The following is a 144179-nucleotide window of genomic DNA, read 5'->3' on the forward strand; positions in this document are numbered from 1 at the left end:
TGGAAGGTTGTTCAGCATACAACAAACTCTGGGTGGTACTATCTTGTTTCCCTCTCACCAGAAAACATGTTATTCTTAATCTGAGGGCTGTGATATCGTTATAATTCAATATTCTCTACTTCATGGCTTCTGCCTACTCATGCCTTCTACTGCTTCATGTCATCCATTCTCTCTGTCTTACCAGCTTCAGTCAAATTATTTCTTTCCATCTTGAGTTCAAGTCTCACTTAGAGAAGATCTGATCTGGTTCAGCCAGTCAGCATTCTTTTAGGTTACTGGTCATCCCTTTAGGTTTTGGTCTAATCATATTAACCGACTGAGCCACCCAGGCACCCCTACAAATAAGCATTTTAGATATGCACTTTGTGGCTGATTAAGCAGCATGATTAACTAAGGCTATTAGTTCCTGATGAAATTCATTCACCAATTCTACAAATGTTTATAAATACAGTCACTGGGGATATAAGATTAATGAGACAGAGTTTCTGCCTATAATCTACTTGGGGAGACAGGCATTTAAATAATAATAAATCAACTCAAAAGTGGCAGTACAGAAAAACAGAGTGTTCAACTTGCCCTAGACAGGAGCAGGAGCAAGTCAAAGGAGATTACATTTTGGAGGAGATACTTGACTGGCTCTTAAAAAAGAAAAGGGTGGGGTGCCTGGGTGGCTCAGTTGTTAAGCGTCTGCCTTCGGCTCAGGTCATGGTCCCAGGCTCCTGGGATTGAGCCCCGCATCGGGCTCCCTGCTCAGCAGGAAGCCTGCTTCTCCCTCTCCCACTCCCCCTGCTTGTGTTCCCTCTCTCGCTGTGTCTCTCTCTGCCAAATAAATAAATAAAATCTTAAAAAAAAAGAGAGAGAAGGGCATGGGAAAGCATGTCTGGCAGAGGTAACAGCAGAGATGAGAGATAATATGATACTTTCAAGGACCATGTAGGTTGTGCAATGGATCGTTAATCTTTTATCTTAAAGGCAATGGGGAGTCCTTGGAGGGTTTTATTTTGTTTTAAAATCTACCTTTATTGTTTTTCTTTTGATAAGTCATATGTGCACATTATGAAGAGCAATTGACACACCACAGAGATATATGCATGGAAACTGAAGATTTCCAGTAATTCCTTCCCTGTCTCCTGAAATGATTATTACTACAAAGAGTTTGGAGTATATTTCTCTATTTTTCTTTCTCTCTATGCACATAGTAACAAATAGATGGTGATTATTATTATAATAGGAGAGGAATCTCTTATGTGTGCTTTTTATATATCTTTTAATGATTTAGTACTGAAGTTTTGCAGCAGGATATTAAGTTTGGAGGGTAAACTGGAGGGGCCAAGGCTGAAGAAAAGGAGTCAATCTCTACCTCAATAGATAAAGTTGAGTTTCTGTACCTGTAAACACTCATCAAGGCCTGCTAAGTTCCATGCTCTCTATGAAGTTTTTTCTGATCATCTCAGCTCACAGTGTTAGTTCTCCCCTCCTAAAATTCATTTGCCTTCCCATCATATGTTGTGTATAACTTTATTATGGAGCTTAGCACATTCACATTGCATTGGAATCATCTATTTACTTTTGTCTTTTCCACTCAAACATGAAATTCGTAAGGACAATCTTCTATCTCTAGTTCCTAGCATACAGTAACACTCAATGTATGTTTGATGAAGGCAAATGACTTTGGTTTTATTCAGCTCAACTGACAGAAATGTATCCTTACTATGTATCAGGCATTTGGATAAAAAGATTAGAAACAGTTTCCTTATCTGTAAAATGTATATGTAGATGTGTATATATATATATATTAGTTCTCATTTTACAGATATAGCAGTCACTGGTTATTATCATGAAGATGAGCCACGTACAGGAATAGCCATAAAGCCAGGGGAAATTTCAGGTGCCACTGGGCACCTTCCGAGTTTGACAGAAAATGTTATAATGTATCTTGGGGATAATCCAGGAAAACCTTCAGGGACAAGGCCTCAGAAATCTCTTACAGCCTTAGAAATCAAGAAGTCCTAGCTAGGATCAAAAGCTCAAATAACAACAGTGGTCAGGCAGTTAGTGAATCAAAAGTTGGGAATGCTGGTTACACATTAGAATCACCTGGGAAACTTCAATGGCAACCCAATGGCCAGGTCCTACCCGTAAGTAATCAGAATTTCTAGGAGTATGTCCCCAGCCCTCGTATGTCTTTAAATCTCCTCAGATGAGTGTAACGTGAAGCCAGGGGTGAGAACTGCAATTCTAAAGCAATGAGGACAAATCGGCGAACAGGTGTGTCATTTCCCACTTACTCCTGTTGATTGTTGCAATGGGATCCACCAGCTTCTTTGTAAAAGTACAGATTTCGAAGTGTAATTTTCCAAACTTTAAAATGTTGGCAAGTAATTTATAATGTTAAAACAAAACAAATAAGAAAAACAACCGAACACCGCGGGAGTCAAAGAAAATGATAGGAGCCCTACTGGACACTAGTTCATAATCTCCCTTGTAGTTCAGCCTTCGCTTGAAGAAACCAACTGATACTGAGGGAGGTTAAGTAACTTGTCCAAGACTACAGAGCAAGTCAGTTTAAGAGTTAGGACTAGAAGACGGAATTTAATGTTCCTCCTGTGTCAGGCGAGGAACACTTGGAGGTGCACTTTAAAAAAACGGGTAAGACTGTGGGAGGAGAAAGGGCGTTTCAGGCTGAAGAAAGCTCAAGCGCACTGCCTTCAGTATCCCACAGTGATCAAAAACGGGATTCCTAAAACGAAAGGAAAGATGAGACTCTGAGCAGGGGGAGCCTGACACGCACGCGCCGTCCGCAGGTGGCGCCGTAGAGGGGAGAGGCAGGTCAGGACTGGCGGTGAATTACGACCTCTGCTGGCGACGCTCACGACTCCTGCCGTAAATGCCGTGTTCGGCGCGTGCGCATCTCCTTTCTTTTTCGGATTCCCTACGCTGCAGCTGGTATTGAGAGTCCTCGCTAAGCCGCCGGGGCCGTCGCCATGGTGAAGCTGAGCAAAGAGGCCAAGCAGAGGTTGCAGCAGCTTTTTAAGGGCGGCCAGTTTGCTATCCGCTGGGGCTTTATTCCACTCGTGATTTACCTGGGTCAGTAGGAGAAGAACCTGGGAGGAGCCGGGAGGGAAGGGTGTGCGGAGGCCTTGTCTCCATTTTTGGCTTTCTAGGCGGGAGAGCGAGACCCGACCACGCGGTGCACGTCCTTTCGTGTAGTCTAGTCAGTGGGGTCGGTCTAACCTGAGTTCGAGTTCTTGGTCTCTGCTGTTACTTGTGGTCTTTAACAAGTCACGTAATCCCTCCCATTCTGTTTTTCCATCTGTAAAATGGAGGTGACCTGCCTTTGAGAATTGTTGGGAGAGTTAGATGACCTGATGTATTTGAAAGCGACTCATTCACTCTGTCACTAGGTGGGTTTTCGGGGATATTTGTCCTCACCTCTTCAGGTGGTCCTAAGTGGAAAGAGGCCTGTAGGCCTCGTGAGTATGCCATTGCCTTGAAGTATGATTATGACATTAGTTGTTGGATTTCTCTGCTTCTCAACTGTACAATGAAGGGTTTGGATGATTTTTGTTATAGATCCCATTTTATAGGTGAGGACATCGAGTCACAGAGAAATTTCGTTCCTTGCTGAGGGCTACACAGCTGTTAAGTGGGGAGCTTTGAATTCAAGTAATGGGACATCAAGGCCCATACTCCGAAGCACTATGCCATGCCCTACCGCAAAGATTTTAAGTGCCCAGGCAAATATTTTCACGTAAGGCTGCACATTGGGACTTTATCCTCTTTCTTGCTTTGAGTAGTTTTTTTCTTTTAAATTTTTTTTTAAATTGAAGCATAGTTGACACACAATGTTAGTTTCAGGTGTACAGAGGAAAGGAAAAAGCCCCAGCTCTGTCAGTTGGGCATAAAGCTTGAAATTTTCTAAAACTCAATTTCACACTTTTAAAACCCTTTGGTTTTAACAAGGTGGTGCTTCCTATTTATTTTAGGTGTCATGCATCGTTCAAGATAAAGTACAGTCACTCTTAGTCTTGACAGAGCCTTTGATTTGGCTGGATGTTTTCCAGGTCGCTGTGGCTCCGATTTCCCCACGAAATGCAAGCCAGTTGGTAATCTGGGGTTACTTCAGTATAAGGGCTTAGAAAGATCTTTTTCCTATCTATGTCAAATGTTTTTTTTAAAAAAGCATTATTCTCCTAGATCTTAGCAACTTTGTGTAGGTGTCCAGGATTAGAACACGTAATTATGATAGCCTGCTCTTACAGGCTATGTTGCCCCTTCTGCCTCTCCCCTCCTCAAGCTTTCACATCATGGTAGAAGGGCCCAATTTAGCTAGTCAAACCCTAGATCTAGCTCTCTTTTTAGCCAAGAAAGATATGGGGACTTTGATCCTTCCCCTTCTTTATGCCTCCTTTTTCCGTTGTGTGTGGGGGAAGGGGGGAGGTCCTTTTTTTAACCTACTCTTGCCTTCTTGGTCCCTCTGGTTTTTTTGCTGCTCTATAATTCTTTACATCTACCTTTCCCTCCTTCTCCCTTTTTGTGATTCCTTTTCTACAGCCAGAAAGCAGAAAGGTGTAGCTGGTTGCTACATTCTGTGTATCAAGGGCTTTGGTTTGAAGAGAATGTTCCCCCCCCGCCCCTTAGAGTTTATTTTTCTTTTTGTGCACACCGCTGTATTCTCTTTCTTAGGAATACCATTATGGTGATTTTCCACCCTAGCTTCCAACTCGGGTTGAGAGTAATGTTAGAGCTAGCTTTTTAGTACTTCTTCCTTGTTAATAATTGTCTATTTCTTTTCACGTTCTAGAAATTTAATTTTGTGTCTAACCTACTTCCCAGGTAGTTTTTTTTTCTTCTCCACCTCAGCTCTCACAAAAACCTACAACCGGATTGAATTTCTTGTATAATTTAGGTTCATACATAATGTTTAGGGCTTCAGGGAGTATGTGGGAATATAGTGGTACAAAGTAGAACAGATGGTGACATGATAAAAAAATCTGTTTGGACATTGATTAACACAAGATTTTACTGAATCACCTCTTGGAAGACCATTCTCCATGGTGTCTTGAATTTCTGCGAATCTTGTGAGCAAAGATTCTGACCACCCTTTGTTCCATATTATCTTTTTAAGGATGTTTGTGGAGTGAACAGCTTTGGAAAATAGTATTTCCTTTTAGAGGAAAGGGGAGACTGCTCACTGCCCATTAAAAAAGACTGGTTCTCTAAACTCAGGGTTCATCTAAAAATGATGACATTCTGACTGTAGTTAACTGCTGGGAGTAATAAACTCTCCTTTGTTTCTGACTCAGGATCTTGTGTCTTCTACCAGCATCTGTGAAACTGGCAGCCTACTTTGTTGTCTTGAAAATGGAGTAAAATTTCCTACCCCCACAGTTCTTGATGCTAACTAATTTTAATCAATCAGCAAATTAGCATATATGTTATCCAGTTAGTTAATAAATATATTTTAAATGGTAAAAGGCTTATTTAATCATACTTGTAATAAAAGTGTTGACTTAATTAGGTTGTTAAACAATAACTTGTTTTTTTTCCACTCTTTTTTTCTTCCAATCTTTGATTGCTTTATACAAAGAGGTTTGTAGGGGATAAAATAAGATATCCTTAATTGTTTTTTAAAAATGTAGTTTTTAAAAAAATCTTTTTGCTCTTTGTAGTCTTTTATCCAGTATGATTTAGTAGTTGTGTCATCTTTTTTTCTGGGTAATAACTAAGAGTGAAAGTACATGCTAAGGGCTATAGTTCTAATTGTGTATATAATAAGGTTATTTGTCCTCCCTGCTGATGAATCCTGGATTCATACTAATCTCATACTCTGGTTAAAATTCAAGACTGATCTTAGCACACAGGTAAATTTAGATGGTGCTAGTAGATGATTTTAGCTACCCTAGGTTGATTTGAAAAGAAAAGAAAGTCTTGATAAATGTTTTGTCTGCTAGGGTTTTAATTACTGTTAATTCTCTTTCTCCTCCTTCCCCTTCTCCCCCAGGGTTCAAGAGGGGTGCAGATCCTGGAATGCCTGAACCAACTGTTTTGAGGTATTGCTCTTACAAATAAATATTTCAGGGCAAATGTTCATCTATTAGTGCTGAATCCCTGGGAAGCAGAAGAGTCCTAGTGGTAGGCATTGTAATGGAATTGTACTAGTCAGTATGGTTTTGGGCTGTTGGAAACTGCAGCAGTTTGCAGACCAGTCTAGCTTGTGTTATCAGGTAATTGCTTTCTCTCCCCTTCCTAATTTGCATTTACTGTACCGTGTTAATCATAATGAAACATATTTACAAGAAAAACAACAAATTTATCATCCTACCACTTTGAAAGGTGAGTGGACTCTTTTTAATTACCCATATTTGTTTTATCTTCATTCAGATAAATAGAGCCTTTTAGATCATTTTAACAAGAACATGTAGGATTTTGTTTTCTTCACTAAAATTACAGTTGATATCCCATATATTTTTAACTTGTTGATTACTTAGGTTTTTCAGTAGTTTACATAACAGTATAGTGAACATTTTTAGATGGATTTTGTAGGTTTTGATTTATTTCCTTACGATAAATTCTCATGGGAGTAATAAGTCAAAGTGTATGAACATTTATGACCCTGAAAGTGCATTGTCAAATTTCTTTCTCAGAAGCAGTCTTGCCAGTGTTAGATAAGTACTTCTGAAAACTTCACACACACACACACACACACACTCTCACACTCACACTCGTACACACTATACATATTCATATACTCGCAAGTGTACGTATATATGTATACTTGTGAAAGCTGTATGTGTACTTGTGTGCATATACATATATATAAAGGCTGAATCTGAACAGGTAAGTTTGCTCTTTAGGAAGTGCTGATACTTGTGGCATGATGATGACCAGGACTTGCACAGGTTCTATGTGATTTCATCTTGATCCTCTGTCTTACAGACCTTTCTTGTGGATTGCCCTAATAGACTTTGCACTGGCTATTCTAGGTTTTCTGTTTCTTCAAATCCTAACTCTGAGCCACTTTTTTCCTAGAATGGGCAGAAAGTAATAGTAGTATCTATAACAGTTACCTGCGATGGGTTAGCCACTGTTTTAGGTGCTTTATATACAGTATCTCTAATTGTTACTTCAGTACTTCCGAGCAGGTCACGAAGTCGGTAGAATGGTGGAATATATCTGTCTCCAAAGCCTACACTCTTTCCAGTGGTCATGTGGGCTCCCCCAGATAATCTTACCTCTTTTCTTAGCACAGTGCCATCTAATAGGAATTTCCTTCACCCCCTCTGCCTTACTGGCCTCTCCTTTCTGAGAGGAAGGGGTTTTTCTTCTCATAAGTTTCCACTGTATGTGCCCTCAATTTGTCTATTTTTAAGTAGTATCTACACCCAATCTGGGCTTGAGCTTACAACCCCAAGATCAAGAGTCGCACACTACTGACTGAGCCAGCCACGTTGTCCCCCAATTTGTCCATTTCTGAAGTTACTTTTTTTTCCCTGATCAAGTTCTTCAGTAAGTGGTCTTCACTCACTGCTTCTTTCTTTACTTTCCTCTCCCTTTAACCATTTATGATGCGGCTTCTTAAAACTGCTTTCAGAGATGTCTAGTAAGTTCCTTTTTTCTTAGCCTCTCCCTTTTGAATTGTAAAATGGGGACTTGAGGTAATGTATCTGCTATTTACTAGCTGATTGACCTCAGAGCAGTTATTTTCATAGGGAAATCTTTAGAAAACATCAGAGAAGGGACTACCTGGTCAAGCAATGTGAACATTTTCCAAGTACTGGAAATTATCATCAAATACCTTTTCCCAAAAGGCCATTAGCCTTTCTAGAGTGAAGTGTTTCTTTTATAAGTTGGGTATAATATCTACTTCATAAAGTTTTTATGAGGATTGGGTAAGAGTATCGTATATTAAGTATAATGAGTACTTGGCAAGTAATATGTGAGCAGTAAACTGTCAATAGTAATTTTTAATCTCTGTGTCATCTTCACCTCACTTTTTTTTTTTTTTTAAGATTTTATTTATTTATTTGACAGAGACACAGCGAGAGAGGGAACACAAGCAGGGGGAGTGGGAGAGGGAGAAGCAGGCTCTCCGTGGAGCAGGGAGCCCGATGTGGGGCTCGATCCCAGGACCCTGAGATCATGACCTGAGCCGAAGGCAGATGCTTAACGACTGAGCCACCCAGGTGTCCTTCACCTCACTTCTTTCTCCTGTGAGAACTTGCTCCAGCTACAAGCTACTGCATGCTAATCCCAGAACAAACTGTATATTTTCGTGTCTTTGTCCCAGTGCTCGTGCTCCCTTAGCCTGGAATGCTCTTTCCCTTGTTCCCACTTGATGAAAACCTATGTCTAGAAAAGCCCAATCTCAAATGTCATCCCTTCCTTAAATCTTTTCCCCCTTCTCCTAGCTGAAACCTCTCTAGTTTTTGTGTTCCCATAATACTCATTTGTGTGCATCATTCTCTGCCTTATATTGTGCTTGTTGCTTATTTACATTACGTTGTATCCTGTAAGCACCTAAAGTAGCTGCCAACAAGAGTTGAATTAATTAAATGACTCTCTGACTTTTTTGGACAGGAATTAATACAGCACTGCATCTTGTGGTAGGACTTTTAGACTGGATCTGCAAGGTGGGAAATAGCATTTTTTGTGCCCCAGGTGATCCAGGATCCAGAGGTGGGAATAGAATGTGCCCTTCTATTGTACTTCTTTTTGGCTTCAGTTATCCCAAGAGTTGACCCTTCAACTTTGCAGTCTGGATGGAGCAGCCACCCCCTGCTTTTTCATTTCTTCACAATATGTCTTCTTAGTGCTGCTCTCCTCTCTGGTGCTCGTTCATTCTTTTCTGTCATTAGGGGCATCTTCTGGTTTCCTTCCAGGGGTATTTGCAATTTAGGGAAGAATAATACTTATCTAAATATAGTTCATGATTTACTGGTCTGCTTCCCTTGCTAAGTTGTTGGGTTCCTGGGGATTAGGACCATATTGGTCTTAGTGTCCTCTTTCACCCAGATAGTGCATTATCCGTGGTCAGCAAATGTTGGTTGATATCAGTCCATATACAAAATGCAGTACTTGAATGAACATGGAGCAGTAATTAGTAAAACATTATTTAGGCAAAATACATGAACACTGATGGGGCGCATGGGTGGCTCAGTCGTTAAGTGTCTGCCTTTGGTTCAGGTCATGATTCCAGAGTCCTGGGATCGAGCCCCGCATCGGGCTCCCTGCTCCACGGGAAGCCTGCTTCTCCCTCTCCCACTCCCCCTGCTTGTGTTCCCTCTCTCGCTGTGTCTCTCTCAGTCAAATAAATAAAATCTTAAAAAAATATATATATATGAATACTGAGGTTAACTAAGAATACTTGTTCATATTGTCTGTGTAAAGCCAAGGAAGATCTTCTTTTCTCTTTATTTTGGATGCTCATTACCACTGAGGAGACCTTAATAGATGAGTAGTTCATTTTTATATCTTAACTCTATGCAAAAATACTTGGCATTTAATGGGAAATTTTAAAACACTTTTGAAAATTGGAAATGGATGCTGGGCTTTTTCCCAGGCAAAGACAAGTACTTTTAAAAAAAAAATTCAGAGAATGTTCAAGTTACCATTTGGTAATGCAGTTTTATTTTATGTGACATATTACTAGAAACCACATTTTTAATCAGCAAGACTTAGAAATAAAATACCTCTTGTCTTCCTCCAGAATCCTGTTGCTTAGTCAGGAAATGGTTTAGGAATTTGGGCTAGTTAGTGGCTGGGAATGTTTGAGGTAAGAGTTGAGGCTGAAATGAAGACTAATAATTGCTCCTGGGATGTGTGTGTTGTAATGGTTAAGAGCACCTGGGTCAGGGGCCGCCTGGGTGTCTCAGTCAGTTCAGCATCCGACTCCTGATCTCATCTCAGGGTCATGAGTTCAAGCCCCACACTGGGCTCCACACTGGGCGTGGACCCTACTTAAAAAAAAGAGGAGGGGCACCTGGGTCATATCACTCTGCCACTTAAGATGGGTAACCATCTCAAAGCCTTGGTTTCTTCCATGTATTTAAAATAAAAGTCATAATTGGGAGTTGGGAAGTTTCTACACGGTACTGACCCATAGAAAGCATTCAATAAACATTATTTTCAGCTTTACTATGTGGTATCTAATAATGATATGGTTTTATATTGTGGGTTCATCAGTCCTTCATGTTAATGAAAATCATTAATTTATCTTTTGACAGACCTCAACTTATATTTCCCTTTTTGTTTACAGTAGGGAAACACACTCAAAAGTAACAAACCTGTATTTCTTTAAATGTATATATCTTAAATTTTTTGCTCAATGAGATTGATCCTTGTCTTATAGTATCTCTGAATTTGATGAGTAAACACAAACGTAAATGTATAAAATCTTCCAGTTCTTAAACTATGTTTAAGTTTTTACTTTGGGGTTTAATTTATTTCTCCTCTTCACAAACATTTTAGCTTACTTTGGGGATAAAGGTCATCTGGATTTGGAAGCAATCAATGGACAGGAACAACATGGAAGGTGTGCGCTCTGGCTGGGATAAGAGATGGGACGTCGTTCAGACATTCACCAGTTGAATGGCACAGGGCTCTTCTCAGATGAATCTGTGGCAGAGTGGAACCTCTCCTGACTTATTTATCATAGACTGTACCAAAATAAATGTTTTTAACAGTGTTATGTCTTGAGTCCTTTTTGAATCAAACATAATGGGCTATTAGGTAAAAATTTAGCCTTTTGTACTTTTTCAAAGCAGTGAATCTATATATATGCCTAGATGCTACCTTAAAAAATAGAACTTTCAAGTTAATTCTTGGCCATTCACTTAACAAGTGGATTCCACTTCCTTTTGCATTGAATTAATAACTCCCTCTGGGATTTTCTAAGGTAGTAAAAGTAGAGAGTTCTCAGTTTGTGGTGAACTGGCCCTTTCTGCATATCATTGGAGTAAAGTTGTCACTGAAAGAAATGGGTTCTGTGGCTCTGTTGGTAGGGGATGGGGATGGCTTTGGGGAGTTGTGTGCCTGATTTGTCAGTTAAATTAGTCTAAGATTTCCCTTATTGGTGTTTGGAATTTAGAGCTGTCTGGGCAAGAGCCCATGGATAGTTACATAGAATAGTAGCACTTTCTACTAAAACAATTAATGGGAGTTAGTTTTCAGTATCAGATCCTGGTTTCCCGGGACCTCTGCATGTATTTGCGTGCTTCATGGACCAAGCCAGCCAGGTGCCCCTCTCTACCTGTATTTGAATCCTATTTTAACTTAGCTTTTTCTGTAACTAACAAAATAGCTCTATTTACTTAGAGAATTGTAATTAATGGAGGAAAGTTAAAGGAAGCCTGAAATAAGATATGATTTGGGAGGAGCCCATTGGCTTGAATGTTTTAAACATACAGTGTTTAAGTAGAGGATAATCATGAATGTAATCTCAGGTGACTAGAGCTGTCATTCCCAGAAAATTCTTCCTTATTTCTGATGTAAACCCTCTTAACTAAGCCTATTTCCTCAAGTTTTGTTAACTACCATGGAGACGTAGGAGACTATTATGGAGCCTTATTGCATAATGGGATTTTAAAGTGAAATTCCTGAGAGCTAACTGCAGGAAAGTCATTTTTGGCAAGCACTTAATGTAATTGCTTCAACATCTCTGTGAACCTAGGCACTTACTGATTTTGCTAAAAACTCTTAGCAATTTTTAAATCCTGTAGAATTGCTTAAGAATGTGCCCCACCTCCCAGTCCTGGTTAAATTTTAGTGTTTGTGAACTTCTGTTTAGTTAAAATTGTTGTGCACATTAACATCTCTTTCTTGCACAGGATTTTCAGAAATTGAGATTGAGAAAGTAAAACTATGTCAGGTGTCCATTTTGATAAAATACTAACATGGATAGCAAACTGGTTTTGTGTTCATTGAGGGTTAGCTTGTAGCTGTCTTTAAAAACCCAGTAGATTTAAATTTTTTTTTTTTTTAGATTTTATTTGAGAGAGAGAGACAGCACAAGTGGGGAGGAGAGGGAGAAGCAGGCTCCCCCCAGAGCAAGGAGCCCAATGCGGAACTCAATCCCAGGACCCTGGGATCATGACCCAAGCCGAAGGCAGATGCTTAACCGACTGAGCCACCCAGGTGCCCAAAACCCAGTAGATTTTAAAGTGAGAAATCCAGAGTTAAGTAGGAAAGGACTAGTTCTTTGATCTTCTATCTGGGGAAGCTAAGGAACAGAGTTGAAGCACTTGTTCAAAGCACAGGTAAGAGCTGAGACTAGTACACCCTTGAATGTGTGTGTATATCTTAAAGTGAGATCTTAAAAGTATGAGATGTTTACAACTAAGCTACATTTTATAGAATTTTTGTTTTTAGGGCAGTGCAATCCAACAAGCATTGGTCTCTTCTGTGCTAGACACTGCAGAGCCCATATAATTAAGATTATTTCTGACCTTGATTTGCTTAGGCAAAAACACTGAGCTGATAGGATCTGGTTTGAGTCCTGGTCCTGCCACTTGGTTCCTAGCCCTTGGTGAAGTCACTTACTCTTGAGGCTTTGGTTTCTTCCAAAAAATAGGAATAACAATACTTGCCCCGAGGTGTTATTTTCTAAATTGATGGTTCTCATAGCTGTTCCCAGACTGGCATCACGTAGAAACTTGTTATAAGTGTACATTTTCAGGTCTGGAAACAGCAATCTCTGTGATTTAAGTACTTCAGCCATTATTTTGAATTACTCACTTATTTCCAGATAGTCGTGAAGTTGCATGCAGTGTTAGAAATGTTACAGAAAGATCCCTGTATCCTTTACCTAGTTTCCCTCAATGGTGACATGTAAAACTACAGTGCAGTATCAGGGTATTGATTATTGGTGAGTCAATTTTTCTGTTACCCCAAAGATGCCTCATATTGCCCTTTTATAGCCACCCTCACCCACAACCCACCCCCATGCCTAGCCCCTGGCAACTAGTAATCTGTTGTCCGTATCTATAACTCATTTCAAGAAAGTTATATGAATGGAATTAATACAGTAAATAACCTTTTGGGATTGGCTTTTTTTCACTCAGCATATTTGTTGACTCATTTAGGTTGTGTGTATCAGATTATTCCTTTTTATTGCTCAGTAGTATTCCATGGTATGGATGTACATGGAGGACATCTGGGTTCTCAGTTTTTAGCTGTTAGGAGTAAAGTGGCTACAAACATTTGCGTACAGCTTTTTGTGTGATCCGTATGTGTTTTAGCAAGTCCTCCAGAAGACTGACACAACTCAGGTTTGAGAGCTGCTGCCTTAGACCTGCAGAAATCTTCCTCCTTCCCCTACATGTTCAAAGTCTGTTTTCTACTTCATATCCGGAGTGCCCTTTTATTTTTTTAATTTTTTACTTTATTTTATGTAGGCTCCATACCCAGCATGGAGCCCATCACAGGGCTTGAACTCACAACCCTGAGATCAAGACCCAAGCTGATACCAAGAGTTGGACGCTTAACCAACTGAAACCCCCCCAGGAGTGATCCTTTTAAGATTACATCACACCCTCAGAACTTTCCAGTGGCTTCCTATCACTGGGAATAAAATTCTGAATTTTTACTTCTCGTGACCTATGAGACTGTAATCTGGTCTTAAGCGCCCTTGATCTCTTCCTTGCCTAGGATTCTTCCCTCCATGTTCACTTGCACTCTTGCTGTTTTGATCTCTTGTTCCTCAGTAAGGCCAGACACGTACTTACCTTAGTGTCTGAGTTGCTCTTCTCTCTGCTGGAACTCTTCTCCCAGTCCACATGCTTGGCTTCCTCTCTTTAATCTCTGCTCAAATGTCACCTTGATGGAGAGGGCTTCTTTCACCCTTATGTAAAATAGCAAACTCTACACCTGTCTCGTTTCCCCATCATTTTCTTCCTTACCTTCATCTTATTTTTTCAGAGAATTTTCAACCCACCTGATTTTGTATGTATGTGCATGTAAATAATCTTGACTCCTAGAATGTAAACTTCATAAATGCAGGACTGCGTTTGTATCTTTAGAGGCTGGCACAGGTCTTAGTAATAGTAGATATTCAGTAAGAATGATGAATGAATTGTAGGATTGTATGTGTGAAATTTAAAATGCTTTGGGCACTGGACACTTGCATAACGTGGATCATTGTGAAGGAGCAGTATGTCTCTCTGTGTTAGCCATAGTTGGTAGTCCAATCCTGGCCAAGGACTTGACAACAAAAGATGTTGGGAGGAGGTAACTCGGGAAGGGGAATGTTTGCTATGCCTTGGCATTTACTCAGCTGCCACAACTGTCCTGTGAAGTAGGGCATTCTCTCCACTTCACAGATGAAACAAGCGTGCGTCGTTTCCCCTAAATCACAGAGAAAGCTTGGATTTGAACCCAGATTTGCTAACGAAAATCTTAAGTGATTTTAGTACTGCTACATGCCACATTTAAAAATAATTTTTGCAACTGATGAAATGATAAAATAGGCAATTACAACAACTATAAAATGTTAACATTTCAAGTTCTGTAGAGGGTCCATGTACTTGACCCAATATCTGGGGCCCTGTACATACAGCACATGGAGTAGTCATAGTCATATCCTAAATTTAACTTACTCGAAATTAGTATGGCAGCTACAACAAACCTGAAACATTTCCTTGTATTATCTTTCCTTGAACGGCCCCATTTCTATTGAGGTATATTTTACATATAATAAAATGAACAGATCTTAAATGCATATTTTGATAAGTGTTGTCAATTATATATACCCTGTAACTACCCCACCAAGATGGGGACCAGGATCTCCTTGAACCTGGGATCCTTAGTGTATCAACACGTGGTAGGTGCTCAACAAATGTTTTTGAATAAAATGTATAGAAGTTTTTTTGAGACTGACAGATGAATTATAATAGGAAAGTTTGAATTGATGTTCCCTTTCTTTCCTGTAAGAAGCAAAGATATTAAAAGGTAAATAATAGGGGCGCCTTGGTGGCTCAGTTGTTAAGCATCTGCCTTCGGCTCAGGTCGTGATCCCGGGGTCCTGGGATCGAGCCCCGCATCGGGCTCCCTGCTCTTCAGGAAGCCTGCTTCTCCCTCTCCCACTCCCCCTGCTTGTGTTCCCTCTCTCGCTGTGTCTCTCTCTGTCAAATAAATAAATAAAATCTTTAAAAAAAAAAAAGGTAAATAATAATCAGAGGTTTACTCAAAACTGAGATGATGGAAAAGAAAGGTATTGCAGCATTTTCTTTCCTGTTGTGTCAAGGACAGTCCAAAAGAAGAAGTAAGGAAGAGGGTATGGAAACAGGGAAAAAAGACCGTTTTTCCCTGAGGAAAACAGACTTGAACTGCTAACAGAAAATAAGCACTGAAATGTCAGCAGCTCCCTGGTGTTCCCTAGTGCATTTTGAAGGTGAGACCAGAGACTAGAAAGAAGCTCCCAGGGAGCAAAACTAGAGGCCCCAGAAGGAGTTTCCTAGAAAGCAGAACTGAAGGCCCCCAGAAACTGCCAGGAAGGGAAGTTTCTATTTCTGCCTCATGGAATTTCATATTGCTCCAGACTAGTAACCACAGCAGATTTTCCTTTCTCCCTTTTTCTGAATCACAATTTTAATGTGGCTATCTTGCTCCTATACCACCTTTTTGTATATTGGATAAGTTGAGGCAAGTTAACTTGTCTTTAAGTTCTTAGATTGCTGGACCATGGAGAGCCATCTGGAGCAGATGGGAGGTGCATATTTCCCACACTTTCTGAACTTTGACCTGGACACAACGTCTAGATGAGACTTGAGAGTTGGCTCCTTGGGAGAGGAATCACTGTGTTTTATGTATGAGAATTCGTATGTTTAAATATTTGGTCAGCAAAGAAATAGACATATCAGAGAATGTTAGTTGTCTATCAAAGATCCACTTTATGTTTCAAATTGTCACATGTAGCTGCTCATTGTAATCAAGCTCTAAGGGTCTCAGACTCCTTTGCAGTTAGTTGTGACTCCATAACTAATATTTGATCATTGAGATGTAAGCAGGAGTGTTGTGTGGTACTTCTGAGAAGTCTCCCATTAGGGAAGTATGTTTCTTGGAATGGATGTGAAATGATAGGCTTACAGCTACTCTGGGCCATGAAGATAAAGGCCAGGTCCTAGAAATGGCGGAGTGTGTGCTGTTAGGAGTCTAGGTCTCTGAAGACTTTAATGAGAAACCCCTGTTTTTTCAAACTTTCACTGACTCCTGTGTCATCAGATTTCCTGTCTTTCCAAACAAATGAAATACGGTGTTATGTAGTTTTAATTAACATTTTTCTTATGAGTGGGGTAGAACATATTTTCATATATTTAAGGACCATTTGCATTTCCTTTAGCCCATTTTCCTGTTGGGAGTATTGATCTTTTACATATTGATTTATAGGCATTTTATATTTTAGGGAATATATATCTGTGGTATGAGTTGTAGATATTTTCCCCAGTTTGTCATTTGAATCTGCTTATAACCATTCTCATCAAACATAGTTTTTGAATTTTGTTAATCAGATTATTGACTTTTTTAAATGCCTCAAGAATTTTATATCATACTTATAAAGTCTTTTTCTATCTTGAGGTTAGAAGAAGTATTTTCCCAAACTTTGTTATATTTTGGTTTACATTTCTATATTTCTTTTTGCATTTTTTAAAAAAGATTTTATTATTTATTTGTCAGAGAGAGAGCACAATCAGGGGGAGTGGCAGGCAGAGGGAGAAGCAGGATCCCCACTGAGTAAGGAGCCCGATGTGGGATCGTGACCTGAGCCGAAGGCAGATGCTTAACTGACTGAGCCACCCAGGCATCTCATTTTTTGCATTTTTAATTTATAACTAAGACAGTTTCTCTTTTTACTTCACTATAACTCCTCTTAATGATCTTTATCTACTACCTTGACTTCTGGTTCCAGGGAGGAGATAAGATCAAATAGATCATCTAGCAGAGATAGGATCAATTAGAGAAGGTGTGGGCACAGTGAAGTGAGAAGAGGTTTTAGTAATAAATTTCAAAAGAACCAGATTAGTTTCTTGTGGGCATCATACTGTCTCTTGCCTTTGGGCTTCAGCAAATGCCCCTTAATTCTTTCTCACTATTCTTTATCCCTCTCACAACCCTACCCATTTACTTAGATTTCTTACCATAAAGGCCAGGACCTAGTCAATTTATTTACTGCTATATCCCTAACACCTAAAATAGTGCATGGCACACAGTGGGGTCTTAATATTTGGTAGGCAAAGAAGTAGACGTGGCATGGAATATAGTTGCCTACTGAAAATCCATTTTTGTGTAGTCTCTGAAATCTTTGCTCAGCTCAGTTCTCTGGTGTCCCAGCAACTGTTCTGTGTTGGGCGTCTGGGAGTTTCACCCTGTGCTCATACAGCTCGAGACCAAGGATTGGAGAAGAGTCTCTATAAAGATTCATCATTGAATACATTTTTAAAATGAGTAATATATGCAAGAAACAGGTGCAGTGCTAATGTGAGGAGAACTGTATATGGGGGTCTGTAGTTAGAGACTCATGGGTGAATTAGATGGAAGTGGAAAATAGGGAATCTAGGATGGCAGAAGAGTCTGGATGGCTTCTGAAAGGCGATGGAGAGCTATTATCTGTTAAAAATCAAAAAAAGAGCTGCAAGTGTGTTTTGTTAGAACTAGAGTAAAACTGTCCATGAAATGCTTTGTTCAATAGATTAAAAGTACTTACTTTGTAGAACTCTCTACATTTTACTTTAAAGATTTTATTTATTTATTTGACAGAGAGAGAGACAACAAGAGAGGGAACACAAGCAGGGGGAGTGGGAGAGGGAGAAGCAGGCTCTCCGCCCATCAGGGAGCCCGATGCAGGGCTCGATCCCAGGACCCTGAGGTCATGACCTGAGCCGAAGGCAGACGCTTAACGACTGAGCTACCCAGGCACCCCAGAACTCTCTACATTTTAATATTATTTAAAATTAAGTTTCTGTATTAAAGTTTTGCCATCCTGGCATGTCTTAGAGTATCAAATTCCAACCTCAGTAATTTACTGATCTAGGTTATGTATTGTATTTCTAGGTTTGTCATGTTAAATGATAATCTATAGGGGCTAACAGGCTAATTGTGTTAGGTTAATTAGGAGAGCCATTTGCTAAATATCCAGAACTTGAGGGAATGTGACACTGGATGGGCACCTTTTAATGGAAGTGTCTGAGACCCAATTTTGGGAGAGCAGGCAGCCCAGTAGAGGATCTGAGCCTGTTGAAGAGGAGGGAATGGCTTGGCTTCTGGATGTGGAAAGGGTGGAAAGAGGGAGATTTGAATTGTCCAGACAGTCTTTCTGTTTAAATCTGTGCCCAAGGCTAATTCTTTTTTTTTTTTTTTTCCCATCATAATTAGTGTATTCTTTAATCCTCATTACCTTTTTCACCCATCCTCCCACCCACCTCTCCTCTGGTAACTACTGGTTTGTTCTCAACAGTTAAGAGTCTGTTTCTTGGTTTGTTTTGTTTCTTAAATTCCACATATGAGTGAGATCACATGGTATTTGTCTTTCTCTGATTGACTTATTTCGCTTAGCATAGTACTCTCCAGCTCTATCCATGTTGTTGCAAATGGCGAGATTTCATTCTTTTTTATGGCTGAATAATATTCCATTTATATATACCACGTCTTCTTTATCCATTCACCTATCCATGGGCACTTGTGCTGCTTCCATAGTTTGGCTATTGTAAATAATGCTGTAATAAACATAGGGGTGCAAATATCCCTTTGAATTAGTGTTTTGTATTTTTTGAATAAATACACAGTAGTGCAATTACTGGATTGTAGGGTAATTCTGTTTTTAACTTTTTAAGGAAACTCCATCCTGTTTTCCACAGTGGCTGCACCAGTTTGCATTCCCACCAACAGTGCAAGAGGGTTCCTTTGTCTCCACATCCTCACTAACGCTTGTTTTTTTGTATTTTTTATTTTAGCCATTCTGACTGGTGTGAGATGTTATCTCATTGTAGTTTTCATTCACATTTCCCTAATGATGGGTGATGGTGAGCATCTTTTCATGTGTCGATTTGCCCTGTATGTCTTCTTTGGAGAAATGTCTATTCATATCTTTGCCCATTTTTAATTGGATTATTTGTCTTTTGGGTGTTGAATTGTATCAGTTCTTTATATATTTTGGCTACTAACCCAGATATGTCATTTGCAAATGTCTTCTCCCATTCCGCAGGCTACCTTTTAGTTTTGTTGTTTCTTTCACTATGCAGAACTAAGGCTAATTCTTAATTATTATGTTAGGTATTTCTTACTAGGTAAGTATTTTAAATCCCACTCCTAACCCTACTTTTTCTTTTATTAGAAGAGTAGCTGGTTTGGGAGCAAGGATAAGAAAAAGAAAGGCGAATAAGAGAGTATTTCCCCAATAATGGATTTAAGATGACTTGTTTTTTTCTATTACCTTTTTTCTCTCTCTCCTTCAGTGTGGATATATTTTATTGCCTGTCGTCAAATCCGTTAGTTGTGTTTTCTGTTGTGCTGCTAACCCATCTGATTAATTCTTAACTTCTGATATTTTATTTTGCAATTCTTGGATGTCTACTTGGTTTCTTTAAAAAATATTCCAGGGATGCCTGGGTGGCTCAGTTGGTTCAGCGTGTGACTCTTGGTTTTGGCTCAGGTCATGATCTCAGGATTGTGAGACTGAACTCTGGGTCAGGCTCCATGCTGGCGTGGAGCCTGCTTAAGATTCTCTCTCTCTCCCTCTTTCTCTGTCCCTCATCCCCCTCCCCCCACTCATATGCACATGTGCTCTCTCTCTCAAAAGAAAATTCTAATTCTCTGTTGATGTACTCCACTTATCCTCATTGTCAATCTTTACTTCAATTTTCTTTAACATATTCATTATAGTTATTTTGAAATCTTTTTTGCTAACAACAATGTCTGGATCATCTCTGTACCTTTTTCTAGCTCTTGGCTATTAGTAACTTTACCCTGACAATTCTCACCTGGTAAATTTATATTTTATGGTAGATATTGTGGGTGATATTTTGTAGAAGTTCTGGTTTATGTTCTCTTCCTCTAAAAAGTGTTGAATTTTCTTCTAGTGGCCAGTTAAATTACTGGCAGTTCACTTAAATTCTGATGAAGATTGGATTTAGACTGTTATGGGGGGTTTATTTAAGTTTTGACCTATTCCTAGGTTATAGCCCTTCTTCCTGGAGCATGATCTATATTTCTGGGGCATGACATTTTTTGTGACTCATCTGAAAGGCTAGGAACCAATATCCCTCTGCTCTGACTGGATTTGATCTCCATCATCTTCCCAGCACTGTGCAGCCTCTGAACTTTCTGCTCAGCTCTCCAGGCTCTCAGCAGCTGTTCTCTGCTAGGCGTCTGGAGTCTCACCCTGTGGTCACACAGCTTGGAACCAAGGACATGAGATTTCTGTAAAATTTCAGGAGTTCCTCCTCTGAAGTTTTCTCCTGTGTACTTCAGTCTTCTCCATCACCTGACTCCAAATCCCAGTCACTGTGGCAATCTCAAACTCCAGTCTCTGTTTCCTCTGCCTGAGGAGGGTGTAACTTTATTCTTGGACTCCACTTCCAAAGCAGGGTGAATGTAAAGCTCACTTTGTTTCTTTCTTTCAAGTCTCATGGCTCTATTTTGGTTGCTGTCCAATCCTGAAGATAGTTATTATAATTATATATTTTATCTATTTTATGTCAGGAAGACTAAGTCTAATATCAGCCATTCTGTCATGGCTGGAACCAAAAGTCCAAGACAACTTAAATTTTCAGTTGATACAGTTGTCAATGAGAGGTGGAGTTGGTACATATGCTTGGCTTAATCTTATTTTTCTTTTCTTTTCTTTCTTTCTTTCTTTTTTTTTTGATTATACTTCCTTTCAAGTAAAAGGAGGCTCTAATTAACAGTGTTGATGTGGGTGGGTAGCTGAATTATTAGAATTTTCAAATGCTTTGAAGAGAACTCTCACAAGTTATTTTACATTGAAAAGGTTTCCACAGAATTGTTAATTTCTTTTTCTTACAGAGCAAGACTCCTCTCTGAAAGACTGTAGCTGTAGGAAATTCAGCATGTCAGCCCTTTTTAAAAAACTCAGCTGGAAGCAAGCTTATTACTGTAGTTTTGCTTTCTGATTATATCAGAGAATGCCTAGAGTATGCATATCTAAGAATGATGGCAAATGAAATAGGTCTAATCTCAAAACGACTTTTTGAAATATAACAAATCAGGACACATGGGGGTGAAGCTAAAAGTCTTTTTAATGTTCTGTTCTCTGAGACTGCTTAAGTTCTGAATGTTTAAGAATGTTAATTCTAGGGCGCCTGGGTAGCTCAGTCGGTTAAGCAGCTGCCTTCGGCTCAGGTCGTGATCCTGGAGTCCCAGGATCGAGTCCCGCATCGGGCTCCCTGCTCGGCAGGGAGTCTGCTTCTCCCTCTAACCCTCTCCCCTCTCATGTACTTTCTCTGTCTCTCATTCTAACTCTCTCAGATAAATAAATAAATCTTAAAAAACATGCAGCCAATAATACTGTATCCAGCTAGGCTGTCATTGAAAAAGAGACTTATGGGCGCCTGGGTGGCTCAGTCGGTTAAGCGACTGCCTTCGGCTCAGGTCGTGATCCTGGAGTCCCGGGATCGAGTCCCGCGTCCAGCTCCCTGCTCGGCAGGGAGTCTGCTTCTCCCTCTGACTCTCCTCCCTCTCATGCTCTCTGTCTCTCATTCTCTCTCTCGCAAATAAATAAAATCTAAAAAAAAAAAAAAAAAAAAAAGAATGTTAATTCTAGCAACTGACATCTCTGCAAATGACTCTACAAATCCCGGAGCTTGCAATTTCCTGAGTACAGGTTAGGATTGCTTTACTGGCTGTCAGGCTACTATTGCATATTGGAGAATGTCAAATGTGTCCTTTTCTGCAAAAGCAGAGGATCCTTCTAAAAGATTATTGCATAAAAGGGCCTTGACTATAAACTAGTTCAATATCCTCTGCAGCAGCTTCTGAAATGGCTTCCAGTGATCCGGGCCTCGTGGTATTCATGCCTATATCAGTTTGCTTAGGGCTGCCATAACAAAATACCACTGACTGGGTGACTTAAACACAAAAATGTATTTTCTCACAGTTCTGAAGGCTAGAAGTCCAAGATCAAGGTCTTGACAGGTTTTGTTTCTCCTATGGCCTTTCTCCTTGCCTTGTATGGCTGTCTTCTCAGTGTTTTCATAGGATCCGTCCTTGGCCCACTTGTCCTTGGTGTCTTTTCCTCTTTTTATGAGGATACCAGTCATATTGGATTAGGGCCCCACGCATAACACTTAACCTTATTACCTCTCTAAAGGCTCTATCTCCTAATACAGTCACATTCTTTTTTTTTAAGAATAACTAATCAACTAGTTACTAGGTATGCTACTATTTCTTTTTTCTTTTTTTTTTTTTTAAAGGTTTTATTTATTTATTTGACAGAGAGAGACACAGCCAGAGAGGGAACACAAGCAGGGGGAGTGGGAGAGGGAGAAGCAGGCTTCCTGAGGAGCAAGGAGCCCGATGCAGGGCTTGATCCCAGAGTCCTGGGATCATGACCTGAGTGGAAGGCAGACGCTCAACGACTGAGCCACCCAGGCGCCCCTAATACAGTCACATTCTAATGTGGATTAAGACCCAATTTGAGGCTAACTCAATTCAGTCCATAACAATGCCCTTGTATAATTCCTTCCCCTTGAGTGTTAGATAGACCTAGTGACTTGGTTCTAATAAATCAAATACGGCAAAAGTGATATGTCGTTTTTGCTATTAGGCTACAAAAGACTTTTGCTTATGTCTTGCTCAGTCTCTCTCTCCGGCTGTTTTCTTGCTTGTTCTGATAGAAGCAACCTGCCAAGTTGAGAGCTGCCCTGTGGAGAGGCCCACTTGGCAAGGAACAGAGGTATCTTATGGCTAGCAGCCAGCAAGGAATTGAGGCCCTCTGTCCAATAACTCCGTAGGAACTGTATCCTGCCAATAGCCACATGAGTGAGCTTGGAAAGAGATTCTTTCCCATTGAGCCTTGAGATGACTGTAGCCTCAGGTAACGCCTTGACTACAATTTGGTGAGAGAGTGAGCCAGAGGACCCAGCTAAACTGCACTGGATTTCTGACTCATAGAAACTGTGAGATGATAAATATTATTTTAAGCCACTGAGTTTTGTTATACTCATAATATAAAATTATATATATATAATTATACTCTATAAACTCTGTATAATGAGAGAAGCTAATACACTCTCATCGTTGAGAATAAATTACCACTTATAGACTAGCCATGTGTAGTATAATGCTGTTTCTTTCCATGTATTATCTTCTTTAATTCTCACAGTAACCTGTTTTTATCCTCAGTTTACAGAAAAGAAACAAGGTTTAAAATGGGATAGTTAAATGCCTTGGGTCACACTCCTAAAAGGTGATAAATGGGGATCTGAACCCATAGGCCCACTCCAGACCTGGTACCAACACAGGCTCCATAATTTGTGTGGCTCTGTGAAAAACAAAAGTGTGGGGTTCCTATTTAAAAATTGTTAGGAATTTTAAGATGGTAACTGCAGAGCATGAAACAAAGTTCGGGGCTTTTTTGAGTGTAGGGTTCTGTGTGACTACACAGGTTGCTTGCCCATTAAGCCTGCCCTGGCTCACACTCTTACCTAGTATGCAATATTGCTTTCTACCTCTAAGTAGGAAAATATTCTAGATAAGCACGCTGAAGCCAGTTAGACAAAATGACATAGAATCAGGAGTCCACATTCTGAGCCCACAGTTCCCTTCTCTATATCACATTGCCTTCCTAGGGCTGTAATCTCATGTTCTACCCAACACCTTACCTGGGCTTTGAAGCTTCTGTGAAGTTCTCTTCCCACCGATGGACTTTTCAGCAAGGATGATAGGAACACTGATGCTATTCCTGCTTGACTGGCCATATTCTAGTATATGTTCTACTGGGGGCATATTGCCTGAATGGGAAGGGGGCACACAGAACCAAGGAGTTCTGTGCCCAATTCCAGTAGTATCTGGTGAGCTTCTTCCTATCTAGGCAACTGTTTCCTTGATGGCTTCGTGTGTGGTAAAGTGTTAACTCATCAGGCCTGGGTTGTCCAAACCCCATATATGCCAAAGGTCTTTAGGACTGACCCTTGACTATCACCTGAGAGATAATCTCTAAGCCCTTGGAATATCCTACCTGATAAGAGTGTATTTGTATACTTGGGGTCTTGGGCCAGGCCAGATAATTTATACTAACAATGTGATTTAGTATCTGTTTTTTTTCACCTGGGACCCTGGGCCTCACTGTGTCAGCTTGACCTTGGGAGGGGACTAGAAACTGAGTAGCTAAGGTCAGTCATGTGGGTGCTCCATAAAAATTCTGGATATCAACCCTTGGGTAAGCTTCCTTGGTAGGCAATACTTCACACATGTCACGCATCATTTCTGAGAGAATCAAACAATGTCCCACTCCACTGGGAGAGAACATTTGGAAGTTTGTATTGGTTTCTCTGGGTTCTATGAGTCCTTCTGTTGAGTTTGGGGGTCCCCAACACTCCCCCATTATATTACTTGCTTGTGTGGTATTCTTTTCCTCTAACTTCTTTCAAGATTTTCTCTTTGTCTTTGATTTTCTGCAGTCTGAATATGATATGTCTACATGTAGGGTTTTTGTATTTACCCTGTGGTTCTCTGAGCTTCCTAGATCCTGGGGCTTGGTGTCTGTAATTCAGTTTGAAAAATATCTCAGCCATTATTAATTCAGATATTTCTTCCACACTCTTTCTTTTCCTGGTATTCTCATTACATGTATGTTACAACTTTTTTTATAGTCCCACAGTCCTTAGGTAATCTGTTCCCTTTGTTTCATTTCTTTTTTCTCATTGATTTTCAGTATGAGGGTTTCTATTGATACATCTTCAAGCTCAGTGATTCTTTCTTCATCCATGTCCAGTTCATTAATGAGCCCATCAAAGGCATTCTTCATTTCTGTTATAGTGTTTTTGATTTATAACTTCTGAACTAGAGTCTCCATCTCTCTGCTTACATTACCCATTTGTTCTTGCATGTTGTCTACTTTTTCCATTAGTGCCTTTAGCACATTAATCATAGTTATTTAAAATTTCCTATCTGATAATTCTAAAATTATCCATAGAATCTGTCATATCTGAGTTTGATCCTGATGTTTGCTTTGTCTCTTAACACTGTGTGTTTTGCCTTTTAGTATGTTTTATAATTAGTTGATAGTTGGACATGATATATCGGATAAAAGGAACTGAGGTTAATAGGATTTTAGTGTTAGGTTTGTTTATCTGGCTAGGAGTTAGGCTGTGTTTGTCTTTTTTTTTTTTTTTTTTTTTTTTTTGAGAGTGGGAGAGTGGGAGTGGAGGAGAGGCAGAGGGAGAAGGAGACAGAGAGAATCTTAAGCAGGTTCCAAGCCCAGTGGGGCTCCATCTCATGATCCTGAGATCATGACCTGAGCCAAAATCAAGTTGGACACTTAACCGCCTGAGCCGTGCAGGCGCCCCTGTGTTTACTATTTTTAACCTTAGCTTCTTATTGGGACACCTGGGTGGCTCAGTCAGTTAAGTGTCTGCCTTAGGCTCAGGACATGATCTCAGGGTCCTGGGATCCAGTCCTGCATCAGGGAGCCTGCTTTTCCTTCTGCCTGCTGCTCCCCGGCTTATGCTCTCTCTCTCCGTCTCTCTGACAAATAAATAAATAAAATCTTTAAAAACCCAAGAAAACCTTAGCTTCTTAGGTTATGTTCTTAAGCAATATGGATTCTGAGTGGACTCTTGCAGTTTTCAACAATGGGAAAATATTTGTTATAATGATAAGCAAAAAAAATAGCAGGATTATGTGTGTATATATATGTATATATATACACACATATACATTTATACATACATATATATAGACATGTGTATATATGTGTGTGTGTATATGTATAAAATATATATAAAATATACATATAAAATATATATGTATATGTGTATATATATGTATAAAATCTGATCTTAACATGCTGCTTTAAAAAGCACAGGAAAAAGACTAGAAGGAAGTATACCCAAATATTAATGATGAATCCATATTGGATGATGCTTGTTTTTTTCCCCTTATTTTCTACATTGAGCACATATGACTTTAAAGAAGAACTTGCAAAAAATTGAAGAGTATGATTTCCTGTGGAGTTGTTATGGAATAAGCAACCAGCCATCTTAATTTGAGGCATATGCTTAATGAGATGGCTTATTTTAATACCTGTTAATTATTGCTACCATATTAGATACTGTGCTGAAGAAGTAAGAGCCTCTTGCTGTTTTAAGTTGCTATTATAAGGTGGCCATTCCATATAGTGTTTGTCTTTGTTTTCTCAATTTAGTCAGTAGGGCGAAGAATAATACAGTGAGAAGGTTTGACTTGCGCTGGTTGGTTGTTTTCCAGGCTACTTGGAAAAAGCAAGGTAAACTCATTATGCAGGGTGATCGTGAGAGGTACAGGCAGATGTGCAGCTCCTCTCATGAAAAGCTGTTTTAAGAATACTATAATTTGTAAGACCCTATGGAAATTTTAGTCAAAAGCAGGTATCAAAGTCATACGTATTACTGAGATTTATTTGTGAAACTCACTTACACAGATGTTAAGTAATTCTACCACACTCCCTACTTGTGCCCTATTAATTCTAGAAATCTGTAGAGCAGCACTTTATAACTTTTATCTCACCCCTCTGTCTTTTGTAGATTATTCAAGAACAAGACCAATTTGAGCTCATGAGACCTTTCTGATTTTTTTCTTCAGTGTATGTAAAACAGTGATAATATGTGGCTCTCTGTCTTCGGTACTGTGATTGTTATGTCTTCCATTGATGTTTGTCCCTTCCTTTTAATGCCTTCTTCTCCCCTGCCCTTGATGAATTAGTTCAGGCCCTCATCTTTCTTTGTCCATCATGATTCTTGCCTCTCATTCTTCCCATCTCAGCCATCCTTCACATTGTCTTCAGTAAACTTCCTGAGACATGCTGCTCACAAACCCTAAATGGCTCATCATTGCCTGGCTACAAAGTTTAATGCAGCAGAACACTATATTGTTCTGACCTGTCTCTCTAACCTTGTTTTCCGCTGGGGCACCTCGTCCCATGCTGCAGCCAAATTCGAGTTCTTAGTATGCCTAGATTCTCCATTCCTCTGCACCTTTGCACTCACTCCATCCTGAGTCTGGGAGGCCCTCTCCTCATTTCTGCTGCCCCAAAACTTGTCTCTAGAACCTGGTCCAGTGTGAACACCCTCTCATGAAGCCATCTGTGATTCTTGTCTCACCCTCTACCTTAGACAAAAATCAATCCCTGCCCCCCTGCATCCTATTGTTCTTTTCCTGTGAAACTAATATGTCACTTAGTCTCTGCTTTGAAGCATAATTATCCTTGTGAAGGCTCCTTTCCATCCACAAATTTATAAAACTCCGCAAGATCGAAACTAGATCATCTCATCGCTTCAAAGTGCCAGCAGGTGTTGTCACTGATGAATTAATTAGCATAGCACCACATGGTTGACATACATCTGTTCTCTCATTTGGCCCAGCCAACCCTCATCAGTAGACTGAGCAAGTATTATCATCATTTCGTACTTAAAATCACTGGGGTGCCAAGAAGTTAGGTGCCATTCAAAGGTCATGGGAGAGAAAAACAACTGGATGCCTGCCATAGACCAGGGACTGTTGCAAGTACTATCTCATATAATCCTCACAGCAACCATATAGGGTGTATATTATCAGCCATATTTTAGAGATGAGTAAACTGAAGCCCAGGGAAACTCAGAATAACTTTCTTAGTATCAGATAAAACTAGAAAGTAACAGAATGGGCACTTAGTTTAAAAGGGGTTCGTGCCTTTTTCCACTGTGGGGCACTCCCTTTCTCTTATATGGCACTTATAAGTTAATGAAATGTGGTTAGCAAGTATGGCTTTAAAAAAAATTCTTTTACAATTCGAGGCATCAGTGGTGTCAGATTAGCCTGGGGCTGTGGACTTTGGATAAGTTGCAGCTGGACCTGGATGTCCAGCAGGGGGGGTGGGAGAGCAACATCTGCCTGCTAAAAAGGTCTGAGCTACAGACCTACAATCACACAGTGTTGTTGCCTTTCCTGTTTCAGTATTTTACTTGGCTGCTAGTGTGTAGTTCGAGATCAGTGCTTTGCCTTTTGGTGAGAGAATTGCCTCTGTCACTATTGTTGGCTTGTCTAAGAAGGGGGTGAGAATTGATACAGAGAACACAAAATGTCTTTGGACCCCATTATATGCTTCATGGGGCAGATAGAAGCCCAATGAAAAGCCACATGGGTTAAGAATCCATCTGACAAAACCTGGTAGGATCAGAGTATATGTTATCTTAAGTCATTTCTAGAACAAGACAAATCATTAACAAATAAAAACAGAAAATAGGAGATAGTTTAAAAGAGTCATTTCCTGGATTGTTATGTAGGGAAACTGGGCCCCTCTGAGGAGACTGTAGAAATCAGATGGTGGAAATAGGCCAGGGGAGCTGCACTGAAGGGTTAGGAGGCAGGCTGATGAAGCCAAGAGGGTCCAAGAGGGTAACAGTGGGCTGAATGACCAAGCAGTTGTACTGCCTGCCCTGGGAGCTGGTAGATCGGGTTTGGTCTACAGAGATGAGATTGGAACAGAGTTAGTAGGGATACGGTTGCAGTTGAAAGCTAGAGTAGCTGGGTAAGGATGCAGAGGTGAACCAAGCTCAGAACTGTGGTTACAGTTGGCTGTGAGGTAGGAAATGTGAAGTCTAAAGAGATGAACGGAGGTCTAGTCTTAAACTTGCCAGAGTAAGGATGGGGGAATATTTATGGAATGTATTTAGGGACTATTATGGGATATTTATGGAATGTCCAGTGTCTGGATGGAGGAAGTAGTCATATACATTATCTCACTAGGAGGTATTTAGGGATAGGGAGCCATTCTTTATACTCCCTCAACAGTGCACTGCTAAATATCTTGATTACTTAGAAGGTTGTCGCATGAAGCAGAGGAATCCCAGACATCTGGTGTCCTCCTTGAATTGTCTCCCAGCAAGGTCTGTTTTTTTTGTTTTTTCTCCAGTCTTTGGCACAAAGATATTCTTCTCTTGACTTGTGGCAGGTTGAAGAGAAATGATTAGGTTTCTGTTATATTCCTGATTAGGATTCAGGCACATACGTTAGAGCCTCTCTGATGACCTGGGGAATGGTTCCAGTTATTTAGTGGAAATGAAACAACTGTTTGAACTAATGAGTTCTACAGGATTTAAGGCAGGGCAGGGCCGGGGGTGGGGGCGGGGGAGTAGGGTTTGTGCATAGTGCCAAGAATTCATCTCCAAATTGCTAGTGAAACCATTAAGCCCTCTTGGCTACTGATGTTAAATTCAGAACTCACATAAGCCAAGATTCATCATTACTGGCTCATCAAAATCATAGTTTAAAAATTCAAAGTATTGAAAAAATTTTTTTATTAAAACAAAACTGAAGAAATATGTCTAAGTGAATTTTTGTGATACAAAATTCATGGTGTTTTTTTTTTTTTTTAAGATTTTATTTATTTGCGAGAGAGAGAATGAGAGACAGAGAGCATGAGAGGGAGGAGGGTCAGAGGGAGAAGCAGACTCCCTGCTGAGCAGGGAGCCCGATGTGGGACTCGATCCCGGGACTCCAGGATCATGACCTGAGCCGAAGGCAGTCGCTTAACCAACTGAGCCACCCAGGCGCCCCATGGTGTGTTTTTAAAAATAATGTTTTTTTCATTTTAAAAATGGTAGATGCTTGTTGAAGAAAAAAACTGGGGAACAGAAAAGTACAAAAAGAATAAAGAAAATATCACCTGTAATCCTCTACTTAGAGATGACCACTTTTTTAAATTAAGCAATTAACTAATTTTTTAAATTAACATATAATGTATTATTAGTTTCACAGGTAGAGGTCAGTGATTCATCAGTCTTATATAATACCCAGTGCTTATTACATCACATGCCCTCCTTAATGTCCATCACCCAGTTACCCCATTCCCCCACTCCCTCTCCTCCAGCAACCTTCAGTTTGTTTCCTGTGATTAAGAGTCTCATGGTTTGTCTCCCTCTTTGATTTCATCTTATTTTATTTTCCCCTCCCTTCCCTATGATCCTCTGTTTTGTTACTTAAATTCCACATATGAGTGAGATCATATGATAATTGTCTTTCTCTGATTGACTTATTTTGCTTAACATAGTATCCTCTAGTTCCATCCATGTCATTGCAAATGGCAAGATTTCATTTTTTGATGGCTGGGTAATATTCCATTGTGTGTGTGTGCATATATATATCACATCTTCTTTATCCATTCATCTGTCGATGGACATCTGGGCTCTTCCCATAGTTTGGCTATTGTGGACATTGCTGCTATAAACACTGGGGTGCAGGTGCCCCTTTCAGATCACCCCATTTGTATCTTTGGGGTAAATCCCTAGAAGTACAATTGCTGTGTCATAGGGTAGCTCTATTTTCAACCTTTTGAGGACCCTCCATACTGTTTTCCAGAGTGGCTGCACCAGCTTGCATTCCCACCAACAGTGTAGGAGGGTTCCCCTTTCTCCACATCCCCGCCAACATCTGTTGTTTCCTGACTTGTTCATTTTAGCCATTCTGACTGGTGTGAGGTGGTATCTCATTGAGGTTTTGATTTGTAATTCCCTGATGCCAAGGGATGTTGAACATTTTTTCATGTGTCTGTTGGCCATTTGGATGTCTTCTTTGGAAAAATGTCTGTTCATGTCTTCTGCCCATTTCTTGATTGGATTATTTGTTCTTTGGGTGTTGAGTTTGATAAGTTCTTTATAGATTTTAGATACTAGCCCTTTATCTGATCTGTCATTTGCAAATATCTTCTCCCATTCTGTCTGTTGTCTTTTGGTTTTGTCGACTGTTTCTTTTGCTGTGCAAAAGCTTTTTATCTTGATGAAGTCCCAATAGTTCATTTTTGCCTTTGTTCCCTTGCCTTTGGAGACGTGCCTAGCAAGAAATTGCTGTGGCCAAGGTCATAGAGGTTGCTGCCTGTGTTCTCCTCTAGGATTTTGATGGATTCCAGTGTCACATTTAGGTCTTTCATCCATTTTGAGTTTATTTTTGTGTGTGGTGTAAGGAAATGGTCCAGTTTCATTCTTTTGCATGTGGCTGTCCAATTTTCCAAGACCATTTGTTGAAGAGACTGTCTTTTTTCCATTGGATGTTCTTTCCTGCTTTGGCAAAGATTAGTTGACCATAGAGTTGAGGCTCCATTTCTGGGCTCTCTATTCTGTTCCATTGATCTATGTGTCTGTTTTTGTGCCAGTACCATACTGTCTTGATGATGACAGCTTTGTAATAGAGCTTGAAGTCTGGAATTGTGACGTCACCAGCTTTGGTTTTCTTCTTCAACATTCCTTTGGCTATTTGGGGTCTTTTCTGGTTCCATACAAATGGATTTTAGGATTATTTGTTCCAGCTCTGTGAAAAAAGTCGATGGCATTTTGATAGGGATTGCATTGAATGTGTAGATTGCTCTAGGTAGCATGACATTTTAATAATATTTGTTCTTCCAATCCATGCACATGAACATTTTTCAATTTCTTTGTGTCTTCCTCAATTTCTTGCATGAGTGTTCTATAGTTTTCTGAATACAGATCCTTTGCCGTTTTTTAGGTTTATTCCTAGGTATCTTACAGTTTTTGGTGCAATTGTAAATGGGATCAGCTACTTAATTTCTCTTTCTTCTGTCTCATTGTTAGTGTTTTCTGTGCAACTGATTTCTGTGCATTGATTTTATATCCTGCCACTTTGCTGAATTCCTTTATGAGTTCTAGCAATTTTGAGGTAGAGTCTTTTGGGTTTTCCACATAGAGTATCATGAGAGATGACCACTTTTAATATTTTAGTGGATTCTTTTTGGGCTTTAGTATAATGCATGTACTGTGTAGTTTATATAGCTGAATTTGTACTTAATAATCAAATTCACATTCTGGTCTTTTTGTTTTTTCCCCCACAATGCTATATGGTGAAGATTTTTTAATGTCATTAAGATTTATAAACATTTTAATGATTGCATAATCACTGTATGAATATACCATTATTTAATTTTTTATTTTAAAATTGTTCATCTTGTAATAACTTGTCTTACCAGAAGTTGCAAAAATTGTATGAAGGTTTTTATTATACTTTTCACCTGGGTTTTGCAAATGTTAACATCTTATGTAATCATATACAGTGGTCCAAATCAGAAAATTAACTGTGATACAATACTATTAACTGATCTCCAGACCTTTTCCAATTTCACCAAGTGTTCTGCTCATGTCTAGGATCATGCATTGCATTTAATTGTAGTGTCTGTCTCCTTTAATTGGAGCTAGTTCCTCTGTTTTTCTTTGCCTTTCATTACTTTTACTTATTTTGTAGAATGTCCTTCAATTTGGGTTTGTCTGAAATTTTGTCATGATTGGGCAAAAATACCGCAGAAATGATGTTGTGATCTTCCTACCGCATCATTTTGGAAAGGTGAGATACCATAATCTATGATGCTCTTCATCTATAGTTGAACACTGAGGTAGTTTCTGATTTCTAAATATAATTCTTCATCTCTGTATCTGATTATTTTGTAAGGAGCAATTCTTAAAAATGGGATGATGAGTCAAAAGGTATCAATTTTTTTTTTTTAAAGATTTTATTTATTTATTTGACAGAGAGATAGAACACAAGTAGGCAGAGTGGCAGGCAGAGAGAGAGGGAGAAGCAGGCTCCCTGCCGAGCAGGGAGCCCGATGTGGGGCTCGATCCCAGGACCCTGGGATCATGACCTGAGCCGAAGGCAGACACTTAACTGACTGAGCCACCCAGGCGCCCCAGGTATCAATATTTTTAAGACTTTTGACCCCATATTATGAAATTGTTTTCCAGAAAGTGTTTATCCATTTATTCTCATGTTAGTAATAATAGGATCCTTTCCTTTCTGTCCTTGCCATGACTGAATGCTATTAACTACAAAATGAAACAAAAAGCTTTGTTAATTTGATTACTATTGAGGTTGGTCAATTTTACATATATATCCTAACTCTTTTTCATTCTGATTTCATTACTTATCCATCTAATTGCTCTCAAGCCCTTTTACACAGTGCTAAGTACTTTACATATTTCATATTATCCTCTTAGCCACTCCCTTAGGATGATATTATTATTCATATTTTACATATTAGGAAACTGGGGCTCAGAATATTTAAAGAATATGTCAACGTTCTGGCAGCTATTAACTGGCTGAGACAGAATTAGAACTCCAACCCTGTAACTTAAAAGCAAATGCAGATAACTCTAATGCTACTCTTTTTCTGGGTTACAAAGTACTTTCATAAGTGATGACAGCTTTTATATTTAATACTTTGCACATCTTGCAAAATACTAACAGAAAAGTCTGTGGTGAGTGGTTTATTTCTTAAAATGTATAAAAAGTGGGGCGCCGGGGTGGCTCAGTCCTTAAGCATCTGCCTTCGGCTCAGGTCATGATCCCAGGCTCCTGGGATAGAGCCCCATATCGGGCACCCTGCTCAGGGGGAAGCCTGCTTCTCCCTCTCCCACTCCCCCTCTGTCAAATAAATAAATAAAATCTTTTTAAAAAAGTATAAAAAGCTTTAATAAAACAGACAACACAAGAGAGCTTATTCTTTTCATTTAAAATCTATGATTTGTTGGACTTCTAAAAATTGATAGAGTCCTTTTAAAATGATGCAGTAAAATGGTTCTTTTAAAACTTTGTTGCTTTTTAAAAAAATTCTTTTAAAAATGAAAAAAACTCTTCTTGCCTCCTTCAGTTTTAGGAATGATATTCTTATGGAAACAAATAAAATAAATGGCTTGTTTTTGTTATTCAAAAGCATAAGAAACAATAGAAACTCTAGACATTTGCCTCTTCCACTTTTTTAAAATACCCTTTGAATGAGGTTGGATTTCTATCTCCATGAGGAACTGGAAGCTGAGAAAGGTTGGGTGATATCTCCAGTTAAACAGCTAGTTTGCAACATATTTGGTGCTAAAATACAGGATAAGCAAATTCCAGCTTTTTCCACTAGATAAAACTTATTTATTTATTATTATTTTTAAAGATTTTATTTATTTATTATTTGACAGAGGGAGCAGGAGAGCAGCAGAGGGAGAGGGAGAAGCAGGCTCCCCGCTGATCAGGGAGCCCGATGTGGGACTCGATCCCAGGACTCTGGGATCATGACCCAAGTCACTTAACCAACTGAGCCACCCAGGCACCGCTAGATAAAAATAATTTAGAGGTGAGCTGTGAAATACTGGAATTCTGAACATTCTTCAAATTCCTATTTCTCTTTTGAGGAAAAAAATCATATCCATTTGAATATCTTTATTTTGGTATCCTACAAGTATGTCTTTAAAAGAACATGCCAAAAAATGAAACTTACTTTTCTTCCTAAACCCTATTTCTCTAAAATGTCCATAAATGTCTCTACCACCTTTCCATTTGTTTAAGCCAGAAACTTGGATCATTTTAGCCCTTTTCCTCTTTCACCCATTCCCCATACTCTGTGGTTTTACCTTCTAAGAACTCTCTAATCCATTACCTACCTTAGTTTAGACTAGTGTAGTGTAGTCTCTTTCCTGAATTTTATAAGTTATCCAGTGTGATCTCCCTCTCCAATCTTGTTTCCATTCTAGTCCCATTTTTCCTCATGCAGCATTCAGAACGACTTGGCTCTAGCCCAGTAGCATGTGCCCACTCAGTTGGGGTTTGGGTAGAGTAGATCTCAGTTGGCCACCCAAAGTGGCTGTTAATAAGGATGAGTATCAGGGGCATGGATGTGACTGTCCTCCTCTCACCATAAGATTCCTTTTTTCTTTCTTTCTTTCTTTCTTTCTTTCTTTCTTTCTTTCTTTCTTTCTTTCTTTCTTTCTTTCTTTCTTTCTTTCTTTCTTCTTTCTTTCTTTCTTTCTTTCTTTCTTTCTTTCTTTCTTTCTTTCTTTCTTTCTTTCTTTCTTTCTTTCTTTCGAGAGAGGGAGACAGAGCTAGTGGAAGATAGGGGATAGAATATTGAAGATTCCAGAAAAAAAGCAAGACTATCCAATTCAAATCTGTAAAATGTTGGAGCCAAATAAATTTTTTTTTTTTTATCTTGCAGGAACACTAAGAATTTGTTCATAGCTCAAACATTCTCCATGTTCCCCTCAGTAACTATTATACCTCTGCAGCAGTAATACTTCCTTATGATCAGCTTTCATATTGTCACATAATAAAGAGATTAATATTGAATTTAATGCATTAGACTTTAAATGATTTAAAACTTTCATTGGGTCGCTAAATATATTTAGTTCTGCTGACATTTTTTTCATAGAATTTTTTTGGTAAAGGAAGCTGCTCATTGACTTTTATGCAAGCTCTTTTGTCTGGGCTAATCCCTTAGATGCTTTCCTGTCATTGCAGCTGTGCCATCAGAATATACTTCTCCCGGAAATGTAAACTCCAAGGCACATTTGGGGACAGTGTAATTTTTCATAGTTTTATATAGTTCAGAGCTAGTTGTGTTTGTTGGCAATGAAGCTGAAAAGAATTCCTTTTTCCTATCACCACCATGTTCAGATTGCACTTGTATTAAAAGAGTTTTTGGGTGCCTGGGTGGGTCAGATGGTTAAGCGTCTGCCTTGGGCTCAGGTCATGATCCCAGGGTCCTGGGATCGAGTCCCGCATTGGGCTCCCGGCTCAGCGGGGAGCCTGCTTCTCCCTCTGACCCTCTCCCCTCTCATGCTGTTTCTCTCTCTCGCTCACTCTCTAAAAAATAAATAAAATCTTTAAAAAAGAAAAAAAAAGAGTTTTTAAGTGTTCTATCACAGAAGAATAAAGAAGATGAGAGGAAGCTTATAGAGGTGATGGATATATTTGTGGCATTAATTGTGGTGATGGTTTCATGGGTGTATACTTTTCTCCAAACTCATCAAGTCATATACATTAAATATAGCTTAAAAAAAGGGACTTTACGTGTTAGCTGCATTTGTACATTCATCAATTTGCAATGAAAAATACTTTGTTAGCTTTCTTTATTCATTAAGTTAGTCTTCCATATCATTAGCCAGTTTCTGAAAATATCGTTCTATGGTACCACTAGAAAAAGTGGTACCAGAAATGCATTTTTTGCTGTACATTTATCAAACAGTTTGAAGCAAATGTCTTTGATTCAGTCTTTCACTAATGTCCTTGGTTAATGTCGATTGTATGTAGTTTTTAGTTTTAGCGACCTGAAGTGCTGTTTTATAAGAAGCTGTCAAAGCACAAATGTTTGTGCATGAAATATTAATCATTTTTCTATGTCATCTTTTTAATCCAGTATTTTTTCCATAGATTATTTTTTTGGCTTTGAACTTATTTTTTTAATGCAAGTACCACTTAAGTTTAGGAGTATAGGTGGCTCTATTGCTTTATTAGCTATGTTTCTACAAATAACACACTGTGGTTTTAGTCCTTGACCATCATTTAAGGCTACAAACCCAGTATATGAGGGATCATATTCCAAATAAAATAGATACAAACTCTTAACCTTTCTCTTTTTGGAATCACTTCTGCAGTCATCATTTGGTTAATGACTATTGCCACATTCAGAAAAAGTATGTTATTTTGGGGGCAAAAATGTTCAGTGGAGCTTATTTAGCCATCAGATTTATAAAAAGGCTTGACTAACATTTAAATTAATTATAAAAATAAATTATTAATGATGCTTATATTTTTTAGGTTTTTATATACTTTGGAGTTTCAATTGACAAATTAACTTTAAAATAAATGGTCCTACATTTTTTGCTGTACATTCATCAAATAATTTGAATGATCTGTACGTAGCTCATGCCACATGCACCTCATCTCATGAATTCACTAACACTGACTGGCCTCTATCTTGCTCAGAGGAGGCATTGATCACATGCTTGGATGATGCAGCAATATCAAATTGCTGTTTCCAAAGGTTTACTCAACTAAGTTTGGTATTTTTCTTATTGCAGACCTGTAACAAAGAGTTCATGGGCCAGCATCAGTTCATAGACCACACTTTGAGTAGCATTGAGCTGATGGAAACTATAGACAGACAGAACACTATAGACCTGTCATAGCTCCCATTAGAATAGTACATTACAGCCTACAGAGATTGTCACATGCACTGTCTTCTCATTCAGATCTGCTGTCAAATCTCCCACACCTAGGAAGTGGCAGTAGGGACTTAAAACCCCCAGATATTCAGACCCCCGCCCAGTCCATGGTGCTCTCTCATCTACAATTCCTAAATATATAATACCTAAGTACCTAAATAATATGTCCCAGCTAGCTATTTGCTGTGACAACTTGGTCCTTGTTGGATGAATAGTCTCTTTGATGATTCATTTTCTAAATAGATTTGAGTTGATTTTATTTATGATCCTATAAAAAGTTCAAGAGTTAATTGTGTTCTCTAAATTTATTATTCTAAGATACAATTAGGAAAATAAATTCTGTGTCCCTTTTATAAAATGTCACTTTAGAGAAAATGAAATCCTTACTCATCTTTCTCAATGTATCTTAAATGTATTCCACCCCTATCATTTATTTGCATGAATGAAAAACGGGAAGTTAAAAACAGGTATCCTAGCATTATTACATTTCTAGCAGCTTTATAGATTTACTTTGTCATTTCTGTTTTTTGACAACCTCTTATAAAAGAGATTGAAACTAAAATGCCCACAGGGCCAGGCAGGTAATGTGAGGAGGGAAGTAGGTTGGGTAGAACTATGGTGAATTGCCTAGGGCGCTGTATTTAAATAGGGTAGCTGCTAGCTCACCTTCAGCTCCCAAGACCAGGTGTGACTATTAGCCCAGGGCCACATGGGACAGGTTTCTGTTTCTTTTTTTTTTTTTTTAAGAGTTTATTTATTTATTTGAGAGAGAGAATGAGATATATAGAGAGAGAGCATGAGAGGGGGTAGGGTCAGAGGGAGAAGCAGACTCCCCACTGAGCAGGGAGCCCAATGCGGGACTTGATCCTGGGACTCCAGGATCATGACCTGAGCCGAAGGCAGTTGCCCAACAAACTGAGCCACCCAGGTGCCCCCTTGATCTGATTTTTAAGGGAAGTTGGAGATCTAGATTTTTATTGGATTTTTTTTTTTTTTTTTTTACTTTCAAAAGTTGGCAGCAAATTAAAATATGTCACAGCACTGTGCAGTCCAGTGAAACCCAGCTGCAGGCAGACTGAGCTACCAGCTAATCATTTACTGCTGGCTTGTGCAGATCATTGTTCTTCAGCTGAAGGTTCTCAGCCACTTAGGATCATTAGGAGGAAAGTGAGATCATAAGTTTAAAAAGGATTTTCAACAAAGGTGAAATAAAGTTTTCTGCTCAACTTTAACTTTGCCAGAAAATTTAGTTAACAGTGTACCCTTGTGGTGATCACCTCTGGTGTTTGGAGTGTGTATAATCCTATTGAAAAAAAATTGCTTTCTTTTTCTTTTCTGTGGTCAGATATACATAATATAAAATTTACCACTTTGATCACTTTTAAGTGTACAATTCAGTGGCATTAAGTATATTCAAAATGTGCAGTCAGTCCTTTATCTTATTTTTTTTAAAGCGTTTTATTTATTTATTTGACAGAGAGAGAGACACGGCGAGAGCAGGAACACAAGCAGGGGGAGTGGGAGAGGGAGAAGCAGGCTTCTCGCCAAGCAGGGAGCCTGATGCGGGGCCCGATCCCAGGACCCTGGGATCATGACCTGAGCCGAAGGCAGATGCTTAACGACTGAGTCATCCAGGCGCCCCCAAGTCCTTTATTTTTCAAGAACTTTTTCCTGATCACTAATAGAAACTCTGTGCCCATTAAACACTAACTCTCCATTCTCTTACCCCAGCCCCTGGCAACCACCATTCTACTTGCTGTAGATTTGCCTATTCTAGGTACCTGACTGATATAAGTGGAATCACACATGGAGGAATTTGTCCTTCATGTCTTCATGTCATATTATTTACTTAGCATATTTTCAAGGTTCATCCATGTCGAAACATGTATTAGAACTTCATTGCTTGTTAAAGCTGCATAATCTTTCATTGTGTATCTCTTTTGTTTATCCATTCATCTTCTGACAGACACTTGGGTTGTTTCTACCTTTTGGCTATTGTGAATAATGCTGCATTGAACATCAGTGTACAAGTATCTCATCGAAGCCCTGCCTTCGGTTCTTTTGAATATGTACCTAGGAGTGGAATTGCTGGATCATATAGCAATTCTATGTTTATCTTTTGAGGAGCTGCCAAAGGGTTGTTTACAATGGCTACACCATTTTACATTTCTACCAGCAATGCACAAGGGTTTCAATCTCTCCACATCCTCACCAACACTTGTTTTTCTGTTTCTTGATAATAGCCCTCTTAATAAGTGTGAAGTGCTATCCCATTGTGGTTTCCATTTGTACTTTTCTAATGGTAATGATGTTGAATATATTTTCATGTGCTTATTGGTCATTCATATATCTTTGGAGAAATATCTATTCCAGTTCTTTGCCCATCTTTTTTAAAACATCCTGGCAGAGTTTTATTTTTGTTTTTTATTTAAACTAGGCTCCATGCCCAGCATGGAGCCCAGCATGGGGCTTGAACTCACGACCCTAAGATTAAGACCTGAGCAGACATCAAGAGTCAGATGCTAAACTGACTGAGCCACTCAGGTGCCCCTCTTTTGCCCATTTTTTTTTTAAGATTTTATATATTTATTTGAGAGAGAGCATGAGCAGGGGGTGAGGGGCAGAGGAAGAGAAGCAGCCTCCCTGCTGAGCCAGGAGCCTGACATGGGGCTCGATCCCAGGACTTTGGGATCATGACCTGAGCCAAAGGCAGATGCTTAACTGACTGAGCCACCCTGGTGCCCTCCTTTGCCCATTTTTGAATTGGATTACTTGTTTTTTTGTTGTCATCAAGTTGTAGGAATTCTTTATATGTATCCTATTTTAAAATAACTTTATTTCATGTAAAAAAGAAAGGAATGAGAATTTCAGTGTTATGATAGCAGCTTTAATACATCTATTACATCTGTTTAATTTTTCTCCCTCCTAAAGCCTCACCAGACCTAACATAAAGGTATTTAAAAATAATCATAGACCCACAAGAGCAGGAAGAACAGGGAGAGAGAAAACAAAAATCGTATTTTAGAAGCTGGAAAGCAGGTAGATGAATGAGTAATTGAAAGAGTAACTCATGACAGTGGAAATGAATTTAGCAGATTATTAAATGTAGTAATTATATACTAGTTTTCTCTGCAGTATCACCGCACGGGTATCTAATGAGCATCTCAAATTTATCATGTTCAACACTGGACTCCTGATCTTTCCCTGAAAATTGTTTCTTCTGTAGGTTTCCCATCTCATTCAGTGGCAACCTCATCCTTCCAATTGCACATGTATACTTCATTTCTGTGTTTGCAAGTTTCTGAGCCAGTTGTAACATAGATTTGGAGCATGAATGGTACTAGGAATATAGGTCGTTCCAGTACTGCCTATGCTCCACTTCCTAGCAGGGCAGCAGGAATGAACCAAGGCTCCCAGACCTCAGGTGACATTGAACATCATGTTCCAAGTGCTCTTGCCGAGTTAGTTTCAGTTTAGGAGACCACACTTAATAAGTCTCTCTCTCTCTCTCTGTATATCTAAAATGTAACATTTTATTTCTGTAAAATAACATGAAAACTGTAGGAAATTGTATTTTTGAGATGGATCTGTGAAGTGAAATCTGTGTCTCTACCTGAAACAAATACTATGTTAGGTCTTCACACCTGGCCAGTTCACTGGATCTCTGGATGTGCTGGCTGACAGAGCCATCAACGTGCTCCCAGAGGGTAGGTCTGAGTGTGCCATTTCTGCTTCACTGGCCACACAGGCCATGGGGAGTTGGAAAAGTTGGCAGAAGCCTCCATGGGTGTACATTTTTGTATCTTTTATAACAATGTAGGCTTTGCTAATGTTTTTTGAATAACATTATTATAATTTTCTAATATCAAGAATGAAGATTTTTAACTTAAAAGACAAGAAAAGGCTTTAGATGGGGTTTTCAGGTGATAGGGTGGCATTTTCTCTGAAGGAACTATAACTCTCAGTCATCCTGGGAGTAGTTAGTCCTATGGCAGGAAAAGAGGTGACCTTGGAACTAGGACAAAGTCAGACAGAATTCTAGCACCTAGACTTACTAGCTGTGGGGCCTAAGCCTGAGGTCCAGCTTCACCACTGACAAGCTGTGTGGCCTTGGGCAAGTTACTGACCTTTAAGTTTCAGTTTGTCATACAAGTGGTAATATTTACCTCAGAATATTGGAAAAGACTAAAGTAAGCATGAGAAATGCTTAGCATGGTGCTGGACTTTAGAATGAGCACTCAGGAAGCATGTCTGTTATCATTAATGAAGTGTATATTGTATTCAGTTTCCCTTACGGGTGCCCGTTTTGAGAGCTGTAACACTTAGAAGAGTGAGCTGCAACAGTGGTTTATGTGTGTGAAATATTTTTTTTCTAGTATGTTTGATCTGTAACTCGATACACATTTGAAGTGCCCTCAAATTCTAGTAGGGAAAAAGGTATTTGTGTGCGTGGGGGGTATGGAATGTGTGTGTGTGTGTGTGTGTGTGTGTTGCAGGGGTGATGGGTGATGGGGTGGGGTTTAATGTACACTAATCCCTGAATCCCTGGTCAGTGTAGACTGGGGACTGTTCAGGGTTTGGAGAGAGTGATTCTTAGGTTAAGACATCCAAACTGCTCAAATGCTGAATTACGAAGGACTGCTCTATCAACTGCTCTATCAATTGCTGCTTCTTTTTTTTTTTTTTTAAAGATTTTATTTATTTATTTGAGAGAGAGAGAATGAGAGAGAGCACATGAGAGCGGGGAGGGTCAGAGGGAGAAGCAGACTCCCTGCCGAGCAGGGAGCCCGATGCAGGACTCGATCCCGGGACTCCAGGACCATGACCTGAGCCGAAGGCAGTCGCTTAAACAACTGAGCCACCCAGGCGCCCGAATTTGCTGCTTCTTATTTAGACAAGGTTCATTTGTGAGTTACGTGGATATATCAATAGACTATAACATCTGAAAACAGATTATTCAACCAGCTGATTGTGAACACAACTGTATCTTACTTAATCCATTCCACTCATATAATAAAAAGAAAATATTAATAGTGAAGATAAAATTGATAAAAACAAGCAAGTTGGATTGAGTGGTTTACTGAGTTTCGGGGAATATTTTCATGGTATAAATAATGATACTTGTTTGCTGCCATTTCCAGTGTGCCTCTGAGTGATTCAGGTGGTCAGACTCTAGTGAGGTTGTCCAAGCTGAGTTATCATGTTACCCAGGAGGCCGGCTGTGCAGGCTGACTTGCTTTCTCTTTAGGGGAAAATGAGTTCATTACAAAGAGAAAAGTATGTGTCATACAGTTTCCAGGAATCTCAAGTGTTTGGCTTACAATTTTTTTTTAATAAATTAATTCAAGTATTCTGGGAGGCTTCTCCTGAAAATAGTTACAAGGCTACATGAATTAAGATTATTTGGGTCATAAGAAACAGAAAATAGACTCTGGCTAGCTTAAGCAAAAAAGAAATGCATTGGATAGAAACAGAATTCTCTCACTCATCTAAGAAGTCACTGACCAGGCAAACCTTGGGGAGAACAGGGACTGAGGGTTCAGTAGCAGGAGTCGGTGGAACTTTGCTATCAACGTGCTCTGCTTCAGCAAACCACGGTCTCAGTTCATTTCTGGAGAATTGCATAGACCTGGCTTGAGCCATTGTTTGAGTTTATCCTTGGACCAGTCAACTATGGCCAGGGGCGGCATCTTTGAGTCCAGACAGTGCAGCTGAGCACTCAACCCATACCACCCTGGCAGCCCCTGGAGAAGCGAGGCAGGCAGCTCCCCCAGGGTACCTACCACAGGGTATTTCAGCTTTGAGCTACTTTCTTTTTCCTCCTTCCTTTAAAGACACTGGTGAATTTTTGTTCCACTCTTTGCTTGGGGAAGTTAAATAGGTCCCTGCCCCTATTCCTGGACTCTTGGTCAATGATTTTCAAGAAGTTCTGTCAGCATCAGTCAGCAATTCTACTTAGTCAATCGAGTAATAGCAGTCTTTGGGTAGTTCCCTTTGTGACATGTGCTCTTCATCAATTCTTTGCTTACATTTCTTTTTTCCTATATTGATGTTTTTGCAGTTTTTAATGTATATAGTTCTATGTTGATTGATATCTGATTATTATGCATCTTTGAATGGGTTGGCCACCAGATGAAGAGAGTGGGTAGAGTAGTGAACTGTGGTAGTCTGTACCCCAACTTGGGTTTATTGTCTCAAACATCCTCTCGTCAAATTGGTTACTGTCTTCATCTTAGAGGAACATTTTCCCTCAGTTATCTTCTCTCCCCCCAACCTTTTTATTGAGAGACTGTTCAATAGGAAGGTGTTATTTCTTCTTTTTAAAAAATTATGGACTGTATAATTCATATAGAAGAATAAATAAGATAGATATATGATTATTAGTCTCTAAAGGCTAATAATAAAAGGAACATTCACATATAAATAGAAGATTTCAGTGTCTTAGAAATCTTCTGTGTGCCCTGCCCTGATCACACCGTTCTTCCCCTGGCAGTAACCGTTTGCTGATTTTTGTGTTCATTATTTCCTCACTTGAAAACAATTTTTAAAATCACCTATGTATGTATGTATGCCTAAGCATACATAAAAACACGATTAGTCAGTACAAACCTAGCTGAATAGGGAAAGAGCTCTATTGCTATTGTTAGAAAAAATCTCCTGGGAGAAAATAGGCTGAACAGAGTTTCCTGGATGTGGTTTACGAGAGACCCTTCTGGAGAAGTCTTTGGGCAAAGGCTCGAAGGAGTCCTGGAAAGTCAAAACATCTTGCTGGCCAGGAGTGTGGGCCAGGGGTTTCCAGAGGAAAAATGGGTAGAGAGAGTGGGATTCTTGTGTTTGTTGCTTCCCAGTTCACTATGATCAACCCCAGCACTCAAGGGTAGATGAAAAGCAGTGGTTATCAAAGTATGGTTCCTTGGCCAGCGGCATCAGTATCGTCTGAGAACTTATTAGAAATTCCTAGGTCCGGGGTGCCTGGGTGGCTCAGTCGTTAGGTGTCTGCCGATCCGCCTTTGGCTCAGGTCACAATCCCAGGGTCGTGGGATCGAGCCCCGCATCGGGCTCCCTGCTCAGCGGGAAGCCTGCTTCTCCCTCTCACACTTCCCTGCTTGTGTTCCCTCTCTCACTGTCTCTCTCTGTGTCAAATAAATAAATAAAAATCTTTAAAAAAAAAAAAAAAAAAGAAAGAAATTCCTAGATCCCAGTGCAGACCTATGGAATAGACATCTCTGGGGGTGGAGCCCCACAATCTGTGTTCCATCAGTGATTCGGTACATGCTAAAGACTGAGATGCATTGAATAGAAGTATATACTCTGCATATATCCTCAGTTGATCCAGGTTGTAGGGCATGGAAAGGAAAGAAGGAACTCAGTTAATTAGCATGCAGTCAAGAAAGGCTAAGTATAGATAATAATATGAGCCAGGTTCACTAGGTATTCTATCATGGATCAAAAAGGTAATACAAGGCAGCTGGTATTTGTGGGATGACAGCTCTCAACTTGGCTTCTTTTGGTGACACTGCTTCAATCCAGACTGCTATCTTCAAAACCTGGTCCACATTTATTAACCCAGGATCTTCCTTCCTTGAGATTACCTTCAATTCTGTCCTCTTTTTTCTATTCCACATCTTCCTTTTTCTTGGTTTACTCTCTTGCTTTGGTGAAGCTCAACATGCAGTAGTTTCTTCCAAAAGAGTGCATGAGGTATAAATTTTTGGAGTCCTGGAGTATCTAAAAATGCCTTCATTCTTTTTTCATACTTGATTATTTGGCTGAATTTAGAGGAATGCTGAAGACATTGCTCCATTGCTTCTTATTCTTCAGTCTTCTTGCTTCTAGTGTTGCTGTTGAGAAGTCTAAAGTAGTCTGATACCTGTTGTTTTTTTTTTTTTAAAGATTTTATTTATTTGAGAGACAGAGGGCATGAGCCAGGGGAGGGGCAGAGAAGCAGACTCCCCGCTGAGCAGGAAGCCCAATGTGGGACTCGATCCTAGGACTCTGGGATCATGACCTGAGCCAAAGGCAGACACTTAACTGACTGAGCCACCCAGGTGCCCAAACAATTATTATTATTATTTTTTTAAGATTTAATTAATTAATTAATTTATTTATTTATTTATTTGAGAGAGAAAGAGCTGAGTGCAGAGCCCTGCCGCAGATCCCAAAACCCTGAGATCATGACCTGAGCTGAAATCAAGAGTCAGATGCTTAACAGACTGAGCCACCCTTGCGTCCCGATACCTGTTTTTTTTTTTTTTTAAGATTTTATTTATTTATTTGAGAGAGAGAGAGAATGAGAGACAGAGAGCATGAGAGGGAGGAGGGTCAGAGGGAGAAGCAGACTCCCTGCCAAGCAGGTAGCCCGATGTGGGACTTGATCCCGGGACTCCAGGATCATGACCTGAGCCGAAGGCAGTCGCTTAACCAACTGAGCCACCCAGGCGCCCGACCTGTTTGGTTTTTTTTTTAATGTGACCTGTTTTTTCCCCCTCTGAAGCATGCAGAATCTTCTCTTTGTCCCCACAGTTCTGAAATTTCACAAGAATATGCCTTGATATCATTTGTTTTATTTTTTTAATGTAGGGTATTTTTAAAATTGTGTTGTGACCCTTCCAATTTGGACTTGTATCTTTTCATTCTGAAAAATTACCTTGAATTATTTTTGTTGATTCCCTTCTTTCCATTTTCTCTGTCCTCTCTATAATTTCTGTTTATTTTTTTGTTTTAGAAGTTGTAGCTCCTAGGCTGGTTGCCTTTTAAATTTTTTTGTGTTTTAGCTCTTTTTTGTTCTTGGAATGTTTCTTTTTTTATAGTCTCCAGTTCTTTTTTTTTTTTTTTTAAGATTTATTTATTTATTTGTGTGGGAGAAAGAGAGCACAAGCAGGGGGAGTGGCAGGTAGAGAGAGAAGCAGGCTCCCCAGTGAGCAAGGAGCCCAATAAGGACTCCATGCCAGGACCCTGGGATCATGACGTCAGCCGAAGGCAGACACTTAACCGACCTAGCCACCCAGGTGCCCCTGATTTTTTTTTTTTTTTTTAACACAGGGTAAATGCTTTTGCAGTTTTGACATCTGCACTCTCAATTCCCTTAAAAACTTAATGGAGTAGAAAATGTAGAGGTTTTTGAAGTCCCTATACCAGTCACTAAACTTGTAAAGGATTTGGGCCCCCCCTTTTATATTTTATATAAAATTTTAGGATTTTATATACTGTTTAGCATTTTATATGCTGTTAAGGCTTTCTCTTTAATTGTGAGAAATCCTGCTCCTGTTAGCTTCAAAACAACCGGGAAAAGTCATAGAGAACCCATACAATTTCTGCATTACATTGTATCACCTCCCTAATTACCAGTTGTGTTTGAATTCGTTCTCAAGAAAGAAACACATATTATATCTGAATAGACTGTATACCTCACTTCTGTGCGCCATGTCTACCCCCAGGACTTGCTCTGACCTAGAGATCCTTGGATAGGCCCTTCAGAATGCTGGCAATTCCTTTAGGAGAATATGTACTGTGCAGAAGATCATTCCTCCCACATCTCCATCCAAACTCCACAGATTTGGGGCAATGTACTTGTAGCCTCGGTCTGTGTTTGTTTCTCTGCTTCACTGACAACATTGGTTTTTTTTCCCCATCATTTTTTCATTTTTGTTGTTTTCAAGAACATTTGAGAAAGGGCAGTGGAATAGAATATATTACTCCACCTTCTTTACCCAGAAGTTCCAGAGGAACGGTAGTTTTCAGTGAAGGTGAAGTCAACATTGGCTGGAATGTTACAGGTTGAGAAGTTTGCTTTGGCCCCAGAGACTTGTGAGGAAAGAGAAGCTATTAGGACAGGGTGAGTTCGAGGGGAAGAAGGGAAGGAAGCATTCCCAGAAACAGCAGGGACTGTGGCTCTTGATCTAGTTTAATTGAGCCTGATTTAGGGTCTGTTTAGAGCACTGTCTTGTCTTCTATCTTTTGAATCATCAGAATCCCCTAGGAACTTGTGAAAAAGCAGATTCCTGGGCATTATTCATGAGAACCCATTCATGAGGAAATGCTGGCTGGGAAAAGAAGGGGAAAGCAAGCTAGTGCATGATTGTAATGTGGCATTTCACATATAAAGGTGTATATACAGGTACACCTCAGAGATCCTGCAGGTTTGGTTCTAGACTGCTGCAACAAAGTGAGAATGTCAATAAAGCAAGTTAAATGAATTTTTTGGCTTCCCAGTATACAAAACAATGTGCGTACCTCAATTAAAAAAATACTTATTGCTAAAAAATGCTAACAATCATCTGAGCTTTCAGTGATTTTTTTGTAATCTTTTTGCTGGTGGAGGGTCCTGCCTGGATGTTGGTGGCTACTGACTGGTCGGGTGGTGGTTGCTGAAGGTTGGGGTGGCTGGGGCAATTTCTTAAAACAAGACAAAAATGAGGTTTGCTTCATCAATGGACTCTTCCTTTCATGAACCATTTCTCTGTGGCATGCAGTGTTCTTTGAGAGCATTTTACCCACAGTAGAACTTCTTTCAAAATTAGAGTCAGTCCTCGCAAACCCTGCTGCTGCTTTATCAACTAAGTTTATGGAATATTCTAAATCCTTTGTTGTCCTTTCAACAGTCTTCACAGCATCTCCACTAGGAGTAGATTCCATGTCAAGAAGCCACACTTTCTTTGTGCATCCATAAGAAGCAACTCCACATACATTTAAGTTTGATCATGAGGTTGCAGCAATTCAGTCCCATCTTCAGACTCCACATCCTTCTAGTTCTTTTGCTATTTCTATCACATCTGCAGTTACTTCCTCCACTGAAGTCTTGAACCCCTCATAGTCTTCCATGAGGGCTGGAATCAGCTTCTTCCAAACTCCTATGAATGGTGATATTTTGACCTTTCCCGTGAATCACAATGTTCTCAATGGCATCTAGAGTGGCCAACCTTTCCAGAAGGTTTTCAATTTACATTGCCCAGATCCATCAGAGAAATCACTATCTATGGTAGCCACAGCCTTATAAAATTTATTTCTTTAGTAATAAGACTTGAAAATGAAAAATATTTTTTGATCCACGGGCTGCAGAATGAATCTGTTAGCAGTCATGAAAACAGTTCATCTCATTGTCCATCTCCATCAGAGCTCTTGGGTGACCAGGTGCATTGTCAATGAGTGGTCATATTTTTTAAAAAGATTTATTTATTTATTTTAGAGACAAGAGAGAGCATGGGGTCGAGTAGAGGGAGAGAGAGAATCTCAGGCAGACACTTGCTGAGCACAGAGCCTGACTTGGGCCAGATCTCATGACGCTGATCATGACCTGAGCCCAAATCAAGAGTTGGTTGCTCAACCGACTGACCTAGCCGGGAGCCCCATGAGCAGTCATATTTTGAAAGGAATGTGTTTTCTTGAGCAGTAGGTCTCAACAGTGGCTTAAAATATTCAGTAAGCTATGTTATAGACAGATGTGCTGTCCGTCAGGGTTTGTTATACCATTTTTAGAACTCAGGCAGAGTATTTAGCATAATTCTTAATGGCTCTAGGATTTTTGGAATGAGCATTGGCTTCAGCTTAAAGTCACCAGGTGCATTGGCCCCTAACACAAGGGTCAGCCTGTCCTTTGAAGCTTTGAGACCAGGCATTGATTTCTCCTCTCCAGCTGTGAAAGTCCTAAAAGGCATCTTCTCCCAATATAAGGCTGTTTCATCTGTGTTGAAAATCTGTTGGGGCACCTGGGTGGCTCAGTCAGTTAAGCGTCTGTCTTCGGCTCAGGTCATGATCTCAGGGTCCTGGGATCAAGCCCCATATCAGGCTCCCTGCTCAGTGGGGAGCCTACTTCTCCCTCTCCCTCTGCCTCTCCCCCTGTTTGTGTGCTTTTTCTCTCTCTGCCGAATAAATAAATAAAATCTTAAAAAAATAAAAAAGAAAGAAAGAAAATTTGTTGTTTAGGGTAGCCACCTTCACTGATGAACTTAGGCAGATCTTCTAGATAACTTGCTGCAACTTCCACATCAGCACTTGCTGCTTCACCTTGCACTTTTATGTTATGGAGATGGCCTCTCTCCTTAAACCTCATGAACCAACCTCTGCTAGCTTCACACTTACCTTCTGCAGCATACACACCTCTCTCACCCTTCATAGAATTGAAGAGAGTTAGAACCTTGCTCTTGATTAGGCTTTGGTTTGAGGGAATGTTGTAGCTTCCATCTAGACCATTAAAAACTTTCTCCATACTGGCAACAAGGCTGTTTTACTTTCTTATCACTTGTGTGTTCACTGTAGTAGCACTTTTAATTTCCTTCAAGAACTTTTCCTTTGTATTCACAACTTGGCTACCAGTTTGACACAAGAGTCTTAGATTTAGCTTATCTTGGCTTTCGACATGCCTTCCTCACTAAGCATAATCATTTCTAGCTTTGATGTAACATGAGAGACATGCAACATTTCCTTTCACTTGAACACTTAAGAGACCATTATAGGGTTATTAATTGTCCTAATTTCAATATTGTTGTATCTCAGGGAATAGGGAGGCTTGAGGAGAGGGGGAGAGATGGGGAACCGCTCATCAGTGGAGCAGTCAGGACACACAACATTGGTCGCTAGGACACAGAGACACGAAGTGAGCAAATGCTGTTAGAAAAATAGTGCCAATAGATCTGCTCAGTGCAGGGTTGCCACGAATCTTCAATTTGTAAAAAATGCAATGTCTGTGAAGTGCAATAAAACAAGGTATGTCTGTAGTTCCTTTTTTTTGGTCTGTAGCATTTCACAGAGAAATGTAAAATTCCTGTAACCTCTTTATCTGCAGTGGTTCAACTACTACCTAATTAAATTTAATCAATGCCTTTAAGCATAAAGCAAATCATGTGTTGGGCCCTTGACAGTTATTACTGCTTTTTTTCTAAACATAGTGTTTGACTCTTCCTACAAAATTCTTTTTTTTTTTTTTTTTAAGATTTTATTTATTTATTTGAGACAGAGAGAATGAGAGAGAGAGAGCGCATGAGAGGGGGGACGGTCAGAGGGAGAAGCAGACTCCCCGCCGAGCAGGGAGCCCGATGCGGGACTCGATCCCGGGACTCCAGGATCATGACCTGAGCCGAAGGCAGTCGTTTAACCAACTGAGCCACCCAGGCGCCCCCCTACAAAACTCTTAATTTTCATTTTTCTTTGGGGTTCTTTTTCAAAGGATGGAGATTTCTAAAACCTGACTTGTCATGATGTCAGAACTACCTCTTAGTCTTTATGGCATTTTGTAGTTAATTATTATTACACTGGGATAGAGCTTCATTAACAATTGAAACATTTGTGAATATACTAAACAAAATTTTCATTAATTTATTTATTAAAATGTACTTCATCTACCAACTCTACTAGAAAACCAAACTCTCTTGCTTGAATATTTCTGGTAATCTGCCAACATTTCTTTATTATTTCATTATTCTGTAGTGGGCATGAATCTTAGGCTCTTAACACAGGTATGTAAGCCCTGTCTTTTTATTTTTTTTTTTTAGCTGAACATAAGTTCTATGTTAAGCCCTCATTTTATAGAAGTTTACTAAGGTCAAATCAAGGTTTCTTCAGTCAGTTCAGGCCCTTGCTTCCCCTACTGCCTGTATACCTTAAGGATTGAAAGTCAGTCCCAGGAGTGCTAAGACTTCCTACTGGGTAAGATGGGGGTGGGGACAAGCCATCTGCCCTCAGGTGGTTGTCCTCTGTTCCCAATGTATTGAATATAAATTGGGTCTTCATTCATCAGACACTATATTATCCTTATCTCTGCTCTGTCCTGTCCCAAGGCCTCTCCAGGCTATTCTTATTTGTGACCTTCAGATACACATACAATATTTGGATGCCCGTCTCAGAGATATTTATTAACAAGTAACTCTCTTATTTCTCCCATCTTATGACTCCCTATCTTCCACAGCTAAGGGAGTCTGTTTCTCCTCTAGGTAGGAAAAACTGGATTTTATATAATCATGCATTTTCTCCATTCCATTTGGTAATGCATCCTTGTTTGCCATATCCTCAAAATATCAGGCTATTACAACTGAAAAAAAATTGATCTGCTTTTCTACACATCTCTTCTCTTTGGAAGCAGTAGATGCCTTAATCTTCAGTTTGAGTTGGGGAAAGGTCATGGGACAAAAAGGAATTACTATAAATGAAAAGAACACCAGCTTAATATATGAAATATTATCCACAATAATTATATTGGAACTTGTAATATATGATTAATACCTATTGTGCATTATAGATTTTTAATTTTAGTTTGGTATTTTTTTTTCTTTATTAATATTATTTCTGTGTGTCCCTGTGTAGAAATAGAAGGCTTTCTTCATCAGTGACAGATGGCTCACTAGCATGGACTCTGCATGATGAAAACATGGTCTTGGAAATTTGTTTTTGAGTTAAGAACTGGGAGTACCTGATATTACTACACCTATTCTGCCTCCAGGAAGATGGAATAGACATACTGTCCCCTGTTCCTCCCACTAGGTATAACTAAAACCCTGGATATTATGTATAAAACAAATATAAGAAGACTCTGTAGAGAGAAGAGGCAGATCGCCTAGGGACCTTAGGACCTGAGGAATGACAAATGATGGTGAGTTCCTTGGGTTTTCTTTCTGCCTCATATATTTCAGACTCAATACTGAAGAAAACAGCAACTCAGAAAATGCCAGTGGGTGCAGATTTAAAAAAAAAAACAAACTTTTTTTTTTTTTTTAAAGATTTTATGTATTTATTTATTTGACAGAGAGAGATACAGCAGAGAGGGAACACAAGCAGGGGGAGCGGGAGAGGGAGAAGCAGGCTTCCTGCAGAGCAAGGAGGCTGATGCGGGGCTCAATCCCAGGATCCTGGGATCATGACCTGAGCTGAAGGCAGATGCTTAACGACTGGGCCACCCAGTCGCCCCCCCCAAAAAAATGTCTTGAGAAAGGTTTGATCTTTCTAGCCAAAGGACTAGGGAAGGGACAGTCTCATAAGGCAGAAAACTTTCAGATAATGGCCACTAGACTCCAGTCAAATTCCACAGAAATACCTATGGTCCCACTACACCTTCTCTAGCTGAGAGCAAGTGAGGAGCCTAGGCTTCCACCCTCATGAGACTGTAATGAGGCACCCCAGCACCCCCACAGGGAAGGTGTCAGAGAAGGCTAAGTAGGGATCTGGGACCTCCATCCCTGCTAGGCAGTAATGAACACGCCACCCCACTCATGCCCCCCCAGCCCTTGCCGTGTCAGTGGGTCACATGCAGAGCCTGGACTTCTTCTCCCACCGATGATTAGGAGCTGGCCCTTCTCTGCCCCGTTAGCATGATGTAAGAGGGGCTTAATGGAGAGTCAGAACGTTTCCCAACCCTCAGTGGTAATGAGGCCACCTCCTCCCCTCACCATGTTGGTGGTATCAAAATGGGCAGTAGTAGTGAGGTACCCCTCTTCAGCCACTGTGGCATCAGTGAAGGCCTAGTGGGAAGGCTGAACTCCCATCCCTGCCTAGTAGTAACAAAGGGCACCTCCAGAGGGAGAAGTAAGATGGCGGAGGAGTAGGAGAACTAAATTTTGTCTGGTCCCAGGAATTCAGTTAGGGATCAAACCATTCTGAACACCTACGAACTCAACAGGAGATTGAAGAATAGAATAGCAGCAACTCTCTGAACAGAAAAGCAACCACTTTCTGGAAGGTCTCTTCTGATTTGTTTAGTGTATATTTTTCTGGGGTTGTTGTTACCCTGTTAGCATTTTGTTCTCTCATTCATCTATTCTCCTCTGGACAAAACGACAAGATGGAAAAAATCACCTCAAAAAAAAGAACAAGAGGCAGTACCGACTGCCAGGGACCTAATCAATACGGACATTAGTAAGATGTCGGAACTAGAGTTCAGAATGACGATTTTAAAGATACTAGCTGGACTTGAAAAAACCACGGAAGATATTAGGGAAACCCTTTCTGGAGAAATGAAAGAACTAAAATCTAACCAAGTCAAAATCAAAAAGGCTATTAATGAGGTGCAATCCAAAATGGAGGCTCTAACTGCTAGGATAAATGAGGCAGAAGAGAGAATTAGTGATATAGAAGACCAAATGATGGAAAATAAAGAAGCTGAGGAAAAGAGATAAACATCCTACTGGATCACGAGGGCAGAATTTGAGAGATAAGCGATACCATAAGACGAAACAATATTAGAATAATTGGGATCCCAGAAGAAGAAGAAAGAGAGAGAGGGGCAGAAGGCATATTGGAGCAAATTATAGCAAAGAACTTCCCTAGTTTGGGGAAGGAAACAGGCATCAAAATCCAGGAAGCACAGAGAACCCCTCTCAAAATCAATAAAAACAGCTCAACACCCCGACATCTAATAGTAAAACTTACGAGTCTCAGAGACAAAGAGAAAATCCTGAAAGCAGCTCGGGAGAAGAGATGTGTAACCTACAATGGTAGAAACATTAGATTGGCAACAGACCTATCCACAGAGACCCGGCAGGCCAGAAAGGACTGGCATGATATATTCAGAGCACTAAATGAGAAAAATATGCAGCCAAGAATACTATATCCAGCTAGGCTGTCATTGAAAATAGAAGGAGAGATTAAAAAGCTTCCAGGACAAACAAAAACTAAAGGAATTTGCAAACATGAAACCAGCCCTACAAAAAATATTGAAAGGGGTCCTCAGAGCAAAGAGAGAGCCTAGAAGTGACATAGACCAGAAAGGAACACAGACAATATACAGTAACAGTCACCTTACAGGCAATACAATGGCACTAAATTCCTATCTTTCAATAGTTACCCTGAATGTAGATGGGCTAAATGCCCCAATCAAAAGACGCAGACTATCAGATTGGATAAAAAAACAAGACCCATTGATATGCTGTCTGCAAGAGACTCATTTTAGACCCAAAGACACCCCCAGATTGAAAGTGAGGGCATGGAAAATGATTTACCACTGCTAATGGACACCAAAAGAAAGCCAGGGTGGCAATCCTTATACCAGACAAATTTGATTTTAAACCAGACTATAATAAGAGATGAGGAAGGACACTATATCCTACTTAAAGGGTCTATCCAACAGGAAGATCTAACAATTGTAAATATCTATGCCCCTAACATGGGAGCAGCCAATTATAAAAGGCAATTAATAACAAAAGCAAAGAAACACATCGACAACAATACAATAATAGTGGGGGACTTTAACACCCCCCTCACTGAAATGGACAGATCATCTAAGCAAAAGATCAACAAAGAAATAAAGACTTTAAATGACACACTGGACCAAATGGACTTCACAGATATATTCAGAACATTCCATCCCAAAGCAACAGAATACACATTCTTCTCTAGTGCACATGGAACATTCTCCAGAATAGATCACATCCTTGGCCACAAATCAGGTCTCAACCAGTACCAAAAGATTGGGATCATTCCCTGCATATTTTCAGACTACAGTGCTTTGAAACTAGAACTCAATCACAAGAGGAAAGTCGGAAAGAACTCAAGTACATGGAGGCTAAAGAGCATCCTACTAAAGAATGAATGGGTCAACCAGAAAATTAAAGAAGAATTTAAAAAATTCATGGAAACCAATGAAAATGAAAACACAACTGTTCAAAATCTTTGGATGCAGCAAAGGCAGTCCTAAGAGGAAAGTACATAGCAATACAAGCCTTTCTCAAGAAACAAGAAAGGTCTCAAGTACACAACCTAATGCTACACCTAAAGCAGCTGGAGAAAGAACAGCAAATAAAGCCTAAACCCAGCAGGAGAAGAGAAATAAAAAAGATCAGAGCAGAAATCAATGAAATAGAAACTAAAAGAACAGTAGGACAGATCAACGAAACTAGGAGCTGGTTCTTTGAAAGAATTAACAAGATTGATAAACCCCTGGCCAGACTTATCAAAAAGAAAAGAGAAATGACACACATAAATAAAATCATGAATGAAAGAGGAGAGATCACAACCAACACCAAAGAAATACAAACAATTATAAGAACATATTATGAGCAACTCTATGCCAGCAAATTAGATAACCTGGAAGAAATGGAGGCATTCCTAGAGATGTATCAACTACCAAAACTGAACCAGGAAGAAATAGAAAACCTGAACAGACCTATAACCACTAAGGAAATTGAAGCAGTCATCAAAAATCTCCCAACAAACAAAAGCCCAGGGCCAGATGGCTTCCCAGGGGAATTCTACCAAACATGTAAAGAAGAATTAATACCCATCCTTCTGAAACTGTTCCAAAAAATAGAAATGGAAGGAAAACTTCCAAACTCATTTTATGAGGCCAGCATTACCTTGATCCCCAAACCAGACAAAGACCCCATCAAAAAGGAGAATTACAGACCAATATCCTTGATGAACATGGATGCAAAAATTCTCACCAAAACACTAGCCCAAAGGATCCAACAGTACATTAAAAGGATTATTCACCACGACCAAGTGGGCTTTATCCCTGGGCTGCAAGGTTGGTTCAACATCCACAAATCAATCAATGTGATACATTAATCAAAGAAAGAACAAGAACCATATGATGCTCCCAATAGATGCAGAAAAAGCATTTGACAAAGTACAGCATCCTTTCTTGATCAAAACTCTTCAGAGTATAGGGATAGAGGGTACATACCTCAATATTATAAAAGCCATCTGTGAAAAACCCACAGCAAATATCATTCTCAATGGGGAAAAACTGAGAGCTTTCCCCCTAAGGTCAGGAACATGGCAGGGATGTCCACTATCACCACTTCTATTCAACATAGTATTAGAAGTCCTAGCCACAACAATCAGACAACGTACAGAAATCAAAGGCATCCAAATCGGCAAAGAAGAAGTCCAACTCTCACTCTTTGCAGATGATATGATACTTTATGTGGAAAACCCAAAAGGCTGCCCCCAAAACTGCTAGAACTCATACAGGAATTCAGTAAAATGGCAGGATATAAAATCAATGCACAGAAATCAGTGGCATTCCTATACACCAACAACAAGACAGAAGAAAGAGAAATTAAGGCGTCGATCCCATTTACAATTGCACCCAAAACCATAAGATACCTAGGAATAAATCTAAGCAAAGAGGCACAGAATCTGTACTCAGAAAACTATAAAATACTCATGAAAGAAATTGAGGAAGACACAAAGAAATGGAAAAACGTTCCATGCTCATGGATTGGAAGAACAAATATTGTGAAGATGTCAATGCTACCTAGAGCAATCTACACATTCAATGCAATCCCCTCAAAATACCATCCACTTTTTTCAAAGAAATGGAACAAATAATCCTAAAATTTGTATGGCACCAGAAAAGACCCTGAATAGCCAGAGGAATGTTGAAAAAGAAAAGCAAAGCTGGCGGCATCACAATTCCAGACTTCCAGCTCTATTACAAAGCTGTCATCATCAAGACAGTATGGTACTGGCACAAAAACAGGCACATAGATCAATGGAACAGAATAGAGAGCCCAGAAATGGACCCTCAACTCTATGGTCAACTAATCTTTGACAAAGCAGGAAAGAATGTCCAATGGAAAAAAGACACTCTCTTCAACAAATGGTGTTGGGAAAATTGGATAGCCACATGCAGAAGAATGAAACTGGACCATTTCCTTACACCACACACAAAAATAGACTCCAAATGGTTGAAAGACCTCAGTGTTAGACAGGAGTCCATCAAAATCCTAAAGGAGAACACAGGCAGTAACCTCTTTGACCTCAGCCGCAGCAACTTCTTCCTAGAAACATTGCCAAAGGCAAGGGAAGCAAGAGCAAAAATTAACTATTGGGACTTCATCAAGATAAAAAGCTTTTGCACAGCAAAAGAAACAGTCAACAAAACCAAAAGACAACTGTCAGAATGGGAGAAGATATTTGCAAATGACAGATCAGATAAAGGACTAGTATCCAAAATCTATAAAGAACTTCTTAAACTGAACACCCAAAGAACAAATAATCCAATCAAGAAATGGGCAGAAGACATGAACAGACATTTTTCCAAAGAAGACATCCAAAGGCCAACAGACACATGAATAAGTGCTTAACATTGCTTGGCATGAGAGAAATCCAAATCAAAACCTCAGTGAGATACTACCTCACACTAGTCAGAATGGCTAAATTTAACAAGTCAGGAAACGACAGATGTTGGCAGGGATGCAGAGAAAGGGGAACCCTCCTACCCTGTTGGTGGGAATGCAAGCTGGTGCAGCCACTCTGGAAAACAGTGTGGAGGTTCCTCAAAAAGTTGAAAATAGAGCTACAGTACGACCCAGCAATTGTACTACTGGGTATTTACCCCAAAGATACAAATGTAGGGATCCGAAGGGGTATGTGCACCCCGATGTTTATAGCAGCAATGTCCACAATAGCCAAACTGTGGAAAGAGCCCAGATGTCCATCGACAGATGAATGGATAAAGAAGAAGTGGTATATATATACAATGGAATATTATGCAGGCATCGAAAGGAATGAAATCTTGCCATTTGCAACAACATGGATGGAACTGGAGGGTATTATGCTGAGCGAAATAAGTCAATCAGAGAAAGACAAGTATCATATGATCTCACTGATATGTGGAATTTGAGAAACAAGGCAGAGGATCATAGGGGAAGAGAGGAAAAAATGAAACAAGACGAAACCAGAGGAGACAAACCGTAAGAGACTCTTAATCTCAGGAAACAAACTGAGGGTTGCTGGAGTGGTGGGGGGTGGGAGGGATGGGGTGGCTGGGTGATAAACATTGGGGAGGGTATGTGCTATGGTGAGCGCTGTGAATTGTGTAAGACCGTTGAATCACAAACCTGTACCTCTGAAACAAATAATACATTATATGTTAAAAAAAAAAAAAAGATAGCAGGAAGGGAAAAATGAAGGGGGGTGGAAATCTGAGGGGGAGATGAACCATGAGAGACTATGGACTCTGAGAAACAAACTGAGGGTTCTAGAGGGGGTGGGGTGGGGGGATGGGTTAGCCTGGTGATGGGTATTAAAGAGAGCACGTACTGCATGGAGCACTGGGTGTTATACACAATGAATCATGGAACACTGCATCAAAAACTAATGATGTAATGTATGGTGATTAACATAATATAATAATAATAATAAAAAAAGGGCACCTCCACCCTTGGTGTCAATCAAGGACAAATGAAGGACTTAGACTTCTTTTCCCACCTGAAAATTAAAGACAAAGAAACATTCTTGAAGCAACCAGAAAGAAATGACACATTACCATTGCCTACAGAAAAAAAACAAACAACAATTTAAATGACAAGCAGATTTTTCATCAGAAACCATAAAACACTGGAAGGGAGTGACAGACATTTTTCAGGTGCTGAAAGAAAAAAACTGTTATATGCAGTGAAAATATCCTTTAGGAATGAAGGGGAAATGAAGACATTCTCAGATGATGAAAAGCTAAGAAAAGTTGTTGCCAATATATGTACCCTAAAGGAATGGCTGAACAAAAAACAAAACAGAAATGGTAAAAGAAGGAATCTTAGAACATCAAAAAGGAAGAAAGAATGTGGGAAAAGCAAAAGAAAAAAAAAGAAATGATTAAATACAATAGATTTTCCTTCTAGAGTTTTTTTTTTTTTAAGACTTTATACCTCTATAGAGTTTTTTGTTTTCTTTTTTTAAAGATTTATTTATTTATTTATTTGAGAGAGTGAGAATGAGAGAGAGTACATGAGAGGGGGGAGGGTCAGAGGGAGAAGCAGGCTCCTCGCTGAGCAGGGAGCCCGATGTGGGACTCGATCCCGGGACTCCAGGATCATGACCTGAGCCGAAGGCAGTTGCTTAACCAACTGAGCCACCCAGGCGCCCCCTCTATAGAGTTTTTTAAATTACATTGAATTACTGAAGCAAAAATGTTAACTGTCTAATGTGGTTCTCAATATATGGAGAGGAAATAATTAAGGCAATTATAAATTAGGATTAGTAAAGGGGTATAAAGAGAAATAAAGTTTCTATGTTTCACTCAAACTGGTAAAATGTTGACACCAGTGACTCTGATCAATTACATATAAATAATGTAATGAATGCCTAGAAGAAACACTAGAAGAGCTCTACAAAGAGATACACTCAAAACACTACAGGTAAATAAAAATGGAATTCTAAAAATGTGAAGTAACCTACTGGAAGGCAGGAAAAAGAAAATAGAGATCAAAGACAAAGAAAAAAAAATGGCAGATTTGAGGCTTAACATATCAACAATTGCATTCAATATAAACGATTTAAACATACCAATTAAAGACAGAGATTCATACTGTATATTTAAAAATGTGACCCAACTATGTGTTGTACAAGAAACTCACTTCAAATAGTTCAAATGATATATGTGAGTTAAAAGTAAAAGGTGGAAAAATACATACCATGCAGATCTTAAGCAAAAGAGAGCAGAAGTAGGTATATTAATATCAGATAAAGTAGACTTAGAACAAAGAAAATTACCAAAGACAGAGAGAGTTATTACATAATGATAAAAGGGTCAAGCTACCAGGAAAACCTAGTAATCCCAACTGTGTGTTCGCTGTATCACAGAACTGTGAAATATATGAAGCAAAAACTAAGAGAACTAAAAGGAAAAATAGACAAATTCACAATTCTAGTTGGCAACATCAATACTCCTTTCAACAGTCAATAGAACAACTAGAAAGAAAAATCATCAAAGATATAGAAGATCTCAACTGATGGGTGCTAATTGACATATAAAACACTGCACCTAACAGCAACAGAATATGTATTCCTTTCAAGAACCCATGGAACATATGCCAAGATAGACCATATCCTGGGCCATAAAACAAACCTCAACAAATTTCAAAGAATTGAAATCATATAAAGTATGTTCTCTGACCACAGTGTAACCAAATTAGAAATGGGTATCACAAAGATGATTTAAAAATCTCCAAACACTGGGAAACTAAACAACACACTTTTGAATAATCCATGGGTCTGAGAAGTCTCGAGAGAAAAAAAAAAATACACTGAACTGAATGAAAATGGAAATACAGCATATGAAACGTTGTGGGACAAAGTTAAAGCAGTAGTGACAGGGAAATTTATAGCACTAAATGCTTACATTAGAAGGAAATACATAGATTGTCTAAGTTCTTCCTGAATGATAATACAAAAGGGCAATGATAGAGCAAGAATTGAGTTTTTGGGATTCAGACTCTATCCCATATGGACAATGTTACCAACTGGACCTGGGTACCATGCTACTTAGATATTCTGAATCTGCTCCTGTCCTGCACAGTTACTTTGCTTCGTGCATGTTTTTCATCCTTGGTTAAAAATAAATCAGGAGCTATGTTAGAGTCTAGGGTAAGCTGCTGTAACAGGATATCCTAAAATATAGTTGCTTAAAATAGATGTATGTTTCCTTATCATCTAAAAGTCCAGTAATTGTTGGTTGGTCCAGGTAGGTGAGTCTATTCAGCTCCATGAGGTCATTTAGTGACCAAGGTTCCATTCATCTCTTTGCTGCACTAACCCTCTAAGGCAGGACTGTCCAGTAGAAATGTCTGTAGTGATGGAAATTTATTTGCACTGTCCAATATCATAGCCATTAGCACGTGTGAAGTTGGAGGCCTTAATTTTTAATTTTATATAATTTTAGTGAATTTAAAATTAAATGCACACTGGTGGTTACTGTTTACCACATTGGACATTACAGCTATGGATATTACTCTGTTCAGCAATACTGAAGCTGATTCACTACAACATTTGTTTCTAATCCACAGAAAGGTGAAACACTAGAAATGGAGGGCAAATAATATCTTTTTTGGCAAGTGAAAGTAAAATTACAACATCAATTCTACTCACGTTTCTTTGATGAAAACTTAGCCACTCTGTCGGGGTTTCCCAGTACCACCCTCGGGTTCAGTGATTTACTAGGGAGGGCTCACAGGACTCAGTGTGAATGAGTCACAGGACTCAGACTCATGGCTGTGATTTATTACAGCAAAAGGATGCAATGCAAACTCAGCAAAGGGAGGAGACACATGGGGTGAATTTTGGAGGAAATCAGGCACAAACTTCCAAGAGTCACTCCAGGGGAGTCACTCAGGATGTGCTTAATTCCTCCAGCAATGAGTTGTGACAACACATGTCTACCAGGGAAACTCATTAACAACTCAGTGCCAATAGTTTTTATTGGGATATCCTCTGCTTTGCACATATTAAAATTTCATATTCTCAGAAGGAAAGCAGGTGGTTAGTATAAGCCATATGGTTTGTATAGTTTAGGCACTCTTACCATTAGGGAAAGTTTTAGATTGATGTAGAAAAGCGTTTACCAGTCAAGTTTCCAGATGCCAGCCAAAGGCCAAGCTTACAAGCAGGCTTTTCTAATGAGCCATGTGCTTTCCCAGCGTAGTCACACCTACCTGCAAAGGGGAATAGAACTGTAGCCTCTCGACGGGGAGCCACAGGTCCAATTCAAACTCTATTACTCTAAAGAAGTGGAGAGTAGATTGGAAAATAGATTTGAAAGGATAACGGAAAGTCTGGAATTTACACACTTTGTGACTTTACTCAAGTTTCTTAGACTCCGTGCTCCTTTGGTTAATACGCATGTCTCTGAAGTAATACATCCGTTGAACCATGTGTGGCACATGGTAAATGCTCAATGACACTTCTATTATCATTATTAATATTAGTCTATTCTTAGGCATGAGGCTTGGTTGTGGAAGTGATGACTTCCTTTCCATTCTTAACCCACCAGAAACTTGGAAGCTTTATTAGAAGTGGAATCTGGACCACTGCCTTCCTATTGGCTCTCTCTCTCACGGATTGTTGCCTATCACTTCTTGCTTTGAACTCTTACCCTGGGTTTCTCCTTCATCACTTCTCTGAATCTTCTTGTATTTTCAACCTCGCATTGTCCATTTTCCCCCAACAGTGAACATGAACCTCCCTGCATTCTTCAGAGCGGGGCTGGCCCAAGGCTGCCATATATTTGCTTTACGTTGGTGAATAAAGCTTCTTCTGGGAAGCCTTTCCTGAACCCTCTGCTTTCAGCTCTCCTATTGGCCGTGTGCTGCCCTGGTAGCTGTGTTAGTTTCCTAGGGCTTTTATAACAAAGTATCACAAACTGGACGGCTTGAAACAACAGGAATTTATTCTTTCACCGTTCTGGAGGCCAGATGTCTAAAATCCAGGTCTAAGCAGGGCCATGCTCTTTCTGAAGGCTTTAGGAGAGATCCTTGTCTTTTCGGCAATCCTCGGTTTACAGATTCATCTCTCCAATATATGCTTCCGTTATGCATGGACTTCTCCCCTGTGTGTCTCTTCTCTTCTTATAAGGCCCACCCTAATGACCTCATCTTATCTTGATTACATCTGCAAAGATCTTATTTCCAAGTAAGCTCACATTTGCAGGTACTGGGGGTTAAGACCTCAATAAATCTTTTTAGGGGACACAATTCATCTCATAACAATAGCACACACACTTAGCATACAGCAGTTATTTCTTTGAATTGTTTTCTCTAGACTGTAAGCTCCTCGAGAACAGAGACCTACTCTGTTTTATTCATCATTATATCCCCAGGGCCCAGCAGAGAATTTGGCACATCACAGATACTTAGAGAACATTTGAATAAATGAATAAATGAAAACTCTGAAATACAAAATTCTTTGTGTTTTACTCCTCCATCTAATCCCTACTTCTTTCCTCTCTCAAAGGCTTGGTGGCCTCTGATTCCTGAATCTTGGTCAGCAATCACCAAATCCTACTGAACTAGCTCCTAGCTATCTTTTGCAGATGGCTGTCATCACCTTCTCTTTTCTATCCATTACCACCAGCCTAATTCAGGATATTGTCATCTCTCCCCTGGACTAATGATGTTCCTCCAACATCCTCTTTCAGACCCTTTCCTATCCATTCTCCATACTGCAACTTGAGTGATCATATTAAAATGTAAATCTCATATGTCCTTCTACTACTTAAAATCTGTCAATACCTTCTTCTCTCATATGGCTTCTGATGCTGTCCATGATCTGGCCCCAGCCTCCCTCCCCAGTCTCTCAACTACCCTCCTTCTTGTTCTTTAAGCACTGGACATAATGTAATTCTCATCGTCTTAACTAGTTCTTTGTTGATTCAGGCTTTGGCACATGCTGTTCCCTTTGTCAGGAGTGCTCTTCCCATCCATCTTAGCCTAACTCCTACGTATCTTTTACATCTCATTCCAAACCTCTCCATCAGTTAAGACTCCATGAGTGGCTTCCCCAGGCTTAGGTTTCCCTGCTGTTGGTGCCTCCTGAATAGGTTCTCAGCAGACTTCACATTTCTCTTTTGCAAACCTCCTCATACTTTACATTCTTTGTTCATTGTCTGTCTTCCATACTACATGAGGGCTGGGGCTGTGTCTAGCTTGTTCATCTCTGCATCCCCAACATTGCCTGACTTATATATGGGCTTAACACATTTTTGTTTGAGGAATGGATGCATTGGTGAACTGTTATGTTTCTTTTGGCTGCCACTTTGTTAAACCTGCTTGTGATGCATGGTTGCTAGAAATTAGAATATGTGGCTCTTTTCTTGCTTGCCTCCTCTCAGTTCTTGCTTCTGTGGACCTTCCCTTGCTCAGCAGATTTCCTCCCCTGGAGGAAGAAGTCTATGGTGGCCAGAGTGAGGAAAGCTTTATTAGAAGACAGAACTTTCATATTGCTGGGCTGAAAGGGGGAAATCTTTACCAAATTTCCAGCACGGTGTTGAGGTGGGATAGAGGGGCTGTGTGTGGTTACTCAGATTGCCTCTCTTACCACAAAGAATATTGCTGGTGGGAAAGGAAATGGATGTATGTATATATATATATATGTATACTGATTATTCATTGCCTCCTCTAGTTCTTAGAATGTTTCTTCTTAACTCTTGCTATTTTTCTTGAAGATGAAGATGCATATAGACACAGTATTTGTAATATCTCCACTCATTGACCAACAGTATATGTCCCCCCAAATTGAAGTGTCTTATGTTTGGTCATCTATGTATATGGTTTCTTCATTTAACAAATGTTTACTGGGCCATGGGCTCAGGATGCAAAGATGAATATAATAGAGTCTGCCTTCTGGAAGAAAGAAGGCTGGCTGGAAAGAAATGCCATGTGGTGCAATGTGGTAGGTGCTATGATAGACAGGTATGTGTAATGTTGAAGGGACCCGGGGGGGGGGGGGAGGCAGAACTTCTAGATATTGTTTGGAAGTGCACATTACTAGGTCTTATACAAACAGTTATGTTATTTCAAAGGCTTTTGATCACATCTAAATGTATTCCCTGTATTAACATGTTGGGATTTTCTACATCTTTGAAAAGGTTTCCTGGGAAGCAGTGGGACCTAAAGGTTAAGAGTAGGGGGCCTGGAGGCAATTAGACCTGGATTTAAAATCTGGGCCTGTGCCTGACCTTCCAGCTTGGTGACTTGGGGAAATCCCTTACTCTCCCACCTCCATAAAAGAGTGTACAAGGGCAGGGATTAAATATCATAGATACAACACGTACAGCACATGCCTGCCATGCAGTAGGTGTTCCATTCTATCTTTCCCCGGGTGACTGCAGCTCTTTTTGGCTCGTAGTAGTGCTGGTGACAGAAGCTTGTTTATGTTAAAAATTTCACGGGACACACAGAGGCTTATTTGGCTGATTTTTTTTTTTTTTTTTTTTAGAAAGGTGTTTATTGGTATAAAAACAATTTAAACATTATATAAATACAATATAAATATTTCTTTTAAAAATCTGCATAAGTTAGCCATGTATTTGAGGTAAACCTACACATTCCAAGAAATGACCCGGCTCTGAAACATCAAGGATATTCAAGCCGCATAGCATTTTATGTTAACTTTTTCAAGATGAATACATAAAATATTTCAAGTGGCACTTCATAAAAAATATAAATATCTATTACTTATATAAATTAACTCAACATCATATATTTAAATATCAATAAATTAAGAATAATTAAAATAGTGTCCTAACGCTCATACTTTTAGTTCTTCACAGAGAACAACATAAGTTATGTGCCCGATGGACAGGTTTCCGCCCAGAGAAAGGAATGCCCACGAACTACAGCAATCTTAGATGCCCAGGCTACATGATCCGAACAGCCCTCAGGCTGAACTGCAGGAAATCCTCAAGGCTCCGCAGGATGAGGTGAATTGTTGTATGCTTCAGCCACTTGTCCTGCGCCTTCAGGACGGCCTGCAGGCTGGTGTCTGTGGTGGGGTCCGGGGTGGTCACTTCATCCTGACTCTTTACCTGAGGGGAGAAAAAAGCAGAAAGAACTATTTAAATATCGAACAAATCGGGCGCCTGGGTGGCTCAGATGGTTAAGCGTCTGCCTTCGGCTCAGGTCATGATCCCGGGGTCCTGGGATCGAGTCCCACATCGGGCTCCCTGCTCGGCGGGGAGCCTGCTTCTCCCTCTGACCCTCCTCCCTCTCATGCTCTCTGTCTCTCACTCTCTCTCTCAAATAAATAAATAAAATCTTAAAAAAAAAATAGGGGCGCCTGGGTGGCTCAGTCGTTAAGCGTCTGCCTTCAGCTCAGGTCATGATCCCAGGGTCCCGGGATCGAGTCCTGCATCGGGCTCCCTGCTCAGCGGGGAGCCCGCTTCTCCCTCTGACCCTCCTCCCTCTCATGCTCTCTGTCTCTCATTCTCTCTCTCTCAAATAAATAAATAAAATCTTAAAAAAAAAAAAAAGACTAAATCAGGGCGCCTGGGTGGCTCACTTGGTTGAGCGACTGCCTTCGGCTCAGGTCATGATCCCGGGGTCCTGGGATCGAGTCCCACATCGGGCTCCCTGCTCGGCGGGGAGCCTGCTTCTCCCTCTGACCCTCCTCCCTCTCATGCTCTCTGTCTCTCACTCTCTCTCTCAAATAAATAAATAAAATCTTAAAAAAAAAATAGGGGCGCCTGGGTGGCTCAGTCGTTAAGCGTCTGCCTTCAGCTCAGGTCATGATCCCAGGGTCCCGGGATCGAGTCCTGCATCGGGCTCCCTGCTCAGCGGGGAGCCCGCTTCTCCCTCTGACCCTCCTCCCTCTCATGCTCTCTGTCTCTCATTCTCTCTCTCTCAAATAAATAAATAAAATCTTAAAAAAAAAAAAAAAAGACTAAATCAGGGCGCCTGGGTGGCTCACTTGGTTGAGCGACTGCCTTCGGCTCAGGTCATGATCCCAGGGTCCTGGGATCGAGTCCCGCATCGGGTTCCCTGCTCGGCGGGGAGCCTGCTTCTCCCTCTGCCTCTCTCTCTCTCTCTCTGTGTCTCTTATGAATAAATAAATAAAATCTTTAAAAAAAAATGCTGAACAAATCCTTTGCAGTGGAGGGATGCTCTGGGCTGTGGGAGACATTCAAATTCGGGGTGAAGGGGACTACTTGGAGCTGCCTGCCCTGACTCACCCAGGTAGGGTGAGGCGCCTCTCCTCCGAGCCCACCCGAGCCCACCCTGTGTGCAGGCCTTTCACGGCAACTGACTTCTGATCACCTTTTTGCTGCTCTATCTCTTTTAGACCACGAGCATGGCGAGGGCAGCCGTGGTATCTTGTCTTCCCTTATGCTAGTCTTCCCTTATGCTAACCAGTGCCTGGCACATAGCCCCATCCAGCCGGCGTCTGCTGAGGGCCCACTGATCTGATGGGGCGTAAGGAGGACCCGGAAACACCTTTCCACAGACCCACTGACATGAGTCTAGGTAATTGTGGGAGGCCTTGCACCTCCAAAGTGTGCTTCAGGAGCACTGCAGCATCGGCATCACTGGGAGCTTATCAGGGGTGTGACTCTCAGGTCTTACCCCAGACCTGCTGGATCAGACTCTGCACTGTGACGAGATCCCCGGAGGTTTGGTGTGATTTTAAAGTGGGAAAAGCCCTGGCCTAAGGCAGACGGCCAAGAGACGTAGCGACAGTATCAACACCAATGTGCCTGCTTCTCTGTCTAGGGACCTTCTCATCGGGCTCTGTTCAGCTCACCCACACACTGTGCCTTCAAGCCTCCATTCTGGGGCATTTGAATGGCTAGCTGGTAGTGACCAACGCCTTCGGTACCTGCTCTTCCAGCCTTTTACCATTTCTCAGCATTAGCTCTTCTGTCAAAAAGTAGGGGGAAAGAGTTGAAAATACCACAATGGCAAGAATATCATTTGGCAGTAACTAAAATACTAAAATAATTTTTGTGCTCTGTGTTCTTTTTTACTATGGATCACTGAGCAGGATTGGATGTGCTTCCTTCTGCCTCTGCAGATTTTTTTTCCTATTTCTTAAGCTATTCTAGAAGATGATGTTAAAATCCACCTCATTTAATATAGTTTTAAATACAGTTAATGATGTCTTTTGCAGAAGAGAGCCAAAAGAAAAAAAAAAAAGGTTTCAACTAATGGGAACTATTTGTTAGATCCTCTCCTTTTCATGTGGCTAGTCTCTTTTGAATGGGCTCTGCACTCCCAAGTTGTCTAGGTTCCTTTCGTTGAGCTTGTCTTCCTCGCACCAAGGGAGGGGATGAGGAAACGCTCACCTTTCTCATCAGCATCTGGAGCAGGAGTTTGGTACTGATGTACACAGAGTTGGCATTTTCCTTATTACCCTCATAGTTGGCCTGGATGTATTTCAGGTGTATCTGGAACTCCAGAAGACCAGTAGTGATTCTTGTCAGGCAGGTCTCCTAAGAGGAAAGATGGGGAAATTGGTTATTTCTAGAAAGATATAATCAATTTTAAAAGCTAAAATTGCTAGAAGTCAGCACCTTCTCCCTCTGCCCTTCCAGGGAACTTAAAATATTTCTGAGCATTATATTTTGAGACATCAGACAGCCTCAGATGGCCCCTTTTTAAATTATCCGGACAGAGACATCAGTTAATCAGTTTTACCCAAAGCCTGAATGTGGCAAGGGGGTCCTTCTCTGATTCTCCCCTTAATATTCTCCCTTCTGGCTGTACTCCTGCCCTTGTCGATACTGGACTGAAACCTCTTTTTATGGACTGTTCTGAAGTCAGTTCAGCATATCCCATGGTCTGGAAGGAGAAGGGTGTAGAGAATGACCTCTACAGGAAGGGCAGACCTGGATCCTGCTAAGGGCAGCCAAGGAGAAGGACCACCTTATCCAGGATGAATGAGCTAAACCTGATGGGGTTTCTAACATTTGACAGTTGTGAAAATCCCAACACAGAAGGGCTACCTCTAATCACGCCATTCAAAAATAAGTTGCCTTAGAAAGATTTAAGTTGGCCTCCTCATGAAATTTACATGATGTTCTTTACATTGATCCCCTTCTTTGTTTTCTGTCTGGTCTGTATGTATACAGACACTGCATATAAGAGGGAGAACTTTTGACTAAGGAGTAGCTAAAAGTAAATGTGATGTGTTCGTACCTGGTTGAACCCAGATTGGAAGCATCCGTCCTTTTCTGCCAGTTTTGGAAGATGTAGGTTGTTTTCTGCCAGTGCCTCCTTGCTGTCTTCGCACTTGTTATACTTGTCACACATCTGGGAAGGAATACCAGAACTGTTATCATATAAGTGCCCCTTAAAACAAACACCACTAGAGGGCCGATTCATGTTTTACCATGGCAGGAAGTTCTCTAAGAAAATGAAGTCACACCGCATTAGCATCCAAGCAAGCAAGGTCTAGTGAAGATGGGCACACTTGGGTTCGATGCTGGGCTTACCTATGACTTCACATCTGTTACCTATCCTGAGTCTCTGTGTCCCTATCTCTTCAAATTGGGGATAATGAAACTCCTCCCTTCTAAGTTTTTATTTGTGAAGATGAGACATAATATTTATGTAAAGTGTGTGGCACATAGTAGGTACTTGATAAGTGACAGTAATTTTGATGATAATTGGGTGAATATAATTTGAGCTATATAATGTTCCAGCTAGAAGGACCTATGAGGATCTAGTCCAATTCCATAATTTTAGAGAGGGGGCCCAGAGATGGTAGGGAATTTGCCAAAGATCACAAAGCTGGTTCAGCAGAACCAGAACTAGATTTGGTTCGGGCTCCCAATACTCTCTCCTGTGTTCTTTCCTTTCAGCTGAACAGCCAAATTACCTTACGTTTAAAGCTTTGGAGCTGCATTAACCTATCTATGATTTTGCCACTTGGGTGGGCTACCACATATGCATCTTATATGCTGGCATGACTCTAGGGAGTCCCTAACCACTGAACTTCCAAAACCTAAAAGTTCTGCGATTGTCCTGAGAAGCTCAACATTTATTTCAGGTGGCACTTTGCTTATCCTTCCAAAGTCCAAGAGACACAAAGAAGATTGATAGACCTTATTTTTTTGGTTAGAGATAAGGAAGTCCTGAGAGTCAGTGACACCCAGTTCCTGCCAAGTCTGGAGCTGGGAATGGGCCAGGGGGCATGGATTTCAGCCCCATTGTATATTTTCCAGGAGGGAAAGGAGAGACCAGCAGCAGAAGAGAAGTACAGTAGACAGTCTGCCCCTTTGGCCTGAAGTCTGTACTGCCCCGGAACCCAGCAAAGACCTCCCAGTGCAGGAGCCCTTGTCCACATCCAGGAGCCAGGAGATGAATGCCCACACAGGCCCTTTATCACCCTCAGTTGAGCCTACCCACCTCCTTTCTCAGTGCAGAGATTTTGCCGAGGATGTACTTAATGAATTCTTCCATTTTGTCTGGAGAGGTGAGTGGTAGTCTATTTGAGGTGGCATCAGCTTGGGACTCTCCTCCCATAGGTCCCGGGGTAGGGAAAGCAGTAGCCATCACCAGGAGCAGCCCCAGGGAGAAGGCGACTGGACTGAAAGCGCCTGTGCGGGAGGCAAGGGAGAGCAGCCAGTGAGCAGACTGCACAGCTGGGGGAGCTGTGCTTCTGGCTGCTGGCTGCCGGCCAGCCCTCCCAGCGGACACACACCCCTCCCTCAGCCAGGCCCGGCTGCCAGGCGGTTCCAGGGCTAGGGATTTCCTTCACTTACTTGCGGAGAGGGAGTTCATAGCTGGGGTCCTGGAGGGCAGATGGAGCTCTCTTGCGTTCCTGGTGGGCTCGAGGGCAGAATGAGCCTCAGACATCCCCAGTCTCATATTTATTGGGGGTTGAGACTCTAATATTGAGACTCATGGGAAAATCCCACATTTGATAAATCTTTGTTGGAGGGTGGGGGTGGGGCCAGAGCGGGTGGGGCTGATTGGAAACCTTATTAAGATTGTGCAATGTGACGTCCTTTAGCATCACAGGAATCACAACCAGGGGAAAAAGTGCCGCTTAGGTCATTACAAAGGCTAGCGCTACGAAGCAGGCTCACTCTTCCTTTACTTTCTTTTCTGCTTTTACATTTTTAAAAATTTATTTATTTATTTAATTTTTTTTTTTTTTTTTAGTGACTCAGCATTTTGGCATGTCTTAAGAGGGAAAGTAAAGCTGAAGTCATGCATGAAGTTTTGGGGGGGGAGGGCGGGCAGGGCGAGAAGCTAAGGCTGACTATGATTAAAAAAATACTTTAATTACCAGATTAACAGGCTAGGATTTAGTATTCCAGTTAATTCATATTTGTAAAAAAACCGAAGATGTTTTGACTGAGCGTCCTCAGACCACAACACAGCCCACTAGCCTGGGGTTACAAGTAAGATGCCACTAAGAACCATCTGCAGGACTTCCCTTTCCTGGCTGTCTCCGCAACGAGCTGTTGCAGAACTGCCCGACTGCCCCCAGATCTTGCACAGTTGTCTCGAGGAGTCTCCAGGCACAGCGTGCGGTGCTCACGTACGTGACTACTTTGTGCCACCGTGTGGTATCTGCCAGTCTCTTTCTCACCTCTACTAGCCCAATTCTGCCAGGTCAGCCTCAGCCCTCCTCTCTCCCTGGGGCCCCCAGTTAAGGCTTGGATCTCTGTGCCAAGGGGTTTACCTTGTGTGCCTGGCGCTGTCCCCACCACTGGCAACAGGGTGATCCTGCTCCTGAGGGGAGCCCTGAGGGGCCCAGGCGGGTACTGTCTCTGCTGGAGCCCTCAAGTTAGTGACATCCGCTTGGTTCAGGGCAGAAGTGGAGAGAATACCACTTACCTCTTTGATGGGATGTCAAAGAACCTTGTGACATTTTCTAGAGCTTGTGTTCATAGCTCCCTTCTGCTGTATGACTTGTCTTGAGTTCAGAGGCAGCGGGGAAGAAATTTCCTAACACTGACAAGGCTCTAAGGTTCTGAATCACACCTGCCCAAGGTTTTCTTATTGGGTTGAGCCTGCGCAGCTTGTACAGGTTCCCTCTGCCTTTTAATGACGTCTCTTGCAGGAGGGTCCTTGGTCTCATGCAAATGGGCTCTAGCCCAAGCTTCCCTACCGGTCTCCCAGACACCCAGGCAGCTCACAAGATTGGCTCCAGTCTGAAACCAGGACCTTGTACAGCATCAAAAAGAAAAAAGAAAAAGAAAGGAAGGAAGAGAGGAAGGAAGGAAGGAAGGAAGGAAGGAAGGAAGGGAGGGAGGGAGGGAGGGAGGGAGGGAGGGAGGGAGGGAGGGAGGGAGGGAGGGAGGGAGGGAGGAAGAAAAAGAAAGAAAGAAAGAAAAAAAAAGAAAGAAAAAGATTTACAAAACACTGTGTTATCACGATCAGCTTCTTTGGTTTGCAAAGATCTCATCAGGATTGCGAAAACAAGAACCTTTGCTAGGGTATTTAAAATATGAACCGATTTACTCAAGTTTTGTTTTGTGAATAACACTTTAGGACTCGCCTGTTGGGGAAAGTGAGGTCATCCATTCTTTCACTGACTTTCTAAAGAGAGGCAGATCCTATAGCAGTAGTGGGGTTTTTTCTTTGAAAATGAAAATGGGAGAGGATCGTTGAATGTTTTCGCTTTTACTGTTCTTGGGTCTTGAGCAGCTCAGACACCCCCAGCCGAGTCCTCTCTCCTGCACTGAATGAAGCCACCTCTCCTGGCCCCTGTGTGATACATGCAATAGGCCTCTGTCATGTGGGATTGCTTTTTCTCATATATCTATGTTTTTGAAAATATGACTCAGTAAATTTCAAATACTTAGTGACTCAACAACTTACAGACTTTTCTTTTCAGTTGAAGTTTTTAAAGGGGCATCTGGGTGGCTCAGTTGGTTAAGCGTCTGCCTTCAGCTCAGGTCATGATCCCAGGGTCCTGGGATTGAGCCCCGCATTGGGCTCCCTGCTCAGCGGGGACTCTGCCTCTCCTTCTCCCACTCCCCACTGCTTGTGTTTTCTCTCTCTCTGTCCAATAAATAAAATCTTAAAAAAAAAAAAAAGTTTTAAAGTAGGAAGTACACGTATCATGATAAAATGTTCGAACAGGGCATCCAGACATACAGGGAAAAGTAAATCTCCTTCCTTTCCAGCTCCTCTCCTTAGAGGTAGCCCCTGACCCATAGTATTTTCTTTTCTTTCTTTCTTTCTTTTTTTTTTTTTTTTTAAGATTTTACTTATGTATTTGAGAGAGAGAGCACGAGAGCACGTGTGCGCGCTTGCGTGAGTGAGAGCAGGGGGTGGGGCAGAGGGAGAGGGAGAGAGAGAATCTCAAGCAAACTCCACTGAGTGGGGAGCCCCACATGAAGCTTGATCTCAGGACCCTGAGATCATGACCTGAGCCAAAGTCAAGAGTCAGACGCTTAGGGCGCCTGGGTGGCTCAGTTGGTTAAGCGACTGTCTTCGGCTCAGGTCATGATCCTGGAGTCCCAGGATCGAGTCCCGCATCGGGCTCCCTGCTCGGCGGGGAGTCTGCTTCTCCTTGTGACCTTCCCCCCTCTCATGTGCTCTCTCTCTCACTCTCTCAAATAAATGAATAAATAAAATCTTTAAAAAAAAAAAAAAAGAGTCAGACGCTTAACCAACTGTGCCACCCAAGCATCCCTGACCCATAGTATTTTGACTAAATCCTTTGTTACCCTAATCTGGGTGAGGTTTTCTTGGCTACCCAGGTACACACCTCTGGATTTACATCATTGGTTTATATATTGTACACACTTGCATACACATTTGTACATAAATATACACACACTATAAGTTCCCATTGTGTGGATGCCACTTAGGCAGTTCTCTGCATCGTGGAGCACAGGCTTTTGAGTTGTACAGCATGGGTTTAAAGCCCAGCTCTGACACTTGCTGTATGACCTTGGCTAAGTTCCCCCAAGGATCTGTGCCCTTGTTTGCTCATCTCATAAAACTGGGATAATAGCAGTTCTTCCCATATTGCTGTTGTGAAGACTGAAAGATGAAGTATTGTTACAGGATTTTCTCCTTCGGTGCCCACCGTTCTTGGTCACGCCGCTTCAGAGAGTGAAGAGGTAGACCGGGCAGAGTTGTGGGCAGCAAAGCAAGGTTTACTGAATGATAGCAAAGTGATAGTACAAAGCTCCCAAAGAGGGAGGGGACCCGAGAGGCTTGCCCTGGGAGTTTCTAAGTCTAGGGGTTTTTATGGGCTTGTTAGCAGGGCTGTTTTAATCTGATGAACCCTCCCTGTGCCTGTCATCCAATCAGGTTTTTGTCATCTACCTATCACATGGGAAAGGGTGGAGGGCTCCTTCCAGGGTGGTGTAAGATCCTTTCGAGGGTGGTTTCCTCTTAGGGCGGGGGGAGAGGGGGGCCCTTGTCCCTGCCTGCCTGCCTTCCAACTATCCTTCATCAGTAATGCCGCAGGAAACACTTGATCTTTGTAACATCTGCACTTAGGGTCTCTGCCATGGAGAGCTCCTTCAGCTCAGCTCTGTCATCCCATGTGTGGTCCTGCCTGCTGTGAATGAGCCAGGCCGCTATGCCAGTGATCAGCTTGTCTCCCAGTTATTTTTCCTCTGAAGAAATGAGATTCTGTGTTTTGTTGAAAATGCCTTTTGGCAAAAGTGGAAAATGAAGAAAAAAAGTGGTTTCTCCTCTTCTTTGAGAACATTAAGATCCCCAAGCCTGGTCTCTCAATTTGGATATTGAGCCCAGCTTGTGTTTTTCTCCTACACTATTTCTAAGGCTTTCTGCCAAGTGTTTTTTATGACAGAAGCCCCTGGCCTTCCCTGTCCTTGGCCATCGTCATTGTTCAAAGTCTTGAAAGTGACACTTTAGGGTGAGGGGGTCTGATTTCATCAGACCTTGTGCTTCTGGCAGCCAGGAAAGAGCAAGTGGTGTGGGGATGGGAATGCACATGTATGGGGAGGTTGAAGGATACTGCCTGCCACCTTGCACATTGCAAGCCTCTAAGATCTATATTAGTATCAATGTCTTGGGCTGGCATTTGCTTGTGGGAGAAATGGGCTCTTTTTTGCTCCAAAGCACTAACGCAAAATCTGTAATTCCACCATGATAGCTTCCTTTCTTTGGATCTCAACACATCTTCCACTTGGAGAACTCATGCATCATATTTTAATATATACAAATGACCAGGAAAGGCCATGCTGTCAGCATTTATTAATTAATAACCTCAATTGCTGGATTGCACCATAGCTGATTTGAAGTGACTGGCAGCTGAGACCAAGAGAGGCAGGACAAATGGGAACCTATGGGCAGGAAGAAGAGAAACCAAGTAGCTTTGCATCCTTTACCACCTTATCTAGGCTGGCTGGTCCTGTTTGTGCCCCTCAGAATTCTGCCCATGACTGCTTTCCTACATGTTGGTGGGGTCCAATTCAGAGAGTTCATCAATGCATTCATTGTGTGAAGGAGAAAAAATAACTTCCATTTGGCCTGATGCTCTCAGGAGAAGAGGTGTTCTCCACATCTCACAGGTTAAAATGTGGTGGTGTGCTCTTTTTTTTTTTTAAGATTTTTAAAAAATTTATTAGAGAGAGCGCACAAGCAGGGGGAGTGGCAGAAGGAGGGAGAGGGAAAACCAGGTGCCCTGTTGAGCAGGGAGCCCGACATGGGGCTCAATCCCAGGACCTTGAGCCAAAGGCAGACGCTCAACCGACTGAGCCACCCAGGTATCCCTGTGCTCTCTGCCTTTATTCCAGGGACTGGGGATGGGTGGGTCTGTGATCTAGTGAGAGGGAGTATCCCAAGAACAAAAGAGAAGTCACTGGGTACTAGGGAATTTGCAGTTGCTGTCAGAATGTAGTTTCACGGGCGCCTGGGTGGCTCAGTCGTTAAGCGTCTGCCTTCGGCTTGGGTCATGATCCCAGGGTCCTGGGATCGAGTCCCACATCGGGCTCCCTGCTCTGCGGGAAGCCTGCTTCTCCCTCTCCCACTCCCCCTGCTTGTGTTCCTGCTCTCGCTATGTCTCTGTCAAAAAAATAAATAAAATCTTTAAAAAAAAAAAAAAAAGAATGTAGTTTCACTTGTCACTAAGTCATAAGAAGTTTACAGACTGAGACAGTCTCCCACCAAGCAGACACCAGGCCCGTAGGGCTCTGGGAAATTCTGTTTTGGGAAAAGCGGTGGTATCACTCAGAGAGAGAATATGAGGGACATTTGGTATGTCTACTTGGAAAGGACTGGCTGATCTTGGAGGATAGCCCCACCTAGAGACCAGAGCTCTGGACAGTTCCCAGCCTGGCCCAATCCCAGTCCTGGCCATCAGTTTCAACTCTGATGCCCGACTGTTGCTCCTGGTGACTTCTTGGTTTGGCCTCAGCTTTTCTGAGGGCAAAGGTGTGCTGGGGTTATGCCTAGCTCTCCCTAACCCAGGAAAGAGGCACGCTGGCCTGCTGGGTGCCTGATCCCTAACTGCACGTGGAGGTCAATGAGGAGGCCCTCATTGTTTTGCTATCAGTGTTTTGCCTTGATACCTTCCCCTACTGAAGTGGAAAATCCCAGGCATTTTAGGAGGGAAGTGGCCTCTCTTGGGGCCACAATGTAGACTCCCCTTGCCTTGGGGACCGCCCCCCTCCTCACGTCCCCTTTCCTCTGGTCTCCAAGCCTGGAAGAGGGTGCTTGGATTTCCCGATGTTAATAAGCCAGCTGCTTTGAAGCTGGTTTGGTAATGAGAACTTGCTTTGCTGATTTGGAAGGAGCCCCACTGGCCCTGTGCCCTGGGGCTGGGGAGGTCACTCAGGCTCAGTTTCAGTGCTTCATCTCTTCTCCATCTGTGGGGTAGGCCTTCTATGTTGGTGGCTGCTGGTTCTGCTTTACAATTAGGAAACGTCAACTTGTCAGCAAGGAGCACTGAGTTAATTTATTCTCACAAGTCATTTGAACCATCTTTGGTTTCTCCAGAGGTCTCAGTTCTCTTGAGTTCAGTGTCATAGGCAGAAACTAAGCATGCAAAAGCATTGGCTGGTTCCTTCCACTCTTTCCCTCAAAATTAAGGTACTAAGAACCCATTTGAAATCATCACATGTAATGGTAAGACCAGGGGATTCTGCTGGGCTGGCTGTGACGTTTTTCACCCCCTTTTCCTGCCCTTTTGGCTACTTACTTGCTGAAAAGAGAGTGTCTTTGTCTTTCTGAACTAAGCCTCATGTATGTTCTACTTAGCAAGCTGAATCTATGAAGGTAGGGAAGGTCTCTCTAGTCCTTATGGTGGAATAATTTCCATGATACACCTTGGATGTGTTGAACACTCAGTAATTCTGAGACATTGGGGCTTATTATTCCTGAAGAAGGGTCCACCTGGATTAATTAAAAAATATTACAGAAGAATTCAGATCCAGGTAAGCCGGTCAAAGAATCATAAGTAATTTCTATTGAGCTATTGAGTTCTACATAACTATGTACAGGTGTGGTTATATGCAGGGCAGAGCAGAATCCTTGACCTGAAGACCATAGCCATGGCTCCAGGGGGTGTTGCCCTCACTGTGTAGGGGTGGCCTTAGAGGCCTGGCTTCCCAGGAAGCTGGGCTGGTGGTCTGCTCTCACTTTGGTCTGCTGGACCTGTAGCTCCTCCTGTGTTGTGGGGTCTCCACAGTGGTCTGGGTCTGAGCAGCAGGATTGTGTCCTCCAAGGGCTCTGTGGGATTATGGCCCCTTGTCTGCCATCTTGGAAGACATGTTTTTGTGCTACTTTGCTGTAGGTGAAAGGTAGTGGCAGGAGGGAAGGCACGGCCTGCTGCACTAGTGAGCTTGGCAAGTGAACAGGATGCACAAAATGGTTTCCTCCACTCTGGCATTTGAAATTGTCTTCTGGTCACACTTTTCTGGGGAGCTGATGAGCTTTTGAAAGGAGAGACTGCATTCCCATAGGTTTGTTTGGGGCCTTGGTACCTAAGCAATTGCTGCTAACTGCTTCAGATTCTCTTGTCCTTTAGGACAAGCAGCAAAGAGGCTGTAATATATACTCCTTTCTCTGTGGTAAGCTTGTTGACTGAGGCCCCAGTAAAGCTATTGAAGACATTAGGTATATAATATAGTCTGGGGCAGGTCAGGTGTGAGAAGAAATTTGGGTTCTGGGCTTTTTCCATCTGATATCATGTGGCCACTCTGTTGGCTAGGTTTGCGAAGACCCCTTTGGCCTTCCTGACTTGCCTTAGATTGCAGGATTCAGAAAGAGGTTGGGGCTTTTTGCTATCAGCAAAAACTTTTGGCTGAATGTAAGATTTCCATGAATTAGGCTTGTCTTTTCATTGCATTGCTGAATCTTTGATTTCTTGTGTTTCTTCAGTGTTGCTACTGGCAAATATGAGCATTAGGATGATGAATAATGGGAAGATTTGGAGCGAAGTGCTCTCTGATCTCAGGGATCCATTAGAGAGATACTCTTTAAATTTCCTCCTAGCTCTAGTATTCAGTGATTCTGTGGATCTTCACTAACCATGCCTAATAATTCAGAGCCTACTCTTCATGGACTCTACATTGGGAAACAGTTCTTGGAAATGCAAAAGTCTAATGCTGTCTTCCAGTTCACACCCAAGTGTGGCTGCTTGGGGAGCCTCCCATTTTGACATGCCTGGGATCATGGTGGCCACAGGCAGAATAAACTGATGTAGAAGATGTTGAAGCCCAGACATTTTAATGCAAGGAAGTAGCAGATTTATTAGTTATCATATAAGCAGAAACAGATCAATATTCAAAATTTTAATTATTTTTAACTTCAAAAAGAATTACACAAGTAATATATATTCTATGTAGAAAATTGAGAAAATAAAGAAAGGCAAAAAGGAAAAAAATTGCAAAACAGTCTTATCACTGAGTGATAATCATTGTTATCATGAGGTTGTAATCATCCTTGTTATCTTCGGTGTAGCTACACATGTATAAAAGTACAGGAAATAGAAAAATATCACACATAGCATGTTTTCTGCTTTTCCTTTCAATACTAATTTCTACGTGTAAACATGCTACGTGTAAACATGCTACGTATATGTCTACATATAAACAAACTTTCTATGTATAAACATAATTCTCTGAGTAAATGTTATGTAAATAATGACTGCTGAGCAACCATCTCAGCATAAGACCAGGATGGAGCCCAGGCAGAGGTGTGATGGGGCTGGCTGGTTCAGCTCAAGAGAGCCGACTGTACTCGTTTCTTCCCAACTCTGCATTTAGTAATTCCCATTGGTAGCTTCATATTAGACAAGGTAGGAGTGTTTACACTATGGAAATTGGCAAATGTACAAACCAACTTCCCTACAAAGGGGAAGGGATACCAGCGGGCTCAAAGGAAAAAAGGGATATTTTGGAGGCAAAAATCAATACAAGCAGAGATTGGTGGTCAAATGGTACTATTTAGGGAATGTAGGAAAAGCATGTATCAAAGGCATTATTTTCTCTTACACTTCAAAGGCAGTTGGCCATAAAAGCTTTTAAAGGAAAGAAATTGTTCTGGTCAAAGCATGCAGCTGCTGTGTCCCAGAATGAAGGCTGTAATTTGTATAAACAGGTAGGCACAGGCTACCAGCTGAGTTTGGGGGAATCAAGATGTGCACAGGGCAGAATTTCTGTTCTACAGAATTAGATGTCCTTCAGTTTCCCCAGATACCGGCTCATGCCATAGTAGATCAGGGCAGAGGCTAGGCCCAGCTCTTGAGCCATGGCCAAGTTAGGGAAAGGAGACTTGTCTCTGTGAGAGAATTAGACACAGCAAGTGGCTGCCCACAGGCTTGACTTCTGCTTTGTCACTGTGCCATTCCAACCAGACTGATGAATCAGGAGTCCGACTTTGGGGTCCTTCGTGGACAGGATGAGAAGAGCCCTGAAGCATTCCTAGGGTCCCCAAAGGATTGCGTCTTGGATCATAAGTTTAGCTCTTAACTATACCCAAATCACAATGACTTATCCTGCTGTTATTCTTGGCATTGTGTCTTAGTGTACTACGTCCTCCTTTTGATTCATCTCCGTTACAGTTCTGTTGCATATTTCTAGGACATTGCACTAGGAAAACAAACAGTGCCATTAAATCCAACCCCTGCCTCCTTCCGAGGGCACCCGCAGATGACAGAAACCTGGTTGATACTTGACTGCGTCATAGCCAAACTTCAGAATATTGAGTAAAATGTAAAACTCCCTGTTAGAAACTTGGTTCCATTTACATGGCACAGCTCCCAGGCAGACCACATGAGGCTCCATGCCTTTATTTTCTTTTCCCCCTCTCCAAAGGATGTGAATTTTCTCCTAACAGTTTCATCACAGGATAGGATGACATCTTGCGGATGCCATGACATCTCTTGGTCTGAACTTCCATCAAGACTCAGACTGTGCCTTGATCCTCCTGGGAGCCTTCGCTGACCCGTTTCCAGGAACAGTGAGGGTTCCCCTCCGGGCTGTCCAGTAGCGTCATGTGCTGTACTAATCAGTTTCCAGGCAGTGTTGTGGTGGCACAGGAGCTCGAGCCGGACTGCCTGGTCCAAATCCCTCTTCTGTCATTTCAAGCTGTAATCAGCTGTGAGGTTACTGAACATCCCAGCTTCATTCTTCTCCTTCATAAAACGAGGGGTAGAATTATACCTCACATCATGCAGTTGTCAAAACCTATGTAAGACGCTTAGCTCCCCGCCTGGCACATAGGAGAAGCCCAATAATCATTCATATTGCTCTCTCTGCAATTGACTGAAAGCTTCTTGAGGGCTTCGTCTTCTAATGTCACTGAGTCGCAGACACAGTTTTGAACCGTTACTAGATGCTTGGGGCTGATGAATGAAGGGGAGGTGGGGTATCCTTTCAATTGACCTGTCGCAAATAATCATCAAGAGTTTAGAAATAGAAAATAGTTTAATACAAAAAAATTTTCTTTGTGTGCATGCTTTTTTTTATAGGTCATATAAAATACTAAGCTCTCTTGATTTTTCAAATTTCGAAGACTGTAATGCTTTATTTCATAAATTTAAAAATATGCATGTATGTGTATTTATTCCCTACTGCAGGCAGTACATTTTACTAAAAGAAGCATGGATTTCAGAGACAGACTTGGTTTAAATGCCAGCCGCATCATTTACTGCTCATATGGCTTTGGGCAAGGCTTCAATCCCCTGTGCCTGAGTTTGCTCATTTGCAAACTGTGGCAAAGAAAACTTTCCTTCTGGGGTGGTTGTGAAAATTGGATGAAATCACACCCATAAAGCACAGTTATTGGTATAGACAAAATTGGCAGCAGATGCTAATTTTTTTAAAGTTGTTTTATTACAGGTGGGGCAAGGGACACAGGGGAACAAGAAGAGAAATAGAAGAGGATCAAGATAGACAAAGCATGACAGAGAAAGACAGCTAAAAAAGATAGAGACAACCACCAAAAAATAAAGACAAATAAAATGGCCTATAGATTCATTTTGTTTAAAATACTGTATTTTGGGCGCCTGGGTGGCTCAGTTAGTTAAGCGACTGCCTTCGGCTCAGGTCATGATCCTGGAGTCATGGGATCGAGTCCCGCATCGGGCTCCCTGCTCGGCAGGGGGTCTGCTTCGTCCTCTGACCCTATCCCCTTTCATGTGTTCTCTCTCTCTCATTCTCTCTCTCAAATAAATAAATAAAATCTTTAAAAAAAAAAAAATACTGTATTTTTACTTTTTGCTTTTTGCATAGGGAACACGTACCCACGGCACAAAATTCACAAGGTACCAAAGGGTACTCAGTGAAAAATTAATTACTTCCACCCTGCCTGAGCCAACCAGTTGATCTCTTTTTTTTTTTAAAGATTTTATTTATTTATTTGAGAGAGAGAATGAGAGAGAGAGAGCATGAGAGGGGGGAGGGTCAGAGGGAGAAGCAGACTCCCCGCTGAGCAGGGAGCCGGATGCGGGACTCCATCCCAGGACTCCAGGATCATGACCCGAGCCGAAGGCAGTCGCTTAACCGACTGAGCCACCCAGGCGCCCCACCAGTTGATCTCTTTAGGGGCAAGTACTTCTACGGGTTTCTTCCTTGTAATTCCTTCCAGAAATACTCTATACATTGATAAGCAAAATATTCCTACTTCCCATGGTTTAGTTTTACTCTTCTACATAAGTGGAGGTGCACTAACAACACTTCTGCAGCTTTTGCTTCCTCTGTTGAGTGTGTTTTAGTGACCATGTCTTTTCGGGAGATACAACGCTGCCTCCTTCCTTTCAGCCCTTGTATTCCATTTATTAACCCATCCCCCGCTGATGGAATTTTAGGTTGTTTCCAATCTTTTGTTATTACAGATAAAACTACAATGAATAATTTCATCTGTGATTTCACACACGTGAGTGTATCAGTGGGATGGTTTCCTAGAAATGGAGTTGCTTACTCAAAGGATACCGGCAATTTTGATAGACAGATCGAGGTTGTACCAAGTTAACACTCCTGGCCAGAAGCGAGAACTCTTGTTCCTCATACTCTTGTCAACACATAATAATATCAGTTTTGATCTTTGCCAGACTGGTGAGGGAAAAATATATCTCTGTGTCATTTTAATTTGCATCTCTCTTATTACAAGTAAGACGGCGTAGCCCATCAGATATTTGAGAATTTTTATTTCACTTTCCATGAACATAATGTCATATTGTTTGTCTGAGTTTTTGTTGGTTATTTATCCTTTTTTTTTAAGATTTTATTTATTTATTTATTTGAGAGAGAGTACGAGCGGGCTGGGGAGGAGCAGAAGGAGAGGGAGAAGCAGGTTCCCTGCTGAGCAGGGAGCCCGATGTGGGGCACGATCCCAGGACCCTGAGATCGTGACCTGAGCCAAAGGCAGATGCTTAACCGACTGAGCCACCCAGGCACCCCGTATTGATCCTTTTCATATTGACTTGAAGGAGCTCTTGATATACTCCAAAGTATAAACTTCTGTTTTTCATGTTTATTTTTGGTTTATCATTCATGTTTCTATTAGTTTATAGTGGCTTTTTTTTTTTTTCCATGCAGAAAGTTTAGATTTCAATGAAGTAGACTTTATATCCTTTCTTTTATGGCTTCTGGATTTTGTGACACACGTGAAAAGTCTTAGTCTACTCTGAAATCAGGAAAATATTCTTCTAAGTTTTCCTTGAGTATTCTTAAGTGAAGTTTTTCAAAGTATTGAGCAAATACAAACTATGCTTGTCACATGACAAGATGAACTAGTCTTGTCCATCATCCTGATATAAATGCGCACACACAGGAAAAAATGCAGGTTTTGCTGGAAGGTGGAATAAAGAGTACTTTCCCCTCTCTTTGTAATTTTCTTTGTTTTGCCAGTTTTCTTCGTTGATCATGTATTACTTTGATCCTCAGAAAGACATTAATTAAATAAAAATGTACTTCTACCTCCTTTAAACTTTTTTAAAGCTATCCCTTGGTTCCTGGATCTTTTGGAATGCTAGTAATGCTGCCTATTTTGCTTTGGAAACAGTCTGTCTGGCTTCCAGCCTGAACAGCTTTGGCCCGGTCCTAGTGACTTTGTTGTTAAATCCATAGGGAGCATTTTAGTGCTCATCTTACTTTCCACTGTCAGATCTGAAGCTTCTGACCATGCCTTTCTGCTTGGCCTCCCTGCTGGTCCTCACTCCTTTTTGTGGCTGCTTCTCAGTCTGCTGTCCTAGCTGACCCCTCAGCTTGGTAACATTTGGGAGGGCTCCCTGTGCACCAGGTGCTCTAAATACTTTTCATGGATTATCTCATTTAGTCCTCACCACAGTTTTCTAAGGGAGCTATGATTATCAACTGTATTTTTCAGATGAGAAAATGGAGAATTAGAAAAGTTGAGTAACAAGTCCAAGAGTGCCCAGCTAGGGTAGAGCCATGATTAGAACCCAGGGATTCTGTGCTCTTAACCACCCCTCTAAACTGCTTAACTTAGGAGCATGCTAAACCATCCCAGGCACTTCTGTGCTTTCCATGGGCCGGCTCATCCCTGGGTGGTTTACTTACCCTTTCTCTTCTACACATATGACTCCCAAGTGTATATCTGTGGCTCAGATCTCTCTTGCATTCTAGACTGACAGTCTAGATATTTTCAGTTTTTGGTGGACATTTCCACTTGGAACTCCCACAGACACCTTAGATTCAGCATGCCAGTATCTCCTAAGATGGTGTGTCTGGAAAAATGGGAGATATTATTTTCATAGTGCCCAGTGGAAAAGACTGGCAAATTAGAACCTGGGAGACTTGAACTTAATTATTCTATATCTGAGGTTAGCGTGTTGTATTAGGTTTGAATCAATTCATCAGCACCTGCTAGGACTGTGGCCCTAGCCCTCAAAGAATTTTCAATGATTTAGCTTGATTTGCATGTCCTTGGTCTTTTAATGCCAATAAATCCATTTGGAAGATTGGTTGCTTTTTCCCCACAGCCCAAAGTAATTTGCTTATCCTGATGGGAAGTCTCATTCATTTCCTAAAAATGAACAGAGCTTCCTCTCATGGAATAATTAGCACTGAAGGCCTGGACCCGTTCAAATCCTCTGAGAGTCTAGGTCCAATCCATTGGAATTAGTAATCACAGTGAACTTGGAGGTAGGGCATTTGATTTAAAAACATTCCAGTGGGAGGAGGAAACTTCAACCAGAAAAGGGATCTTCTGGCTGAAAGCTTGGTTTTTATGCTTTTGCAATTGATGATAATCACCATAGGAAGGGCATTACTAATTCCAGTTCTCCAGGATGTTTTCTTTTCATTTCTCTATTAATTTAAAAAAATTATAAAAATAACACATACTAATTGTAACTGGGCCAAGACTGCCAGCCCCTTGAGATGACCACTGTTAGAGTTGTATCACCTCACAGGCTCACATGGATGGATACAAACAGGCACCATAATTACACCTACAGGGTTGGGTTATTACTTATTTTTCAAGTCATGAAATCATATAATGTATATTACTCTGCAACTTGTTTGTCTCACTTAAGTGTATATCATGAATACCCATCCAGGTCAGCTAACATGGCTTTTACTATTTTTAATAATATGTAATATAGCATGTTCCATGATTTATTTGGCCATTTTCCTTTTGATGAACACCCAGGTTGTTTTCAGTTTTCCATCTCTACAGGCAAGGCTACAGGAGACATCCTTGTGTATAAATTCTTACATAATGAAGCATTTATTACTAAAGAGCTCTCAAAGTAAGATTGCCAAACTACAGAGTTGGCTGGTTTCTAGAACAGCATTAATACATGAGCAGGGGAAGGAAAAAGGGAAGTGATGTACTTCTGTCTGTCAGGTAGTACAGTAGGTACTTTCCATAAGTTGTTTAATTTCATCTTGGTCTCCTGCCTTTGGTTGCACCCCAGCCCCTCCTCTACATAACCCAGATGAGCATGTCACCCCTGTGCTTGGAAGCACTGTGTGGCTCCCACCTCCTCCAGGTAAAGGCCAAGTTACTAAGACGGCCGTCAAGGCTCTCCACAGTTTGATTTCATCTGCCCCCTCAGTCTCTCTCATGCCCCTCTCCCACTCACTTCACATTCCAGCACACCTCAACTATTTGCTGTTACCCACCTTACCAGGTTGCTGCACCCCTCTCTGCCTTTGTTCTGCCTTCCTCTCTGTTCTGATGGTCCTTCCTCACCTCATCCCCTGGCTCTTCTCTCACTCAACAACTAGCACTCAGTCTCTGGCTCCTTCACAATGGCTTTTGCAGGCTGGTTTATGAATTAGGAAGGCTGGATCATGCTGTAGTGACTTTAACCCACAGATCTCAGTGGCTTCACACACGTTTACTGTTTGGTCAATCAAAGTCTGCTTCAGGTGTGGGTCATCATTCTCTCTGGCAGCACCCCTCAGTGACCTTCATGGAGGGGCTGATGGAAGCTTCGCCATTCTGTAGTTGTATCATCCAGAACACTTGGCTCGCCTGGTCCACGTGGCAGGTGAAGACAATACTGAGAGTGTCATGCTGGCAGTTAAATGTATTATTACCCCCATTCTCAGCCCACTGGCCAGCCCTATTACACTGCCCTGCTTAACTCCAAGGGGGCAGAAATATAGTCCTCTCATGAGGCTGGAAGGAAAGCAGAATTGGACATGGATCAACACTAGAAGCTTCTACTACAGGTGAGATGTCGTCACTCTCTCTATGTCTATTGAAATTATCGTGTGGCATTAGAATGATAATTTATGTCTTCTCTACTAGAGTGGGCACTTTTGGAGAGTAGAGGACTCTACCTTGTTCATTTTCATATCTTTGGCATCTGGCACTTGTCTGGCACATAGGAAATGGCTGAGAAAATTGTGTTGACCAAATCCATTCATACACATCAACAATCTACATATTATAGATGAGACACTAAAGTTCAGAGAGATCAGTTAATTCCCCTGTGATCACACAGCTGGGAGCTAGCAAAGCTGAACTCAAACCCAAATCTGTCAGATTCCAAAACTCATGCTTTTAGGAAAGGTTCTAGAAGTTAAGATTCCCAGGTCTGATTTGGGACAAGGAGCAGTTCACTCACTGGGGATGAAATCAGTTTTAGAGACCCAAGAACCCTAACGGTCTCTTTAGTGAACCAAGTCTGCGATGCATCTAACCAAGGGACTTCCTCTTTGTGTTCTGGGAGCTGGTGTTGAAAAATTAAGCAGCTCTTTATAACCCCAGATCTCCCAGGTATGTACTTAAGGCAAGAAAAACAAACTGAAGGACATTTATGTCACTATCAGCTCTGATATTCCTCTGTCCTCACTTAATATATTTGAATTTTTTTTTTTTAGATTTTATTTATTTATTTGACAGAGACACAGCGAGAGAGAGAACACAAGCAGGGGGAGTGGGAGTGGGAGAGGGAGAAGCAGGCTTCCCGCGGAGCAGGGAGCCCAATGCGGGGCTCCATCCCAGGACCACGGGATCATGACCCAAGCCAAAGGCAGACGCTTAACGACTGAGCCACCCAGGTGCCCCAATATATTTGAATTTAAATAAACCCCCCACTTTCACATAATGTGTGTGGCTACAGAGTGCTGTAAAATTGGGGTTTGAAATTGAGTTTGAACTCCCACTCTGCCACATCCTCACCCCATGCTGGACTTCTGAGCCTCCCTTTCCTTATTTTACAAAGTAACACTATAAGAATTCTCACCTCAGGGGCACGTGGGTGGCTCAGCATCTGCCTTCAGCTCAGGTCATGATCCTGGGGTCCTGGGATAGAGCCCCATGGAGGACTGCCTGCTCAGTGGGGTGTCTGCTTCTTCCTCTCCTTCTGCCCCCCACCCTCTTGTGCTCGCTCTCTCATGCACGATATCTCTCTCAAAGTCTTAAAAAGAAAAAAAAGACTACTCACCTCACTTTGTGCTCCATTGACTCAAATTTCCAATAGAACCTCAGGTAAGCATCCTACTATACCACAGTTCTCTGGAGAAACAGAACCAACAGGAGGTTATATATATATATGGAATTGGCTAACATGACTAGGGAGGCTGAGAAATCCCAAGATCTGCAGTTGGCAAGCTAGAGACCCAGGAGAGCCAGTGATACAGTCCAGAATCTGAAGGCCTGTGAACCAGGTTGACGTAAGTCTCCATCTGATAGTAGGAGAAGACCAGTGTTCCAGCTCAAGCATTCAGGCAGAGAGAGGGTGAATCCTTACTCAGCCTTTTTGTTGTATTCAGGCCCTCAGTGGATTGGATGAGGCTTACCTACACTGGAGAGGACAATCTGCTTTATTCAGTCTACCTACTCAACCATTAATTTAGTCCAAGACACCCTCACAGACACACTCACAATAACATTTAACCAAATACCTGGGCGTCCATGGCCCATGCAAGTTGACACAAAATTAACTATCACACCTAACCTTCCTTATGTCCCATAATTTGCACTATTTGTTAATCTAAGGACTCATGCTTGCATTCTTCCTATGTTGCTATTTTGTGTTTAAAAAACATTGAAAGACAAAGTACTGGAAGTAGAGTAATTTTACCTTCTAAAAATATATATATTTTTAAAGATTCTGTTTATTTATTTGAGAGAGAGAGACTGAGAGAGAGAGCACATGAGAGGGGGGAGGGTCGGGAGGGTCAAGGGAGAAGCAGACTCCCTGCCGAGTAGGGAGCCCGATGCGGGACTCGATCCAGGGACTCCAGGATCATGACCTGAGCCGAAGGCAGTGGCTTAACCAACTGAGCCACCCAGGCGCTCTCTAAAAACATTTTTAAGTGAAAATTATTTACTAAGGATCCAGTGAGAATTCAGTTCAAAATAATCCCCACAAATTTTCACTGTTTTCCCTTACCTTGATTAAATTACTTTTTTTTAACTTAAAAAAAAGGTAGACTTCCATGTTTAGAGCAGTTTTTGGTTCACAGTAAAATTGAGTGGAAGGTACAAAGATTTCCCATAGAGCCCCTACCTTCACACATGCACAACCTCCACTCTTAGCAATATCCCACCAGAGTGGTACATTTGTTACAACCAGTGAACCCACACTGATACATTATATCCAAAATCATTAGTTTACATTAGGGTTCACTCTTGTACATTCTGTGGTTTTTAACAAACGTATAATGACATGTACCCACCATTAGAATATACAGAGAAGTTTCACTGTCCCCCAAATCCTTTGTGCTCCGCCCTAGTCATCCCTTCCTTCCCCCATACCCTGGCAACCACTGATCCTTTTACTGTTTCTACAGTTTTGTCTTTTCCAGACTGTCATTATTATTGGAATCAGATAGGCTTTTCAGATTGGCTTCTTTCATAGTAATATGCTATTACGTTTCCTCTATGTCTTTTCATGATAGCTCAGCCCTGGTTTATTTTTATCCTAGCATACAACACTAGTTGAGATATATTACTTATCTATTGGCATGCATGTTCATTGTTCATCTCTCCCACCAGAATGGAAGCTTCTGGAAGGCAGGGGCTTTGTTTTTTCACGGTATCCCAGTCCCTATGAAAGTATTCAGTACATAATAAGCTCTCAAAAAAATTTATTGAATAAATGAATGAACACATGAATCTTTTATAACTATAAGCCTCTCATTTGGGGAATTATTTCTGATATAGAAGAGTTATTCTGATACTGCTATTTCAATGGGATTTTTTAAAAGATTTTTATATATTTAGTTGAGAGGGAGAGAGAGTGAGCAGGAGCTGAAGGAGGGGCAGAGGGAGAAGCAGGCTCCCCACTGAACAGGGAGTCACATGCGGGGCTCAATGTGGGGCTCGATAAGGGACTCCATGTGGGGCTCGATCCCAGGACCCTGGGATCATGACCTGAGCCCAAGGCAGACGCTTAACCGACTGAGCCACCCAGGTGCCCCTTCAATGGGATTTAAATGTGATATAATCTTACAGTCCCTTTTGGTTTGGATATAGGACTGGAGAGCTCATCAGTGACCAATGAAATAGAAGAAATCATTGGTTTCCAGCAAAGCACTATTTTAATTTTTTTAATGCAGAAATAGAGTATAAATGGAAGTGGACTATTTAATTTTCTATCACCAGAAGTGCATCTGGTGATAACTATCTAAAAAGTTTCAAAATTTTCTATTATAAAAGCAATAAAGTTTCCCTCCCTGCATACCCATTGACCCCTATCCCATTCCCTAGAGGTAACTTCTCTCAAGAGTTCTGGAAGTTTTGTGTAATATATAAAATTTTTGTGTAGTTGGTCACAGATTAACTTCGTCCCTACACTTGGATTTACAAAAGGCAGCACCTCTGTGTTGCTCTGATAGGTTGTCTTTTTTCCCCTCATAAGTCCTTCCCCATTGGGCAGAACAGAAGCCTAATTCTGTCAAGTAATAGGAGCTCAGTCTCTTCTGCTTTAAATAGTCTCCTGTTGCTTTGATATGGCTCCTTTCAAAGAAACGTTTGGTCTTGTGGCACTCTATTCCCTTGCCTTCTCCTGTCCAAGATGACACCTTGGGGAATTTATCTGGAAACTCACTGGTCCTGTGGTGGGAGTGTAGGTCACACCTTGTCTGCATGGTCAGGCTGCTAGTATCTTCTCCTGAAGCCTGCAGCTAGCAGCTGTGAGGCCTGTGCTCCCTCAGGTTGGTCCACCTGCTGACTTAGCCCACCTAGGATTCCATTGGCTTGGGGGCTCTTAGCATGGCAGCCCCTCACTGTCACCCTCCCCAACTTACCACTTCTCTGGAGACCTCCTTTTTTTTTTTTAAAGATTTTATTTTTATTTATTTGAGAGAGAGAGAATGAGAGAGAGAGAACACCTGAGAGGGGATAGGGTCAGAGGACGAAGCAGACTCCCTGCCGAGCAGGAAGCCCGATGCGGGACTCGATCCAGGGACTCCAGGATCATGACCTGAGCTGAAGGCAGTCGCTTAACCAACTGAGCCACCCAGGTGCCCATGGAGACCTCCTTTTTAAGCTGGCCAGCCAGCACTACCAGGTACCTTCTGTGCCCCTTTCCAGGGTACTCTCACTACGCATGGAGCCAGGAGAGTCCTGGGCCGCTAGATCCAGGCCCTTTTTCTGCCTTATCACATCTCCTGAAGGCTTTTTCTCTCTGACGGAATGCATGGAAAACTGTATGAGGCAGTATCTTCCCGGCCTGTCAAGTGGAAAAGCAACAAGAGGCCCTCTGCTTTTGACTTTCCCTTTAACCTAACACTTACCGTCTGGGATTTTGGCTTGGGAGGCAGGATTTCCATAACACACATGTCTGACCCTCTGCCTCTCCTCTCTCTCTCTCCTTCCCATAGCCCACCGAGCCTGAAGGTTGGGCTTTTATTTTATCTCCTTCCAGTCTGCTAGGGACCTCTCCTATGGCATATTCTTCTGCATGCCACCTCTAGTGCTATGTCTTAGACCAAACACTAAGTGAGAATTCAGGGAGAGAAATAAGCTTGCTGATAAGGGAACATACATGTGTTCAGAAATTCTTAAAAAAGGGTACCTGTGCATACCTTAGTTTAACTAGTCAAAGGCGAGCTCATACTACTTATAATGCTGTTTCTTCTTTTTCAATTTCATATTTCTTGAAGATCTTTCCATATTCACACACAAACACCTATCTACCTTATTCTTTTTAAAGAGCTACATAACAGGCCATAAAAACGAACATAGTTTATTTAGCCAGTCTCCTCTTGAAGGATGGTTAGGTCATTTCCAGTCATTTTCAATACAAATATTGCTGTAGTGATCATTACTATACATAGTTTTGGTTTTCTTGCATATTTGTGTGAGTATATCTTTTGGTTCTATCTCTAGCAATGGAATTACAGAACCAACTGGTCTGTGATTTTAAGATTATCTAAGAAAGTTCTAGCACTCCTCAGTCTCATCTACCGATAAGGAAGTCATAGTTTTTCCTTGAGATAATGGCTTTTATAACTATGTTAGTGATTAAGAGAGCATAAGGATACATTTGGAAGAAAGAGAGGAAGAAACAGGAAAGAAAGAGATGAGTCATTTGGCAAGTGCCAGTATAATGTGGAACCGAGTGTAAGGTTCATGGATGGAATCAAAGAGACTTGGATGAGAATTCCAGCTCTGCCATTGATTAACTCTGTTGACCTTAGTTTCCCCATTTATATGGGTTGTTGTGAAAATCAAGTCAGATTATACATGTGCAGTGTTTAGTATTTGATAAATGCTTATTCTCAGAACTATTATGTGCCTGGTACTATGTTAGATGTTTAACATGTACCAGACAATTAAGGGAATGCAAAAGGAAGCACTAGACTTTATTTCAGATTAATTGGAAAAACCAAGTCTGTCAAAAACCATTAGGAAACAATGAACACCTTCAAAAGCTCTAAGTGCCCTAAAATTCAGATCTACTTTGGAGATTATTTATGTGGATAATTAAAAAAAAAAAAATCCATTCCAGTGAAATAATTTCTTTTTGGGAGTTTGATGCTTTTAAAGAGCCCACTTTAATTTCACATGACTTTCTTTTTTTTTTTTTTAAAGATTTTATTTATTTACTTATTTGAGAGCGAGAGAGAGAGAAATAGCATGAGAGGGGAAGGGTCAGAGGGAGAAGCAGGCTCCCCGCTGAGCCGGGAGCCCGATGTGAGACTCGATCCCAGGACTCCGGGATCATGACCAGAGCCGAAGGCAGTCACTTAACCAACTGAGCCACCCAGGCGTCCTCACATGACTTTCTTGAAGGCATCTCATAAACCATATGACAGGCTGATATGTCAACCTCATTTTTCAAAAGTTCAATTACATGTTTATCATGGTTTCTATAGAGTCAACATCCTGAAATTCTTTAAAAAATGTTATTGGTATCTGGGTTGAAAAGTAGCTTTGGAGTAGAGTTGAGGTAGATTTGGTTCTTCCAGTTGGTTTCAAAGGGAAATTTTCGGCTTCTTTTTAGTATTGTTTTGTGAAATGTCAGAGTCTTGTGTGTGTCTCTGGTTAAGGGTGCGGTGGTGCCTGCCCAGGGTCAATAGAGGAAATGATGAAATAATGAAACTTAACTGTGGCTCTGCTCAACTAGGGGCTGGAAGGGCAGCTACAGCCCCAAATCTGACCATATTACATCATGACATTCACTGGTGATGCTGCAGATAACGTTGTTTGGGACCTTCTTCATTCTCTCCTCTATTACTCATCTCTTAGAGTTTTAGGGTGAGTCAGACCTGGAGTCAGGAGCCCTTATTCTGGCTCTTACTCCCTGTATGACCTAAGGAAACTCTTTTCAGTTTATGCTTTCTCATAGTCCAGTGGAGACAAATATCCATAAATGTGCATTTTAATAAGCGCTTCAGGAGATTCTGATATGGGAGGAAGCAGTGAAGACCTTTCAGGGAACTAAAATCTGGAGACGTGGGGTGACTTGCCTAGGACCATGCAACTCATCAGTGGCAAAGTCCAAAATTGATCCAGAGTTTCCTGCTTCTGGGTTCAAGCATTTTGCCTATAAAAGCAGTGGCCTACGGGGTTTGAGGCAGTAGGAGAAGAATCCTCTAGCGTGATCTCCAAACATAAAGCAGCTCAAGACAGAAAGACAGACCCTAGATAGAGCCACCCATTCAGTTCCAAGGTGTACCACCTTACTTGCCTTTCCTTCCTCCCAGTTTTCCCAGTGCTACCCCCTTTTCTTCAAGCTCCAGGGAAAAACCTAGGAGTCATTGAAGTTACCTTCCACTCCCTCGTCCCATATGTAATCTTCTGGAAGGCCTATCAATTTTCCCTTATAAGTTACGTTCACATTTATCTACTTCTGTCTTCACGGCTACCACCCTAGTCCAATTTTCCAACATCTCTCACCTGGACTTAACTTTCTGTCTGGTCTCAGACTGAACTTTTCACAATGTGATTCTGCTTCTCTCTCTCCCATCTGGTTTAAAAACCTTTAATGACACCCTAAGGCTATTAGGTCGGAGACACAATGTGATGTGACCTCCAGTGCCCTTCAAGGTCTGGCTCTTTAGTCTTATCTTGTGGCATTCTTCTCCTCTTTGTACTCCTTCTTCCAGTTCCCTGGACCTATCAGCTCCTCTTTGCCATAGGGCCTTTGTACATGTTGCTCTTAGGCCTGGAACACTCTTTTTCTCCCTTCTTCCTTTGCCCAGTCAGCTCCTACTCATCCTTCAGATCTTAGCTCAAGGCTTCACTTTCCTACAAAAACCTTTCCTAACTGCTTCCAGTTTGCCAAGTTCCTGTTACAGACACCCCCTAGAACCATTTCCCCCTGTATGTATGTTTATCACAGTCTATAATTCAAACACTCATTTGTGTAAATACTTGGTTAATTTCTGTCTTTCCCACCCTGTCCTACGTTCCATGAGAATAGATAAAATGATTTTGCTCACTGTTCCCCTAGTGTCTAGCACAGTGCCTGGCACATAGTCCTTAGTAAATATCTGTTTAATGAATGAATGAAACTTATGTTCAATTCTTTCTTAAATCTCCCCTTGATCTACCTCATCTAGCTCCAATCACCCAAGGCCTATCTTTCATATATTTACATTTAGCTGGGCACGTGTATATATGTGTTTGTCTTTTATATTCTCTTTATCATAAGGTAACTTCTACATTCCATCTCAGCCATCTTCCTCAATACTTTCTAAGCTGAGTGTCTCAGATAGGAAATGGCATGGGCCTCGTGACTGTAGGGAAGGGAAGTACTTAGTAAATTACCCTTCCTCTCTCTTTTTTACTGAACTGCTGGGGAAATCCCTTTGACCATGAAAGCAAGAGACAAGAGTTAGGCTGGAGGCCACAGACTATCATGGTTTGCATCAAGGCCTGAACACTAGATAACTCAGGAAAAGAAGATGGAAACCTATAGCTATTCCTAGTCCACTGAATTCCTTTACCTGTGGGAATAATAATATTAGGCTGCTCTCTGTGACTTTTTGGTTGATCGTGTCAGGGATTTCATACTATTATAAATCATTATTGCTAGTTGTTTTCAACTATAACTTACATCTAGACAGGATGTAAGATTGGTAGATGGTGGGGTTCCATGGTGTAGGGCACTTCACCAAGTATGTGTTCAACAGGCCAAACAAACTACTGGCCTGAGGCAGAGATGCAGTGGGGAGGCTCTGAGATCTTCCCTGGGGCATCTGGGAGTGTCCCCAGGAACCAGAAAGTTGGCATTGTAAAACTAGGGACTATCCAAGACCAGGCATACAGTGCCTTTATACTTAGTGCTTAGTTAATGCCAGCAATTCTATTATTGAAGAGAACAAATAGGCACGTTTTTGCTTTAGTGGAGGGAGAAAATAAAATGCACAACTCTCCTTTTCTCCAAGGCATACATACATTGGAATCTGTCTACTTGTTTATTGAAACACTCCAATGTTTAAAAAATAGGACCTTTCTTTTAAAAGGTAATCCTAAGTAGAGGAAACTATAACATGCCTCAAGTGTTGGCTAAGAGGAAGCTTTTTCTGAGTATCTTTTGTTGTGTAACCACTGAATTCCTGCCTTAACTATGAGAATTAATTGAGAAACTGGTCCCTGTTGTAACTTTTACCACATTTTTACTCTTCCTTTATAAATTTTAGCACCATGTGTTATTATTGGTTGTGTCTTTTTCCTTTTTTTAACCGAATTGTGCTGTTCTTACTAGAACTTAAGCTCCCCGGGAGCAGGAATCTCTATTTTGATGACTTCTGTGTATATCCATCTCAGGTACAGGATGGGGCTCAATAACCATTTACAAGTATCAATTCACTTAGTCCCCACAGGAGCCTCAAAGGCAGCTATTTATCATCTTCATTTTGTCAGTGAGGAAACCGTGGCACAGAGAGGTTAAGTAATTTGCTCGTTGACAGTGGAAACTGTAGTAGAACTAAATCAGTCTGGATGAGTTAATCATTATGATCCACCGCCACAGATAAATGTTTTGTTTTTTGTTTTTTGTTTTTTAAATATTTATTTATTTGACACAGAGAGAGCACAAGCAGGGGGAGTGGCAGGCAGAGGGAGAAGCAGACTCCCCGCGGAGCAGGGAGCCCGATGTGGGACTCAATCCCAGGACTCTGGGATCATGACCTGAGCTGAAGGCAGACGCTTAACCGACTGAGCCACCCAGGCACCCGATAAATGTTTTGTCTTGTTTTTAAAGAATGAAAGCTCCATGGGAATAGACTTAGAGCAGCTTTGCATATGTGATATATGAATCACTCAGACAGACATGTTAAGGATGCAGATAGCTGGGAACTATACTATGTGCCCAAGCTGGGGGAAAGGAGTGGGGGGAGGGGTACAGATGAGGATGTGGTAGGTGGGGCAGGCAAGTCTGGCAGAAGTACTCCAGGACCTAAGGTGGTCTGATCTGATCTGTTTCATAACACTCCTCTTTTTCTGGATTGGAAGTCAAGATCTGGGTTGTTTCTATTCGTGGAAGCAGAATGGCGTAAGTGGGGGATGTATTTTCTTTTTCTTTTTTTTCCTTTGTTATGTTCAGTTGCCACTGTATAGTACATCATTAGTTTTTGATGTAGTTTTCAGTGATTCATTAGTGCCTTCTTAGCACAGTAGGGGGATGTATTTTCTAAGATTCCTGAGGCCAAACATAGAGCTTGTGTGCTTTCTAGCTACATGACTTGTTCTAACCCTCTCTGATACCATTGACAAGCTGGAGCAGGTAATGGGTTCAAGGAGGTTCATGCTGGCCTATGACATGCTCTCTTTGGTTAAGATAATTTATTTCATAGAGCTAGGTCTTTAAAATGTAATTTTAAATAAGTTCTTTACAAATTATACTCATGGTTTTAAAAAAGGAAACCAGCCAGTCTAGAAGGGCACAAAGTGAAAAGTGAGAGTACCCTTATCCAGAAGTCTTTTATGCATCTACCAGCCTACATATAGTCTCAGCTTTTTTATCTCTCTCGTATAAACAGGAATATGTATTATGTGTTCCAAATTTTTTTCTTTTTGAAAAAAGATTTATTTTGGCAACTTCTGGGTTAATATGGCAGATTTAACACATATTTTCTCTGCTTTCCAAAACCATTACAACTATAGAAAGGGATTTTCTTTTAAGATGAAAACTTATAAAGATGGGACAAATAAAAGAGGAGTCAGAAGTTGTTAACATTTTGGAAGCAGAAAGGCAGGTGGAAGAGTAGCAACTGATTTAGACTCAGGAAAGCTGAACCCTAAACTGGCCATAGAGAAAGCTGAGAGCCATCTGCTCTAACTCAGCAGCTGACAGCTGGAATAAGAGTATTAGGTTGGTGAGAAAGAGGGAGTTAGGGATGTGGGGATCAGGCTTGGAATGCAAGGCACAGGTGAAGGCATGGACTCTATACTGAAAAGATGAGTCCGTGGAGGGATTGTGTACATAATAATGCACATACTGAAGATTTTTTCCCATTTGGATCCCTGAGCTCAGCAGTCAAGCTTCCATCCTCCAGGTAGGGACCGGAAGAGTATACCATAAGGAATTTGACCTGTGCAAACAGAAAGACATAAATATATGTATACCATATCAGCTAGATCACTCTACAGTGAAGCTCAAAGTCAATAAGCCCCATCCTCAAGCTTATAGCTTCCAATCAGCCCTTTCTTCACCTTCTTTTGAACATGAGTAGACAACCAGCTGTGTGAGGACAGAACCAAACTGAGAAAGTCCAAAATAAACGGAAAAGCAACAGAAGAAACAGTTAGAAGAAAACCTGACATTAATATCCTCAGGGAAAATATTTCTTCCATGAAAGAAGAATGAGGTGCTATAATAGGTAATGTTTGGAAACAGAAATAATCCTCAGATACTGGAAACATATCAGAAACAAAAAACCCAAAAGAAGGGTTAAATGAAAAGGTGAGGATATCCCTTGAAAGTGGAGCAAAAAGGAAAGAGTTGAAAATGGAACAAAGAGAAGATAATTAAAGGATGAGTCCAGGAAACCCAATGATCCAACAGTACAAGTTTCAGAAAGAAACAGAGTGCAGAGAACATGGAGAGGAGCACATTTTTCAGAACTGCAAGGACATGAATTTTGAGATTCAAGAGGCCCAGTGATTGCCCAAAACAATGAATGAGAAGATGTCTCCACCATAATTGTGAAATTTCATTACCTTCAGAATAAGGAAGATTTTACAAGATCCCAGAGATAAAAACAGGTCACAAACAAGTGATCAGCAATTAAAAGGGCTCTGAACTTCTCAACAGCAGCACTGGAAGCTAGAAGGCCATGGGCAATACTTCCAAAAATATGAAGGATGTTTGTTTCCAACCTGGATGTCTATAGCAAGCGAAGCCTTGAGTCAAGTCAGGCGAAAAGAAGATACTTTCAGACAGGCAAATCTAAAAATCTTGCAAAAAGTCCCCCTTTTAAGGAAGCTCCTGGAGGATATACTCCATATAGATGAGTGAAGAAGCCAAGAAAGAGGAAGGTATGGAATACACTTCAGGGAAGGGAAGGGAATCTCCTAGAGAGAGGTGGAGGGAGATCCCAGGACGACAATTGCGCATCAAACGTAAAGGGCAAGCAGTACGATTGGAATAGCATGACTCAGGAATTGGGTTGCAAGCTGTCATCACTAAGTCTTCTGCCATTGTATCAGTCTTTTTTTTTAAAAATTTATTATTGTAATAAAAACACATAACATAAAATTGACCATCTTGACCATTTTAAATATACAGTTTGGTAGTGTTAGTATTTCACATTGTTGTGAAATAGATCTTTAGAACTTTTTCATCTTGCAAAACTGAGAGTGAGATTCTATAGCCATTAAATAACAACTTCCCTTCCCCCCCCATTTCCTCACTTTTCTACTTTCTTTTCTTATGAATTCAACTACTTTAGATACCTCATATAAGTGGTATCATACAATATTTGTGTTTTGTCACTGGCTTAGGTCACTTAGCACAATGTCCACAAGTTTCATCCATGTTGTAGCATGTAACAGGATTCCCTTCCTTTTTAAGTCCAAATAATATTCCATTGTATGTATATACCACATCTGGTTTATTCATTTACCCGTTGATGGACATTTGGGTTGCTTCAACCTCTTGGTATTATGAATAGTGTTGTTATAAGGATGGGTGTACAAATAATCTCTTTGAGATCCTGCTTTCAATTCTTTTGGATATATACTCAAAGTGGGGTTGCTGGATCATATGGTAGTTGTATTTTTAATTTTTTTGAGAAATTGCTATACTATTTTCATAGCAGTTGCACCATTTTACAATCCCATCAACAGTGCACAAGAGTTCTAATTTCTCCACATCTTTGCTAACATTTGTTATTTTCTGGTTTTGCTTTGTTTTGTTTTTTTTTTGTTTTTTTTTTTATAGTCCCATCCTAATGGGTGGGAGGCAATATGTCATTGTAGTTTTGATTTGCATTTCTCTGACAACTAGTGACATCAAACTTCTTTTTATATGCTTGTTGGCCATTTGTAGATCATCTTTGGAAAGTGTCTGTTCATGTCCTTTGCCCATGTATAAGGTATCTCTCTCTCTCTCTCTCTCTCTCTCTATATATATATATACCTATATATATATGGGTCCAGCCACTCTTTTGCAGGTGGATATGCAGTTTTCCCAGCACCATTTGTGGAAGAGACTGTTCCTTTTTCATTGAGTGGTCTTGGCACCTTGTTGAAGATTGTTTGACTATAATGAGAGTTTACTTCTAGGCTGTCCATTCTATTCCATTGATCTATATGTCTGTCTTTATGCCAGCATCATATTTTTTGGATTACTGTAGCTTTACAATATGTTTTGAAATCAGGAAGTGTAAGTCCTCCAAATTTTTTTTATTTAAAATTGTTTTGGCTATTTGGGGTCCCTTGAGATTTCATGAATTTTGGGATGAATTTTTCTATTTCTGCAAAAAAATGCTGTTGGGATTTGATAGGGATTGCATTGAATCTGTAGATTTCTTTGGGTAGTTTGAACATAGAACTAGTCTTTTTAATAGCATAGAACTACTAGAATATGAGTTTGATCAAAATAAATATATAAAGAGAGAAAGAGACTGGGAACTGATACATTCCCTGATGGCACTGACCAGTGGAACACTTTACTGAAAGGCCATTGGACAATGTGAAAGAGTTAGTATAATAGGTATAGGATATTCAAGCTAATAAAAAACAAGGTGATTATTAAATTAAGGAAAAACAGTCCCTTATCAGGCTCCTTGCTCAGCGGGGAGCCTGCTTCTCCATCTGCCTGCTCTGCCTGCCACTCCCCCTGCTTGTGCTCTCTTCTCTGACAAATAAATTAATAAAATCTTTTTAAAAATTAAGGAAAAACAAGAAGGGAAACACTATTAAAGCATATTATAGTGCTTGGCTGTCACTAACATTTGCATGGGCATATAATGTAAATATTGAATAGTTAACCAAAAAGTATAAGGTATTTAAAGTTGTGAGAGAGAAAGCAAAAAAGTGTTAATAGAGCGAGATCTTTGCTCATAATAGGAAGTCAATAATAAATCAAAAGCAGTATTCTATTTTTTTAAGATACTTTTTCTTTATTTGAGAGAGAACAAGAGTGAGAGAGAGGGAGAGCACAAATGGGGGCTGGAGAGCAGAGGGAGAGGGAGAAGCAGACTCCCCGCTGAGCAGGGAGCCTGATGCGGGACTTGATCCCAGGACCCTGGGATCATGACCTGAGCCAAAGGCAGACACTTAACTGACTGAGCCACCCGGGTGCCCAGTATTTTATTTTTTTTAATTAAAATTTTTTTATTGAAGCATAGTTGACATACAATGCTATATTAGTTCAGGTGTAAAACAGAGTGACTCAGCAGTTCTATACGTTACGCTATGTTCACCATGCACGATGAGTGTAGTTACCATCTGTCACCATACAATATTATTACAATGTTGTTGACTATATTCCCCTGTACTTTGCAATCCTATGACTTACTTATTTTATAACTAGGAGTTTGTACCTCTTAATTCCCTTCACCTATTTCACCCATCCCCCCACTCCTCCCCTCTGGCAACCACCAGTTTGTTCTCTGTATTTGTGATTCTTTTGCTCTTTTTTGTTTGTTTGTTCATTTGTTTTGTTTTTTGGATTCAACATATAAGTGAAATCTTGTATTTGTCTTTCTCTGTCTGACTTATTTCACCTAGCATAATACCCTCTAGGTCTATCCATGTTATCACAAAGGGTGAGCTTTCATTCTTTTTTATGGCTGAGTAATATTCCATTATATATGTATACCACATCTCCTTTATCCATTCATTCCTCTATTGATGGACACTTAGGTTGTTTCCATATATTGGTTATTATAAATGATGTTGCAGTAAACATAGGGGTGCATATATCTTTTTGAATTAGTGTTTTCACATTCTTTGGGTAAATACCCAGTAGTGGGATTATTGGATTGTATGGTATTTTTATTTTGTGTTTTATTTTTTTGAGGAAACTCCATGCTGTTTCCAACAGTGGTTGTACCAATTTACACTTCCCCTAACAGTGCATGAGAGTTTCCTTTTTTCCACATCCTTGTCAACACTTGTTATTTCTTGTCATTTTGATATTAGCCAACCTGATAGGGGTAAGGTGATATCTCATTGTGTTGATTTGCATTTCCCTGTTGATAAGTGATGCTGAGCATCTTTTCGTGTGTCCATTGGCCATCTGTATGTCTTTGGAAAGATTTCTATTCAGGTCCTCTGCTCATTTTTAATGAGATTATTATTATTATTTGGGTGTTGAGTTGTGTAAGTTCTCTATAGATTTTGGATATTAACCCCTTATCAGATATATCATTTGTAAATATCTTTTCCCATTCAGTAGGCTGTCTTTCTGTTTTGCTGAGGGTTTCCTTCACAGCTTTTTATTTTGGTGTAGTCCCAATAGTTTATTTTTGCTTTTGTTTTCTTTGCTTGAGGGGATATAGCTTGAAAAATGCTGCTAAGGCGTTTTAAGGAGTTTTATAGTTTCAGATATCATATTTAGGTCTTCAATCAGTTTTGAGTTTACTTTTGTACATGCTGTAAGAGAGTGGTCCAGTTTCACTCTTTTGTATGTACCAAGATAGCAGTAGTCTTTGTTTAATGCCATGTTATCCAACATGATAGTCATTAGCTATTTAGCACTGAAAATGTGACTGGTCCAAATTGAGATATGCTGTTAGTGTGAGGTACACACTGAATTTTGAAGACTTAGAACAAAAAGAGAATGTAAAATATCTCATTAAGAATTTTATATAGATTACATATTGCAATGATAATATTTTGAATATATTGGGTTAAGTAAGAGATATTATATTCATTTCACTTGTTTCTTTTATCTTTTGTAAAAATGTGGCCACTAGGGAATTTAAAATTACATATGTGGCTTGCATTATATTTCTATTGGACAGTACTGATTTAGAAATAAAGTAATGTGTAAATGCCCAAAGAAATAGCTAAAATAGTGAGAAATGGTTGTCTCTGAGGAAAGAATTGGAGGATTGGGGAGGGGTGGAATAGGGAATTACTGTATTTTGCTTTAAGCCTTTTAATCATTTAATTTTTAAAATGAGTGCATATATGGCTGTTAAATACAATTTAAAATATATTTGTTTGGACAGTTTCCCTGTTAGTCCATTTAGATTTACCTGATCTTTTAGGAACTGTATAATATTCTACTATATGAAGTTACCATAATTGCTATAATTAGTTCCTCTTTTTTGTGGATACTGAAATTGTTTCCAGATTTTTTTTTTTTTTTGCTAATACCTCTGAACATAGATCTTTGCCATATTTTATCTGTAAGTCAAATTATCCAGAAGTAGTCTTCTGGGACAAAGGGTATGTGCATTTAAAGTTTTCATTGACCTATAAAATTTCTCTTCTGCGAAATTACACTAATTTACACTTTGACCAACAATACCAGCTTCTCCACATTTTGATCAAAATAGAAATTTTTAATTATTTTTAGCCCTCACTCTTTTGTTATTATTCATGATGTTGAGCATCATGTGTATATTTTATTGGCTGGTATCCTCACTCTGTTCATATCTTTTGCTCACTTTTATTTTGGATTGCTGTCTTTTTTTACATGATCTATAAGAGTGGATGCTTTCTTGATGGATTCTGGGAGCTGTTGTAGATGGGAAGGATGTTTGTCTTCCTAAAAGAGGACTAATCCAGAAGTGTCTGATGAGGGAACAGGTGAGAATATTTGTGTTGGTGACATTTTGTAATTGGCAAAATAATGTCATTTACATAAATAGAACCACATCTGTCCCAGATATAAAAGCAGCCAATCAACCCTGTTAAAACTGTGGCTAATTATTAGGGTAATCAAAGATTGTCTTGGGGGGGAAAGTAATTGTGTGGCAAGAAAAAAGATTGATTTTTAGTTTTTAGATCTGTGTCACCTCCTTCCTGACCATGTTGTTTAACTTCATTCTGAGTTTTCATAATTTGTCTTCAGCCCTATCCTTATAAAAGTACTGTCTCATCCAGTATGAATATTTACACACCCACATAGTCTTGCTTTTATATAAAAAAAAAAACATGAAATGGTTTCCTCTCCTTTTACTCCCTAGCAGCCAGCCTTCTGGAGCAGCAGCTACTGTGAAGATAGGTTTGGAACACTTGACAATATATACAATCTCTTGACTTAAAGTAAAGGACACCTGCAGGTTGTTAGTAGTCTCATTATTCTGTCAGAGGAAAGAGTTGTTTCTGATATAGCAGCATCTAGGGATAACTTACCTAAATAAATTTTCTTTCCTCTAACTTAATAGAAATGTCTGCATGAAAATAAACAAGAAAAATGTGTCAGAGCGGGGAGAAGTATGTGATGGAGGTGTGTAAGATGCAGGTCAACATAGAGAAGTAATAGCTTAGAATCTAAAAATAAGCATCTCTTCATTATTTATAGAAACATAGGACCAGAAGGCCCCATACAATGTCAGAGAGTATGTGTCTTTGCCCCTAGGGAGGTTTCTTCTCAGCCACCCCAGACAGTGGGTTTGCATCCTTCTGCTCTTTAAACATCTCTGGAGGAGGGAGGGCTCCATGACTACCCACAGAAGACTGTGCATCAAACCCTTCTGACTTACAAACCCTTCTTGCTTTACTTAGTTGAGATCATTTCCTCTTTTACCCTTTATGGAAAGAGACTGGGCCATTATTCATGACCTAATAATCTTCCAAGATCTTCTTGTAACCTTTCTACCCTGGCTTCTTCAAATTAAAAGAATTCTCCTCGATGATACATTTTTTTTCCCTCTACATCCTCGAATAATTTCAAAGCTACTTTCTGACTTGTCTTTTCCATATGACACTGAAACAATTTTCCCTTAGAGTTGAGACTTGCACCTGAGCATTTAATTATTTATTGTAACTGGTGGTAGAAATTGAAAGTGATTGTCTGGTTTTGTCATTGCTGAAAGATTTCACCATTTTTCTTTCATGCTTCCAACCTCCAACCTCCAACTGCAGCTCCAGCGTCCAGTAACACCAACCTGTTTCCAGGGCTTACGATATGAATTCAACAACACATAAAGCAGCTGGCAGTACCAGAAGCTTTTTTCCTTATGGAACACTCCAGCATAGAATAATCCATTGTTACAACAGCATTCTTTGAAGGTCTGCCAACACAGGCACCGAAGTTTTGATGCGAAGTCTGGGAGGGCTCATCCAGACACAGGGAGGAACCTCCATCTCTAACTTCTGAAGACAAACGAGAGAAGTCACTTGGGAATGAAAAAGCATATACCATGAAATTTGAGCTTGATATAATTTACTATGCAATTAACTCCAGCATAATTATGTTCAGTACATTATCACTGATTTGCAGTGGAGTACTGATTCTAACTTCCAGTGCCTCCTGCCTAAGGCACTGGTGAATCAAGTCTCGATTCAAGGACGGTTATGAGAATGCCTTAGATCTCTCATCTGTGTTTCTGTAAGCTAGTCAGGGTGGGGGCGTCTAGTTTCTTGAATGACGAATCTTATTCTCATTCTCTGTTTTTGTCCTCTTTCAAAGTTATTTCTAGAGTTTTTGCCAACTGCATGGCTAAGGAGACTTATCCTCCCATCAAAGGGGTATTTGGTAAGCCTGTTGCTTGTCACGTATTACTAAGAAATACCTTGTCCTTCTAGCCTGATATATATAGTCTTGTTCTATTTTCCTCTCTTTTCCTCTGGTGGTCTGACACTGTGTTTTGTCCATTCCCCTTGGCTGGAAAAATTACTTCCCGCTTTTTCCCCCCTTAAGAATGAGTGTTATCACCCCTATTTACAGAATGTGATCAGTAGAGAAAATGTGGAAAACACCAAAAAGCACAAGGGAAAAACTATTTACAATTCTACCACCCAGAAGTCATCACTATTAATATTTTAGTGTGCATACACACACACACACACACGTGCATTTTAATTTGTATTACAAAAGAACTGTCATAAATGCTTCCTGTGTTATAACATTTTAAAATTTGGCAATATGTTATATTCATTTTCCCATAGTATTCATATAAAAATGTATTTTACAACCTTTTTGTTAATAGAGTTTATTAGTTCAATTTTATGGAGATAGGTGAATCATTTCCATTTTTCTATCATATATAATATTGTTGGGAACATGGTTGCACAGATGTATTTGCACTCATTTGACAATTTTCTTCAGAATGAAATCCTAGAAGTGAAATTGTAGGGTCAAAGGGCATATACATTTTAAGCGTTTTGATAAATGTTGCCATGTTGCCCTTCATAATGAAAGGTGATACCAAGTTTGCTCTCATCAGCAGTGTATGGAAATAGCCATTTCAAGACTGTGGTTAACAGTGGGCACTTACCTTTTTAATCTTTTTCATTTTGATAGGTATAAAATGGTATCTCAGTATTAATATGGCATTTCTTTGATTATGAGTCTAAATATATTTACATATGTTTCATGGTCAGATAAACTTTTTTGTATGATTTGCTTCTTTAGGTCACCGGTCCTTTGTTTTGGTCATCTTTTTCTTATTTCTTTGTGTGGATACATGAAGTCTACTAACTCACTGGTAGCATAGTAGAGTGGTTATTAGTGTGGAGCCCAACTGCCTGGACCCAAATCCCACTCTGTCTCTTACTGGCTGTGTAATCCTGGGTAAATTACTTAGCCTCTCTGTGCCTCAGTTTTATCATCTATAGAATGAAGAATCATGTCTATCTCAGAGTATTGTTGTGAGAAGTAAATACGTTAGTATATGTAAAGCATTTGAAACACCTTTGGGCATATAGTAATTGCTAAATAAATGTGAGTTATTTTAAATACTTAAGATACTCTCTATATAGTAAGGATATGGATCCTTTATTATATAAGCTACAAATACTTTCCCCTATTTTCTTAATTTTGTATATTGCTTTTTACTACAAAATCAAATTTATTATTATTACTTTTGTAGCTTCTACCATGGTGTAATGCATATAAATTCCTTTCTTATTCCGGGGTTATATAAACAGTCACTGTATTTTCATCCAGGGTTTTGTTTGTTTTCTCATCTGTTCATTTCACTTAAAAATTTTTAATTACTTAGCCGATATGGAATTAATTTTGGTAAATAGAGTGAGGTAAAATACTAATATTATTGCCTTTTAAAATCTCAGTACTCTTTATTGAATAATCTCTCATGTTTATTGTATGGTGAATAATTATATATACTACTTAGTTTCTGGACTTCCTATTCCATTTCATGGAGCTTGCTATCCCTACTATCACCAGGGCCACATTATTCAAATCATCGCAGCTTTAAAATATATCTTACTTTCTGACTGTGAAGGTACCTCCTTTGTTATTACTCTTTTTATTTTCTTAGCTATCACATCTCATTAACTTTGGAATAAATTTTTTAAATTCCAAAAAATCTTTTTTTAATTGAAATTTGAATTAAGTGTATAAATTACTGTGAAATGAATCAATATCTTTACATTGCTGGCTTTTCTCATTTAATAAGTCAGTTTGCATCTATCCTTCAAATATTTAACATATTTCAATAAAATTTTGTTTTGCTTTCTTCCCACCAAGGCTGATTTTGTCAAAAAAATCATGGAAAAACACATAAAAAAATTTTTTTTTTAATATATAGGTCCTATGGATTTCATTTAGATTAATTCCTATGTATTTTGTTTTTTGGGAATAGAAAATTTTTCTATCATATATAAAATTTGCTGTTATTAAAGTTTACATCACATATGGGAGAAAGTTTTTTCTTTTTGTATATTTTGTAACTGGTTGTCTTACCAAACTGGCCTATTTATACTAGTAGATGTTGTTACCTGATATGATTTTTACTAGTAATCATATATTTCAAATAATAGTTTTGTGTCATCTTTTGAGATTTATACTTATTTTTTCCTTGTCTCATTACTACTCAGATTTCTAAAATATTAAAAGTTTGCAGAGGTTCTGAATATTCCTTGTCTGGTTTCAGTTTTTACTTGTTGGAGGTAGCTTGTTGGAAGTAGCTATTCCGTGTCTGGTGTCATAACCAAGAACAGATTTTTCACTGAGCAAAGTCATGAAGGCCTTGTCACGTCTGTAGTAAAATCATTTCATATCCCTTGTGGTTGCAATTGCACAAGGGTGGAACCATTTACCGTCTTGTGTTCAGTATGATTTAATCTGCATGTATTATATGATTTAATTTTCCTAACAGCCCCATGAAGTAGATATTGTTATCCCTATTTTCAAATGAGGAAGCAAAAATTCAGGAGAATATATGAGTTGCCTAATCCCCACTCATACAGCTACCATATGACAACAGAGACACTTGAGCTAATCCGACTTAGTTTTTTTCCTGGCATGTTATAAAGTGCTGGGAATAGTGGGAGTTACACATTCCACTACTCTGGGAAATCCAAAAGGGACATAAAGAAATACATACAGTCTTAACTCAGTAGCTCTCCATTTTTAATGTGTGTAAGGATCACCTGGGGAATGTTTGCAGCACAGATTCTGGGCCCTACTTTCAGAAATCCCAATCTGAGCCACTGGGCTGGGCTGGGCTGGGGACCAGAGAACGGTGGTTTTGAAAGAGGAAGTCTACAACCTCCTCCCCCACTTTAAGAAACAACATTTTAACTGTCTACCTAGGGCAATTACATCAATCAATCACATCATATAACTGGTTGGGATATAGAAATTCTGTGCAGAGCTAATACAACATGGCACTCCCCACCAGCTCTTCTAAGGTGGTATTCTTACCCAGTATGGTTCTCCTAGACCAATCATCAAGCCTATTGTTAAGTAAATATCTTATTGAATAAGATTTTTCTGACAGCATCTACCATGTTGAGAATGATATTTATCTATCATCTTCCTTCCTTCCTTCCTTCCTTCCTTCCTTCCTTCCTTCCTTCCTTCCTTCCTTCCTTCCTTTCTCTATCTCTCTATCTTAGAGCATGAGCGGGGAGGGGCAGAGGGAGAGGGAGAAAGAGAATGCCAAGCAGGCTCCATGCCCAGCAGAGCCGGAGGCAGAGGCGGGCTTGATCTCAGGACCCTGAGACCATGACCTAAGCTGAAATCAAGAGTCCCTCGCTTAACAGACTGAACCACCCAGGTGCCCCTTGCTTGAGAATGATTTTTAAAAAATCTGTTGTGAGGACCCTCATTTTACCCAAAAGTAATTAGAGAGCTTCTCCAATTTATTTGTTCTTTGTCTATTGCCACTTCAGCTGAGTTCATGTCTGGAATTCTCTCTTTTACACATGGTTTAAGCCTATAAATTTGGGAGCCTTTAAAATAAATTAAGTAATTTTTTGTCATTGTATTATATTATCAAGATTAGCCACTACATTTTCAGTTTAATCAGGAAGAAATGCTTTGCATTTATATCTAGGACACATTTACTCTAGTGGCATTAAAAAGACACAGACAGACATGTGAAAGTTACTAACTACTTGATCTTAATTAATTACTTAATCTTACTTGTGCTATTTTGGACTTTAAGTTTCCTATTAGAGAATAGATCTTACATTGTTAGGTCAGGTTTATCTTCCCTATACATGTCCCATATTTTCAAACATTAAATAAAATCTCTCTTGGGGCGCCTGGGTGGCTCAGTCATTAAGTGTCTGCCTTCGGCTCAGGTCATGATCCCGGAGTCCTGGGATCCAGCCCCTCATCGGGCTCCCTGCTCAGCGGGAAGCCTGCCTCTCCCTCTCCCACTCCCCCTGCTTGTGTTCCCTCTCTTGCTGTGTCTCTTTCTGTCAAATAAATAAAATCTAAAAAAAGGGAAAAAAATGGTTCTCACAATTTCTGAGGTTATGGATGGGAACTGATTTTATTATAGTTTTTGGAAAGCAGCCCAAGGAGATGCTGACAGCAAAAGTTTTTCACCTGTTGGGGCTTCATGAAGGGTGTTTTCATTTATTTCAAAGGATATCTTATTTTTTTAAAAAATCTCCAAATACAATGTATCTTGATGTACAGGAGTTGGGAAGCAGAATGCACCTGCTAGAAAAAGAAGCTGTGAAATCAAGCCCCCGCATAGTTACCAGCTGTCCAGGGGCCAGAACAACCGTGGATGAGCCTTTTGGCAAGCCCCTCCATTACTAATGAATTGATCCAGGTACTTGAACACAAAGGTGCCTGGATGGTGCAATTGCAGGTTCCTAAAGAACTCTTGGGTCTAGGTGACTTCAAGTCTAAAATTCACCATTGGAGATTACTTTTCCTGCTTAGAGATTCTTCTTTTCACAATGCCCTGGCGAGATGGTTTAATTAGTCTCTAATTCTTTGATTTGTCAGAATGATTTCTGTTCTGATGAGACCACCAGGAAGAAAGGCAGGGAAAGATGAAGAGCCGAAGAGGAGGACAGAGCCTGGGAAGAGCATGACAAGACCATGCTGCCTCCTGTCTTGTTCCTGCCAGCCAGCCCTTTGGGAACTGCTGCCCCCTCTGCTTGCTTTACTTGACTCTGCCATTGTGTGACCCCTGAGCCAGATGGTCACTTCTGAGAGGTTATCTGAAGTCATCGAAGAGATCCTTACAAGTCGATTAAACTTCTGTTTGCTCCTTGTGTATGTGAGGACTCTGATTGCCATCTGGGCTTACTTGGAAACCTTGAGGGCTGTTCTTTGCCGGGGAATGAGCACAGTGTTGAGACTGCTGCTGCCGCTGCTTTTTGGATCACACTCTGATACAGTAACTCGAGGACACTCCACCCCTTATAACATGACTGGTATATGAAGGGATTGCCAGTCAGCTCCCTCCCTTCTTTCACTCTCGCTTCTTGGGGAATGGGCTCCTTAGAGTACTCACCTTTTGGGAAGGGTCTAGCAAGTGATTTCCTCCCGATCATTTGACCCTTGGTCTCTTCATTAATTAGCCAGTTACCTACACATCAAATAAATACAAATGTTTTTAAATTTTTAAATATTTTTAAAATTTTAAAATACTATTTTTCAGTAACCTTCCAGTACCATAACTCTGTAATTTACAGCCTTTAAAAATGCTTATCCCACCATGTACTCTAAAAAATGACAACCTGAGGTTTTCTTTAGAATTTAGATCCTTCCTTTCTTCCCTCCTTTCTTTCCTTTCTCCTTTTCTCTCATGAAACACTCATTGCCCCCCAGGCATTGTGATAGGTACTGTCCTTAAGGAACCCTGAGTTGGGGTGCTTTGTTAGGGTTGCACAGCACAGAGGGATGTTGAAGCAAAGAGAAGGTGACCTAACATCAATCCTTCCCTCCCTCCAGGGATATAACACTAAACTTTAACTTCATTTTCGCTTAAAAACCTCATTTTTCAAAGAGTTCCTTACCCTAAACCAGTTATTTATTTTTTTCCCCTTTACTGTCCTAATCAAAAACCATTCAGGAGTCGAGTGTTTTGCTGTTATCTCAAGCTGCCATCTCCTTGTCTCCTTGGCTACTTCCCCAAATGCTTTGAGATCTTTGACACTTGGAATTCCTATTCTAGCCATCTTTTTTGGTGAGCATTAGTGACCACATAGCTGACCCTTCTAACGTTCCTTCTCTTGGAGATCTTCTCAGTTCCAATGATCTTCACCTTTTTTCCATTATAGCTTTTCACAGCACAGCCCCACCTTGGATTTTGCCATCTAATGGGGCTGCTTCACCCATGAGGTCTTAGAGGCCAGCAGCCCACCCTGATCATGGTTCCTGAGCTCCCGCTTTGCCCCTCCCTTTTTCATTATGTCAGCTCTTGGATCTCACTAGGTCCTTCAGTTTCTTCCACTTCAAGTCTTCTTTTCTTTTTCTTTCTTTCTTTTTTTATTAAGTTCTATTAGCCAACATATAGTACATCATTAGTTTTTGATGTAGTGTTCAATGATTCATCAGTTGCGTGTTAACACCCAGTGATCATCGGATCACATCAGTCTTCTTTTAATTTCATTTTCTCTCCTGGACAACAAAGACCTTATTGTGTATCTATCTGTTTGTGTGTTTGTGTGTAGGAATGTATGCTATATTTATTTTGTTTCAGATTATCTATTTTTACTGATATAGAATTTACATGCAGTAAAATACAGAAGTCTCAGATGCATGACCTGAAGAATTTTTATATATGTATCACCTATGTAGCTACCACCTGGATCAAGATATAGAACATCTCCATTACCCCATAGAATTCTGTACAACTCCCTTCCAGTTAATAACCACCCTCTAGATATAACCACTATCATGATTTCTAATCAGCAAAGATTAGTTTTGCCTATTCTTGAGCTTTCTATAAGTGGAAAATCTCTGATTCATAGAAATCAAGATTTAAAGAAATTGTTACTGGTTATCACATGGTGGAAGTTGGAGTTTTGAATGTGTTCCATTAGCTTCACACATACACACAGAGCTATTATAATAAAGAGGAAAAAATCCTTTATCTCATATGTTATCGAAATTTTGTCCATTCCTCAAAGTTGTCTTTCCCTGGAGACCCTCCTCTAACACTCTGGACATCTTGTGTCATTTAACTCATGTCTTAATGCTCAGGGCTCATCCCCGAATACAACTCCAGGAAAGGGAAAGAGTCTTTCTGTGTCTTTCTTCCTCTAGTTCCACCTTTACTCACAGAGGAATGCAATTGGACCCAAGCAAAGACATCTTTTCTTGGGAACAAAAGATGCTTTTTGGGACCCATGCTCCTATGCAAACAGGGCCACATAGCTGTACGGCAAACATGTTATGCCTTGATTTGAGAAGGGAAGGAAACGCAATTTGTTATAATTTTGACTGTGCATATCCCTTTAGGCCTTCCACTATAATATTGTACAAGGTATTATTGGTCGTATTTGTCCAGGACCTGTGTTGTATGAAAGAGAAGATACAGTGTCAGGATCCAAAGGAGTCAACCACAATTACTGTTTGTCTCAATTTCTGGGTGGTCTCCAGATGACTTTGTGTGTGCTCCCAGAAATCCACCATGGGTCCTCTTTTTTCCTCCCTCCACATCCTCTCCCTGGGGAATTTCATCATCATCTGCTATGGCCTCAGCCACCATCTCTATGGGTGTGACTCTCACATATGTTCATCTCAACCCAACCTAGGACTGAGCCCTTGACCCTCGTCCACCCTTCCTGGACATGTCCACATGCAAGTCCCACAGGCATCTGTAAGCCAATAGGTCCCAAAATGGACTGAGGTGCTCCTCTTCTCCAAATCTGCTCCCCTTCCTGCAGTCTTGGTATTGATGAGGTGAGTCTCCCCGTACTCTGTCTTGTGAGTTATACCTCATCAAATTCTCCTTGATCTGTCCCTTTCTCTCTGCTTGCACCATCACTGCCCTAGTTCAGGGCCTATCATCTCCGGCCAGATCTTTCCTTAAAGCCTCTCTGTTCTGTTCCCTTCACCTGATCTGCTCCTCCTGCTGGGGGGAATCTTTGTGACACAATCACTCTCTGATTCAAAATGCTTCAGTGACTTCCCATTTCAACCTCTTAATTTGGCATGCAAGCTTTTCATAATCTGGCCCCTGCCTACTTGCCAAGACTTATCACCTTGCCACTCTCCCTTCAAACTTTGACTATTCTTTGAATAGACTCTATGCTATGCCTTTGTGCTGCTGTTGGTTCATAACCCTCTCGAGAGCTTCCCTGTGTAACTTGAAACTGACCCCTGTACTCAGAGCTCAGAGAGAGACTGAAGAGGCAGGCCACTCTAGGTGGGTAGGTGGTAGTTTTAATAAGCAAAGGGGACTTATATAGGAGGTTTGTCTTGGGCGGCAGCAAGATGAAAGGATCCCCATACTCACCTGCCAAATCTTAAAAGTTTATAAAGAGGCCTTAACGGGGTTTAGTCACATATGCTGTGCAGGTGTTCTTAACATCACATTACTATCTCAATAGTAGGTCCGTGGAGCAGCCTCTGGGACCAGGAAAGGCAAGCAGGATCCACATTCTAAGGACAGGGGAAACGATGAGGAGTCTCTGAGTGCCCAGGATCCAGCTCACAGGTCATCTGGTGGTCATGTCTTCTTGATGGTGTTCCCCAACATCTGCTGTTCACTTTTCCTGAAATGCCCTCTTTCTACTGTCTATCTGGAAAGAGTAGGGCAACCTCGATGCTACCCTCTTTAATTCCCTATTTCTTAAGCATAGGGTCTTCAGTCCTACAGACACAAGGAAATGAATTCTGCAAACAACTTGAGGGGGCTTTGAAAGCAGCCCCATGGGGGCAAGCATCTTTCTGTATTGTAATTGTCTGTATTCTCTATCTCCTGCTCATCTATAAGCTCCTAGTGGGCAGAGAGTCTTATTCAGGTTTGCAGAGAGATGATGCTATCACTTAATGAATGAATGAATGAATGAATGAATGAATGAATGAGTAGTATAGAATTATGTTAGATACTTTGCAAATAAGTTGGACACCATTTCTACCTTCTTCAGACTTATCTGTGGAAAAAATGAAGACTGGAGAGGTGAAAGACCAACCAATAAAGAGCTGTTCTTTGGGAAATACTTATCTTGGGTTTTTGGACAACAGATGAAAGGCCTTTTAGGTGAGTGTGTAATGGGAGAGGCGCTAGGAAATTACCTTCTCTTTCTGATTAATCGGTGGGGCCTTGACAACAGGGGAGGCTGGGACTTCAGGACCTGGGGCTGGGGTGGTAGTAAAGGAGCCTGTTCAGAGGGTGGGAAAAGATTTTCCAGGCACTGGGTGTGTTTTTGGAAGAGGCTACTATGCATGAGTAGAATGTTGCTAGGAAGGCACAGTTTTGTGCCTTAGAGCAGTTTTGCCTGAGTAGTGGCAGGGTCGGCAGCACAGGAGTGAGATAAACAATGGGATGGTGAGATAATTCAGGGCACACTGACTAAGATGCTGGGTCCTTATTGCTTGGGTCTTGTTCCTTTCAAGTGTGTTCAGATAGCCCACCTCTGGGGATCACATCTAATTCATCTGTCAAGTCTTACGGGCTAATCTACCATAGTTGCCAACTAACTGAGTAGTATCCTTTCCCCAGGGTTACTGAGGACAGAAATTAAGTCAGAAAAAGCTTACTCTGCCTATTTCCCACCCACATAATGTACACATACACACAAGAGTGAATACTCTTTCACAAACTCACAGTGTTTCAACTGAGAAAGAATGTGAGATCATAATATTTGAGACAATTTTGGGAGAGGCCATTTGATGTCATCTCTAAGATTTTCATTGTTCTCTTCTGGAGTGGAGGCAAGTTAATGTGTAAGTGCTCCACATGTTTGTGCATATGTGTGTTCAGCTTGTGTAAGCACAGAGTTTGCAAACTTTCTGATGGCATTATTAGCTTCTTATAATAGAGGAAGTAATTGGGCATCAGAGAAATTAAGTGACTTGCCTTTGATCACAGAGTAACTTTGGACAAGTTATAAACTTTCTGAGTCTGAGTTTTCTCAATTCTATAATGGGGGTGATAATACTGTACTGGGTATTGTAGTTATTGCCCCAAATTTGATTCTGCTCCTCCTCCATGGTGTGGCAAGCAGCTACCTTTTTAAAAAGAGAGTAGGGGCGCCTGGGTGTCTCAGTCTTTAAGTGTCAAACTCTTGATCTCAGCCCAGGTCTTGATCTCAGTGTCATGAGTTCAAGCTCTGTGTTGGAGAGCTTGAACATGGAGCCTACTTAAAAAAAAAGAAGAGAGAGATGTGGTTGTCAACTTTGGGTAGTTATTCCCGAATGTATTTGAAAATGTGTGGGGGGACATTCTTGATTATCATGATGAAAGAAGGGGACATTACTGACATTTAGTGGGATAGACCCACTCCTGACCATAGACAGGAACCTGATAGGTTCGAATCAATCAGGATAAACCTTCCCCTTTGCCACAGTGAGAGATGGATGTACCCTTAAGGGATTGCCTTCCAAGATGAAAAACTGTGAAGGAGCCACAAGAACAGATATAAAGAAACATTAACAAGTGGTGTCGTTGGTGGTAGAAGTTTGGCTCTTAATCATACCTGCCTTGTATTGTTTCCTACTGTTTCTTGTGGGTTCATCTAATTCACTCCAAGACCACCTCTTTCAATGCTCTTTCATTTCTCATAGCATCAAAGTCATTGCTTTGTATATAAAGTGTTCTCAGTAAATTGTTGCCAAGTTCAATTGTATGGTTTGGGGATTAAGATCTAGCCTAGAAGTATGGATTTAGGAGAAAGTTTCTGGTTTTTACTGGCACTGCTAGACTGAGATCAGCTAAGGTACAGTTGGACTGGATCCGTAATTTCTTAGACTCTCAGGGTTAGAAGGGTCCTTAAAGATCTTGGGACTCCCAACATTCCCACCTGTGCAGCAGTTCTGGGTAGCCTTATTCCCCCACCCCCAAACATTAATGGTTAATAAAAAAATTCTCTATATATGTATGAGTATATATATTTGTATGTTTTAAATTTTTTAAACAAAAGATGTTATATTGTCCCTTGCTTGGCAACTTGCTTTTTCATTTTATAGTATTTCTTTGATATATTTCTATATCATCCAATATAATAATAATGAAAAAAATAATTGTTAATATTTATTCAATGCCAGCAATAAACAGGTATTGCCTAATTGCAATTATTTATATTTATATTTATTATATATATTATATATATTATATATTTATAATATATTATAAATTATATATAATTATATAATTTAAAACAATATGTTATATATTATATATAAATATATGTTTATATATAATTTACTTTTATATATAATTTATTTTATATAAATATATAAATTTATTTTATATACAAAATTATATATAAAATTTATATATTTTTATATATAAATTATATATATATATAAAATTGGTGTTCACATCCCTTATATAATCGCTTCCCCTTGAGTGTGAATGAGATCTGTGATTTGCTTCTAACTAGAATATGGCAAAGATGATGGATGTCACTCTCATGATTATATAACATATATAATGTTATATAAAGGTTCCATTTTGGTAGTAGACTAGCTTTGGACACTCTCTTTGCTGGCTTGATGGAGTAAGCAGCTATGTTGCATGGAACTGAAGCCACCTTCTAGAAGCTAAGGAAAATCTCTAGGATCTGAGGGTGGCTTTCAGCTGACAACCAGTAAGAATCAGGGGTTCTTAGTCTTACAGACATAAGGAAAGGAATTCTGCAAACAACTTGAGTGAACTTGAAAGCAGTTATGCTTTCAGATGAGAGAATAGCCCAGCCAATACCTGGATTGCAATTGTCTGGGATCCTGAGCAGAATGCCCACCTAAGTCATGCCTTGACTCCATGGAAGTTGTGAGATGATAAGTGCATATTGTTATAAGTTTCTATATTATAGTAATTTGTGATAGAGCCTAGAAAACTAATCCAACCCTATTTTACAGACGAGGTAACAGAGGCACAGAGGAGCTAAATAACTTGTCTAAGTTCATGCAGTGGCAAAGCTGGTATATCAATCCTGGCTTCAGAGCTCATGCTCTTACTCTACTTGTTTGCTTCTACAGCCTAGTTGAGGACAGTGGCAGAGATATTATCCAAAAACACCCATGGGCTCTTAGAATTCTGTGAGCCAGGGCTCCCAACTTCCAAACAGAACAGAAGACTATACTCTGGTGTATCTGACCAATCCAAGAAGAAATACCTGATGTTTCTGATGTTGGTGGTTCCCCACCAAACAACCCAGCTAGGTTCCACTATAGTGAAACTAAAATTGACCAAACCCCATTCAAAGGCCAGAGCTTCCAGCCAGTTTTTAAGTCCCTATTTAATATGGCAGACAACCAAGGAATACCAGACCCCTAAGAATAGCCTCAAATGAAAGAGACCGAAATAATGAAATAAACAACTGGAAAAGCCAACTCGGGGTGGCGGAGGGGGCGGGAAGGAGACTTATGCAAAGAGGAAAAAACTTCAAGGAAAAAAAGTATTATTATATAAAAAATATTTTAACCATAAAATGAAAATAGGATGCTAGAAAAGGCAATCAATATAACAAAAAATGCTCTCAGAAATTAACAAAATGACACCAAAAGTGAATATTTCAACAGAAGGGTTGGAAGATGCTGTTGAGGAAATATCTCAGAAATTAGAAAGAAACAAGATAGAAACATCAGTGATAAATTGAAGATACAAGAATAAGAGGATCAGTCCAGAAAGTACAGTTTCTGAATAAAAGTGTCCAAAAGAGAGAACAGAACAACCCAAGGGGAGGAAGTCATCAACAAAGTAATTCAAGTACATTTCCCAGAACTGGAAGACATGAGTTTCCTGTCTGAAATTGCCTATTGACCCAGGCACAATGCAAGAAAATAGACCCACACCCAGGGCACAGTATTGTGAAATTTCAGGACACTCAAGACAAGGGACAATCTCAAAAACTTCAAGGGAGACAAAACTGGTCACATACAAAGAATGGCTATCAGAATGACTCTAGACTTTTCAATAGCAATACTAGAAGCTAGAATGCAATTTAGAATCAAGTGTGAGGTAGAATAAAGATATATTTAGTCTTAAAACATTAAAAATTTTTTTACCTCCCACACAACCTTTCTTAAGAAGCTACTGTGGGATGAACACCACTAAAACAATGGAGAAAACCAAATAAGAGTGAGACAAGAGATACAGGAAACAGGAGAAAGGTGAAGGGAATCTCCAGGTGATGGTAAAGGCAGTTCCCACACAGCAACTCTGTGGTAGGCACACAGTAGCCTGTCCACATTATAATAAGCCAGGAGGCTCTGAGACAGGCTTCTCTGAGGTAAAATGGCTAGAAACCTGGCGTGTATGAATGTCTCAAGAAGAAATTCAGATATTGAACAAAAAATGGAGGATTGGTATTACTAAGTACATTAAAAAAAAATAAGCAAAGGCAAAAAGGGAGACTTTTTATTAATTCCAGAGGAATCACAAAGAAGTTTAAGAAAGGAAAAAAATCATGGTTTGCATCATGATTCAATTCTGAATAGTGTTTAGTTATAATAATGTAAATACAAAATATTGATCTAACCAAAATTACATAAACTGTGTTTAAATAGTTTGGAGTTTAAAGAGATGGAGAGGGTATATTGTGGGTGGGAAGTGAAAGAGAATAAAATCATAATATTGTGGGAAGTTAATGGAGAATGCCTAATCCTGAAAAATCAAGAAGTAGCAATATAAGGAGATTATTTAGAAATACAGAGGTAAAATTTTCTAAAAGAATTACCTAAAAAAAACAATTGAAAGTGGATGCCTCCAGTGAGGAACTTTAATTTTTCATAACAAACCTTGTAGAACTATTCAACTCCTTAAATTGTGTACATGTGTAACTTTAAATTTTTTTAAGAGTGTGCTTCTCCTGCTGTGTTCTTTATCTCTGAAATGTTTGAGAATACCTTTGAGGAGGGTAATATAAAGGTGATTTAAGCATCCTGAGGTTGATTAGATGAAATGTCTTTAGATTTTCTTCTAAGCCTGGAGTTTGATGAGCTAATGATTTTCAGTAATGGAACCATCTAGTTTCTAAAGCAGTTGACTTCCCATTGAACAGTGGATAAGTTCTTCCTGAAACCGAAATACAGCTTCAGATAATCTCTACCATTGGTTCTAGTTTTACTTACTTGGGACACAAAGAATAAGTCCAATGCCTCATCTTTATCAGCCCCCTTAAAACACGATTAGACACTAGACATGGTTGTCATCATTGACAAACTATTCCTATTACCACACCTGCTTGCATGGTTTTTCGTCTTCTCACATCCTGTTCAACCTCCTGTGATTATATTCCACTACCAAAGAGAGAGAGAGAGAGAGAGTGAGAGTGTGTGCGTGTGTGTGTTCAAAACAGAACAGATTATTCCAACTGTGGCCCGACCATAGGACAACTCCTCCTTGACTGTGAAGCTTAGCAGAGAGTGGAGACTACAGAGCCAGCCAGACTGGGTGTAGATCCACCTTTGACACTTTCTAGCTGTGTAACTTAGAATGAACTATACAACCTCCTCTGTCCTTCAGTTCCCTTGTCTCTAAAATGGGACAATGTCAGCATCTTTCTCATGGGGTTGTGAAAATTAAATGATGTGATATATGCCCAGGACTTAGACCAAAGACTGACACATTGTGAGTGTTCAGTGAGTGTTATCTATTAACTTTTCCCCTATCATTCTGTTGATGTAGCCCAAAATACTTATCCATAGAACGATCAGTCAAACAAAAAGTATTTATTGAGTTCCTACTTTGTGCTAGATGCTGGGAATGAGAAGAATAAGACCAGCCTCTTATCTGGAGGAGTCAATAGTCCATTACCATGTTGATTCATTGATTTAATTAAGAACTAAAGTCCTTTACACTGGTTTTATTTTCTCATTTTGAAAAAAATAGAACATATTTTTTAAAAATCAATTACTTTATCAAAGGTATACATGTACATCATTTAGAAAGTTAAATAGTATTAAAAGTTTATAACAAAACACAGTGGTTTCCTGCATTGTTCTTTACACTCTTCCAGTGCCCCTTCCCAGAGGCAACCGCTTTTGATTTTCTTGGCCCTTTCTTCTGGAGTATATATCTTGGCACTTCCAAATAATATGCCTAGATTATACTGCTTTGATTTGTGACTTTTAGACATTTTCTATCACCTGTTATGGTAGATAAGCATCCAACTCTCTTACACCATCTTCCCCTCTGTTCCTCTGTCACATACTCCCAAGATAATACACTTTTTGATTGAATCAACTTCTGTACTTACATAACTTGTCTGTGAAATACAATCCACAATTGAGCATTGTGGACTGTGGTTGTTTCTTTTCTTCTTGTTTTTCCTGAAATTAATTGTTGCCCCCCCCACCCCCACTCCAGCCATTTACTTAATTTTCTTTGTATCTACCTTCTAATAGACACAGATCAACCAAAGTGAGGTAATCTACCAGTCTCTTTTTTTCTCTTAAATAGAGCCTCCCCATCCCCACCTCAACCCTGTTCTGTCTGGGTTGAGTGCGCTCCATGCTGTTGTAGAGCTGTCATCTTACGACATTCCTTCCACTATCAACCTTGGAATTTCCTGTTTTTCTTCTGAGTTGGATTCCTTATCTCTTCCTCTTGGTTTACTCTCTCGTTTTGGTGGAGAATATCCTCTAGTAGTCAAGACAAAAATGATCTTCCCTTTGTCTCCAGTGTTCTGAAACACCATAAATGTTCCTGGGCATGGGCTATCCACCTATTATGCTGGGCCCTCAGTGGCCCTTTCAGGAAATCCGGAAACTCCCATCTTTCACTTCAGAGAAATTTGTTTGAATTATTTTATTGATGATTTCCTCCCCTTGGTTTTCTGTTCCCTCTTTCTGAAACTCTTGTTAACTAGACATTGGAAATCCTGCAATTGGTCCTCTAATGTCTTTATGTTTTCTTTTCTGTTGTTCCCTCTGTGTTTTACTCTCCTTTTTAGGAGAATACCTCCACTTTATTTTCTGATCCTTGTTTTCAGTTTCTCATTATTACCACAATGTTTATTAATTTCTAATACTTCTCTTTTTTGTAACCTGGATGCTCCTTTTCATAGTTTACTATTATTGTTTGAAGGGTATAACATTGTGTCTTATTTTACTGAGAGTATTAATGACACCTTTTTTTTTTTAATTTAAGAGAGAGAGAGAACATGCTTCTGGGGGAGGGGCAGAGGGAGAGAGAGAGAGAAATCTTTCAAGCAGAATCCCCAGTGAGTGTGGAGCCCAATGCAGGCACAATCCCAGAACCAGGAGATCTTGACCTGAGCTGAAACCAATAGTTGGACGCTCAACCGACTGAGCCACCCAGGTGCCCCCAATGACAATTTTTAATTTGTTTAATCCCTATATGTTTCCTCCAAGTTTTTTTTTTTTTTTTTAAAGATTTTATTTATTTGAGAGAGAGAGAATGAGAGACAGCATGAGAGAGAGGAGGGTCAGAGGGAGAAGCAGACTCCCCGCTGAGCAGGAAGCCCGATGCGGGACTCGATCCCGGGACTCCAGGATCATGACCTGAGCCGAAGGCAGTCGCTTAACCAACTGAGCCACCCAGGCGCCCCCTCCAAGTTGTTTTTATCTATTTGTTTTGTTATCTAGGTTTCTTGTTTTCAGCCTTCCTTAGATATCTGGTAATCCTTGGGTTAGAGTAGAAGATTAAAAAACTGATTGGAAACTCTGAGCTTATAGATGGGGCTTGTTGACTTTGAGCTTCACCTAGCATGAAGCACTGTTTATTGTAGGAAAACTGATTTAGTTTTTTCTAAAACTAAAAGATTTAGTTAATCTTTTTTTTTTTAAAGATTTTATTTACTTACTTGAGAGAGAGCAAGAGTGAGAGAGATCACAGAGGGAGAGGGAAAAGCAGACTCCCTGCCGAGCAGAGAGCCCGACCCAGGGCTGGATCCCAGGACCCCGAGATCATGATCTGAGCAAAAGGAAGACATTTAACCAGCTGAGCCACCAGGGTGCCCATTTTCTGGCCTTTTTTTGGGGTGGTCACATTCTCCAGAAAGAAACTTTTCTTTTCTCCTGTCAAGTTCACAAGGTTATGCTGCCAGTGTTCTGGTAGCCAGCTGGGGAAATAGGGCTGGGAGTCTCAGCATTTTATGGTCACTATATGCCCTAGTTTGTGGTTCTGTTCCCAAAACCAGTGGCTGAGCCAGCTGACCTCCAACACAGAAAGAATTTCTTCAAAGAATAAACCTACCATTTTCTAATGGTGTGGGGAAGAGCAGGGTGTAGACTCAGTGGTACAGAGCCAGGAGGCAATAGAAGCTCTAATTGCTTCTCAAACCGCCTTCACTCAGCCTTTCTTTGGTTTACTTTGCCTTAACCCTCAGGTTCTGAAGTATCTGGGACTGCCAGTTCCCGAGTGTTTTGAGGACTACTATAAATTTTGATGGTTTTCCATTTGTGCCATTGTTGGCTTAATGTTCTATGGTGTGCTAAATTGCTTCAGCCCCGACTACATATGAGCTGCATTATTTATGAGGATTACATGTCTTCCTTTCTGTTTCTGTTTTCCTTCCCTCCCTCTCTCCCTCCCTCTCTTTCTTTTTCTGTTTTCACTCTTCTCTTTTTCTGGATATAGGCCTTTCTGGATTAATCTTATATTTAAAAAACAAAAACAACCAAACAAAACCCTTTTTCTCTTTTCCATTTCTTTCTCTTTTTCTTATTCTTTCTGGGAATTTGCTCATTATTTATTTAGCTTATAATTTATTATTTATTATTATTGGCTTATTATTTATTATCAGTTTTATTATTTAGCCCATTGAACTTTTCATCTTTGCTGTCATATTTAGAATTCCCAAGAGCTCTCTTTTTAAAAATAGTGTCTTGTCACATGAATACATCTTCTTCTTTTTTTTCATTTGGGAAAATGAGAGTTCATTTTTAAAAATTTTTTTTAATTTAAATTAAATTAACTAACATATAATGTATTATTAGTTTCAGAGGTAGAGGTCAGTGATTCATCAGTCTTATATAATACCCAGTGCTCATTACATCACATGCCCTCCTTAATGTCCATCACTCCGTTACCCCATCCCTCCACCCCCTCCCCTCCAGCAACCCTCAGTTTGTTTCCTATGATTAAGAGTCTCTTATGGTTTGTCTCCCTCTCTGATTTCATCTTTTTTTATTTTTAACTCTCTTCTCCTATGATCCTCTGTTTTGTTTCTTAAATTCCACATATGAATGAGATCATATGATAATTGTCTTTCTCTGGTTGACTTATTTCGCTTCGCATAATATCCTCTAGTTCCATCTATGTTGTTGTAAATGGCAAGATTTCACTTTTTTTGATGGTTGAGTAGTATTCCATTGTATATATATATATACCATATCTTCTTTATCCATTGATCTGTCGATGGACATCTGGGCTCTTTCCACAGTTTGGCTATTGTGGACATTGCTGCTATAAATATTAGGGTGCAGGTGCCCTTCAGATCACTCCATTTGTACCTTTGGGGTAAATCCCTAGTAGTGCAATTGCTGGGTCATAGGGTAGCTCTATTTTCAACCTTTGAAAGTGGCTGTACCAGCTTGCATTCCCACCAACAGTGTAAGAGGGTTCCCCTTTCTCCACATCCTCGCCAACATTTGTTGTTTCCTGACTTGTTCATTTTAGCCATTCTGACTGGTGTGAGGTGGCATCTCATTGTGGTTTTGATGTATTTCCCTGATGCCAAGTGATGTTGAGCACTTTTTCATGTGTCTGTTGGCCATTTGGATGTCTTCTTTGGAGAAATGTCTTTTCACGTCTTCTGCCCATTTCTTGATTGGATTATTTGTTCTTTGGGTGTTGAGTTTTATAAGTTTATAGATTTTAGATACTAGTCCTTTATCTGATAAGACATTTGAAAATATCTTCTCCCATTCTGTTGGTTGTCTTTTGGTTTTGTTGACTGTTTCCTTTGCTGTGCAAGAGTTTTTTATCTTGATGAAGTCCTAATAGTTAATTTTTGCTTTTGTTTCTCTTGCCTTTGGCAATGTGTCTAGTGAGAAGTTGCTGCAGCCGAGGTCACAGAGGTTGCTGCCTGTGTTCTCCTCTAGGATTTTGAAGGATTCCTGTGTCACATTTAGATCTTTCATCCATTTTGGGTCTATTTTTGTGTATGGTGTAAGGAAATGGTCCAGTTTCATTCTTCTACATGTGGCTGTCCAATTTCCCAAGACCATTTGTTGAAGAGACTGTCTTTTTTCCATTGGACATTCTTTCCTGCTTTGTCAAAGATTAGTTGACCATAGAGTTGAGGCTCCATTTCTGGGCTGTCTATTCTGTTCCATTGATCTATGTGTCTGTTTTTGTGCCATGAATATATCTTTTTTTAGCTCTCTGAGGAAATTAATATTGGCTTAAAACATTTTTCTTCTAATTCTTATTTTTTAAATTTCTCCTGAGTTCTTCTTTGCGTTTGGTCTATTTCTTTCAAAAGAAGGGGGTGGCTTTTTTCAAATGTCTTGGTTACTTATTTGTAAGGGAGAGATACTAAAATGTGCATTGGAAGTTTGATGTAGGTGGGGCTTATTAGTTGGTGGGCTTTTCTGAAGAGATATCTGGAAGGGCTCTTGATTTTTCCATTGTTTTAAGACCTTAAATATCAGTATATGCAGAAAGTGGGGGCAGGCTTCTCCTGGAATATTCAGTTTCCCCAGAGAGGAGTTGTCTAATCTCTTGACTGGAGGACATAAACCTGCCTTGCAAGTATTCTGAGAGCTCAGTCTCACAAAGGTTAGCAAAAGGGCTGATGTCGGTGGCTGTGTACATGTCTCATTGTGAGACTTTTAATCTCCCTGTTTCCTGTTGGTATTTCACTCTACCCACACCTGAAACTGAAGTCCCATACACAGACTCCCTTGGCTGCTTAGATTTTTTTCTCCTTAACAACTTTTTTGCAATGCCATTTTAACGCGTTTTGAGTGAATAAACGCAAACTTTTAATTCTTTAAGTGGACCTAGAAGCCCTGCCTGTATATTTATTCTTACCTCCTCTAGCCAAGTCACATCTTCTCCCTGAACTTGTATTATAGTTTGCAAGAAAACTTATTCTTCCAAGTCTTGTTTAATCTGAAAGAGCATCTTGGGATTTTGAATCTGCCCTTTAATAAAGTGAGAGTACTTAGGTGTGGGGTGAGGCTCCCACAGGATTCTGGAATATGGGTCAGTATACCAACTTCTACAGGATAGCTGCGTGTGAGAGGAAGGAGACTGACCTATGGAATAAGTGTGCGTGCTGTGTGTGTGCACCGTGGATGTGCATGCTGAACTCATACAGCACACACTCATCTTTGGCATGGGGCCCCAGGCACTGCTTGTCCACCTCCGGGAAGCTGTGTTGATGTCCTTGTTTCATGCTTCACTCTGCATTTGCTCTTGCAGATTGCTCGTTGCCCCTTTGTCCTGGAGCAGGGATTCTTAAAAGAAAGCCTGGTGTTGCAGCTTTTACTTCTTAAAATCTTGCATGCAACCGATGTTCTAATAAGAGTTCATAACCTCATTAATATAGACTAGACAAATAGTAGATATGAGAAGGTAAACTGGGCAAAATCCATTGCTATTATGTTGGAATGGGAATAGAATTTTATAAAAAAAATCTTAAAAACAGACAAACAAAAAGCTAAAAAAAAACAAATGGTTACCAAGCTCATTGGTATTTGGACATTTTAGAATTTAAGAAATGACTACATTGAGAGTCTTTCTTATGGAGTCACCAAGCAAGAGATACCCATAAAACAGTCCTTTGTTAGCCTACCTTAGATTTACACCATGATTTTGAATGTGATAAAACTACTTTTAAAAATTGTCCTCTAAATCACATTAAAGCATAAAGGAGGTTTTCACCAGTTCAGACTGGCCATTATCATCCTGTTAGTTCAAAATGATCCATATTATCAAGCAGATTCTAAGGTTTTCTTTTGAATAACCAGTGGACGCTTTAATGGAGCATGAGGAATTTGTTTTCTGCTCTCATCCAGAGCCCAGGAAGCTGGTTTGACGTCAGGGCCAAGCTGGGGTATTGCGGGGTGGGGTGGGAATAGTGCTCTGGTGAGAGTTGGCATGGAGTCCTCAGCTCTCTGCCCCGCCTCTTTCGTGCGTCCATTCGTCTCCATCTACAGGGCAGGGGGAAAGGAAATGCCAATTTGTCCTGGCCTTGGGTGTATTAAAAACATCTGCTGAGAGAATGGTTTTCAACTAGGAGTAGAACACTGGTGACCCGAAGTTGTGTAGGTGGGATGTGGAGTTTTTATAACAGTTCCTAAGAAACCAGTGTAGTTTCACCCCCGTGATTATCTGCAAGCATGCTATGCCTTGTTATTAACTTTGTAAATGTTCAATGGATTTTTTTTGTGGCAATGACAATTACAGAATTCATTTTCAGTGTTTTACTTATCTGTGTTGTGGTTTAGACTTAAGGTAGTTGTAAAAATCCTCAATTGTTGTATTGCAAAATTCAACTACCGTGACATCATCATTTGCTAATATGTTTTCTAGACAGAGGAATAAAATTTACTTCCAGTACTAACATTGCAATTATAAATGTCCTTAAAACCTTTACCTTTTAGGTAAAAGGTAAGAATAACATCAGAATGCCTGTTAATATGTAATTTCCCTCTTAGAAGAAATGAACCTTTAATTTTAATCCTGATGAGACGGAGTTCCTTTATGGAAGTATTGGTGGGATGTAAAATGCAAAAAAAATGAGCCCCACTTCTAAGGAACTGAGCAAAATGAGCTGGGATTTGGGGCAGCTTCGCTTTCAGAGGTTTCTCACTTGTGGATGTCTTCAGTTTGGCTGAAGAGCAGAAAGTAAAAGCATCAAGGATCCTACAGCACGTAAAATGCTGTGCTTATTTATTTTTCTTTCCACTTATCATGGTAAATCTCAAATATACACAAAAGTAGAGAGGCTTGTGTAATGAACCACCACTGCAAAAATTTATTTTCCGTGTAACACCATCAACCTGATATGGGAAGACACAAAGTGGGCGATGTGAGAAGTACTTACAAGCGTGGTGCAACTTAAAAACATGGCAAGAACGTACTTCCCCGTGTGCCCAGCTTTACTCCTCCAGTGAATATCAGTATCATGTAAATGCCATTTGTTCACAACAAAACGCTTTCTGAACTTTTAACAAGTGACATTTTTCATGGGACTCACACTGATTTGATAGAGCTCAGGGCAGGCTCATACGTAGAGCCAGATCTGGGCATCTGACCTCACCATCCACTGTCTAAGTCAGGTGAAAATGGAGTCAATACTAGTAGACACAGCAGGGGAGGCAAGTGCTAAAAGACCACCATCCCAAGTCCACAGGGGCCCTGGGAAAGCTCGCAGATGAGGGTCACACTTGATTCATGGGCTTTAAAAATGCCAGTGACCTGCAGTACCCCAGGGCAGGTAGGGGTGCAACTGGAAACTGCACCCCATCCCCCAAATTCCCACTCACCTTTCAGGCTGCAGGTCAGTGCTCCCGGGAGCAAATGCCCCACATTCCTTTTTCAGAGGAATGCCGCTGTTTAATTTACCACAGGGAAAGCCCTAAAACCCCCCAGGGCCTTCCAAAAATAGATGGGATTAGTCAGTAGTGACATTTACAGGGGTTTTTTTCCCCCCTCCCGCCCCCCCCTTCTCAGGAATGACAAAAGTTTTTTTTTTCCTTTCTGCTTAGTAAACTTATCTCCCTTGAGGATTTTCACCTTAAGAAAGACGCGGTTAAATTCTGTACTGGATTTACGGGGTTTTATTGCAAAATTTTTTAAAAAATCGAAATTGCTATAGCCAATATGGGGAGGTGTTTCAATTATGTTGATAATGGAAAGGGTTGATATGGAAGCTATCGTTTGGAAAAACTGGGTGTGAATTAGTGAAGAGATGAGAGGAGCGAATCCCCTGAAGTAGCAGAAGTCTGAAATTTCTCAGCCCTCCATTTGGATAATAACTGCTTTCCACACAATCGGAACCGAGGAAATGTTTAGATAGATACTGCAAAATTCTTTTCCAACCACAGTGGCAGGTGTCCGGGAACTCACGCCTGCTTTGCAGACTAATGAAATGTAACCATATGTGTCCTTCAACAAAGAGGTGCTAATTTCTTCCTAAAAAGAACCCCAATGAGAGGTAGAGTGCCGGTAACCAAGGGTAAAGCCAGCTGCCCAATTCATTGGTCCTTTACTTCACTCATTCATTCCCTCATTCCTTCATTCAGCCGTTGATTTCTTTCTTCTTTCCAGCTAAAGGGCCTTTGGTCTTGTGAATGCTCCTGGTAGAGTTACCTCCCACTCTTCCTTCAGGTCTCAGCCAGATTTCACTTACTTAGGGAAGCTTCCCCTGGCCCCTCACCTCCACCTAATAGGGGTATCATGTTCTTACTGAACTACTCTCTCTGGTATATAATAGACACTCAGTAAGTATGTGTTGAATGAATGAACAAGTTAATCCATTCATCCATGCATTCCTTCCTTTGTCTCTTCACTAAGCAAGAATTTTCTAAGCAACAGCTGTGTGAGAACCCTGGCCAGGTGGGCCAGGATGGGAGGAGAGCAACCTTTCATACCTGAGAACAAAAACAAGCCACAACCCACTTTCTTTAAAACCAGAGAGACCTGAGAGTGAGATGGATTTCAGCCTGGTATAGGGGTGGAAGTTTATGGAATTAACCAGAAGGGTCAGAGAGATAGGAAACAGTGGTAACTAAGTTTACACTTGTGCCAAGCTCATGTTGACTCTTAGAAGAAACATCATTTTCCTAGTAAGGGAGCTGTGGCCTGGAGAGATTAACCGACCTACTTTGAAGTCACAGAATTGGTGCACTCGGTTCTCTGAGATTTTTTAAACTGATTAAAAGTCGTTGCGGATTGAACTATAGGAATCTGCAGTATGTTTGGGTGCCTTGGATTTGAAGGGAGACAAGTTATTTCCAGAGAAGTGAAAGGATGCAGAGTGTCGATCCTAGAGGAAACATCCGGAGGAGAAAAGGAACCGTTCAGAGTTTCAGGGCTTTTCTACCCTGAGGTGGTGGTGGCAGAGGGGGGCACCGGCAACCCCACCAGGAGAGCATTCTGGGAGGGGGTCTTCCTTCAGCAGTTGATTCAATCACCATAGAGTTTTTCCCAAAAAGTAAATTTTTCTCAGGGCAGCATAGAAACTTTTGGGTGGTTCCACTTGCCGGACACTTGTTCTATTGAACTCAGCTATTCCATTTAATAGATCATCAGTTGTGTATTTTTGAAAGAACTGCACCTCATTTGCAGAGTTTGGGGGAGGGGTACAAAGCCCCTTCACTTACAGCAGCTTGCTTGGTCCTCTGACATTCCTATGAAGAAATTAAGACTAGAGACCTTGTGGTTTGCCCAAGAGTCACATGGCCGGTTAGTGGAGGAACAAGGGCTTGAACCCAGGTCTCTGAGTCAGGTCCTATACTCTGTAGTATGGGAGGTTAGTGGAGGTTGAGGATGGTGGAGATGACTCACATGAAAGAGTTTCTTCCGCAGGCTGGAGACAGAGAGTAAAGTGTAACAAGGGCTTTGAAAGCCCTCAGATTTCTTCTTCTTCTTTTTTTTTTTTTTTAAGATTTATTTATTTGAGAGAGAGAGAGGGCACATGAGTGGAGGGAGGGGCAGAGAGAGAGGGAAAGAGAAAGAGGGAAAGAAGCAGACTCCCCATTGAGCAGGGAGCCCAACACAGGGCTCAATCTCAGGACCTGAGCCAAAATCAAGAGCGACACTTAACTGCCTGAGCCACCCAGGTGCCCCTAAGATTTCATTCTTAATACTTCTCAGAGGTGTGCTTTACTCAACTGGAGCTTTTCTTCCTACCACGTGCCATAGCAGAAGGTGACAGAGGTGAGCAGCAACTTTTAAGGATAATGATTGTTAGCAGACCATTATACAGCATTCACTATGTGGCAAACATCGAGTGCTTCATATATATTAGTTCATTTAATCTCACAATAAGTCTGTGAGATAGATACTATAATTGTCCCCAGTTTACAGAAGTGGAAACTGAGGCACAGAGAGATAAAATTAATTAAAGTCTCACAGCAAGTTTATTGTCTGAGGTCTGTCTTCTTAATCACCACACTTTTTTTTAACCTACTGACTTTTTACCTATAAGATTAGTGAGCCATGTGAGTACATAGGAAAAGCCTCAATATTGCATTCTCAAAAATATTCTTAAAACTCTGGGTTTCAAAAAAATCACTTTTCTTTGTAAAGTTTCTAGAACGTTACACTTCCTGAATAGGTGGTTCATATGCACAGGACAACATTGGCAACCACCAAAGGGTGTGTAAAAAAGTCAGTCTCCCTCCACCCTGCCCCCCAGCTGCTCTGTTCCCCTCTCCAGAGGCATCTGCTAACAGTTTCTGGTACTGAAAATGATGTTTGGAGATTTACTTTCTCACTTGTGCTTAAAGGAGAAAGAAATGCTGTAGAAGGCCCCCCAGCTCTGGCCTCAGTTGGATCCTCTTGTCCTGACAAGGCACATGTGGGCTGTCTGGCAAACTGGTAGGGCAGCCAGCCAGAAGTCAGAGGGCGGGTGGAGTGAGGAACTGTGCTGGAGAGAGGAGTGCCTAAGGGAGAAGGAGCTTGGCTGCACATCAAAGCTTTTAGGCTTTGTTGGGGGAAAGGGAGATTCTGAAGAAATGGTGATTTCCTCTAATCCCATGGCAGAACCCCATGGAGTTATTTCTGAGTCCTTTGATTTGGAGAGAACCCAGTAGGCTGAGGTAGAGCCTTCAAGAGCTGTCTCTTTTAATGTTCTGGAAGACATTGAGCCCTGCTTGAAGACCCCTCCATCACAGCAGCCATGGTAAGGGGAGAGCCTCCTTCCTCAGCTCACCCTGGATTCTGGACAGCGTTGGCACCTCTGAGTTTCCTGGGAGTGGTGATGGAGGGCCAATGAGGCAGTAGAGCTTTGAGGGAGGTGGTGGGCTTCACAGTTCAACCTCTCCAGGGAACTCCAGAACTCCAGAACAAGAGAGAAACAAAATGGCAGGCTTGACTCACAAACTGGTGACAGCATATAAAAAACACATATGGGATAAAAATGTTTGCTGATTCTCTGCATGGGACATTCTCTTGTCTTGATTCTTTGTTCTGGCTGTTCTCTTTGCCTGGATTGGCCCTTTTTCTTCTCTTTTCCTGTCCAGTTCCTGCTTATCCTTTAAGACATAGGCAGCTCCTTCCCTACACCCCTACCCTGCCCCCAGCCCCTGGCCCTGTATATTTGTCACCGCCTGACTTGTATTACAATCATCTGCTAATGGGTCAGTCTAAGACCATGCACTTCTGTTTAGGGGTAGTTTTGATCAGTTTTGTAGTTCCAGTGCATGGCTTTCAATAAATATATAGACTAAGTGTAGGGTTCCTGCAGGATGTTCTGCACTACACCTAAGGTACCTAAGGCATCTTTGCAAAAGATCTGTCAGGAATAATTTGGGCCATCTAATGATCTACTTTTTGCTAGCTTGGCAGACTAGTAAATCTGCCTCTTTTTTTTTTTTTTTTTAAGATTTTATTTATTTTAGGGGCGCCTGGGTGGCTCAGTTGATTGAGTGACTGCCTTCGGCTCAGGTCATGATCCTGGAGTCCCTGGATCGAGTTCCGCATCGGGCTCCCTGCTCGGCAGGGAGTCTGTTTCACCCTCTGACCCTTCCCCCTCTCATGTGCTCTCTCTCTCTCATTCTCTCTCTCTCAAATAAATAAATTAAAAAAAATTTTTTAAAAGATTTTATTTATTTTATATTTATTTGGGAGAGAGAGAGAGAGCAAGCATGAGCGGGGTAAGGGGAAGAGGGAGAAGCAGGCCCTCCCTGCCGAACAGGGAGCCCAATGTGGGACTCGATCCCAGGACCCTGGGATCATGACCTGAGCTGAAGGCAGACACTTAACTGACTGAGCCACCCAGGCGCCCCAAAAGTCTGCCTTTTGGTAGAAAGTGGGGCTAAAACTCTAGGTGATTTTGCTTTCAGTGAGCATATCTGGAACAGACTGCACTGGAAAATGAGCTTCATTAACACGTCAGCATAACCATTTAATTATCTTAGATATCCATCAAAGTACTGGCTGTATTACTCAAGTTTAGATCATTGAAGAAAAATAAAAACAATTGAGAAATCTCATCCTGTTTCTGTGAGGGCAATGTTCTATAAGAGCATGTTGAGGTAGCCTGAAGAAAGACTCCATATTATTGTTATGTTTTTTCCCCTCACTCTCTTTTTCTTTTTCCCCAATATCTTTCTCCATTCCAGACATGGTGCTTTAAATAATTGGACTTGGGTCAAGGTTGGAATATAGAATACAAGCCAATGTTGGGGAAGAGATAAGTAAATGCCTAATTGTGTCTAAGTGACAGAGGGGAAATAGAATATAACTGGTATTTTGGCACATAACCCTTTCTGTCTCTTCAGAAGATTGTCAGGGAAATAGAAAAAAAAAGTCTGAATTCTCTGAGTAGGTTCTGCTTTGTATAGTTTCAACCAAATGAACTAAATGTGTGCTTGGAGATTGCAAGTCTACAGGTAATGGTGCAAGCTTAAGGTTTTACACTGTGTAAAAATTGTAGTTTTCCCCTTTGGAAGTCAAGAAGACAGGAACGGGAGGGGTGGGTGGGGGAATCAATGTGTAGGTCAAAAATTTGAATTTTAAGCATTATCTTCTTAGTCATCACTTTCATTTCTGTCTTCTAGGGAAATCTGACACAGCTAGAAAGCATTGGAAAACACTAAGGGTTGCATCAGATGTTGAAGAGGAACTGATCATACCATGGAGATAAAAATGATCTCTGTAAGGAAGATTTTAAAGATCTGGTTATTTAAGGATAGCAGCCTTTTCGAGGAAAACTAATAAGGGTTCCTGAGGCCAATTTACCCTTGCTAGCAATGTTGGCCCCATGTTAGAATGAGGAATGGATGTGTCCTGATGCTATTCCTCTTCATAGATTTGCAGGAGTGGGCTGTAAAGAAATTTTCATCCCTTTTCATGGTTTTCTCCTGTAGAGAGCATGCTAGATTCACTCTGTGGAAAAATGTCTACAATAGATTTAATATGGTTATTATTTTGCCTTAATTCTGTTAAGTAAGTGGTTTCCTTTTATTCTTTCTTAACTGTGTATCTAAAATTAGCTTACAGCCTTACTGGCACCATATGTGACCCAGGGGAGAGTTAGAAAGGAAGTAAAAGATGTGGTCTCAGAGGGCCCATGGGGGAGAAACAACACAATAATGATAATTAACATTTGTACAACACTTGAAAATGTAAAATGACTTCCCATTACTTTACCTCATTAATTCTCTCCACAAACATGTTGTGTAGGTTTTATAATCTCTATTTGACAAATGAGGACAGTGAAGCTTGAAGTAGGTGGGACTTCCCCAGGATCACATTCCAGTAAAAGGCAGAGTCTTAGAAATAGTGTTCTGACTCTAAAACTATATCAGATTCCATTGAAAACTGGCAATTTTAGTCCAATATCTGTATAAGTGTGTGCTGATAAGACTTCACGAATGATCGTGGTGGAATGGGGTTCCCCTGGGATGCTATCTTGGGAAAGGGTGCAGTGCACATGGACAATTGAAGCAATCAAAGGAGACCCAGCTGTGGGGAGAAAGGTGAAAAATGACATGGGAGGAGAACAAGGGCAGGAATAAGCTGAACATGTGGATCAGGGGAAGGAGACAGACCTTCCCAGGCAGAGGAACTGTGGTTGGGAATAACAAGACAAATCTAGGAGATACTGGGGTTATGAATATAAGGGGTAGGGGAAAAAGAACACCTGGAATTTTCTTTCAATTGCTTCAAGGAGCCCACAACAGAAGTTGCTGTGAGCACTCCTAAGAACATGTTCTGCTCTGGTGCCTCAATGAGTAGAAAAGGGGGTTGCCAAGTGAGTTATATATAGAAGTTGTGCAAGGGAAGTTCTTATGCAAAATGACTAAACATGCTTCATTGCCCTGCCTAGTTACTTATAAATGTTGTGTATGTGCAGAAGTTGGTGGTAGTCCGGACATTGTCTACGAGATTTCTCAGAGAGTAAAATGAGAATAAAGTTGTTCTAAAAGACAAAGGGCCTCTAGGTTACCTGCAGATGCTGACAAGCTATTTCTCTGCTACAGTGAAGGCAGTTTTAGCCACATTCATATCAAGCATTTCCTATATCTAGCACTAACACCTTAGAACTTGGGGAGACTGGGGGACAGAGCCTTACTCAAAGGAGGAACTGACAGCTTGGGGGTGGGGAGGGAAGAGAGACCTGATGCAGATTTGAATGATCTCTATAGTTATGTAACTTTTCTAGCCACAAATCACTTATTAAACCACTGAATTCATAGGACAAAGATGACTGTACATTTGGGTCGCTCCAGTTACCTTGAGATCTGGAACCCACGGGGCTGGGGGTGTCATTTGGTCAGGTCGGGAAAGACAGCATCCCAAGCACAAGAGAGAGCTCCAAATTCTTGGGAGTCGGTGCCTGACTGGCTGCACCCAGAGTCTCTTCCAGGGGCATATTTGCCTAATTATAGCACAGGGTTTAGAGTTTGCTTACCCATTTTGATTAAGAGTGTAGGCTCTAGAACTGGGGAGTGTACAAGTTTACACTCAAGATCTTAGGGCTTGAGTTTCCTTTGTAAAAGAAGGCTAAGAGTAAAACCTATCAAGCTGTGGTAAGGAGCATGCATGTGTTGCAATTGTGTTCCTCGTGACACAAAGTGAGATGGAGGTTGGCAGGCAGAAAGGGGATTAGGGGGTCCTCTTGGGATCAATACTTTGGGGAAGTGAAGATGGCATTCCTGGAGAGAGAGAAGGTGAACTGTGTGTGCTGCAGTTGTGAGAAAAGCCCTACTCCCATGAGTGGCTGTGTAGCCGCAGTAACCCTTCAGAATTATCCTAAAGAAAGGGGGTCAGTCAGACATTCCCGCAGTGCCCAGTCACTGGATGTGAGCTGGCCCCAGGAGGGGGGTGTGTGATCTCGGACAAAGAAACTCTTCAGCAGAGGGCAATGCCTCAAGAGAGATTCAGGTGATAGCTGTTAGCTGCCAGCACTCCAGCAGGTGAAGGGACTGAATGCTAAGCCCTGAGGAGGTGGTAAATCTGAGCCCAGATTTTCAATGTCATCCTGTGTCCTATGTCCAACAGTCTTCAAATTGTTTAGGATTTCCCTTTTCCCAGGTGTACAACTTCCTGAATAAATGACCATAGATCCCTTTAGGGAGGGATTGAGCTGATTATTAGTATATATACTTACCATGGTGTGATAGGGTCCTCCTTCCTGGGGACTTTGCTTCTCTTTCAGTCAATAGGTTCCAAGTCAAATACTGGCTCAGATCCAGAAATTGGGCTAAAGATCATGACTTTTCATTGGATTACCCCTAGTCTCTTGATCACCCATCCTTGATTTCTTTTGTTTGTATAGATTGAACATTACCTTATTGGCTTGCCCTAGAAATTCTGTATTCTATTAACCATCTCCATGAATTATGGTGATTATGACCAACTTGCTTCTAGTGATTAAGGGTGGCTACCTGGCCTCTTTTTGGGATGCTGCTGTTACCATTGCTATCAATGGGTCTGATTCTGTAATAACATCTACTACCATCAGGCTGGCCCTACAGAGGATGTTCACTGTTGAAACTTCATTGATGTTAGTGCCCCTCTACTAGGGTATTCCTTGTCACTTTGGTTCAAAGAACATCTTCTGGGGCTCCCATGAAACAAAGTTTTCTGGTGCATTTTCTCACCTTTTTTAGTGTATCCACTTGAGCATGCCTAGTACTATGAGCCCTTCGGCCCCTTCTTCCACTGTTTGCTATGGCAGTTCTGGCATTTCTACTTCACTGCTTTTGCCAAATATCCAAGATCCATCCTAGATATGTCTTAGCACCGTCTCCTGAGGTATTAAATCCTCTTCACAAATAGAGTATCACAGTTCCTGCTGGCATGTGCTAGCCAGATCCTGTAGTTTATTTGGGAGGTGTGTGTGTGTGTGTGTGTGTATTTTTTTTTTCCCTTAAAAGACTCAGAACTTCCTCTATTGGCTTATGTTGTGATTTAACCCTAGTTATTGGTCTGATGACTAAGATGGGAGGTGGGAGTAAATCCTGAGGTCCTGTATTAGTTATCCATGCTGTGTAACAAATTACCTCAAAACCTAGCAGCTTAAAACAACAAAATTTATTATTTCACAATTTCTGTGGATGAAGAATTTGGGTGTGGCTTAGCTCTGTGTTTCTGGCTCAAGGTCACTTGTGAGATTACAGTCAAGATGCTGCCTGGGGCTGTAGTCATTTGAAGTCTTGTCTGGAACATCTGCTTCCAAGATGGCTTATAACATGGCCATTGGCAGGACGTCTTAGTGGCTTGCTGGCAATTGGTTTTAGTTACTTGCCTTGTGGATCTTTCCATAATGCTGCTTGAGTATCCTTACAACATAGCAGCTGGCTTCCCCCAGAGTGGGTGACCACCTCCCTCACAAACTGCCCCCCCCCCAAAAAAAACAATAGGGAAGCCACATGTCTTTTATGAGCTAGCCTCAGTAGTTATACTTGGGCACTTCTGCAATATTCTGTTGGTTAAAAAAGTCAGTTCCATTCAGAGCAAAAGGAGGCTATAGCAGAGTGGCTGTATCAGGAAACAGGGACCACTGGGGCCATCTTTGGGGCTGTCTACCACAGAGCAGTATGTGTTGTTTTGCAAGAAGAAGTTCTACATTGTCTTCAGGCAAGGGTTGAAGGCTAGCCCTTGGCAGAAGGAGTGAACCAATTCTGCACACCCAAAGTGTTTAGGGAAATCTGGGGATTTGAGATTTTTGGTGCATCAAATGAGATGTTCCCATCCCAAGTCTCCAGGGTTCACCCTTTCCTAATTGGGAACCAGATTCTGATGTGGAATACCTTCTAGGTTGACAATTCCATCTCCTCTGGGGGCTCTGCTATTCTTATAATTAAGTCCTGAGTCTGATACTCAGTTTTCTCTGCCTTCTGGCTATAGGATATGAGATTTTCTTTATATGCTTCCAAGGAAGCCTTCTGGTATTAACATTTAACTTTAATTAGTAATTAATCACACTCAGTCTTTCATTGTTTTTCTGCAATGCATCTCTTCTCCCTGCAATAGCCATCCAATTCCATAGTCCTTAAATTATTATCTACCCCATCTCCCAAATGCTTGACACATTATACCTGCCAGTGCATTCCCTACCACTGTTTCCTACCCTACTTCACCCTAGAAAAGTTTTTAAATTTCACTACTAATGTATATCAGGGTCTAAGAGTGCTTCATCTTATCACTGTGGACAAAGTCCTTGTTGTAGTCTATTTTAATGTCTGCTTTTCCAGACATCTCCTACACCAACTGTTGCCATAGAGGTTCACTAAGAAATAAGCTCTCAGATTTGTATGCTAAAAGGTAATTAGGAAGGAAATAAGATGGGACAGAAAGAGAAGCTGAACTGCAATGCAGTTACAAAAAAGGCCTTAGTCAATCCTATGGGCTTCTCTGGATGTGGGATGACACTTGTAGGGTTTACCCGAATTGATACCTCTGCATTTAACAGTCATTGGGTAGGGGATGCTTCCTGGAAAGGATGAGAATTCAGACAAGGCAGCTGTCTTTAGCTGAGGGTAATTCCCTCAGAGAGACATCAGCCTAGAACTCTGAGGCACTCGTAGTCCCAGCATCTGGGGGAATGCGTGCCTTAATTCTGAATGGAGTGACGGATCTGGGTGGCACAACACAGCATCAGGCCTGAAATTAGGGTGAGGCATGTAAGGACCCTAGGCACAAAATTTAAGGAGGCACTCACTCTCAAGTGCCAACCTGCATGTGCACCACCCTGAGAGTGAGTGCCTCCTGAAATTCTGTGCCTTGCTTGCCTCACCCTAGTCCTGTCCCTGCACAGCATTCCCAATTGTGTGTAATACACTTAACCCAGAGCCTGGCATATGGTGAGCACTCAGAAATTGTTATTAAGTTGTCATTACTGCTCTTATTATTATCTCACATTTCAGCACAACTGGGTTGTCCACATAGCTTGAACTGGACAAGTGACTAAGTGAAGCAACTTTCTAATCCTGATTCTACCTTTGTTTGATAAAACAGGTGTCTTCTTTTTAAACTGAAAATGCCTTTCTAGAAGTTGGAGCTATGGTAGACATGATTGGTTGTATACCCATAGCTCTTGCTGATAGAACTCCAAAATTTTTGGTATCAGATAGTCAGATGCATCAGGGGAAACTGAAGCCCCTTCTCAGTCCTGGGAGTGAATTCTAATTGGCCTAAGCCAATCATGGTGGTCCTATTCCTCTTGCCTGTGATTGACTTAAACCTGGGTGCATGAGATGATTCTGGCCAATGAGATAAGGGGAAGTCTGCTGCAGGCTTCTGAGAAGTATTTTCCTCCTTGATGAAAATAAACTCTCTTGAGGAACTATCCTGGGGATGTTGCCAATACTTGCCTCCTAGGATGCAAATATCTTAGGCTCATGAGGGGAGCAACCATCTTGGGATCATGAGGGTAGCCAGCTAACAGGTTTTATTAGTAAGGGTTTTCTAGAGAAACAGATGAATAGGATATACATATAGGAAGAGATTTGTTATAAGGAGCTGGCTCATGCAATTATGGAGGCTGAGAAGTCCCATAATCTGCTCTCTGTAAACTGGAGACCCAGGGAAGCCAGTAGTATAATTCCATGTAAATCCAAAGACCTCAGAACCAGGGGAACCAATGATATAGATTCCAGTTCATGTTTCAAGGTCTGACAGCAAGGAGTGCTGAGAGCAGGAAAACGTCCCAGCTCACGCAGTCAGGAAGAAATGGTCAAATTCTTCCTCCACCTCTTTGTTTTATTCAGGCCCTCAATGTATTGGTTGACACCGCCCCCCCCCCACACACACACATTGGAGAGGGCAAACTGCTTTCCTGAGTTCATTTATTCAAATGCTAATTTCATCAAGAAATACCCTTACAGGCATACCCAGAAATGATGTTTAGCCAAATATCCACGCACCCTGTGATCCAATCAAGTTGGCACATAAAATTAACCAGCATAAGTCCCCCGACTTTATCAAGTTGGCACCTACATGCATCTCCTTAAATGATATTTAATATCCAAATAAAGACAATAACGAGGTCATAATTCTGTGTAACATTATATAACTATCCTGCATACAACTGAAAATGCACTAACCTCTTCCCCAGAAGAGGAGGTAAAGTCCTTGAATGGTGTTTACTCTTTTTGAAATCCTACAACTTAACTACTATGATGTAAAATTAGCAATATTTAAATACTGCTATGAAGTCAATATATCTTATTTTATATAAGAGAGTAAGAGAGGAAAGAAACAAAGATACATACACACACAAAAAATGTATTCATGGCATAATGGAGGAAATACTCATGACAATTACAGTCTTTGTTTCTGTAACTGGTCATGTGGTCATAGCTGGTATTTATAACTACCTTCTTTCTCTACTCATTCTGCATTCCCTTTACCTTCAGCAAGCACCTCAGCTGATCATGGTTCTTTACCTAGTGAAGTGACCCAAACCTTTATTCCTAAAGAGTCTGGGCCATTAGTAGTTCTGGTTGGATTGGATTGTAGTTTTTCATTGACCTTAATCACTGGACTAGGTAATACTAAGAGATGCCCTAAGGGATCTCCTGTATTCCAGATATACTCTTGCTTATTTCCATGGTGGAGTAGCAGTCCAGTTTTCCCAGCCAAAACAGTAACTCCTTATCTGCCCATTGATTTCAAAGCGTGGGGAGTCCAAATTGGCTGGATGGCACTTCTAGATCAATGAAATCACTGCTGTGTCTCTTGTTGGAAATGTCCCTCTCTGTGGAACTAAGATCTCTAGGCTGGTAGAACATATGGTTGTGGGAACAGAAAGCAAAAATTTTGCTAGTGGGTCACTAGGGGTAATAGTAAGCAGTGCTATTCTTAGTATATGTGCTGCCGAAGCAAGCACCGCAGTGCTATTCTTATTTCCACACCTTGATTCCTGGATCCATGAACCCTGGCTATGTGAGAAATCGCAGCATATATTGACTGAGAGCATATATAGCCTTCTGGGGAACTTTGCTTCAGCCCTGTAAGGTATTGCCACCAAGCTGGCACTGTAACTGAGTCTTCAAAAGGCAATTCTAATGTTCTGTGAAGCCAGCTGCTTCAGGATGATGGAGAACATGGTAAGATGAGTGAATTCCATGAGCATGGACCCACTGTCCAACTCCTTTTATTGTGAAATGATTTCCTTGATCAGAAACAGTGCTATCTAGAATACCATGATGATTGATAAAGCATTCTGGAAGTCTGTGGATGGTAGTTTGGGGAGAAGCATTGCATGCAGGGAAGGCAAATCTGTATCCAGAGTGTCTGTTCTAGTAAGACCAAAATACTGTCCCTTCCATGATATAATCAACCTGCCACAGGGTAGCTGGCTGCTCACCTCAGGGAATGGTGCCATACAGGGGGCTCAGTGTTGGTCTCTGTGGCTAACAGATTAGGCATTCAGTGGCGGATTTAGCCAGGTCAGCCTTGGTGAGTGGAAGTCCATGTTGCTGAGCCCATGCATAACCTCCATCCCTGCCACTATGGCCCATCCCACAATGACAGTGGTGACTGGGGAAAGAGATTTAGTGGTGTTCACAGAGTAGTTCATTCTCTCCATTCGATTATTAAAATCTTCCTCTGCTGAGGTCACCCTTTGGTAAGTATTTACATGGGGCACAAATATCTTCTTCTGCCCATTCAGAGAGGTCTATCCACATACTTCTTCCACAAATTTCTTTGTCACCAATGATCTAATCTTATTCCTTCTAAGTCTCTGGCCATCCAGCCAAACCATGGGCCATGACCCATGAATCAGTATATAATCACATATCTGGTCATTTCTCCTTCCAAGCAAAGTGAACTAGGTGCACTGCCCAAAGTTCTGCCCCCCTGGAAGGATTTCCCTTCACCACTGACTTTCAGGGATGTCCCAGAAAGAGGTTATAGTGCTGCAATTGTCCACTTTCAAGTCATGCCAATATATCATGTAGAACTATCTACAAACCAGGCCCGAATCTCATATCCTCTGTCAACTGACCATAGGAAACTTCCCATGAGGCCATGCAGATTGGGAGAGAGAAGGTAATGTGGCAGGAATGGGGATGGTTGGCATTTGGGCTACTTCTTCACGTAACTTACTTATGCCTTCAGGGCCTGCTTGGGCCTGATCACATATACACCACTTCTATTTGATAATGGCACACCCAACTTTATGACTTGCTTAGTCAGATAACAGCCAGTTCATGATGGGAAGCTCAGGTTGCCTGGTAACTCAGTGGTCCATGGTTAAGCATTCAATCTCTACTAAGGCCCAGTAGCTGGCCAAGAGCTGTTTCTAAAAAGGAGAGAAGTTATCTGTGGAGGGCTGTAGGATTTTCTTCCAAAGTCCTAAGAATCATCACTGCAATTCACAGGGGCCTGCCAACAGCTCACAACAGCGTCCTGACCTGCCACGGACACTTCAAGCCCCATTGGATCTGCTGGCTCATGTGGCCTAAGTGGCAGAGCCACCTGCACAGCAGCCTGGACCCGCTGCAGAGCCTTCTCTTGTTTTGGGACCCACTCAGAACTAGAAGCTTTTCAGGTCACTCACTAAGTAGGTCATAGTAACACACCCACATGAAGAATGTGTTGACTCCAAGATCCAAAGAAGCCCACTAGGCATTATGCCTCTTTCTTGGTTGTAGGAGGGGCCACATGTAACAACTAACCCTTCACATTAGAAGGGGTATTTCAACACGCCCCATACCACTGGATCCTTACAAGTTTCACTGAGGTAGAAGGCCCCTGAATATCAGATTTATTTCCCACCTTCTGGTATGCAAATATGTTACCAGTAGGTCTAGAGTAGTTGCTACTTCTTGCTCACTAGGTCCCATCAGCACAATGCCATCAATATAATGGAGCAGTATGATATCTTGTAGAAGGGAAAGGTGATCAGGATCCCTGTGAACTAAATTATGATATAGTGCTGGATATAGCTCTGAGGTAGGACAGTGGAGGTACAATCCTGGCCTTTCCAGTTAAAAGCAAACTGCTTCTGGCAGGCATTATGGACAGGGATAGAGAAAAAGGCATTTGCCAGATCAATAGCTACAAGCCAAGTACCAGGGCATGTGTTAAATTTGCTCAAGCACTGAAACCACATCTGTACAACAACTATAGTTCAAGTCACCACCTGGTTAAGTTTACATTAATCCACTGTCATTCTCCAAGATCTATCTGTCTTCTGCACAGACCAAATAGGAGAGTTGAATTGGGATGTGGTAGGAATCACCACCCCTGCATCCTTCAAGTCCTTGACGGTGGCACTAGTTTTTACAATGCCTTTAGGAATGCAGTATTGCTTTTGATTTACTATTTTACTATTTTTCTTAAGTAGAGTCGGTTTTAGTGGCTTCCACTTGACCTTTCCCACCATAGTAGCCCTTGCTCCACAGGTCAGGGAACCAATGTGGGGATTCTGCCAGCTGCTGAGTATATCTATTTCAATTTTGGAATCTGCAACTGGAGAAAAAAAATCACAGGATGGGTTCAGGGACACACTGGGCCCACTGTGAGAGGGACCTGTGCTAAAACTCCATCAATCACCTGAGCTCCATAAGCTCCTACTTTGACTCTACTAGGCCATGGTCACCTTTTGGGTCTCCTGGGATTAATGTCAATTTGGAGGGTGTTCCTGAAAGGTCTGATGATTTTCTTTTCTCCAATGCACGCATACCCTGGAGGTCCCTCTGGGGAAGGCTGGGAGAAAGATTAGCAGTATCAGTTTTTGGTATATGCCAAGGTCCTTCCTCAAGGGCAATGAAGACTTTCCTTCACTGGAGGGGTTCTAGGTCTAGAAACAAATCTGGGAATTGATTGAGGGACCATGACCCTCTGTTTTTATGATTCAGGTTGGACTTCTATTTGCTTGATTTAGAACTTTTCTGCTTATACAGATCAAGTAAGAATTTAGTAAACTTCCTATCTATTTTACTTCTAGGAACACTAAGATCAAGTAGTCAGTACCATAGATCTGCATGAGTTAGATTATTCTGATTTCTGCTTTGGTTCTGCTGTCCATTACGGTTATCATGCCCACCTTACCTTTGGCTCTTGAATGCTGCCACTTAGATCCTGCCACTTCAGGATCCAATTATTCCCATTGAATTTCGGTTTCCCAATTGAGTGGCTGCAGTTCCCACCGTAAGGTCTGGCCTACAGAGAAGAGTAATCATGGAGCCCTTCAAGGATTCTGGGGCTCCCCTTACAAACTTATTTCTTATTCCCCTCACAGTCTTGGTGAAAGGTATGTCTCTGCACCCTCCCAGTGTGGTGAGTAGGTCCTAAATGACAAATCCACTATAATGTTGCAATCTCTCTGCCTTTAAATCTCTTCTATGTTAAACCAAGCAGGTCAGACATGTCTAATTCACTCATCATGAGCCACCTTTTTGTCCATGTTTTAGCCAACCAAACACACTTTTAGGGCCCTTTCTAACTCCCCAAGTTGCAACATTAACTGTAGAATCTCTGCTTAGTGAGCCCATATCCATAAATCTGGTCCAATCTAACTTTATGGTCATTCCACCATTATTCCACATCCTTAGTATCCATTCCTACTAAATGTTCCCCTTATTTCTATCTGCATAAATTAGAAAACTCAACTCTTTTGTAATATAGTACACTTCCTCACTTCCCCACTAGGAAGAAGCAAAGAAAAGTGGTGGAGGGGGTTACTGAGGAGAATCAGCATTGCCTTGCATGGCAACTGCCTCAGAGGAGGCCATTACAGGTTCCTTGGGCAATGCAGAGTTAATCCCCTCAGAAGTGGAAAGGCCTGTACCACTAAGGGTGGGAAGGCCTATTCCACTGGCAGAGAGGGGCCATCAGAATTTAGGAGCCCAATGTCCCTGGCTTCATCAGGGTCTTCTTACATGTCCCCACCCCCATTTACAGGATCCCATTCTTCCCGGTCAATGCTCTCACTTTACTAGTAGACTCCCTGAGAGTCTGAGAGTTGAACTTGTGTTATAATTCAACCAGTCACCGGAGGAAGTTCTACATTTATTTTAAACAATTTCAGCCCTGCAGCTACAGGAAATAGGGTTTCCTTCGTGGCACACATAAAAGCTCTTAGGTCATTTATGTAGTGCTTGAGCTGGGAATTCAAATCCCTGAGCCCATGCTCAGGGATTAATTTATTACCTGTAATCAGCATATAATTTACAACAATTAGCAGTTTATTGTGTAGTGTCTTTATCAAAATATCAAAACTGGTTCAGAGTATGACCCAGATTCGCTTCAGGCCTTACCTGCCTGGAACCACAAGGAAACTTGCGTTTTCACATTCAGTCTTTGAATAATCCCGTTTCGTTCATCCTTTAGAAAGTAAACCGCAGAAAGGGACTGGAATGAGGAAATGGAAAGCTGACCAGAGGCTAGACAGCTTCTTGTTCCTGACACTGGTCTAGATGTACTTGCACCAGAAGACAGGTACATGTCCTACAAGAACAGTAGCTCCAGTGGGGAGGGTGGGTCAGAGTAAGTTTCAGAAGAAGGCACTGAAGTGATAGGAAATGACCGGATACAGATTAGCAAGCACACTCGAGAGATGAAGGAAAGAATTTGCAAGAACTCCAGCGGTTTAGCCTTGGGTCACTGTTCCCCCTGCATACCTATTGCTGCCCTGCCTGTGGGCAACTCTTGGCAGTGAAGTTCCAACTAGCTCAGCCAGCCACTCCTGAAGTTGGTGCTGCTGTTGGCTGACACTTGTATTTGTCACTGCATTGCTCTCTCTCACAGGTGAACATCTTCTGGGGTATCTGTTCAGCTCACAAGCCAGTACAGTAAACTCCCCATTCTAGGAATGGATCCCTCTCCCCCATATGGTCCACAGGCAGTCAGGGATTGCTGACAGATCCTGGCCATGGCTGACTGGTGCAGGGTGGGGCCCCTGATCCGAATCAGAGCAGTCCTTTCCTCTGTTGGGAATTTGAAGTCATGACCATGAGACATGGGCATTCTCTATAAGTCCATCTGTAATGTGTAAAGTCGGAAGCTGTGGGGTGGCCATCTTCTACCTACCATGAACACAGATAAGCAAAAAAGGCCAGTCTGCAGAGAGAAAAAGACCATTTTCTCCTTGCTTCCAGTCTGGGCTTCTGTTACACATTTTATCTTTGTCCCTCACTTGGTTACTGTCACATCCAGGCTTGCACTGATATTACTGTTCTGTCCATGTATTGCTTTTCTTCCCAAGTGTATTTATTCTACAGGCTTTCACTTCTGTGAGTTAGCACTTGATCTTATTTACTATCAGCAGTCAATTAGAATCCCCTAGATTGGTACAAATGCCATTATTTGAGCACACAAAAGTAGTGCTAGAGCAGAGAGCAGAGGAGCTATGATACCTGGGATTTGATAAATACTCTCACTTGACCAAAGGGGCCCATTCTTCTCCCATTCACAGGTTTTGTGTTTCACTGTGTATGCGTTTATCCTCTGTGCCTTTGTTCTGTTCCGGTCTTTGTGTAGGCCCTTGCTCTTGCACTTTCTCTGGAAGCTGTGTTGCCAAGAAACAAGGAAAGGCCCAA

The 144179-nt window shown here is 40.8% G+C and overlaps 2 protein-coding genes across 3 annotated transcripts; one reads left to right on the top strand and one right to left on the bottom strand.

Annotated features, from left to right (window-relative positions):
• The first annotated feature begins 2892 nt into the window (after positions 1-2892).
• Positions 2893-108685, top strand: TOMM7 (translocase of outer mitochondrial membrane 7). 2 transcript variants are annotated; one of them, XM_045864583.3, is made up of 3 exons: positions 2893-3087; positions 6005-6053; positions 108414-108685. In XM_045864583.3, the coding sequence occupies exons 1-3, from the start codon at positions 2985-2987 to the stop codon at positions 108595-108597; spliced, it is 336 nt and encodes a 111-aa protein (XP_045720539.1). In that variant the 5' UTR covers positions 2893-2984; the 3' UTR covers positions 108598-108685. The 2 variants fall into 2 exon arrangements, with proteins under 2 accessions (XP_045720539.1, XP_045720540.1); XM_045864584.3 differs by lacking the exon at positions 108414-108685 and adding an exon at positions 10471-10690 and having other exon boundaries at positions 2900-3087.
• Positions 64777-70225, bottom strand: IL6 (interleukin 6). Its single transcript, XM_064575176.1, has 5 exons — positions 70072-70225; positions 69716-69906; positions 68504-68617; positions 67651-67797; positions 64777-65397 (listed from the first exon to the last, which is right to left on the bottom strand). Exons 1-5 carry the CDS (start codon positions 70175-70177, stop codon positions 65230-65232), a joined length of 726 nt encoding a protein of 241 aa, XP_064431246.1. The 5' UTR covers positions 70178-70225; the 3' UTR covers positions 64777-65229.
• Positions 108686-144179: the final 35494 nt, after the last annotated feature.

This window comes from Mirounga angustirostris, unplaced genomic scaffold, assembly GCF_029215605.1.
Source record: "Mirounga angustirostris isolate CCGP_5_RB_7025 unplaced genomic scaffold, mMirAng1.0.hap1 SCAF_12, whole genome shotgun sequence".
Classification (NCBI taxonomy): Eukaryota; Metazoa; Chordata; class Mammalia; order Carnivora; family Phocidae; genus Mirounga; species Mirounga angustirostris.

What these genes read in the sequence shown, in the direction of transcription:
- TOMM7 (XM_045864583.3), top strand. Translation starts at nt 2,985, where the DNA reads ATGGTGAAGCTGAGCAAAGAGGCCAAGCAGAGGTTGCAGCAGCTTTTT. An exon ending in TCCACTCGTGATTTACCTGG is followed by an intron (nt 3,088 to 6,004) that starts GTCAGTAGGAGA and finishes CTTCTCCCCCAG; the next exon opens with GGTTCAAGAGGGGTGCAGAT. An exon ending in CCTGAACCAACTGTTTTGAG is followed by an intron (nt 6,054 to 108,413) that starts GTATTGCTCTTA and finishes TTGATTTGTCAG; the next exon opens with AATGATTTCTGTTCTGATGA.
- IL6 (XM_064575176.1), bottom strand. Translation starts at nt 70,177, where the DNA reads ATGAGACTGGGGATGTCTGAGGCTCATTCTGCCCTCGAGCCCACCAGG. An exon ending in TATGAACTCCCTCTCCGCAA is followed by an intron (nt 69,907 to 70,071) that starts GTAAGTGAAGGA and finishes CCTCCCGCACAG; the next exon opens with GCGCTTTCAGTCCAGTCGCC. An exon ending in TCCAGATGCTGATGAGAAAG is followed by an intron (nt 65,398 to 67,650) that starts GTGAGCGTTTCC and finishes TTCTCCCCTCAG; the next exon opens with GTAAAGAGTCAGGATGAAGT.